The sequence below is a fragment of the Capricornis sumatraensis genome, chromosome 8 (genome assembly GCF_032405125.1).
Source record: "Capricornis sumatraensis isolate serow.1 chromosome 8, serow.2, whole genome shotgun sequence".
In the NCBI taxonomy this organism is placed as follows: Eukaryota; Metazoa; Chordata; class Mammalia; order Artiodactyla; family Bovidae; genus Capricornis; species Capricornis sumatraensis.
The window spans coordinates 77,966,941-78,094,472 of NC_091076.1; the positions used below are offsets into that span (position 1 = coordinate 77,966,941).

General features: G+C 51.9%; 7 protein-coding genes, 8 non-coding genes and 1 pseudogene across 21 annotated transcripts; 7 read left to right on the forward strand and 9 right to left on the reverse strand.

The window, feature by feature from the left end:
• Positions 1 to 4,750: 4,750 nt before the first annotated feature.
• Positions 4,751 to 13,520, forward strand: LOC138083074 (polyunsaturated fatty acid lipoxygenase ALOX15B-like). Of its 3 annotated transcripts, XM_068976683.1 has the most exons (14): positions 4,751 to 4,897; positions 4,983 to 5,205; positions 5,498 to 5,579; positions 8,167 to 8,289; positions 8,563 to 8,666; positions 9,913 to 10,085; positions 10,316 to 10,462; positions 10,562 to 10,765; positions 11,801 to 11,887; positions 12,039 to 12,208; positions 12,386 to 12,507; positions 12,605 to 12,705; positions 12,785 to 12,955; positions 13,341 to 13,520. In XM_068976683.1, the coding sequence occupies exons 1-14, from the start codon at positions 4,751 to 4,753 to the stop codon at positions 13,518 to 13,520; spliced, it is 2,034 nt and encodes a 677-aa protein (XP_068832784.1). The 3 variants fall into 3 exon arrangements, with proteins under 3 accessions (XP_068832784.1, XP_068832785.1, XP_068832786.1); XM_068976684.1 differs by lacking the exon at positions 11,801 to 11,887; XM_068976685.1 differs by lacking the exons at positions 11,801 to 11,887; positions 12,386 to 12,507 and having other exon boundaries at positions 12,039 to 12,195.
• Positions 13,521 to 16,561: 3,041 nt separating this feature from the next.
• LOC138084173 (small ribosomal subunit protein eS27-like) lies at positions 16,562 to 16,795 on the reverse strand. Its single transcript, XM_068978311.1, has one exon. The coding sequence runs from the start codon at positions 16,793 to 16,795 to the stop codon at positions 16,562 to 16,564; it is 234 nt and encodes a 77-aa protein (XP_068834412.1).
• A 1,510-nt stretch (positions 16,796 to 18,305) lies between these two features.
• Positions 18,306 to 27,581, forward strand: LOC138083616 (polyunsaturated fatty acid lipoxygenase ALOX15B-like; annotated as a pseudogene).
• Positions 27,582 to 27,673: 92 nt separating this feature from the next.
• Positions 27,674 to 38,677, reverse strand: ALOX12B (arachidonate 12-lipoxygenase, 12R type). Its single transcript, XM_068977295.1, has 15 exons — positions 38,531 to 38,677; positions 37,176 to 37,380; positions 34,477 to 34,558; positions 34,281 to 34,367; positions 34,050 to 34,172; positions 33,642 to 33,745; positions 33,123 to 33,295; positions 32,746 to 32,889; positions 31,390 to 31,593; positions 31,082 to 31,168; positions 30,681 to 30,850; positions 30,115 to 30,236; positions 28,420 to 28,520; positions 28,045 to 28,215; positions 27,674 to 27,853 (listed from the first exon to the last, which is right to left on the reverse strand). Exons 1-15 carry the CDS (start codon positions 38,675 to 38,677, stop codon positions 27,674 to 27,676), a joined length of 2,100 nt encoding a protein of 699 aa, XP_068833396.1.
• Positions 38,678 to 49,030: 10,353 nt separating this feature from the next.
• ALOXE3 (arachidonate epidermal lipoxygenase 3) lies at positions 49,031 to 68,738 on the reverse strand. Of its 2 annotated transcripts, none has more exons than XM_068976525.1 (15): positions 68,568 to 68,738; positions 67,742 to 67,946; positions 66,525 to 66,606; positions 65,896 to 66,015; positions 65,465 to 65,590; positions 62,780 to 62,883; positions 62,093 to 62,265; positions 61,199 to 61,342; positions 60,887 to 61,090; positions 60,715 to 60,801; positions 60,021 to 60,190; positions 59,328 to 59,449; positions 54,387 to 54,487; positions 53,661 to 53,831; positions 49,031 to 49,210 (listed from the first exon to the last, which is right to left on the reverse strand). In XM_068976525.1, exons 1-15 carry the CDS (start codon positions 68,712 to 68,714, stop codon positions 49,031 to 49,033), a joined length of 2,136 nt encoding a protein of 711 aa, XP_068832626.1. In that variant the 5' UTR covers positions 68,715 to 68,738. The 2 variants fall into 2 exon arrangements, with proteins under 2 accessions (XP_068832626.1, XP_068832625.1); XM_068976524.1 differs by having other exon boundaries at positions 65,465 to 65,587; positions 68,568 to 68,714.
• A 1,148-nt stretch (positions 68,739 to 69,886) lies between these two features.
• TRNAK-UUU (transfer RNA lysine (anticodon UUU)) lies at positions 69,887 to 69,959 on the forward strand. Its single transcript has one exon. It is a non-coding gene; the product is annotated as a tRNA-Lys (tRNA).
• A 594-nt stretch (positions 69,960 to 70,553) lies between these two features.
• On the forward strand, positions 70,554 to 70,625 carry TRNAQ-CUG (transfer RNA glutamine (anticodon CUG)). The gene has a single exon. It is a non-coding gene; the product is annotated as a tRNA-Gln (tRNA).
• Positions 70,626 to 71,049: 424 nt separating this feature from the next.
• On the reverse strand, positions 71,050 to 71,131 carry TRNAL-UAG (transfer RNA leucine (anticodon UAG)). Its single transcript has one exon. It is a non-coding gene; the product is annotated as a tRNA-Leu (tRNA).
• Positions 71,132 to 71,631: 500 nt separating this feature from the next.
• Positions 71,632 to 71,718, forward strand: TRNAR-UCU (transfer RNA arginine (anticodon UCU)). Its single transcript is given in 2 exon segments — positions 71,632 to 71,668; positions 71,683 to 71,718. It is a non-coding gene; the product is annotated as a tRNA-Arg (tRNA).
• A 560-nt stretch (positions 71,719 to 72,278) lies between these two features.
• On the reverse strand, positions 72,279 to 74,754 carry HES7 (hes family bHLH transcription factor 7). 2 transcript variants are annotated; one of them, XM_068979070.1, is made up of 4 exons: positions 74,713 to 74,754; positions 73,706 to 73,801; positions 73,047 to 73,134; positions 72,279 to 72,730 (listed from the first exon to the last, which is right to left on the reverse strand). In XM_068979070.1, the coding sequence occupies exons 1-4, from the start codon at positions 74,752 to 74,754 to the stop codon at positions 72,279 to 72,281; spliced, it is 678 nt and encodes a 225-aa protein (XP_068835171.1). The 2 variants fall into 2 exon arrangements, with proteins under 2 accessions (XP_068835171.1, XP_068835170.1); XM_068979069.1 differs by having other exon boundaries at positions 72,279 to 72,745.
• A 1,641-nt stretch (positions 74,755 to 76,395) lies between these two features.
• Positions 76,396 to 76,466, forward strand: TRNAG-GCC (transfer RNA glycine (anticodon GCC)). The gene has a single exon. It is a non-coding gene; the product is annotated as a tRNA-Gly (tRNA).
• Positions 76,467 to 80,407: 3,941 nt separating this feature from the next.
• On the forward strand, positions 80,408 to 80,517 carry LOC138084849 (U6 spliceosomal RNA). Its single transcript, XR_011145256.1, has one exon. It is a non-coding gene; the product is annotated as a U6 spliceosomal RNA (small nuclear RNA).
• A 4,477-nt stretch (positions 80,518 to 84,994) lies between these two features.
• Positions 84,995 to 85,076, reverse strand: TRNAS-CGA (transfer RNA serine (anticodon CGA)). Its single transcript has one exon. It is a non-coding gene; the product is annotated as a tRNA-Ser (tRNA).
• Positions 85,077 to 85,495: 419 nt separating this feature from the next.
• Positions 85,496 to 85,569, reverse strand: TRNAT-AGU (transfer RNA threonine (anticodon AGU)). Its single transcript has one exon. It is a non-coding gene; the product is annotated as a tRNA-Thr (tRNA).
• Positions 85,570 to 86,019: 450 nt separating this feature from the next.
• PER1 (period circadian regulator 1) lies at positions 86,020 to 97,314 on the reverse strand. 3 transcript variants are annotated; one of them, XM_068978674.1, is made up of 23 exons: positions 97,181 to 97,314; positions 95,249 to 95,671; positions 95,031 to 95,129; positions 94,779 to 94,933; positions 94,345 to 94,466; positions 94,054 to 94,255; positions 93,851 to 93,902; positions 93,569 to 93,711; positions 93,122 to 93,200; positions 92,938 to 93,044; positions 92,620 to 92,773; positions 92,425 to 92,533; positions 92,202 to 92,333; positions 91,893 to 91,998; positions 91,637 to 91,802; positions 91,420 to 91,550; positions 91,043 to 91,222; positions 90,193 to 90,435; positions 88,732 to 89,342; positions 88,108 to 88,288; positions 87,721 to 87,910; positions 87,242 to 87,392; positions 86,020 to 86,840 (listed from the first exon to the last, which is right to left on the reverse strand). In XM_068978674.1, exons 2-23 carry the CDS (start codon positions 95,527 to 95,529, stop codon positions 86,571 to 86,573), a joined length of 3,864 nt encoding a protein of 1,287 aa, XP_068834775.1. In that variant the 5' UTR covers positions 95,530 to 95,671; positions 97,181 to 97,314; the 3' UTR covers positions 86,020 to 86,570. The 3 variants fall into 3 exon arrangements, with proteins under 3 accessions (XP_068834775.1, XP_068834776.1, XP_068834778.1); XM_068978675.1 differs by lacking the exon at positions 97,181 to 97,314 and adding an exon at positions 97,017 to 97,070; XM_068978677.1 differs by lacking the exon at positions 91,043 to 91,222.
• Positions 97,315 to 104,529: 7,215 nt separating this feature from the next.
• Positions 104,530 to 107,018, reverse strand: VAMP2 (vesicle associated membrane protein 2). The gene is made up of 5 exons (XM_068977839.1): positions 106,914 to 107,018; positions 106,289 to 106,409; positions 105,665 to 105,823; positions 105,520 to 105,571; positions 104,530 to 104,915 (listed from the first exon to the last, which is right to left on the reverse strand). Coding segments are annotated over exons 1-5 (351 nt in total). The 5' UTR covers positions 106,916 to 107,018; the 3' UTR covers positions 104,530 to 104,898.
• Between the last annotated feature and the right edge of the window lie 20,514 nt (positions 107,019 to 127,532).

Consider the following 127,532-nt stretch of genomic DNA (forward strand, 5'->3'; position numbering starts at 1 on the left):
GGACACAATAAAGGACAGAAAGGGTATGGGCCTAACAGAAGCAAAATATATTAAGAAGAAGTGGCAAGAATACACAGAAGAACTATACAAAAAAGATCTTCATGACCCAGATAACCACGATGGGGTGATCACTCACCTAGAGCCAGACATCCTGGAATGCAAAGTCAAGTGGGCCTTAGGAAGCATCACTATGAACAAAGCTAGTGGAGGTGATGGAATTCCAGTTGAGCTATTTCAAATCCTGAAAGATGATGCTGTGAAAGTGCTGCACTCAATATGTCAGAAAATCTGGAAAACTCAGCAGTGTCCACAGGACTGGGAAAGGTCAGCTTTCATTCCAGTCCCAAAGAAAGGCAATGCCAAAGAATGTTCAGACTACCACACAATTGTACTCATTTCACATGCTAGCAAAGTAATGCTCAATATTCTCCAAGCCTGGCTCTAACAGTACGTGAACTGAGAACTTCCATATATACAAGCTGGATTTAGAAAAGGCAGAGAAACCAGAGATCAGACTGCCAACGTCAGTTGGATCATCGAAAAAGCAAGAGAATTCCAGAAAAACATCTACTTCTGCTTTATTGACTATGCCAAAGCCTTGACTGTGTGGATGAAAACAAACTGTGGAAAATTCTTCAAGAGATGGGAATACCAGACTACTTGACCTGCCTCTTGAGAAACCTATATGCAGGTCAGGAACCTACAGTTAGAACTGGACATGGAACAACAGACTGGTTCCAAATAGGAAAAGGAGTACATCAAGCCTGTATATTGTCACCCTGCTACTTATATGCAGAGTACATCATGAGAAAGGCTGGGCTGGATGAAGGACAAGCTGGAATCAAGATTGCTGGGGGAAATATCAATAACCTCAGATATGCAGATGACAATACCCTTGTGGCAGAAAGTGGAGAAGAACTAAAGAGCCTCTTGATGAAAGTGAAAGAGGAGAGAGAAAAAGTTGGCTTAAAGCTCAACATTCAGAAAACTAAGATCATGGCAACCGGTCCCATCACTTCATGGCAAATAGATGGGGAAACAGTGGAAAGAGTGGCAGACTCTATTTTCTTGGGCTCCAAAATCACTGCAGATGGTGACTGCAGCCATGAAATTAAAAGATGCTTGCTCCTTGGAAGAAAAGCTATGACCAACCTAGACAGCATACTAAAAAGCAGAGACATTACTTTGTCAACAAAGGTCCATCTAGTCAAAGCTATGGTTTTTCCAGTAGTCATGTATGGATGTGAGAGTTGGATTATAAAGAAAGCTGAGAGCCAAAGAACTGATGCTTTTGAACTGTGGTGTTGGAGAAGACTCTTGAGAGTCCCTTGGACTGCAAGGAGATCCAACCAGTCCATCCTAAAGGAAATCAGTCCTGAATATTCATTGGAAGGACTGATGTTGAAGCTGAAACTCCAATACTTTGGCCACCTGATGAGAAGAACTGACTCACTGGAAAAGACCCTGATGCTGGGAAAGATTGAGGGCAGGAGGATAGGGGATGACAAAGGATGAGATGGTTGGATGGCATCATTGACTCAATGGACATGAGTTTGGGTTATCTCCGGGAGTTGGTGATGGACAGGGAGGCCTGGCATGCTGCAGTCCATGGGGTCACAAAGAGTTGGACACGACTGAGCAACTGAACTGACTGACTGCCACTGAATACTTCAGTTACAGTAGCCAAGTGAATTGTCAACATCAGTTCTGGTTAGAATTTTCTGTTGTTGAACCTGTTAACCTCCGGCTTTTTGTATCTGTGAGAGCCTGGGGTCCTGTCCCCATTTGTGCTCTGGATCCTGCTTCTTCCTCTTGTCCAGGATTTTAATTCTGAGATTAACACTTCTCCTCCAGCATCAATTTCCTTGCCTCTTTCCCAACAACACAAACATGCCTTGGGGGCAGTTGTTCTCAAGATTGACAGCATATTAGAATCAACCGGGAAGATGTTCTCACACACACACACACACACACACACACACAGATACCTGCATCCAATACCTAGAACATGGGGAGAAGCTAGAGCTTTGCTTTTTCAAAGGTCCCCAATAGTTCTAGAGTGTGAAGCCAATTAGTTCAGTTCAGTTCAGTTGCTCAGTCGCGTCTGACTCTTTGCAACTCCATGGACTGCAGCATGCCAGGCCTCCCTGTCCATCACCAACTCCCAGAGTTTACTCAAACTCATGTCCATGAGTTTGTGATGCCATCCGTGAGTTTGTGAGTCCATGGCATCAGTGATGCCATCCAACTATCTCATCCTCTGTCATCCCCTTCTCCTCCTGCCTTCAGTCTTTCCCAGCATCAGGGTCTTTTCCAGTGAGTCAGTTCTTCTCATCAGGTGGCCAAAGTATTGGAGTTTCAGCTTCAACATCAGTCCTTCCAATGAATATTCAGGACTGATTTCCTTTAGGATGGACTGGTTGGATCTCCTTGCAGTCCAAGGGACTCTCAAGAGTCTTCTCCAACACCACAGTTCAAAAGCATCAGTTCTTTGGCTCTCAGCTTTCTTTATAATCCAACTCTCACATCCATACATGACTACTGGAAAAACCATAGCTTTGACTAGATGGACCTTTGTTGACAAAGTAATGTCTCTGCTTTTTAGTATGCTGTCTAGGTTGGTCATAGCTTTTCTTCCAAGGAGCAAGCATCTTTTAATTTCATGGCTGCAGTCACCATCTGCAGTGATTTTGGAGCCCAAGAAAATAGAGTCTGCCACTCTTTCCACTGTTTCCCCATCTATTTGCCATGAAGTGATGGGACCGGTTGCCATGATCTTAGTTTTCTGAATGTTGAGCTTTAAGCCAACTTTTTCTCTCTCCTCTTTCACTTTCATCAAGAGGCTCTTTAGTTCTTCGCTTTCTGCCACAAGGGTATTGTCATCTGCATATCTGAGGTTATTGATATTTCTCCTGGCAATCTTGATTCCAGCTTGTGCTTCTTCCAGCCTGGCGTTCTCATGATATACTCTGCATATAAGTTAATTAAGCAGAGTGACAATATACAGCCTTGACATACTCATTTTCCTATTCGGAACCAGTCTGTTGTTCCATGTCCAGTTCTAACTGTTGCTCCTGACCTGCATATAGGTTTCTCAAGAGGCAGGTCAGGTGGTCTGGTATTCCCATCTCTTGAAGAATTTTCCACAGTTTGTTTTCATCCACACAGTCAAGGCTTTGGCATAGTCAGTAAAGCAGAAGTAGATGTTTTTCTGGAATTCTCTTGCTTTTTCGATGATCCAGTGGATTTTGGCAATTTGATCTCTGGTTTCTCTGCCTTTTCTAAAATCACCTTGAACATCTGGAAGTTCACGGTTCACATATTGCTGAAGCCTGGCTTGGAGAATTTTGAGCATTACTTTACTAGCATATGTTCAGTTCAGTTCAATTCAGTCGCTCAGTCATGTCCGACTCTTTGCGACCCCATGAACTGCAGCATGCCAGGCCTCCCTGTCCATCACCAACTCTCGTAGTTCACTCAGACTCACGTCCATTGAGTCAGTGATGCCATCCAGCCATCTCATCCTCTGTTGTCCCCTTCCCCTCCTGCCCTCAATCCCTCCCAGCATCAGAGTCTTTTCCAATGAGTCAACTCTTCACATGAGGTGGCCAAATTACTGGAGTTTCAGCTTTAGCATCATTCCTTCCAAAGAAATCCCAGGGCTGATCTCCTTCAGAATGGACTGGTTGAATTTTCTTGCAGTCCAAGATGAGTGCAATTGTGCGGTAGTTTGAGCATTCTTTGGCATTGCCTTTCTTCAATACTGAGAGTCATTTGTAAGAGTTGGTCATCTTGAAAGCAGCTCTCCTTTCATGCCATATCCTCTAATATTGCCCTATTTCTCTGCCTCCCCCTTCAAAGAAAAAATTTATTTAAAAAAATCCTCCTCCCTGTTTCTACTTTCTTAACTTCTTCTAATTTTGCAAGTTTAGGAAACCGAGTAAGATGCACACAGGATCTTGCAATAAGATGAATGCAAACATTTCACAGGAGACCACATCATTTGGTTCTAGTTCAACCTTCTTCTGATTTCCCACCAAATTTCCCAGAGCTAAGAGAATGTAACTGTTGCCTGCTTCAAGGTTCCTTCTGCTTCAGCAGAAATATAGAGAAAACAAAAAAAGGTAACAGAATGGGGAACAATGGATAGAACTAGTGGGGATTTAGGCATGGAGAAATGCAACAGGTTGATCTTCTAAATTATTCTAGATAAAACAAACATTGGCTTTTGCCCCCTCCCCAAGCTCCATTAAAATGGCAGAAAAATGGATTCCACCCCGCTCCCCAGGCCTGTTGTCCCGCAATCAAGATCTTAAGTTTCCTGATTAGGGATCGAACCCGTGTTCCTGCATTGGAAGTGCCAATCTTAACCACTGGATCGCCAGGGAATTTCTCTGCATAGCTTTTCAAGGCTAAGAAGGCAAAGAAACAAAAAGGTGGACAAATGAACCCCTGAGCTCCACTGGATCCCAATTCCCTCTGGCCCTGCCCATCACTGAAAGGATCTGTCTCCCAAACCTCAGTCCCTACACGTCCCAGGGCAGACCAGCCGACACAGCGGCTTGCCTCTCTCCCCTCCTCTCAGCCCCGCCCTCTCTGCCCTGAGCCGAGGGTTGCTTTTTGAGGCGGTGATAGGTCCCACGGGAACTCAGAGCTGCCTGGCCAGGGTGCGGAGGTGCATGTCCCTAGGGGTGAGCAACTAGGCTCTGCAGTCCGGCCAGCAGGAGAGAGCCAGACTCCGGCTGTCACCATGGCCAAGTTCAGGGTGAGGGTATCCACCGGAGAGGGCTTCGGGGCCGGTACGTGGGACAAAATATCTGTCTGCATCGTGGGGACCCGAGGAGAGACCCCCCCACTGCCCCTGGACCATCTCGGCAAAGAGTTCAACGCGGGCGCTGTGAGTGCTTGGGCGGTAGGGGTGGGGGCGGAGGAGGGAGCAGGAGGGACGACCCTCTAGGATACTAAACGTCTCCTCCCCACAGGAGGAGGACTTCGAGGTGACGCCCACCCAGGACGTGGGTCAGGTGCTGCTGGTGCGCGTCCACAAGGCGCCCCCAGCGCTATCCCGAGCCCTTGCGCCCTTGGCCGGGGACGCCTGGTTCTGCCGCTGGCTCCAGCTCACGCCGCACGGGGCCGCGCCGCTCTGCTTCCCCTGCTACCAGTGGCTGGAGGGCGAGGGGAGCCTGGTGCTGCGGGAGGGGACAGGTGACAGGCACACAGGAAAGGGGAGGGCTGGTGTGTTGGGGAAAAGGGCAAGGGAGGATCGGAAAGATGAACCGGTGTCGCCAAGGTGGAAGGACAGGGGCACAGGGTTGGAGGGTGGGGGGCCGGAAGGGGAGGTTGCGGGGAGGGGGAGGTGGCAGTCTAGAGTGGGAGAAGCCATCCTTCTGCGGGCAAGGGACCTGGTAAGGGGTGAATCAAGTGGAGGGGGGAGTGGCTGAGGCCAGGCGTCAGGGGGCTTTCTCTGCCCTCCTCACCTGCTCCACTGCTCCCACAGCGAAGATCTCCTGGGAAGATCACCACCCCACGCTCCAGCAACACCGCAGGGAGGAACTGCAGGCCAGGCGGGAGACCTACCGGTGAGGAGGGGGCTTCTGTATGGAGAGGGGGTAGAGGTAGGTTGCCTGCGCGGACTAGGGTCAGCCCTTTCCCGCCGATGATGGTGTGGTAGGAAGTCTCCATTTGGTCCTCTGTCCTTTCCAATCACAGCATCACCAGGAACTCCTTAGAAATGCAGACACTCGGAACCTCCTCAGACCACCCGGTTCAGATATGGAGGGGGGAGGGCGGCAATGCTGGTGTTTTTTAATGAAACTATGGTTGATGTACAATATTGTAATAGTTTTGGGCATACAGCATAGTGGTTCGGGTTGTTTCTAGATTATATTCCGTTATAGGTTATTACAGGACTTCCCAGATGGCTCAGATGGTAAAGAATCTGCCCACAGTGCGGGAAACCCAGTCCGATCCTGGGTTGGGAAGATCCCCAGAAGAAGGGAAAGGTAACACTCCCTAGTGTTCTTGCCTGGAGAATCCCATGGACAGAGGAGCCTGGTGGGCTACAGTCCACAGAGTCGCAGGGTCGGACAAGACAGAATGACTAAGCACACACACACAGGCACACAGGTTCCAGGCATAATTTTTTATGTGATACAGTAAGTCTTTGTTGCCAACAATATTGTATTAAGGAGACTTTCAGGTGACTCATGCCCACAAAACCTTGAAACCTACTGCTCTCAATGCCTTAATCTTGCTGACATCTTTCTTCCCCTGGGGCTTTTTCAAACATCAACATGTTGTGTTCTCCTGGAAGTAGGGGCAGAACCAGAAATATGTCACCCCAACCCCTAGGAAACTCATCCTCCAGGGTGGGCAAGGGGTGGGAGGGGGCTCTTTCCCTGCTCTGGTCTCAACATTGTTGGAGGTCAGCTGGGATAGCTGAGTCCTAAAGAGCCCCCTGGCAGAAGGTGGAGGGCTGCAGAAGGGACTGGAGCCTCTGGGTTCTCCTGAGGCAGAAAGCCAGAGACCACACTCAGGAGCAGGTTTTCAAAAGGTCACGATCTGGCCAACTGGGCTGTGTCTGAAGCCCAGGCTGCAGGCTTTTGCTTCAGGTCTCTGGGGGCACAGCAGCTGCAGGCTCATTTGGCTGCTGGTGCTTCCACATGTGTTGTGAATTATATCTCTGAGAAAACCGTGAGGCCCAATCTGCCAGCAACAGCCCCAGGTGAGGGAACAGATGGAGAGGGCTGTGTCCATGGCGTGAAGGAGCGCTTTCTTCCTTTCTTGGCAAACAAAGACACAGGAGTCAGGAGATGCAGGGCAGGGGATGTGAAAGTTTAGGCAAATTCTTTAATCTTTTTAATCCTTATTTTCTCCTGTAAGAAGCTAAAAATACCAGTCTGATCTGTGTTTTTAGGAAGAACAAATGAGAAAATGGTTATGAATGCAGCTTGTCAGCTGCTAAGCCCTGCACAAATGTATAGACTGTTGTCCATAATATCCCTCAGTTACCTCTGCTCCCGGTGGCTACACCTTCAATACTCAGAGCAAGGTCTCAGATCCACAGAGTCAGCATCACCTGGGAACTTGCTAGAAATGCAGGGTCTTGGGCCCACCCATCCCAGACCTACTAAATGAGAATCTACATTTTACCCAGATCCCTGGGCGAATTAAATTTTTGTGCATTGAAGTTTGAGAAGCAGGGTTTGGCCACCATTTGGTGGGAGTGTACTTTAATTACAAGTTGTTCTTTGAAGGTACCTGTTTGAACCCAAGGCAATGATTGAATGAACTAAAGAATGAACAGGGAAGGAATGAAAGGACAACTGGCTGGGGTCGACTCAGCTTTGCAGGGACATGATTTTACCATTTCGCCCAAAAATCTCAGGCTGTGTTGCTGCTGGATAAAGGGATTTAGAGATGCTTTAGGCCAGACCAGAGGAAATTTCTAGGCTCCCTCAAGCTACAGAGGCTGAAGCGTCTCTCCATGGGATGCCTGCCAAACACAATTGATGCCTTCACACACTCCCACCTTCAGGACAGTGTCCCCTCTGCAATGCATTTCTGTTGGTCGGGAGTTTTGCAAAAACAAAAACAGACTCCAACTAGCAGATAGAAAAAAAAAGGGAATGTGTCAACAGGTCACAGAGATATTCACAGAAGTGAGGGCTGGAAGTGTAGCCAAATCTCAGGGGCCAGAAACAAGGTGAGTCTCTTCCCTGTCTCTGGAGCCCCCAAACGCTTCTCTCTCCTGCTTCACTTTTCTCTCTGCAGAACAGCTTTCTTTGCTCCCAGGCCACATAATGGGAAATAGCTGTAACTAGCAGTCCTGATGTTTACATGTTATAACCCAGATACCCAGAGAGAGAGAGGTTCCCCAGGTTCAGCCCCAATCTCCAGCTTCCCAGGAAGGATTCTGATTGGCCCCTCTCTGGCCAGGTGCCCAACCCTGGACCAATCAATGGACCAGGGGAGGAGTCTCCCAGGGAACATGGCAGCTCCCCCTGCAGCCTTGAGGGTGGAGGGGAAAGGCAGAGCCCAGAAAGACTCCTGCTTGTGGAAATGCACTGGCCCTGATCAGGGCCTTGAAGAGTCTGCCACCCCCTATCCCTTGTCAGTGGGTTCCCTGAGGCTTCTTGCTGACTGCCTTCTGGCTCTTCCCTTCAGCTGGAAGACTTACCTCCCAGGCTGGCCTCGGTGCCTCGACGAGGAGACTGTAAAAAACCTGAACCTCAACATCAAATACTCTGTGGCCAAGAACACCACCTTCTACCTGCGAGGCAGCTCTGCGTGAGGACAAACCCCCTCTCCTGTCCATGGATCTCAGATTCCCTAGGACCCCTGCCTTCTGCCCTTCCCACCATCAGAAATATGGGTCACACGACCCTGCCCAGGGCAAGGCCTCTACTCACCACCTATTCCCACAGGGTGATGGCAGCCTTGGGGCAGTGACTACCTTGGGCCCCAGAAGCTGGTTTGGAATCCTAGGAAGGATAAGCCTAGCTGACAAGGGAGGGTTTCCCAGGGCCTCTTGCCTCCCCCACCCCTCACATCTTCTGGCAGGTTGGCTGAGCTGAAACTCAAAGGGCTGCTTGACCGCAAGGGGCTCTGGAAGAGTCTGGAGGAAATGAGACGGGTGTTCAACTTTCGGAAGACTCCAGCTGTAGGTGAGGGCTACAGACCTCTTCCCTGGGACATCAGCTCTCGCTAACAGGAATCTCAGAAAACCAAGCCCCAGTCCACTGTGTGATCCTCACTGAGCCTTACTTTCTCCCCAGACACAAAAGAGGATGTGTACTGGGGGCATCTCTGATCTTCTAATGCCTTTTAATCCATCAGACACTTTTTGGCTACTACATACCAGACAGTGTCTTAGGGGCTGTGGACACAGTCCTTGTCCCCCCAGAGCTTCCAGTTGAGCAAGCAAAAAGCAAAGTAGGCTCAAAAGTAAATCAAGAGGTTCACTTGTGAAGCCTGCACATTGCAGCTCCAGTAAGAGTGTGTAAGGGGCAGCTGGCTTGGTCCAGCTAGGGAGTGACCCACAGAGGTTACTTTAGGCTGAGTCAAAACTTGAGACCTCAAAGTTGGATAGGTGTCAACAGTTCTGGGCGTAGTGTAGGGGAACAGAGGGCCCTTCAGGTTTGGGAGATGGTGCAGGTGAAGGCCGTGAAGATGGAAGGAGCAGAGACCTCCTAGGGGCAGAAGATGATGCTGTGGCCAAAGAATATTGATCCAGGGCAGGAAGATAGGAGGCAAAGCAGGGGAGGTGTCTGAGCCCCCAACTGTGCAGAACTGTGGAGGCCATGGTTGGAGCTCGGGCCTTTCCTATATGCAGTGGGAAGTTTCAACCAGCTGCCTGTTGGGGAATGCTGTGGCCAGTTGTGCCACAGGGGATGGGCTGTCTGGACAGAAGTGGAAGCAGGACAGGACATGAGGCTCTGGTCGTGGTCAGCAGAGGATGGAAACCTCAGCAAGGCAGTGATGACACGGAGTGGATGGGTGGACCAGGAGCTACTGAGGATGGAGAATGAACAGGACTTGATGGGAGGAGGATGCGGGGAGCTGCTCTGCTCCAGGTAATCTGGTGCATGGAGGTGCCATTCCTAGGAAGCCAGGCAATGGGGGTGGGGCCTGGGCTGGAGCCGGAGCCCATGTTCAGCTTCAGATGTGCTGTGCTTGAGTCACAGAGATGGGGATGGCAGGGAGATGGTAGGCCAGGTGGTCTGGGGACTAAGATATGCTGCTTGGGTGAACTGAAGCCAAGGGGTCAGAGGAGGTCACCCTGAGAAAGGTACAGAGCGAGAAGAGATGGGCACACAGGACGGACCCAAGAGAAGCTCCACCATGGTGCCCAGGAGGCAGTCCCCCAGGGGCTGGGGTGACCAGTCCCATCTCCCCTGCCCCTCCCCACAGAATACGTGTTTGAGCACTGGCAGGAGGATGCCTTCTTCGCCTACCAGTTCCTGAATGGCCTCAACCCCGTCCTGATCCGACGCTGTCACCACCTCCCCAAGAACTTCCCTGTCACCGATGCCATGGTGGCCCCGGTGTTGGGCCCCGGAACGAGCCTGCAGGCCGAGCTCAAGGTGAGGGGCAGGGGGTCCCGGCCCTGCACGCCCCCATCTCAGTCCTTCAGGCCCATCCCTACCGAAAAGGAACTGTACACACATTGGTTAAGGACCTATGGTGCACGGTGTGCCAAGAACACCCTCTCCTGTACACTCTACTCCTCGCCCCACATCCTCTCCCGCATTCCCATACTCCCCACCTGCAGAAAGCCAGATGGCAGCCCAGGCTCCCCTGCTCTCTCCCGCAGAAGGGGTCTCTGTTCCTGGTGGATTACGGCCTCCTTGCTGGGGTCCGCACCAATGTCATCAATGGGAGGCCTCAGTTCTCCACGGCCCCAATGACCCTGCTATACCAGTGCCCCGGCCGTGGGCCCCTGCTGCCACTCGCCATCCAGGTCAGCAGCTGGGAGGTGGCAGGGCAGGAGTGGGGAGTGGTCTGACTGAGAAGAGGGCAGACACTCAAGGCTGCCTGTCCCCACCGACCCCTCCTACAGCTCAGCCAGACTCCCGGGGCCAATAGCCCCATCTTTCTGCCCAGTGATGACAAGTGGGACTGGCTGCTGGCCAAGACGTGGGTGCGCAATGCCGAGTTCTCCATCCATGAGGCCCTCACACACCTGTTACAGGCACACCTGGTGCCCGAGGTCTTCGCCCTGGCTACGCTGCGCCAGCTGCCCCACTGCCACCCCCTCTTCAAGGTCAGTGGCTCAGCAAGATGGCCCAGATTGTGCCCCAAGCCTGCAGGTCCCTGCACCTGGGCCTGGCCCTCGGGGTGCCTCATCCATGAAGCCTGTCCCCACATGGCCCTGTCCTTCCAGGCCAGGATGCTAAGCCCCCATCCTGCTTCAGTAGCAACTCCCTGCACAACTGCCCCAAGGAGCTGGTTTCTGACAAGCCCTAAGCTGGGATGAGGTGATGGGGACTGGGGATAGAGGAAGGACCACATATGACAGCAGGTTATGCCCCAGAGAGATTCCCTTCTAGGGGAGCTCAGTCCAAGAGCTGTCACAGGAGCCCAGCTCCTAGGAAAGGAGAGACCTGGGGCAGACAGATGCCAAAGTGAGAACATGGCCAGCAGGTTTTCTGCAGATCGATGCAGAGATGGGAAGCCATGAGAGAGAGACCCATGTCTCTAAGGTAGGCTTTGCTAAGCCATCAGATGGCCCATATTCATCCCCTCCAGGGGCCTGGAGCATCTCCTCTGTCAGTGTGATGGGTCCACAGCTGCTGAGACTTTCTGATTCTTCCTTAGACAGTCTCTTAGATCCTGGATGCAGGCCCTACCCTGTCCTCTTCAATCCAGGCTGATTCTTTCTGACAATCAGCAGCTCCCAGAGCCTGGCACTCAGTGGTGGGCTCTAGGGGATGGTTCCACATTGCCAGGCCCACAGGCCCTGGTTTTCACGGTGCTTTGCCTACCCAGGGGTCAGAAAATCACAGGATGCTGGAGCCAGAGGAATTCACAGAGCTCATCCAGATGAGCCCTCTCATTTGCCCAGTGATCTGATATACCCAGAGAGAGGAACACACATGGTCAAGGTCACAGAAAAGGGTGCTGGTGGATCTCAGCCCCCATCACTGGGCCTGAAGCCCTGATCTCTGTACCAGGCAGCCTCTCCTGTCACTGTCATCTCTTTCCATGAGTGATTTACAGGACTGGGTGCCTCTGTGAAGCAAGGCGTGGGACCAGAGATACTCAGGCTTTACCCAGCTCTCTTCTCTGGCCCTTACAGCTGCTGATCCCTCACACTCGGTACACCTTGCATATCAACACGCTGGCCCGAGAACGGCTCATCACCCCTGGGGAGGTGGTGGACAGGGTAAGGACTGGTTCATGGAGAATAGGGGTGGGCTAGTCCTTCAGTATGAAGACTCTGAGATCCTGGGGTGGGAGTGGCCCTGTCTCCCCAAACAGTATTACCTCCTGCTTCTGGGGCAAGGGCTGTGGTAACCAGGAGTCCAATCTCCCAGTCCACAGGCCTTGGCATTGGAGGCTTCTCTGAGCTGATACAGAAGAACATGGAACAGCTGAACTATTCTGCCCTGTGTCTGCCTGATGATATCCGGGCCCGAGGAGTTGGAGACATCCCGGACTACTACTACCGGGATGATGGGATGCAGATCTGGGGTGCAGTGGAGTGGTGAGGGATTCAGCCCCAGAGAGCGTCAGCCTTGGGGGCAGGGAGGAAGGAAAGGAAGGCCCACGGAGGCACCCACCAGGAGGAGGGATGGACATTAACCGCACCAGACTGGGCAGGGGCGCTTCTCAGGGAGGGTTGGGGTTGGCAGCTGGGACAGCAACCCCATGCACCTTGCAGCTTTGTCTCCGAAATGATCAGCATCTACTACCCGAGTGATGAGTCTGTCCGTGATGACAGTGAACTCCAGGCCTGGGTGCGGGAGATCTTCTCCGAGGGCTTCCTAGGCCGGGAGAGCTCAGGTAGGGGGACCTCGGTTCTTAGGTCCTACCCTCAGACCTCTGCAGCATTGTCCTCAGGACCCTTACAGCCCCATTCCCAGCCTAGCTCTCCCTGCAGGTCTACCCTCCACCCTGGGGACGCGGGAAGCCCTGATACAGTACGTCACCATGGTGATATTCAACTGTTCGGCCAAGCATTCGGCTGTCAGTGCGGGGCAGGTGAGAAGGGTCAATGTCGGGGGGCAGGACTGGGGAGGAGGATGGGCTTCTAACCTCACTCTGCCCTCTTGGCTGTCAGTTTGACTTTGGTGCCTGGATGCCCAACCTGCCACCCAGCATGCAGCTGCCACCACCCACCTCCAAAGGCCAGGCCAGTCTGGAGGGGTTCTTAGCCACCCTCCCACCAGGCAATGCCACGTGTGATGTGGTCATTGCCCTCTGGCTGCTGAGCAAGGAGCCTGGAGACCGAGTGAGTGTGGGGCTGGGAACCCGGCTGGGCCAGCCCTGGGTAAGGGAGGCGATGCTGTTTACCCTTCCTGACCCAGATCCCACTTTACCGTCACACACCCCACGGAGCCTTCCCAGGGGGACACATGGGCACTGGACATCTCACAGGGAGGGCCAAATGAGATGATGCAGAGTCACCCTTTGCTGCAAGGGAAACGTGTGATAAGTTCCAGGGTGGCTGGGCCCTTTGACTTGAGCCTTCATCCTCAGAGCTGCCCACAGTAATCGTCACTGTTCAGGGGAAGGTGGGTCTATCAGAGGCTGCTTCAGGTCCCCCGGGGTGGATGGCTAAGGCGGGTCGCAGCTGCATAGCAGCCCCTTCACCCATCCTTGTGTTTGGTTCCCAGAGGCCCCTGGGCACCTACCCAGATGAGCACTTCACCGAGGAGGCCCCGCGCCGGAGCATCGCTGCCTTCCAGAGCCGCCTGGCTGAGATCTCGCGAGACATTCAAGAGCGAAACCGCAGCCTGGCGCTATCCTACCCCTATCTGGACCCTCCCCTCATTGAGAATAGCGTCTCCATCTAACTGCCCTGGGGAACAGGGCCCCATGGGGGCATCGCTCTAGGCTACCTGCCACCCAGAGAAAAAGACTCCCCAGAAAATCAGGCCCCCCTATGCCTCTCCTAGGACAACAGCCTGGTATAACTAACCTCCCAAAACACACATGGTGAAACAGAAACAAAACAAAAACATAAAACCCCAGAGAACAGAACCTCATTGGAGAACACCACTATGCCTTTTGAAGATTCTAAGCGTCAAAGTGCCTGCACACCTGCAGCCCCCTGGAAGGGTTCCATGGGGGGAACAGAGTCCTGCCCCTGGTCTCGCTGACCACAGCTGACCTGACCAATGGTCACCTGACTCAAGGGCAGCCCTCTTGTAGACTGTCCGCCTGAAAACTGCCAGAGAAGTTGATAGTGACCTGTGGTCACAGCTTTGAAATGAACAACCCACTGAGAAAGGCCACAGGAAGCATGGCAGGAGGACATACTGCCCAGGACAAGCAGGCAGTGCCCACATCCGCTTTCTAAAAAAACATGCCCCAAAGTTGGACAAAAGCCTTGCATATTATGAGACAGTTTCCATTTCTGGAGACTTAGGCAGTATTATATCATTCATCATACACTGCCTTCTAGATTCAATCTTCAATGACAGAATTCCAACATTGCTTATACATTCTTCTGTTTTTCTTTTTTCTTGTTCTGACTCAGTGAACATCCATTAATGCCAAAAATGTGTCCCCTTGAATTCACCTGATGGTTTCCATCTCTGTCTCATAGTGTAGGCAATAGAGCTCTGGTTTTTTAGTTTCCCTAATTTTTATAAACCACTGTAGACATACAATATATATTTGAATAATTACATAAACATGGCCACTGAAATAAATAGAACAATGCTTCAGAAAGGGGAATGCTGCCCAGCTCACAGCACTGGAACTGTCCATTCTTTATTGAGATTCAGTGCAGCCCCAAATGATTCAGAGATACAGCTGTCAAGCTTCTTTTGTTTAAAACAATGCCTGCAAACTCAAGCAATAAAGAAATTTGTGAAAAAGAAACCGAGTGTCTCGAGGGACTGGAGGACATGTTAAACACAGTAGGAATTAAACTCAGTCAGGAAGGACCAGAAACTGGAAACTCTGGGCACAAGAACCAGTGGACACTGTCCTCGGGCACTGCCGTCAGGATGACGAAGCTCCTCCTACTTTTTGTCCTTGGCTCAATGTTCAAATTCCAAGAGGGAGAATCTATGCTCGACAAATATCTCAGCTACTTCCCAGCATTTCCCAGCCTACCTTTCAGTTAGGTTGCAGTCACATGGCCAATTCTGGCCAATGGACTGTGAGAGGAGTGTTGTAGGCGGGACATCCAGGATGAAGCTGGCATGCCGCCTCCATCGTTCACTTGCCCTTGAGGCTACCCGTGGAGGCATGTTTCAGAACTCCTGAACCCCGTCCTTCCCTTTGTCACTAGACTGTAAGCTCTCAAGGACAGGGTTTGTAACTGCTCCCCACACTGTAGGTGCTCAGGAGGTGTTGAATGGAGGAATTAATACATACATGACTCCTAATGTCCTTTTCATTTACCTGTGTGTCTTCTCAACCAGACCATGAATTTCTGGAAGGTGGGAGTCATGGAAAGGGAAAAGAGGAAGGGTTGTAGGGTGGAAGGTCCCAAAAGCTGGGGGAGAGTCCAGCTTACCTCCTGCCACTCCTTGTCTAGTGTTCCAAAATAGGGTAGAGTGAGTCACCAGAGATTGTCTTTGTTCAATCACTCACTCGTTGTGACCCCACGGACTGCAGCACACCAGGATTCCCTGTCCTTCACTATCTCCTGGAGTTTGCTGAAACTCAAGTCCATTGAGTCAGTGATGCCATCCAACCATCTCATCCTCTGTCTCCCTCTTCTCCTCCAGCCCTCAATCTTTCCCAGCATCAGGGTTTTTTCCAGTGAGTCAGTTCTTCTTATCAGGTGTCCAAAGTACTGGAGTATCAGCTTCAGCATCAGTCCCTCCAACGAATATTCAGGGTTGATTTCCCTTAAGATTGACTGGTTTGATCTCGTTGCTGTTCTAGGGACTCTCAAGAGTCTTTTTCAGCATAACAACTCAAAAGCATCAATTCTTTGGCACTCAGCCTTCTTTATAGTCCAGCTCTCACATCCGTACATGACTACTAGAAAAACCATAGCTTTGACTATATGGACCTTTGAATACACTGTCTAGATTTGTCCTAGCTTTTCTTCCAAGGAGCAAGCATCTTTTAATTTCATGGCTGCAATCACTGTCTACCATGATTTTGGAGCCCAAGAAAATAAAATCTGTCACTGTTTCCACTTTCCCCCCATCTATTTGTCATGAAGTGATGGGACCATGATAATAATTTTTTGAATGTTGAGTTTTAAGGACAGAGAAGGATAAAGCCCTGGGTAGGTAGAGGTAGAAACAGATGAAACACTATAAGACATTAGCACAGAAGGAGGATAATGAGACAGTGCAGACACAAGGGTTGTGGGGCATAAAAAGTAAAGGCAAGGAACCAAAGGTGTGGGTGGATGTGAGAGGTCAAGGATCACAGGTGTGAAGCCACAGGGCCCTGGTGAAACAGTTGACAGTGTAGCTTTGGAGGAGAACTCTTGGAAGTCTCAAACTTCGAAATCTAATGCTTATAAGATGTTCTATGCAGTATTACTTATAATAGGAAAAATCTTTTGGAAATTTAGGAAACAATCCAACTAAGAAAAATGATGTAGCTGGTAACAAATTCAATCCTCAAATGCTGACACAGAAAAACATCCATGATATATTGCTGCATAGGTGGGAAATTACTTGCACAATGATTATCATGGTATGACCTCTCTGATGGTTAAAAAAAAAAAAAAAAAACCTAAGGTAGAGGGATTGTACAACAGGGCCATGATGAGGCATAAGGGAATGGGGACTTTACATTGAGAGTGGAGGTGGGGGATGGGGTGGAGGGAAATCCCAGAAAAAGAGAGCTATTTTTTTTTTTAATCCAAAACGTGTTTATTGGGATGGTTTCCCGTTCATCTTGATACAGGGTACTTTTAGTGCTGCTTCCGTCTGAAAGAGCATCCTTCTGTAAGCCTTGCTTTTCCTCCTGTAGAGCAGCCAACACACGAAACTACTGTTGATGCATGGCTAAAGACGGTGGTGACTTTATAGCATCCTGGGCATTTTACATCCATGAAATAGGAATTGGGGCTCTGCACCAGGTGTTTCTTCTTGTGTTTCCTCTTCTCTTCTGGAGAGGGATGAAGAAGATCCTTTGCGAGAGGCATATTCTTGTGAGGAGGTTGTCACCACCGGAAAGGGGAAAAAGAGAGCTATTTGATTGCCTGATAATACCCACAGGGACAGCCTTATTAGAAAAAAAAAAAAAAAATATATATATATATATATATATATCCATGGGACTTCCCTGGTGGCACAGTGGATAAGAATCCATCTGTCAGTGCAGGAGACACAGGTTCGCTGCCTGGTCCAGGAAGATCCCACATGCTGCAGAGCAACTAAGCGCATGCACCACAACTACTGAGCCTGCGCTCTAGAGCCCACAAGCTGCAACTACTGAAGCCCGAGCTCCCAGAGCCTGTGCTCTGCAACAGGAGAAGCCACCACAATGAGAAGCCCAAGCACAGCAGCGAAGAGTAGCCCCCGCTCTCGGCAACTAGAGAAAGCTTGCGCGCAGCCAAAAATAAATAAATCTCAAAAAAGAAAAAAATATCCAAAACTGATCAACAGAACAACTGCCTGTCCTTTCAAGGATCGTTTTCTAGAAGAATGTATCACTGCTTGATTTTGCTAGTCCATGTAAAGTTCACATAACTTGTGTCTGGTAGAGAGGCAAATGATTTCTGTTCAGTAAAATAAGATAACCCCAAAGGAGGTAGTTTATCACCGTGTAGGACAGTAGCTAGTATGGTATCTCACTCAGCAATTTTATACTTAACATCCTTTATAAAATTGCCTACAAATGGCAGCTCCTCAACTGTTCATGGAACCAGCATTACCACTTTGACTTTGTGCCATTCAGCTTTGATTTATGTTCACTCTAATTTGTATGAATCATGGTTTTAATTTTTTTGAAAACTTATACTTTGACAGGCTGGAGGGAGGGGCCAGACGTCCCACCCTTGCAGTGCCTAGAGCCTGCGACCTTTCTTTCAGTGCTGGGTCCTCTTCCAGCCTCTGCCCCACCTTTGTGCGCCCCTGCTCTCTCCCCTATCCATACTAGACTTCTTGGAGGCCTGGGATCACTACCCAGCGAGGATGCAACAGATCACGCCCCTACCGAGAAAGCTCTGAGGATAGGCACCAGACCACAGGCTCAGAAATGAAGAGAGGGCCTGGCTGGCAGCTGGAGGACACGGGGTGATTGTGTGCAATAAGAAGAGTGGCTATGTCCCTTCCCCCCAGGGGCTAGGCATTCTGGTTTAACAAATTAGCCAGACTGTCCAGTGGCAAAGGTGTGGACATGGAGGAGGCGGAGTTACCTGGAGTAGCCTTAAGCAGACCCCCTTTCAGGGAGGCAGAGCCCCTTAGACAGTAAGAGGAGCTAAGGTTAGATGGCCGGCTGCGGGAGTGGCCTGGGCGGCACGGAGGTGCTAGGCGGGCTTCGGGGTTGCAGCTCCAGGGGAGACCACTGTCAGGGCACAGGCCACGGGGCCCCAGCCTGGCACATGGGGCCTCGCAGAACCCCCTGCCCCACCTCCCCGACGACTCTCCCTCTTGCAGCCAGCCAACCCTGCCTCGTTCCCTGCGGCACTTCTGACCCCTAGACGGCAACTCATGAGCAAGTACACTGTGCGTGTGGCCACCGGCTCCCTCCTGGGCTCGGGGACCTGGGACAGAGTGTCGGTCAGCCTGGTTGGGACCCCAGGTGAGAGCTCCCGCCTGAGGCTGGACGGCTTTGGGAAGGAATTCCGGCAAGACGCAATGAATACGGTGCTGGACGAGACCTCCTTGCACTCAAACCCCCAAGGACTTTGAGGTGACGCCCCCCCAGGATGTGGGCCCGGGGCTGCTGGTGCACGTGCACAAGGTGCCCCCAGAACTGCCCGGGCCCCTCGTGCCTGCGGCCCGGGACTCCTGGTGCTGCCGCTGGCTCCAGCTCATGCCGCTGCCTGGGGGCGCGCCCCTCCGCTTCCACTGCTACTGGTGGCTGGAGGGCAAGGGAAGCCAGGTGCTGTGGGAGGGACAGGTGAATGAGGGGTGGGCTAGGGCCCTCCCACTGAGGGAGGCTAGTGCGGGTGGAGGGCCAGGGAGAGCCCCTGTGGGCTGGTGTGGCCACTGGTGGGAGGAGGGGCAGGTGGAGGAGGGGAGATCACCTGGGGTGAGAGTAAGGGCCGCTGGTAAGGAGGGGTAGTGGTTGGGAGAAATGATACTGATTCGAGGAGAGAGCTGGTGGAGGGACCAGTGGCGGGGAGGAACCAGTGGTTCAGGTAGTGGCAGTGGGTGTAGTGAGTGGAGGAGGGTGGGCCTGGTGGGAAGAGACCAGGGCTGTGAAGCAGAGGGAAAGGGTGGAAAGAAAGTGAAAGTGAAAGCCACTCAGTTGTGTCCAACTCTTTGAGACCCCAGGCCAGAATACTGGAGTGGGTAGCTGTTCCCTTCTCCAGGGGATCTTCCCAACACAGGGACTGAACCCAAGTCTCCCACATTGCCAGTGGATTCTTTACCAGCTGAGCCACAAGGGAGGCAAGGGAAAGGCTGGGGAGGCAGGCAACTGGGACCCCACAGAGGAAGGGCATGAAAACGGTCAGCACGCCCTTCTCTCCAGCTCTGCTCTTTGCCCCCTCCCCATTGGCCTCAGCTGTTGAGCTGGGGTCAGTGACTGGGAGGGAGCAGGCTGCAGTTTGCGGAGGCGGGGTCTGCCTGGAATGGAGGGGCTTCTCCACCCCCCAGGAAGAAGTCAAAGAGACAGGGAGGCCAGTGGCTGACTGATGCTCCAGACCAGAGTTGCCTCACCCCAGGTCTGAGGAGAGGAAGGGGAGAGGCTGGGGTTCTGAGGATTAGGGCCAGGTTCCCCTCTTACATTTTCCCTCTCCCAAGCATAGTTGTCTGGCAGGACAGCCACCCTCTGCTCTATGCCCAGACCCAGGCAGAGACTGTGGCGAGGCAGTAGAAATACTGATGAGCAGTTCAAGGAGACTTCAGGCTGGCCGTCCCTAGTATCCCCACTTCTTAGTTTTTGGCTAGTAGGGGGACCACTTGCTCCTGTTTGCTGAGGTCAGCTGAGCCTCAGATCTGACTCCCTCCCCCACCACGACAGCACACACATGAGGAATTCCAAGTCTTGGGGCAGTCCTTTACCCACCTCGCCATGCCTGAGCTTCTCGTCCCAAAGCCCTCCCTTGTACAACCAGGCCCAGCAGCCACCAGCACCTCACTCCCATCTCCACCTCTGCCCGTTACAGGTGGACTGAATTTTTCCCAGAGATACCCCACTGCTTGGATGCTGAAAACCTCAAGGAGCTTGATCTCAGCCTGCGCTACTCAGTCGCCAAAGAAATGGATCAGAAGGGCTGCATCCTCTCCCTGTGAGCCTGCTGCCCCACCCAACACCTTCCCCGCTGCAGCCCCTCCCTCAGGGTGGACTAAAGCCCACTGTGCTTGGAGCCATTCTCACCCATCAGGGCTTCAGCAAGAATGACTAGGAAGTAAGTTCTAAGAATGCTCCTTCTTTGTTAACACAAGTACAAACACTTTCCTGCTATCTGCTCTATCTTCGCCATTTCTGAAAGCCTGCAGCCTCTGCCCTGTGGGTCTGTTTGCTGGTCATCCCCCTCCTCTGACTTTGTAACTACATCTTCAAACTGTCCCCAACAGTTAGTTGTTCTGAACACCTGGAAACAGGCATCTCATGAATATCCTCAGCCATCAGGAAAAACCACCTGAAGCGGAAAGACTTTTTCCTTGCAAATTGCCATCTACCTTTTGGGGGCCTTGTGCCTTACATGCAGGCTTGAAAACCAGGCTAAGTCGAAGGATTTAGGAGTTTCCACTCTCCAATATCCATGTCTCTTCCTGAGTGCACTATGGGTCCAAACTATACATGTGGAAACTCAGTTCAAAAACCTCTGGACACACACACACAAAAAGCCATGGGTGATCCTTGGAGGTCCAGTGGCTAAGACTTCACTTTCCCAATGCAGGTGGCCCAGGTTTCATCCTTGGTCAGGGAACTAGATCTCATATGATCAACTAAGAGTTTGCATGCTGAAATGAAGCTTGAAGATCCTGCGTGCCACAACTAAGATCCAATGCAGCCCAATAAATAAATAACCATTAATAAAATAGCACTGTTGCCACAGCCCAAGATGATGTTCTGGTTTAACAAATTAGCCAGGCTGTCCCAGGGCAAAGGTGCAGGAGAATCAGTCATTGACCTGGTGAATTTTAATTTTAACAGGGAATTAGAACCCCTCATAGTTCAGAATCCAAAACAGAATGGGCTTGGACACTGCTGTTGTCCAGCATTCTTCACTCTTCTGACTTTCTCAGATTCTACTCAAATCCCAAATGCAGTCCGTGCATATCACAGAGTACCTGAGGTTCCACCAGAAATGGGTGGGGCTGAAAGAGTGGGTAACTCCTTTTGAATTTGACTAAATTCTGATCCCTTGTTTTCTGAGAAACCACTCGCTGGTGATGTCATCCCTCTAGCTGAGGCAGAAGAAAGGGAGCATCCTGAAGTGATGGTGCTGGAAGCTGGAGATCTGGGTCCTGGGAGCGGTGGCAGTGCTGGAGGAAGGGGACTTGGGTACCTGGTCTCCAGGGCGACCCTCTGCACACCCACCTCCTGCAGAGTATGTGTTTCCGCATACTCTATTTAAGGAAGACACCTCCTTTGCCTACTAGTTCCTAAACGGCTTCAACCTGGTCCTGATCCAATACTGTCATCACCTGTCCAGGAACTTCCCTGTCACTGATGCCATGGTGGCTCCTGTGATGGGCCCCAGGACCAGTCTTCAGGCTGAGCTAGAGGTAAGGAGTTCAGGGGGTCCAGGCAACCTTTCCTCCCCTCTGAGTGTCTTCAGAAGCCCAGATGCCCTGGCTCCCAGTCCTCCAGATCCCTTCTCTTCCACCCAGCCCTGACCACCCTTCACCCTTTCCCACTCCTTTCCCAGCTAGCTCAGCCACCCCTTTAAGTCAACAGCTCCTGCTCATCCCTGGAAGGAGGTGTGTTATTCTTTGAGGGCAAAGATGGAGCGGGCAGGGCTCAGTGTGGAATGCTCTCTCCTGGTGCTTTCCCAGGCTCCCTGCATTTGGTGGGACCTTACCATTTAGAAAATTGATTCTTGTGGTTTCTGAGGATGCACTGAAGCTGGTGAACAATGTGCTCCTCAGAGCTGCTGTCTCCTCCAACTCTGGGCTACCAGGAGAGAGGAGCCCTCACCCCTGAGAGTGCCTCCTGCATCCCAAAGTGCCATTCCCCAGCCGGGCTCCCTCTCTCCCTGTCTGTCCTTGAAGTTTGGGGCTGGCCACAGCAGAAGCATCTCCAATACTCAGGCAGAGATCTCTCTCTTTTATTGGCCCTGGGCTAGAATACCTCCTGGCTCCAGGGAATAGGATTAAAAAGTGACGGTGAAGTCACTCAGTCATGTCCAACTCTTTGCAATCCTATGGGCTGTAACCTGCCAGGCTTCTCTATCCATGGGATTTTCCAGGCAAGAACAGTGGAGTGGGTTGCCATTTCCTTGTCCAGGGGATCTTCCCGACCCAGGGATCCAACCCAAGTCTCCCACATTACAGGCAGACCCTTTACCATCTGAGCCACCACTTCCAGTTAAATTGGGGCTTCCCTGGTAGCTCAGCTGGTAAAGAATCTGCCTGCAATGCAGGAGACCCTGGTCGATTCTTGGGTCTGGAGAAGTGATAGACTACCCCACCAGTATTCTCAGGCTTCCCTGGTGCCTCAGATGGTAAGAATCTGCCTGCAATGTGGGAGGCCTGGGTTTGATCGCTGGATTAGGAAGATCCCTTGGAGGAGGGCACGGCAACCCACTCTATTATTCTTGCCTGAAGAATCCCCATAGACAGAGGAGCCTGGTGGGCTACAATCCATTGAGCTCACAAAAAGTTGGACACGACTGAGTGACTAAGCACACACAGCACACCAGCTAAATACTTGCAAGTGCCCCTACCCCTCGCTGCCTCCCTCAGCCTCCCAGGACTGCCCCCTGTCTAGCCCTCTTCCCCATCTTCTCCTCCCATAGAAGGGCTCTCTGTACCTGGTGGACCACGCCATCCTTAAAGCGTCCGCTCCAGCGTCATCAACGGACAACCCCAGTTTTTGGCTGCCCCCCTGACCCTGCTGCGCCAGTGCCCGCTGCTACCTCTCGCTATCCAGGTCAGCAAGGCAGAGCCCTGGGAGGGAAGGGGGGTGGCATGTCATCTGCTCAGGATGACTGAAAGCTTTTCCCCTTCCCAATGCTGCTGTTTCAAGTGCTGAATATGATGTATTGTCTCATCCTACCCAGCACCTCCCAGCCCCTGCCCCACACAACCAGGAACCTGCATGACTCCGTGCTGGTCCCAGGAGCCCTCAACTGGGCTTTCCCACGTGTGCCAGCAAGGTGGCCTTTGATCATTTTACCTCTCAGCAGTGTTTCCTCTCTTGTAGTGGATGTGATCTTGTGTAGAAAACACTCTTCTGGAGTTTACTGCGTGCCCAGGACTGTTCTAAGTACTTCACCAGCATTAACCCATTAAATCCTCAGAGCAACCCAATGAAAAAGATTATGATCATCAACTTTATTTTACAGATAAGGAACCCGAGTCACAAGGAGATTAATTAACTTTCCTGGGGACATGGGGCTAGTTAGGGAGCTGACCATGTGATCTGGTCCCATGGGCAGGATGACAGGTCACAGTTGCTGCACCTAGTTTCTGCCTGACACCCACCCGCCTCCCCCATACACCCGATTCCAGCTCTCCCAGACATCTGGCCCAGACAGCCCCATCTTAGAGCCCAGCAACTCGCCTGAGGACTAACTCCTGGCCAAGACCTGAGTGCGACATGCAGAGTTCCTGGTGCACAAGACGAACACACATTTGCTTCAAACCCACCATCTGATGGAGGCCTTTGCTCTGGCCACACTATGGCAGCCTCCCATGTGCCACCCCATCTTCAAGGTAAGGGATCCTACCTCTCAGTGTCCAGAGCTGCGGGGGACCTGGGGCTGCCTCATCTAACCTCAGGCTCTGGTTCTCCCCAGCTGCTCATTCCTCATTTCCACTGCACCTCCCACATCAACCTTTATGGCTGCACTAGGCTTTTTGCACCAGGAAAGTTCAGCTGACCAGGTCAGGCCTGGGATCCTGGTGGTCAGCAGAGAGAGCCAAGAAGGAGCCAAGGATGGTCCTGAGCCCCTTGCTCCCAGAAGCTGTGGACTGTCTGCTCATTACAGATAATGTCAATGGGACGGCTGGGCAGCCTGGAACTGATGGCCAAAGAGCTGGAAACTCTCACCCACTGCTCCCTCTGTCTGCCCTACCAACTGCTGACCATGAGGTTCAGGACCTTGCCAACTACTACTACCGAGACAGTGCGCTCCGGATCTGGGCAGCCATAGAGGGGTGAAGCTCCCCGGAGCCTGAGGGCTCCACACCTCACCCTTGGCTCCATCTGTCTTGTTTGTTCTTCAACTTCTTCTCATCTTCTCCCCAGACACACTGCTGTCTTGCAGTCCTTTCCTGCCTCCTCTTCCTTCCTAGCTGTGTGACCTTGGGCAAGTCAGTTAACCTCTTTGTGTCTGAGAAATGCTGGGCTGGATGAAGGACAGCTGGAATCAAGCTTGCTGGGAGAAATATCAATAACCTCAGATATGCAGATGACACCACCCTTATGGCAGACAGTGAAGAAAAACTAAAGAGCCTCTTGATGAAAGTGAAAAAGGAGAGTGAAAAAAGTTGGCTTAAAGCTCAACATTCAGAAAACTAAGATCATGGCATCCAGTCCCATCACTTCATGGGAAATAGATGGGGAAACAGTGATGGACTTTATTTTTTAGGGGCTCCAAAATCACTGCAGATGGTAATTGCAGCCATGAAATTAAAAGACGCTTGCTCCTTGGAAAAAAGCTATGACCAACCTAGACATCATATTAAAAAGCAGAGACATTACTTTGCCAACAAACGTCCGTCTAGTCAAAGCTATGGTTTTTCCAGTAGTCATGTATGGATGTGAGAGTTGGACTATAAAGAAAGCTGAACACCGAAGAATTGATGCTTTTGAACTGTGGTGTTGGAGAAGACTCTTGAGAGTCTCTTGGACTGCAAGGAGATCCAACCAGTCCATCCTAAAGGAAATCAGTCCTAAATAGTCATTGGAAGGACTGATGTTGAAGCTGAAACTCCAATACTTTGGCCACCTGATGGGAAGAACTGACTCATTTGAAAAGACTCTGATGCTGGGAAAGATTGAAGGCAGGAGCAGAAGGGGACGAAAGAGGATGAAATGGTTGGATGGTGTCACCAACTCAATGGACATGAGTTTGAGTAAACTCCATGAGTTGGTGATGGATAGGGAGGCCTGGCGTGCTGCAGTCCATGGGGTTGCAAAGAGTCGGACACGACTGAGCAACTGAACTGACTGAACTGTCTGTTTTCTCATCTGAAAATGGAGCTGATAGGAGACCTACCTCAAAGGTTATTATTAGAATTAAATGTAAAGCCCTTAGCACAAATCTCAGGTGAATATGATATGCTCTTTGAGCATTAGCTATTATTATTATTATTCCCCTCAAAGACAGTTGCCTTGTCTCTAGACTTCCCTTTTAAGTCTCCTTCACTGGAGACATCCTTGGGATGTATCTCTGGCCTCTACCCTGGAGGCCAGGTGTTTTTGATGTCTGGCTTCTTTGTGGGTCCCCATCCCTGCAGTTCCTGAGCATAACCACCTCCCTTGGGCACTGGGCTCTGTGATGGCTCTACTTCATGAGCCTCACGTGGCTTCATTTTTTGTCACATGAAAGGAAAGTTTCACGCAGCATCTCTTCCCTCGAGTCTTACCCCCGTCTTCCACTTGCCCTGCTCAGCATACATGAGTCCTAGGGAGGCTAGGCACCCTGATTCTCTCTCTCTCTTCCTATCCAAACACTGCCTCTTGCTCAAGCCCAGCTTATACCCACTTCCCCTTGAAGTCCTCAGGGACTCCTCACAATGACTTTGCATAGCTGGAGGTGCCCATGTCAGAACTCTTCTTAGCAATGGCTCGTGCGCTCTGCCATGGCTGAGGGTGGATGCTGTGGTGAGTGGGGCAGGCCCTGCTCTGCCCTTTGAGAACTAGTGGGGGACATGGACGCCAGCATCCCTGTCCGAACAGAGAGAGGCCTGGGGTCCAATCCTTCTTTGTGGTTTAATGTGGCCTAGACGACTGGAATGCCGAAGCCTACAAGGCCCGTGAGCAGGAAAGAAGGTGGACAGAGACTGGCTAGCCGGCCACTCACGTTTCTCAGATGAGGACAATGGTGACTCAGCTATGACTAAAACGAGAGCTTTAGATTTTTTGGGAGAGAAACCAGTCGTTTTCTAATGTTTAAATGTTGGCCACGGATTCAACTTGAAAAAGAAACCAAAAAGCTTGGTAGTCAGCCAGAGACTGAAGCCTCCAGGCTTGAAGCTTGGCTGGCGCTTCCTAGAATGTGAAGTTGCCCATTTTCCTTCTCGGGCCTCAGTTTCCTTCTGTTAGGGCAGCTGGTTTCAGTGGCCTCTTCCAACCCCCACCCTGGGGCAGCACAGGCTCCCAACTGTGTCACCACGTACTTCTGCCCCCCTTCCATTGTTGGCATCTACTACCCCAACAACCACGCTGTGAGCAAGGACTTGAAGCTGCAGGCCTGGGTCAGGGAGATCTTCCAGAGGGGATCTCTTAGCCGTGTGAGCTCAGATGAGGTGTTCACCCCTGCCGGCCACCCTCAAGACCCCACTTTCCCAGGACAGCAGACCCCGGGTTTCAACTCTGCTGCCTCTGCCGTCTCCATCCAGGGGTGTCTTCCAGCCTGGACAGCTGTGCTGACCTGATGGAGTTTCTCACCATGACCATCTTCAGCTGCTCAGCCCAACACACTGCTGTCAGTACTGGTCAGGTGAGGGGGGACTTTGCAGGGGACAAGCCAGGTCATGGGGGATGTGGGCCTAGCAGGAGTCCTGGCAGCCTTGTGCCTACTGAGTCTAGGGGGTCAGTTTGGTTTCAGTGGCTGGATGCCCAATTCTCCCAGTACCATCCGGCTCCCCCTGCCTACCTCCAAAGGCCAGAGCCTGACAAGCCTGGTGGCTTCACTCCCCTGAGGTCAACGTCACATGCCACTCCCTTGAGCTCTTCTGGAGTGTCAGCGATGAAACCAAGGACACTGTAAGGTCCAGGGTGGGGTGGGGTGGGGTGGGGTCTCAGGTTCCGGGAGAGTGAGTGGGGTGAAGAAAGGCTGCTGGGGACACTGCATTACTTGGAGGATGCCCCGAGCAGATTGGGCTTCTGGGGGGCAGGGCCTGGAGTGATGTAGTTGCTGGGGGGTGTGGTTTAGGGTGGCAGGGGTTCCTAGTAGGTGGAACTTAGAGTGGTCTGGGTTTCAAAGGGCTCATGGCTTGGGAGGTCTGGGTAGGCTGGATGGAGGGTGGGCTTTTGCCTAGACTGGATGGTGGGGTTGTTTCAAGTTGAATGGGTCTTGGGTGGTCTGGGTTCTTAGGTAGGTGAGTGGGACTTGGGTGGTGGTCTGTGTCCTTGGGTGAATTTTCTGGTGGCCTGAGTCCCAGGAGACTCCAAGTGGATCAGAATAGCTTTTGGTTGAAAAATGGGGCCAAGGCTTGCGGGTCAGGAGCTCCAGCCTTCTCTCCTGCCATTCCCAGCAGTACCTGGGCACCTACCCTGATGAGCACTTCACTGAGGAGGCCCCGAGGAAGAAGATTTCTGTCTTCCACAGCCACCTGGCCCAGATCTCACGGGACATCCAGGAGCAAAACCGGGGCCTGGCGCTGCCATTTGCATGTACCTGGACCAGGCTTTGGTGGGAACAGCATCGCCTTGTGAGCACGGCACTCCCCAGCCCTGGCATGCACCCACAATAAACACAGAGACAGCCCCCGGGCTTGTGTTTGAAGTGATTTTATTGGAAAACAGGCGGGTGCAGGACAGGAAAGGTGAGTGGAGAGGGGCCGAACTAAATAGAAATGCTGTTCTCTATCAGCACGGGGTCCAGGTAGTAGTAGGGGATGGGGAGACACTTGTTGCGTTGGCGGATGTTGTGTGAGATCTGGGCCAGGCGCTGGCGGAGCATCTCTATGCTCCTCCTCGGGGCCTCCTCCACGAAGTGGATGTCCGGGAAGTGGCCCAGGGGCCGCTGTGGGCACAGAACCAGGAGGCTGGAACGGAGCCCCACCCCTCCCCACCCCTTTGGTCCTTCCCCTTCAGCAGCCTCCCTCCCTGCCTCTTGCCCTTGACACTCCCTTCTCGTTGGGCTCCCAGCCCCCCAGCCTCCTGCCTCTGCTCAGAGGTTCCCCACCCCCACCTGCACCCCCAGGCCCAGGACACCTTGTCGTCAGGCTCCCGACTGAGTGTCCAAAGCACCAGTAGGGTGATGCATGTGGTCTTAATGTCCGGCAATGTGTCAAGAAAGGTCTCCAGCGTGGTCAGCCCCTTGGCCTGTATTGGTGGGTTCCGCATGGATGAGGGGAAGTTGGGCATCCAGGCGGTGAACTCCAACTGGAGGTGGAATAGAGAGGGGCTTCTGGGTCAGAGGGCACCCCGAGACCCTCGGGTGTTGATGGAGGCGGGGATTGAACTGGGGACTCTGGTTGAGACAGATCTGGGCCAGACTGGGGATTATGGCTGAGGCAGAGTTCAGACATTGGGGCTGGGATAGAGGTCAAGTCTGGGCCTGGGGCAGAGGCTGGTGAGTCGAGGTACCTGCCCTGTGTTGACAGCTGCGTGTTTTGCAGAGCAGGTGTAGATGACAATGGTGACATATCGGATCAGCTCAGGAACAGTTCGCAAGCATGTGGGGAAGCCTGGGGTGTAGGGCAGGTGCGGGCAGGTAAGGCCCAGGCCGCATTAGTGCTGCCCAGGTCCTGGCTGGCCCACAGATGGCATGGCCAAGCCCAGCTCACCCTGTTCTTACAGCACTCCAGGCTGCCCCTAACCTGCCTGTTTGGCCCTTGTTTGGCCACAACCTACCCTCACCCCCAAGATGGGGTTCAACTGGGCCTTGGCCAAATGTCCTCTGGGGCTTCTCCAAGCTCACTTCTCTTTCCTGTACCCCACCTGAGCACCTAGCTCTAATTGCCATGGTGAACCCAGGTTCCAAAAGCCCAACACATTCAAACCAGACCCGTCATCTTCCTCCCTCAACTGCTTCTCCTTCAAAGCCCCCAGCTCAAAGAATGATACACACCATCCACCTAGTTTCGAGAGCTCAAAACCCAGGGGTCACCCTTGACTCCTCCCTCCCACAACTCAGCCCCCACCGACAAACCCAAACCAGTCAGCAAGTCCTGTCATTTCTGTCTCCCAGCTAGCTCTGGCATCCTCTTCATCCCCAGAGCCCCCTCCCAGGGCAGGTCCCTGTCATCTCCCTCCCAGACACCACAGCAGCTTCCCAAACTATTCTCTGACCGCCAGTGCAGTCTGACATCCGACTGTGCACGTTTCATCTCCCCAGACACCCCTCGACAGCTCCCTCTGAATGCGGAGGAATTCCAGATTCCTTAACCGGGCTGCACCCAACCCCTGCTCCTGGCTTCAGCCTCATCTCACAGGAGGCTGCCCCACTCCCCCCACCCCAGAACCCCAGCTTCAGGGACTTATCAGCAGTCCCAGAACTAACTCTGCTCAGTCTGGCTTTCAGGTCTTTCCACATGCAGCTCCCAAGTCAGGACTCTCCAACCCCACCTCTGTCATCACCTGGCTGAACTCCCATTGTACAAATCTTAGCTAGATCTTAGCTTGCTGCTACCCACCCCTCACTCTCTACCTGCCAGCCCTCCCCAAGCTGGGGTAGGTTCCCCTGGCCCACGCTGGGTTCCTACAGCCCCTCCCTGGCTTCCCCACAAACTGCACCAGTCTTACACCTGCCCCTTTACAATGAGTGGCTACCCCTAGAGACTGATCAGCTCAAGGGCAGCGCCTTCAGGGTCTCATTCCCTTTGGCCTTCCCAGTAACCAGTACACCGTTCACCACGTCTTAGGTGCTCACTAAATACTTGTTGAGTGGGTGCCCAAGTGGCACATCTTCAGGATTCGCTCCCCATCCCCTCTCTCTCCTGAAGCCTGCCTGCTCCTCGCCAGCTCCCCCGCCTCCAACACACACTGGCCTGACCTGTTGGAACTCATGCCCCATTTCTCAGCCCACAAAGGTTTTTTTTTTCTCCTGAAGCAAGAGACTGGAATCTCTCCAGGTATCTACCAAGATGACCCACAGCCCCTGAGCTCAGACAGGGACCCCCAGCTAGTCAGGCTTTCCTCCCCAACCTCTCTGAGATATCACTGCTCCAGCAGCCAGCGAAGAGCTCTGTTGAATCCTAGGGCTCTCTTTGGCCTCCTTCAGCCCAAAGTGAGACTAGCTCCAGCCCAGCCCTGGGTCCCTGCTGGGGGTCAGGCCCATACCTGAACTCTCACGCCCTAGTAGGCACTCCTTGAATATCTCCTGCACCCAGGACTGCAATTCCAGGTCACCTTCCACAGCAGCGTCACACGGGTAATAGTAGGTGATGATCTCTGTCACATACCTGACCAGGGGACAGAACCTTAGTCTGAACCCCCAGTGCCTTCCCTCACCATGGTTCTCCCACCTCCCTTAGGATGCCCCAGCATCGGCTGACCCAGAGCAGCCCCAGGCCCGTGGGTGGGCAGAGGTAGCAAGAGGAGCGGCAGGGCAAGGTCAGAAAACACTCAGAGTGGTCCCAGTAAGGATCAGATGAGGCCCACAGGCAGCTCAGAGCCCAGACAGGGTCTGGCAAGCAGAGGCAGGCTGGGGCCAAAGCAAAGAAGGGGGCCATCAGGCCTCAGAGGCCCCACCCAGAATGTGAACACATGTGTGATCCCCACACACATCCAGATCTTATCCCCAACCCCCGGGATGGCACCCCTGGTCCTTAAAATCTCCCCAGACAGCCTCTAACATCCCAGGGTGTGTCCACCTCAACTGCTACCCACTGCTGCCCTGACCTCACCTCTCCAGTGCGTCCCACACTGCCAGGCTGTCCTCACGGTAATAATACCCTGGCAGGTCCTGAACCCCACGTCTCACGAAGTCATCAGGGAGGTAGAGGTTGTCGTAGTTGATCTCCGACAGAGCCCGCACCATCGCCTCAGCAAAGCCGGCCAGGCCCAGGGACATGCTCTGTTAGGGACCAGGCAGACCTTGGTGCACACTGTCTAGGGATCCTCTCACTCCGGACCAGCACACCCAACTCGGCCTCTGGAGCCTAGCAGACACAGCACCCGTCTTAACTAGTCCCCTCCCTCCGTGCCCACTCATGATCTAAAGGCAGCTGGGAAGTTCAGCTTTAGTCAAACTGCAAAGGCCAGAAGGGAAACACGTGTCTTGTGGGGTTGGAGAAAGAAGTCTTACCCTGGCAGAGAGCCCCCCTTCATTAAGGAGGACAGCCCGCCCGATGCTGTTGATCTGGATGGTGTATCGGGTGTGGGGGATGAGGAGCTGTTGGGGGGAGCAAGGGAGACGATGAGAGAAGGCTGAAGTCATCCCGCACAGGATGCCAGCACCCCCTGTTTCTGCAACATCAACCCCCTCAACAGCCCTCCAAGCTGCTTCCCCAAGTCTAGCTGGAGTCCTTCTGACTGCTGAGCAAACCAGGCAGCTTTCTGGGGATGACTGAGGGCAGCAATGTTTCATAGAGGCCCCTTGGCCCAAGCCCATACCTTGTAGAGGGGGTGGCACATGGGTAGCTGCCTCAGCATGGCCAGGCAGAAGGCCTCAGCGATGAGGTGGGTCTCCAGCAAGTGAGAGATGCCCTCGTGGCAGTAGAACTCAGCATAGCGCACCCACGTCTTGGCCAGCAGCCAGTCCCACTCAGAGTCACTGGGCAGGAAGATGGGGCAGTCGGGCCCGGGGGTCTGGCTGAGCTGGGGGTGAGGAAAGAGAAAGTGTTAGGTGAGAGCAGAGACCCACATACACGAGGGCCCGCACTACACAAGGGAGGCAGAAGGGAGATCAGGGGGTGAAAACCCCAGCCCCTACACTCCAGTCCCTCTGGTCCTCTGAGCACACCAGGGCCTCCCCTCCCTTCTCACATCTGCTCCTGCTCTTCCCTCTGCCTGTGCTACCTTCCCCATCCCTTCCTCTACCTGAAAGCTCCCACTCATTCTACAAGAACCAGCTCAAAGTCTGCCTCCTCTGAAAACCCATCCTTACCTCAATCCCATAGTCGCCACATTCAGCTGTGCAGGCTGTGCAGTGCACAAGGGCACCCAGCTCCCTAGGAGTTAGTTCATTGAAATCTAGTCTGTACCGCTCCACTAACAAGCCAGGAGCATCAGAGCTGGGCTGATCCCCACTCCCACTCCAGGGGATGACTAATTCAGACATGATCCTGCTGGAAACCTCTGGGAAGAAAGCATCCCAGTTTCCCTTCCAGCCAGGCCACACTCTGGAGGCAGCGGCTGTTTGATTAGCACAGTTTTTCTAGCAGATAAGCCACAGCAGGCACTGACTTATCAAGCAGATGGATGAATGGAGTCAAAGAGACAGGCTTTTTCCTACCTGGTCACTTCTGTGCATACAGACACAGTACCCACACTCTACACACTGGGGCTTACACACGAGTGCACCCACAGGGACCCATCTTTATGCAGCATGGGCATACAAGTGGCAGCACAAAGATGTACCCATGAAGGGACCCTTGGAGACTCAGTCTGGTGCTTACAGCCATACACCAGGCTCACCACTAGCCACACACAGAGACAGGGACATACATAAACATAGGTGTATTCTTAAATGCACACATAGGAACATAAACTCACACAGGCACGCATGCCTACACAGAGATAGTGCACACTCACAGGCACAACCCTTCACAAATAGGTACATGCACAGGGACATAAAGTTCACATATACACACACACACAGGCTGATGACTGACCATAAACTCACACAGATAGAAGTATACAAGTACATACACTGGCCCACGCAATCACACATCTCTTCATGTACACACAGAGGCTCACCCGCTGGCGACATTCACACAGCACCCACCCCCAGGCCTGCACCCCAGGCACCTGGATGGCAATAGGCAGGAGGTTCCCTTCCCGGCCAAAGTGCAGCAGGCAGAGTGGGGCGCAGTGGTACTGCTTCTGGCCGCTAAGTTCAACGGCAGGAATGCCCTCCAAGATGCGGTAGTCGGCCAGGTAAATGTTCCCCTTCTGGAGGGGAGCCGTGATGAGTGGACAGGTAGGCACCCAACACGTGGTACCCATGACCCACGCCTTGGGTGCAGGGTGCTCTGGCTCCCCAGGTGTGGGGTTGGCCAGGACCCGAGTTGGGGAGTGGGGTAGGGGGTGGGGGTCTGCCAAGGAGTAGGTGGGGAGAGACAGGGATGCCAGGAGAGAGGGAGGAAGGGAGGCTGTGGGGGGCTCAATTCCAGAGCAGGCTTCACCTCCAGTTCCGCTTGTAGGCACGTTCCCTCTCCCAGGAAGGGGGCCACCATGTCGTCTGTGACCGGGAATTTGTCCGGGATACGCGTGCAGCGGCAGAGCAGGCCTGGGTTGATGCCATTGAGGTACTGGTACCCAAAGAAGCTGTCCTCTGCCCAGTGCTCAGCCACGTACTCTGGGGGGGACAGCGCGGGGACGTCACGAAGCCACCCACTCCCCCTCAGGGTCAGAGAGGACGAGAGCTGAGGCCCGGGGAGAGGGAGGAAGGCCATGGACCACCGAGATTTCAGGAGGAAAATCAAGCTCCAGGCCTCGGCCTCCGGTTGAGCCGCCGGAGGGGCGCCGGGCGGCGTTTTCCGAGGAGCCGCCAGAGGGCGCGCTCGCCTGTGCGAATTCCGGCCTCCGGTTCACCGTGCGGCTCCCACCCCACACCCCACGCGGGGGTCCTGCCTCGCCCCCGTGGCTCGAGCACCTGGGGCCGGATCTCGCCCCGCTTCCCCGTTCTCGTTCCCACCCCATACCGAAGACGACAGATTTATTGCCAGGGAAAATTTTCTTAATATCCTTCAGTCTCTTCCAGGACCGTCTGCTGTCCACCAGGCCGCGGAGTTTGAACCCCAGTGCCCTAGGACAGGGGATTCGAGGGGGAGGCCGTCAGAGATGGGGTCCAGTGCCCCTGGGACGGCGGTAGAGCTGCCCCGCCCCCACCCCCAGGGTCTCTTGAGTCCCTGAGTCTGGCGGGGGGGGGGTCTCAGGGTCGCCCCGTGGCACAGCTCAAGGCCTTCCTTAAGGTAGGTCTAGGAGTGTCGCCTCTAAGGTTCCCGAACCCTCTCTTTCCGGCTCCCGCTGCCCTCCTGGCCATGCTGTGGTGGGCGTGGAGCGGGACAGTCTACAAAAGCCCTCACACCCCGCCCCTCACACACACTCACATGGGGCTCAGGCGGAAGAAGAAGGAGGCCGTCTTGGTGAAGGAGTAGCGCAGATTTAAGTCCAGGAACTTGGTGGCCTTAAAGTTTATGAGAATCGGGAACCCCGGGATGTAGCCATTCCACCTGTAGGGAGGAGGGCAGGGCTGGGCATCTGGGGTCCAGGACACAGTGAGGGGGCAGAGAGCAGGTGTCAGCCATGGGAGGGGCCCTTGGGTAGCCCCAAGTCCTTACTCTGGCCGGTTGGGGTTTCTCCGGGCAGGAGGGCGGTAGCTGGGGATGTGTACGTAGTTGGGCAGGCCAGGAACAAAGACTCTCCAGCTGCAAACAGAAGCCGAGCTGGTCGGTCCTGATGGCCACGCACCATCCCAGGGCACAGCCACCACTGGCCCCCTGACCTCCCGCAGCCCCTGCCCCCCAACCCCCTCACTGGTAGAAGTCCTGCTTGGCTCTGAGCTCCTCCTTTCGGTGTTTCAGAAGGATCGGGAGTGTGTCATCTGCTGCTGTCTTTCCTGTAGGGAGACCAAGGAGGAGGCTCAAGGCCTGCCCCTGCCCACTTCAGGGATCAGAATTCAGCTTCTGTCCTCAAGGCCAGCACTGTGGGGAGGTGGGACAGGGCCAAGGATGGGGAAGGCTTACCCTGGGAGAGAGAGGGTGTGTCTTCTCCCAGAAACTCAGATGGATCAAAAGGATTATGGACCACCCTTCCCTGTCCTTGCTCTACCCTTCCAGGGGCTCTGATGCAGGGAAGTCCCTCTTCTAGAACTCCTGGAACATGAATACCTAACAGTTATTCAGAACTTACTGGCTACCAGGCACTTTCTAAATATTGTGTTAGTTGCTCAGTCATGTCCGACTCTGCAACTTCATGGACTGGGGCCCGCCGGGCTCCTCTCTCCATGGGATTTCCCAGGCAAGTATACTGGAGGGGATTGCCATTGCCTTCTCTGGGGCATCTTCTCGACCCAGGGATCAAACCCAAGTCTCCTGGGTCTCCTGCATTGCCTGTGGATTCTTTTCCGTCTGAACCACCTGGGAAGCCCTTCTAAATACTTATGTCAATAATTTAATTTGCACAAGAACAGTTTGAATTATGAGGCAGATGACTATTATAGACCCACAGTCTGATCTCCACAATTCCAAAAGGTCCAGAAATCAAGTTTTTGTTTTTTATTATTATTTTTTTCCACAAATAGGTACACACTTCTTGGCCAACCAAACCTGATCTAAATTTACCTGAGGCTGCATAGAGTCTTGATTTAAATCACTCTGAAACTACTCAGTTTTGGCTTGCAGAAACATTGGATATATTTGCAGTTACCCTGGCAGATGTATCATGTAACATACGGTATGTGTGAGTGTACAAAGAATATATACATATATGAAGATACATTTGCGTAAATACATACAGGAAGTCCCTTTAACTGTAGTTTCACTTTCCCTAGTTTCAGTTCCTTGCAGTCAACCTCAGTCCAAACATGTTAAAAGGAAAATTTCAGAAATAACATTGGCTTCTCACATCAACCCCATGAAGTAGGTTCTGCTGTCAGCCCAGTTTGACAGATGAGGACACTGAGGCTTAGAAGAACTTGGAAATGAGTCCTGATGCCCAGCAAGTGGTGAAGCTGACACTCACATCCTGCCTGGTAGTCCCAGGCTGGCAGGTGCCTGTCGCTGCCTCCCTGTCATTTTCCTTCACAGGCCGCCTTCCTTCTCCTTCTGTCTGCCTCAGCTCACATTGCACTCCGGGTGAACAATGCCATCTGGAGTCGTGTGACCCATAGACACAGTTCAGTTTCATCCCTGGGGTGGGAGCCTTCATCCTTGAAGGTCCCAGCCAGTCATTCAAGTCTCCCTGCCCTGGTATTTCATGGCAGCTGCCCCACCCAACCCCATTCGTGCCCGCCTCCCAGCATCACCCTGCCTGTCCCGTTTCCACACCACTCAGACCTATCACTGTGGGAACATGCTCTGCGTCCTCTGTGAGGCCCTCTCTTATTGGCCCCACCTGGCCAGGCCTGCTTCCCTCTGCCCCTGTCTCTCCTTTCCCCAGCTCAGGCCCTGACCCCCTGCTCCCAGGGCAAGGACTTGGCCATGGGGAAATGAGAGAAGGAAGAGGGGTGGTCAGCCTCTGAGAGAAGGAGCTCCCCACCCTGGGGCTCCCTCAGCCCTGTTTCCCCTCTGATCTGCCTCGGAGGAGGCCAGAGGAGCATGGCTGGTTGAGAGAGGGGACCAAAAGAGGACAAGATTGCAGTCTCCTTGGAGCAGCCACACAAGGGTGGATATAAGGGTGGATGCAAGGGACTTGGGCCCTCAGGTCCTGTCCGTTTTCCATAGCAGCAATCAAGTGGCTGGGAAAACAGCTGGGCTGGCCTTAACTGGCCACTTCAAAGAACTCTTGACAGTCGATATGAGTAACAGGGCCTTGGATTGGACTGCAAAGGAGCCTCACTGAATAGGGGGTGGAGTGAGCAGTGAGTCCTTTGAGAGAAATAAGGTGTCCTTTTGGAGTGATTGGAAGCCCATTGGAGCCACAGAACATCCCATCAGTCTAAGAAATGCTCAATTAGAAATCCAGGGCATCGTGAGAAGGTACAAGACCTCCTGTTCAGGGCCTTGGAGGGCTGTTGAACCATCAGGGCTTCTTCAGAAAATAACAAGGCAGCAGCCAGAATCATGGGAGATCCTATCAGAGTAACAAGGCATCCTGTTACAGTAACAGCACCCTGAGGGGGTAACAGGGAGTCTTCAGAGCAGCAGTGCCTGCTGCTTGGTGTACATAGGGCATCTGATCAGAGTCCTGAGGTCTGAGAGTAGCCAGGCTTCCTGTGGGCATTGAGGGGAGGACTGTAGAGATAATGGAGAGCCCTCTCTGAGAATGCTGTCTGCAGTCAGACCCTGGGGTCCAGAGAGTAGCGCCCCCTGCCTCGTTCCTCCAGGCCGCAGCCTTGAGCCGGGCCCAGCAGAGCAGCATGGACCATGGCTGGTGTGGGAGAGTGACAGGTGTGCCTGGTGCCTCTGTCAAGCTGGCACTTGGCTGGCTGGCTGGGAGCCTGGGGTGGCCACGCTGGGGTGGCCAGGCCAGAGCGAGGGGCTTCATCGTATGGGATGGAGACAGTGAGGACTTACCTGTAGCCTCCCGGAGCGCCAGGGTCTCATAGCCGTCCATCCACTGGTAGGCGGGGAAGTGGTAGATGCGGCCATTGGGCGCACAGACCTGCACGTATTTGCAGTACCAGGGGTTCTTGGGGAAGAAGGAGTAGCGCTCCTTGTACAGGCGGACGATGATGAGGTCCCCCAGGTCCTGCTGACACTGGACAGTGTAGTCGTCCACCTGGGCGGGCACAGGGCCAGCTGAGCAGGCCAGCCTCCCACCTGCCTGCCCCCTCACCCAGGCCCCGCTCATGCTGGGCGATGCTTACCTGCCTAGACCAGGATGACCTGATTGTTGGGGTCTCTGTCCCTCCCACCTGCCTGACCCCACCTGGGCAGGACTCCAGGCCCTCCCTCTCTCCATCCTCGGCTCCTGAAATCCCCTTCTCCCACCTCCTCCTCCCCAGCCACCTGAGGCTGCAGGAGCCATGAAGACCCCCAGGGACTGGTGTATAAGGGGTCTATATAGAGCCCCCCGAAGCCTCCTACATCCTTAAGAGTGGGCAGAAGTGGTCCAACCAACACCCCGTTTCCTCCCACTTATCAGTGAAGATGTGGAGATTCAGAAATGTCTACAAAGATAGAGTGATCTCCTAAGGTCACATAGCAGCAGGTGGCTGGAGCTGACTCAAAATTAGGCTGAGGGCCCAGCAGATGGGGCCTTTCATCACAGAGCAGGAGAGTCCCTGCTGGACAGGCTGGTCTGATGCTTTATATGACACAGAGAATCCAGTGGAAATTTAAGCCAGTGATGCTGAAGCTTAACAACTTATTGACCAAAGACTCATTAATAAGTCTTTTGTTACCTGAACATTATTTACCAGAGATGGTTCAGTATTCACTTACATAACAAATCACTGGCCATGGATCTTATTTTGCAAAAAATCCCCTGGTCGATAATGTGTTAATTCAGAAAGGGTGACTAAGAATGGGAGAGGGAGGCATGAGGAAGAGTGTGAGAGAGGAAACAGGAAAGGGATGAGGGAAGAGCGGGTGGAAAGAGACTGGGAAGAAGGAGAGATGAAACAACTGGGAGAGGGTTGAGAGGTGAGGGATGTGGGGTGAGTGATGACAGAGAGAGATGAAGAAGAGAGGAAGAGAGGTGAGAAAAGAGCAGGGGGCGGAATGAGAGATGATGGCAAAGGAATGAGAGGTGACGGGGAGTGGGGAGGGGGTGGAAGAAGGCTGGGAGCCAGGTCTTGGGTGAGGGCCTCCGAGCCACCTTGGAGCCCCAACGCTTTCAGAGCCCGGTACCCCTCCATCCCTCCCCTTTCTCCCCAGGTACACTCACACACACACACACACACACACACACACACACACACACTCACCGCACCAGTTGCAAAATCTCTTCCAAAGTGGTTCAGTAGCTGCTTATGGCTCTCTCCCTGAGTCCCCACGATGATCAGAGAGATGGAGTCCATGGTTCCCGATAAGAAGTCGGTGCCTGTGGCCACCCTGACTTTGTAGGTGGCCATGGTTGCTCTTCAGGAGGCAGGAAGCGGGCTCAATCACAGACACAGTGAGGGGGGCCACAGGGGGGCCCAAGCCCGGCAGGAAAAGTCAGACACAGACAGGAGTGGAAAGGTCAGACTTCCTAGGTGGAGAGGTGAAGCAGGGACCCAGAGGCTGGCGAAGCTGCTGCCCTGGACGGGGGTGGGGGTGGCACCAGGTCGGGTGCAGGACAGAAGCCTGGCAGGCTGGGGTGGGGCTGTGCTCCAGGGCCAGTGAGCCGGCGTCTGGGCTGCGGGCCTCTGGGAGCTGGCAGGGAGGGACAATAGGCAGGGTGCTGGGCCTGCCCCTGAGAGGGCGGGTAGAAGAGGCCTTGGATGGAGGAGACTTCGGGGTGGGGGAGCCAGTCCAGCCTGAGCCAAGGCCTCAGGAAAGTTAGGGGGAGGGCCCCCAGATCTTTATCAGCCAACAGTTTCTTCCTTCTGTCCACCCCTATTGGCTACAACACTGGGCACCCTGCTGAGCAGGGCTGTGGATAGCAGATCACTAGCACTGGTTCTGGGGGCCCTGGTGGGTGGCGATCAAGGGAGGGGGGACCCAGCATAAACCCACTGTCCAGCTGGCCTGTTGCCTTGCCATTCCACTCTGGGAAATGGGCAGTTAGTGGCCACAGTAGGAAGGCTGGCTTATCCTTCTGTCCCAGGGCCCAGAGCCCACAGTACCGAGGGTGATGAATGTTGAAACTAGAGCTTGGGGACCCTAGGACACACAAAGTCTCCAGGAAGGGGTCAGGGATCAGCATGGAGGGGGTTATCTGTGGCTTTCTATGGGGCCACAATCAGCCAAAGAGGGACTGGAATTGAATACAAATGTAGAATACTGTTGGAGTGAAATTTGGGGCATAAGAATTAAGCTAGAGACTTCCCTTGTGGTCTGTTGGTTAAGAATCCACCCGCCAATGCAAGGGACATGGGTTCCGCCCCTGGTCCAGGAAGATCCTACGTGCCACAGAGCAGCCAATCCTTACACCACAGTCGGACCCACGAGTCGCTCCTACTGAAGCCTGAGTCTAGAGCGTATGATCCACAACAAGAGAAGCCATCCTGATGAGAGCTAGAGCATAGCCCTCACTCTCTGCAACTTCGCCTGCCTGATGCAACAAAACCCACAGCAAACAAAAAGAAAATAAATAATTAATTGACAAACAACTATTGCATCATGAGGAAAAAAATAAAAAGTTAAAAAAAAAAAAACCCTAGCAATTCTTATAAAAGTCAGACCAGTGAGTAGCTCTGGGATAAGAGTACAGACTCAACATCAACCCCTCACACTGCCCCCTACTCCAGATCAAGCAGATCAAGCCTGGTGGTGGCAACTTCTCACCTTTGGGACAATGACATCATCCTTTCACGTGGCCCCCAGGGCCCCCTTCATGGGTCTCATCCCCCACCACATTCCCCTTTTCTCTCTTCTGCCTGGGACTAGGTGCCTCTCATTCATTCACCAGCAGACACGATGGAGCCCCCTCCTATGTTCCCTACAATTTATTTATACATTTACTTTTGGCTGCTCTGGGTCTTTGTTGCTGCGCACAGGCTCTCTCTAGTTCGGTGAGCGGCTGCTACTCCTTGTTTCAGCGCATAGACTTCTCATTTCAGGGACTTCTCTCATTGCAGAGCATGGGCTCTAGGGCTCCGGGCTTCAGTAATTGCAGCACAGGCTCAGTAGCTATGGCACTCAGGCTCACTTGCCCGGTGGCATGTGGGGATCTCCTCGGACCAGGGGTCTTTTGAAACTATGTCCCCTGATTCTCAACCACTGAACCACCAGGAAAGTCCCCTCCAATATATTTTTAGGGCTTCACAAAACAAATCCCTGCTTTCCTTCATGGAACTTACATTCTAGTAAAGGAAACAGACAATTTTACCTAATAGCCAGGTAAATCAAGTACTATGTTAAAGAGTGATAAGAGCTGAAGAGAAACTACAAAGTGGGGAAAGATAACAAAGAGTAAAAGACTACACTTTAGATATAGAGTAGCCAGATGTCAGGGGCTTCCCTGGTGGCTCAGTGGTAAAGAATCCACCTGCCAATGCAGGAGATGTGGGTTCAATCCCTGGGTTGGGAAGATCCCCTGAAGAAGGAAATGGCAACCCACTCCAGCACAGTTGCTCAGTCGTGTCCGACTCTTTGTGACCCCATGGGCTGCAGCATGCCAGGCCTCCCTGTCCATACCAACTCCCAGAGACCACCCAAACCCACGTTCATTGAGTCAGTGATGCCATCCAACCATCTTATCCTCTGTCATCCCCTTCTCCTCCTGCCTTCAGTCTTTACCAGCATCAGGGTCTTTTCAAATGAGTCAGCTCTTCCTATCAGGTAGCCAAAGTATTGGAGTTTCAGCTTCAACATCAGTCCTTCCAATGAATATTCAGGACTGATTTCCTTTAGGATGCACTGGTTGGATCTCCTTGCAGTCCAAGGGACTCTCAAGAGTCTTCTCCAACACCACAGTTCAAAAGCATCAATTCTTCAGTGCTCAGCTTTCTTTATAGTCCAACTCTCACATCCATACATGACTACTGGAAAAACCGTAGCCTTGACTAGATGGACCTTTGTTGACAAAGTAATGTCTCTGCTATTTAATATGTTGTCTAGGTTGGTCATAACTTTCCTTCCAAGGAGTAAGCGTTTTTTAATTTCATGGCTGCAATCACCATCTGCAGTGATTTTGGAGCCCCCAAAAATAAAGTCTGCCACTGTTTCCACTGTTTCCCCCTCTATTTGCCATGAAGTGACGGGACTGGATGCCATGATCTTAGTTTTCTGAATATTGAGCTTTAAGCCAACTTTTTCGCTCTCCTCTTTCACTTTCATCAAGAGGCTCTTTAGTTCTTCACTTTTTGCCATAAGGGTGGTGTCATCTCCATATCTGAGGTTATTGATATTTCTCCCAGCAATCTTGATTCCAGCTTGCGCTTCATTCAGCCCAGCGTTTCTCATGATGTACTCTGCATATAAGTTAAATAAGCAGGGTGACAATATACAGCTTGACGTACTCCTTTTCCTATTTGGAACCAGTCTGTTGTTCCATGTCCAGTTCTAACTGTTGCTTCCTGACCTGCATATAGGTTTCTCAAGAGGCAGGTCAGGTGGTCTGGTATGCCCATCTCCAGCACATGGGGTCTCAAAAGAGTCGGACATGATTAAACAACAACAGCCAAGTAAAAGCTCTTTGAGAAGGGGGCTTTTGAGTAAAGATATAATGTGAAAGCAACTCTTTTCAACCACAGGGACTTTGCACACACTGTTCCCTCTTAGACCTGGTTAATGTTTCCTCTTCCTTCAGACTGTAGCTTGATAATTGCTTCATCAAGAAAGGCCAAGTTTAGGGGGGTTCAAGAGAGAGGGGACATGTATATACCTGCGGTTGATTTATGCTGATGTATGGCAGAAACCAATATAACACTGTAAAGCGATTATCCTCCAATTAAAAATAAATAAATTTTTAAAAAAAGACCAAATTTAACTCTTAATGGCTCCTAGAGCACTGTAGTTAACATCTTAGATGAATATCTGTCTTTCCCACTAGAGTAGAATGTCTGTAATTTGGTTTTCTCCCAGGCACAATAGTTGGTACCTGGGAGACTCCCAAACTATGGGTTAGCAACGAGGACTAACTATGGGTTAGCAAGATCAGGGGTGGGAACTGAACCAAGAATGGGATTGGAATTAGGGTGAAGATTCAGAAAGGATGCGGTGAGGGGTAGAAAGCGATGTGAGGCAGGGGGGTGGGTTACGGGGATGGAGGCAGGATGAGGAAGAGGCTGGGGGTGAAGGTCATGTGCCGAGGCTCTGTGACTGGCAGGGCTGTCTCATTGCCTGGGCACAGTGCTCTCTCGGGCTGTCAGGCCTGTCAGGCCCGCCCTCCTGGGCCCTACTCAGCCACCATGATGACTCTTGGATGATGCTAGGAACCTGATGATTCAAATATGCATCTTAAGATGCAAAGCTGAAGCAAATTTTCCCAGTCACCTGCCTTCTAGCTACTCCTCTTCCCTTGAGACTGTGCCCCCAGGGGGCTGCTAAGGCTCCTCGAGGGGCAGGGCCAAGGATGGGGAATTGAGGCTCAGGGGCTTGGGATACCAAGTCCTAAAGGAGCAGGGTTAAGCGGCCCAGTCTTAACTTTCTAATCCAGCGGTACAGTAATATCATTCTGTGGGGTGTGGAAGGAGGCAGGGGCACCCAGGCAGCCAGGAGGGTAGCCTGGGAGGGGACATGGGGGGAACGGGGAGGGAATTGATGGTATAGAAGAGCTTGGGTGTCACACAAACCCAGGGAATCTACCACCATTCTCCAAATCACAATCCACTCCCAACAGGTCTCCCCCAGCCAATTCCTCGGTCCCCAAAAAGCAGGAGTGGTGGCTCTGGCTTTGATTGGGGCTCAAGTCTGGAGTGGGAGCTCAGTTCTTAAGGGAAACAGAGATGAAGATGGGGATGGTGGGGATACAGACATGGCCGGGGACATGGAAGGGATTAGGCGTAAGGAGATAGATGGGGCACTCCCTAGTTACAACCAAAATGAGGATGCATGACTCTGGGTAGGTGCTCACTGGGCTGAAGAACTGGTTCTCCTTGACCAGGGCTGGACCCAGGGAGCAGAAGAGGCCCCTGGGAAGGATGCAAGCTCACTGAGTTGGCTCACAATGAGCCACCCACACAGGAAGCCGAGCCCTCACTGCTGGGGCACCCCCCACCGCCTTACCCCACCCTGAGCCCTGCAAGGCAGAGGAGCAACCCTGGGAGCCCCACCTCCCCAAGACAGAGGGAAAAAAATCAAGTCGGGTCACATCCCTACGTTAAGCCAGAACTTAAAACCGTTTTGCCCTTGAATCAAATCCAAAGACTTAACTGCAGACTGTAGGATCGTGCAGGACCCAGATTCTGTCCCCTCCCTGGGGTCACCTGTTCCAGCCACTCTGGCCTTGAACGCACACCCTTCAGGACCCTTGCACTTCCCTGACCACCACACCTGGTGCCCCTTGACCCAGGCATGCTAAGCCACCACCTGGCTTCATCTCCTGACTGCTTTCACAACCATCTAAAAGGATTTATTTATGTGCTGTTTGTCTGCCCCCATAAGCCAGTTGAAGCAGGGGTCATGCCAGGGGCATTCACAGCCATATCCCCCACAGAATATCTAGGGAGACAGGAGCCATGAGGCAAGCAAATCCTAGAACATTCATGCTGGAAGGGACTTTCCTGGTCTTCCCATCCCTCCCATTTATCTGACACATCTGGGCCACTGAGGCTGAGGGACTTGCTCAAGCCCAGCTGGGGAAAGAGGGCTGGATGCTTCCCCTTATAACATACCAGCTGCCCTTCAGACTGACGGAAAAGCACAAAGGGGTCCAGAGTGCCAGCTGGGGGCCGCCACCTGTCTGACAAAGCAGGAGCTTTACATGGGCCCCCTCCCTACACCCTGTCCCCAGAGGTGTCCAGAACCCACACAAAATCCTACATGTAGTTAGGTGTGTCTCCGCAATAAATCTCACTCCAAGCTGGCTTTCTGGGGAACCAGATCCCAATGACCCACCCTGGTCCCACCCTTTCCAGCTCAGGGCATTTTTCAGATGAGGCATGTCTTCTAATGCTAATTTTGGTGCAGGCCAAGTAGCATCCCTGCTCGTGGAAAGACAAGCTGCCTGTGACTTCCCTGGTGGTTCAGGGGCTAAGACTCTGTGTTCCCTATATGGGGCTTGGATTCGATCCCTGGTTAGGGAACTAGATCCCACAAGCTGCCACAAAGATCTATGACTCCACATGCTGCAACTAAGACCTGGCACAGCCACATTAAAAAAAAAAATTATCTAACTGTGCCCTAATATCATTCCAGTGTATCTCTCCGTCCTGCTGTTCTAAGTCAAAGCCCAGTTTTAAGAGGTGGGCACACGCAGCCTTTGCCACAGTCCTTCTGGCCACAAGGTGGCGACATTGGGTATTTCTCATTCTTTGATTTTATTCAAATATGAACAAAATCTGGTGAGACATCCCCAAAGACTCCTCTTCATGCACAAGGTCACAGGGATCCTCTTCTTCCAGCATCACAGGTGCAGGAAGTAAAAATTCAGTCTTTGGTAGAGCCAAATGCTGCCCCCCACACACTCCCCAAAGACACTGTGACTCTGGCCAGAGAGAGACTGTGACCAGGACTTGATCAGGTACAGAATTTGACTCAGGAGGCAGAAGAGGTGACGGGGGCTAGACGTGAAGTCTAGGGAAGCAGGAATATGGTAAAGTTGGATGGCTGTGAAGAAAGATCTGGATGACTGACTTAAGGGCTGCACAAATCTCTATTTTTAAGGGCTACAGGGCTGGAAGGGAGAATATTAGGCTCCCCATATTACTATCAGTTTCGGTCAGAGTGGGCTAGACTATGCTGCAACAACAGTCCCCAGATCTCAATGGCCGAACTCAGCAAGTTTATTTCTCACTCAGCTCCATCCCCAGCTCAGGTCAGCAGGGGTCTCTGCTCTAGTTCCTCAGAGACAGAAGCTGACGGAAGCACCATCACATTACTGGCTTCTAGAACAGAGGCCATCCCCACGAAAAAGAAATGCAAAAAAGCAAAATGGCTGTCTGGGGAGGCCTTACAAATAGCTGTGAAAAGAAGGGAAGCAAAAAGCAAAGGAGAAAAGGAAAGATATACCAATTTGAATGCAGAGTTCCAAAGAATAGTAAGGACAGATAAGAAAGCCTTCCTCAGAGATCAATGCAAAGAAATAGAGGAAAACAACAGAATGGAAAAGACTAGAGATCTCTTCAAGAAAATTAGAAACATCAAGGGAATATTTCATGCAAAGATGGGCTCAATAAAGGACAGAAATGGTAGGGACCTAACAGAAGCAGAAGATATTAAGAAGAGGTGGCAAGAATATACAGAAGAACTGTACAAAAAAGATCTTCATGACCCAGATAATCACGATGGTGTGATCACTCACCTAGAGCCAGACATCCTGGAATGTGAAGTCAAGTGGTCCTTAGAAAGCATCACTATGAACAAAGCTAGGGGAGGTGATGGAATTCCAGTTGAGCTATTTCAAATCCTGAAAGATGATGCTGTGAAAGTGCTGCACTCAATATGCCAGCAAATTTGGAAAACTCAGCAGTGGCCACAGGACTGGAAAAGGTCAGTTTTCATTCCAATCCCAAAGAAGGGCAATGCCAAAGAATGCTCAAACTACCCCACAATTGCACTCATCTCACATGCTAGTAAAGTAATGCTTAAAATTCTCCAAGCCATGCTTCAGCAATACATGAACCATGAAGTTCCAGATGTTCAAGGTGATTTTAGAAAAGGCAGAGAAACCAGAGATCAAATTGCCAACATCCACTGGATCATCAAAAAAGCAAAAGAGTTCGAGAAAAACATCTATTTCTGCTTTATTGACTATGCCAAAGCCTTTGACTGTGTGGATCACAATAAGCTGTGGAAAATTCTGAAAAAGATGGGACTACCAGACCACCTGACCTGCCTCCTGAGAAACCTATAGGCAGGTCAGGAAGCAACAGTTAGAACTGGACATGGAACAACAGACTGGTTCCAAATAGGAAAAGGAGTACGTCAAGCTGTATATTGTCACCCTGCTTATTTAACTTACATGCAGAGTACATCATGAGAAACGCTGGGCTGAATGAAGCACAAGCTGGAATCAAGATTGCTGGGAGAAATATCAATAACCTCAGATATGCAGATGACACCATCCTTATGGCAGAAAGTGAAGAAGAACTAAAGAGCCTCTTGATGAAAGTGAAAGAGGAGAGTGAAAAAGTTGGCTTAAAGCTCAATATTCAGAAAACTAAGATCATGGCATCCAGTCCCATCACTTCATGGCAAATAGATGGGGAAACAGTGGAAACAGTAGCTGACTTTATTTTTCTGGGCTTCAAAATCACTGCAGATGGTGATTGCAGCCATGAAATTAAAAGACGCTTACTCCTTGGAAGGAAAGTTATGACCAACCTAGACAGCATATTAAATAGCAGAGACATTACTTTGTCAGCAAAGGTCCATCTAGTCAAGGCTACGGTTTTTCCAGTAGTCATGTATGGATGTGAGAGTTGGACTATAAAGAAAGCTGAGCACTGAAGAATTGATGCTTTTGAACTGTGGTGTTGGAGAAGACTCTTGAGAGTCCCTTGGACTGCAAGGAGATCCAACCAGTGCATCCTAAAGGAAATCAGTCCTGAATATTCATTGGAAGGACTGATGTTGAAGCTGAAACTCCAATACTTTGGCTACCTGATGGGAAGAGCTGACTCATTTGAAAAGACCCTGATGCTGGTAAAGATTGAAGGCAGGAGGAGAAGGGGATGACAGAGGATAAGATGGTTGGATGGCATCACTGACTCAATGAACGTGGGTTTGGGTGGTCTCTGGGAGTTGGTATGGACAGGGAGGCCTGGCATGCTGTGGTTCATGGGGTCGCAAAGAGTCAAAGAGTCGGACACGACTGAGTGACTGAACTGAACTGAACTGAGAACAGAGGCAGAGAGGTCTCGAGGGCTTATGCCAGCAATTAAATAGTCCTGCCTGGAGAGGACCCACATCACTTCTGCTCATCGCTTGCTGGTCAAAACTCATCCATGACTCTACCCATGCACTAAAGCACCAGAGCTTGAGTCTTCCCATAAGTTCAGAAGAGGAACCAGATCTCAGTGGCAATGCTGACAACCTGACACCCAGAAATTGGAGTCTCACGCTTTGCAAAATACCTTTTTTTTTGTAAGAGTGCAAGATTTATTCATATTAGAAAACCAGCATAACTCACTACATTAACTAATGGAGAAAAAAATTATAGGCTATTTAAGTATTTTATTAACTTTTTATTTTATATTGCAGTAACAGCAACTTAACAATGTTGTGATAGTTTCAGGTACACAGCAAAATCACTCAGCCATACCTAATACCTATGTTTTTTGTATCGACCCCTTGAGTCTAGTGGAGAAGGCAATGACACCCCAATCCAGCACTCTTGCCTGGAAAATCTCATGGATGGAGGAGCCTGGTAGGCTGCAGTCCATGGGGTCGCTAAACCCACTCCAGTGTTCTTGCCTGGAGAATCCCAGGGATGGGGGAGCGTGGTGGGCTTCTGTCTATGGGGTCGCACAGAGTCAGACACGACTGAAGCAGCAGCAGCTTGAGTCTGGATACTCTCACCTCCTGATGGATGACACACTCTCTCTGGGAGGTGAAGGAATGTAGGGCCTGGCTAGGTAATGGGTTCAGCTGGGAGGCTTCCTGTCTCCAGAGCAGCTATTCTAGGGACTCACTGTGGCTCCTTCTTTCTCTCATCTCTGAATACTCTACACTTATCTACATACACACAGGTACAAAAAGAAAAATGAAATGGGAGCCAAGTATACTGATTTTGGGGCTTCCCAGGAGTTGCTAGGGGTAAAGAACCAGCCTGCCAATGCAGGAAGTGTAAGAAACATGGGTTCAGTTCCTGGGTGGGGAGGATCTCCTGGAGGAGGGCATGGCAACCCACTAGTATTCTCTAGTATTGTTACTTAGAGAATCCCCATGGACAGAGGAGCCTGGCCAGCTACAGTTCATAGGGTCCAAAAGAGTCGGACACAACTGAAGCGACTTAGCATGCATACTAATTTTTATTGAAGTTTCTGGGCTTAAGCACAGAAAGTGGGTGGTGGAGGATAGTTGGGATAGGAAAGAGTTGGGGAGAGACTCTACACACACACACACACACACACTCAAGCCAGGAAGCTTGGCCCTGAGAACTACAGTTAGAGGTGCAGGTAAGCTGGGCTCTAACTCTAATCCTCCCTGGGCTCTAACTCTAATCCTCCCGGTAAAGATGCGGGGGTCAAAGTGGACCACGTGGCAGATCCAGAGCACACATTCTTCCTTACCCAGTTTCCAGGTTCTTCCAAAGGAGGAAGTTGGATTGGGTTTGTCCTAGGATGGGAGGAAGGTGGAAACAGAGGTGAAGTAGGAAAAAGAATTTTGGAATGAGAGAGGACTGGGAAGGCGGGCTCAGAATCCCAAGCTGGGCCTGATGGGAGGAGGTAGATTTTTCATAGAAGATGGGTAATAGGCTAGGCTTTCACAGGAGACTGTCCAAAGGAGGACAAGGGGTGATGGAGATCCTTCTTTTCGAAGGGCCTGTTGTGCGTTTGACTTCAGTCAGCAGATTCTCATCGCAGACACTGCCAGACTGGTCCCTCCCAGCTCAGGGCCCAGTTCATGTGATGCTAGAGCCATCGTGGGTACAAAACGTGTCGAGAAAGTGTAGGCTGATCAAGAACAAAGAGGACAGAAGGGCCTGGAGGAGCGCGAGAGGTAAGAGGAGAGGGCTAAATCGAAACGCTATTCTCAATGAGGGGAGGGTCTAGGTAGGCGTAGGGCAGCGCCAGGCCCCGGTTCCGCTCCTGGATGTCTCGCGAGATCTGAGCCAGGCGGTTCTGGAAGACAGCGATGCTCCGGCGCGGGGCCTCCTCTGTAAAGTGCTCGTCCGGGTAGGTGCCCAGGGGCCTCTGGGAGAAAATCAGGAGTGGGGTCAGGATGATGTTCAGGGCCACAGTTGCCAACAAATGCAGTCAACGTGGCTTCTAAAGGCAGGCGTCACCCAGCCACGGCCACTGTAAACGCAAACCCTTGAAACTCCGGAACCACCATTCCAGCCACCTGCGCAGAGCAGCCCGCCGTTCCCTAAAAAGGGCCCTTCCTGTGCCTGGGCCCTATGAATGAAACATAACCACGTCCGTAACACTACTGAAATCAACATAAACGTCCCACCAGATATGCCCAAGAATATACAAAAGGCAACCCCTGAAGACAACCAGTTCTGAGGCGTCTCCCAGTCAACCACCGTTGCCAGCATAATCAGTGTCATGCTTTCCAGCCTAGCCAACCTCTATTCAGAAAGCGCAATAAACTGAAGTCAGTCCCACCCTGTGGCAGAACAGGACTGCCCCTCTGGGCTTGACCGCAGTACACCACCAGTTCACCATCAGGGTTCCTGAAGCCAGCCTCTTAACCAGCACATGCTGCTCACATAATAAAACTGTTGCCAACAATCCTGATGTTTAAAAAATTCTTTGCCTTGTTTTATTGCACCAACAGAGCCTCCTGAAACTGTTAAATCAAAGCCTTGTTTTCTCCTCCCTGACTTTAATGACCTCTATTGTTTCAACCATAAGGCCAGTGTTTTCTGAAATATCAAAACTCCATAAGGGAGTTTCATCTTATACTGAGTTTTTATTAGTAATGGCCATTCTCATTTATCAAACACTTTTTCAGCATGTATTGATTGAGATGATTACATGGTGTGTTTCTTTACTGATGTAATGATGGATATTGTTAGATTTCATCAAGCTGAACCAACCTTTCATTCCTAAGTTAAACTATATACTTCATCATGATGAATTATTGTTTTACTATATACTGTTGGCTTTCATTGGCTAATGATATATTTTTGATTGTTGTAGCTAAGTGGAATGAGTTTATAATTATATTTTCTTAATTACAGTGGACATGTTGCAAGAGCTTTACATGGACCATCACAACAGGACAACAATCCGATAAGACAGGTACTTCATCATTCCCACTTTACAGATAAAGAAACTGAGGCTAGAGAGGCCCGATTACATATCCAAGGTCACATAGGTGGGAAATGTGGATCTGGGACTAGAACCATCTACCTGAGACTCACTTCTCTTTTCTTAAGAGCACTACTCTTGCCAGGGGCTGGTATCAGGGTTACCAGTAAAATGATTTAGGAAGCTTCTACTTTTTTCTATACTTTCAAGCAGTGTGAATGATTTAGGAATTATTTGTTCCTTGAAAGTTTAATAGAATCTCCCTTTACAAGGAGAGGGATCAGATCTTTTACAACCCTTTTCATTTATGTATGGTTTTCACCTCTTCTGGTATTTTGCTTTTTTTGGTTTGCTTGGGGTTTTTTAAGTTTTCCTAAAAAAATTACTTATTTCATCTAGGTTTCCAAATTTGTTTGCATAAAACTATAAGTAGTATTTTCTTCTAATTTGTCCATTCTTCTCATACCTTTTCCATTCCTGATGTTGTACATTTATGTTAATTTTTTTCTTGATTGAATCATCTCTGGTTTCTTTATTTTATTGGTGTTTTCAAAGAATCAGTTTTATGTCTTATTTACCAGATCAACATCTAATTTCTGAAACTATAGTGTCATTATTGATAAAGCAGAGCACAGAAATATGAATGACTGGGTTCAATGCCTAATTACTAACTGTGACCTTGGGCAAACTGTTTGGTGTCTCTGAACCTCAGTTTTCTGCCCTGTAAAGTGGTTGGAGCTACCATTTATTGAACAGTTTATACCATTTATACGCCAGTCACTGTATTAAGCATTTTAAATATAGCCACTTATTTATATTTGTATTTTGAAATAGTGCATATAAGATACCTGATTTAATAACTGACACATGATAGATCCTCAGGAAGTGATAGGTGCTATATATTATTCCTGCTATCGTTATGGCTTTCTGGGTTAGGCTTCCCACTGGCTTATGAGAAAGGGAACTCTCCACCCTCATCCTCTTGTGTACTCTTCCCTTTCCAGTGTGATTTTGTGACTTATAATAAGAAAAATATATTTGGTTTTGTGTTTCTAGCACAGAGCTCTTAATACCCTTATAACTGCATAGTGATAGAGTGTTAAGGGTGTCTTTTGTTATTCATAATAAGCCCTTTTCAACCCCACCTGAGCTTCTGTTAACCAGGTGACTTCTGGAAATTCCCTGGGGTTGGAGGCTGGTTGCCAGAGGGATCAACCTTGTGATTAGGTTAGAACTTGCAGTCTCACCCCCTAGTCTCTGGAGATGGGGGAGGAACTGAAGGTTGAATTAATCCCCAGTGGCCAGTAATTTAATCAATCATGCCTAGGTAATGAAGCCTCCATAAAAATCTCTCATGTACGAGTTTGGAGAGCTTCCAGATTGACACCCATGTGGAGGTGCTGGGACAGGGCCCAGAGAGGCCTGGAACTCCACCCCCTTTCCCACACTCCTCGCTCTCTGGGGCGCCTCCATCTGGTCGTTGCTGAGTTGTGTCGTTTTAGCATGAGCCAGTCATCTAGTAAGTAAATATTTTCCTGAGCTCTGTGAGCTGTTCTCAGCAAATGATCAAAACTGAGGAGGGGTTGGTCAGAAACTCAGATGATAAGCTGGACTTGCAGTTGTCACCTGAAGTGGGTGAGGAGGGTGGAGTGGAGGAGCAGTCTTGTGGGACTGAGTCCTTCACCTGTGGGATCTGACACCTCTCCAGGGGGACAGTGTCAGAATTGAGCTCAATTAGAGGACAATTGTTAGATTTCATCACGGGCTTCCCTGGTGGTTCAGACTCACATTGACACCCATGTGGAGGTGCTGGGAGAATCTGCACTACAATGCAGGAGACCTGGGTTGGAAGATCCCCTGGAGAAGGGAATGGCAACCCACTCCAGTATTCTTGCCTGGAGAATCCCCATGGACAAAGGAGCCTAGCGGGCTACAGTACGTGGGGTCACGAAGAGTCAGATACGACTGAGCAACTAATACGGAGGACACTCAACTGGTTGAAGAACTGCTTGGTGTGGGAACCATCCCCACACATTTGGTGGCTGGAAATATTGAGAGAGAAGATTGAGAGTAGTAATGTAGTGTTCTGTGAGTAGACCAAAAAAAAAAAAAAAAACAACCCAGTTTTTTTCCTTTGCAATGACTGAAATGAATGTCTCCAAATCCTTGGGAAGTGAGACCAGAGAGGAGCAGCATCCGGGGATGAGTTCTTGCATTCCCAGGCGATGAGATGATAAGTTGAATCTCGTTAGGGAGATAAAATATTTGTGCCAAATGGAGTCAAGCATGAGAAATGAGGATATCTCTGTCCCTAGCAGAGAGCTTGGGGACAAGACCAGGAGGGCAGAGGCATGACTAATGACCCAGTGTGTAAATGGAGATAATGGTAATTGGTGATTCAAGGGCTGCTCCCCTGGCCTGGCCTAACTAATAGCCTCTTTGCTGTCGGTCCTGCCTCCAAAATAACCCTTCCCATCCATCTGCATAGCCACAGAAGCGCCCTTGCAAAAACACAAATTCAGCCATGTCACCCCAAGCTTAAACCCTTCAATGGTTCCCATTTGTCTTTAGAACAAATAATTGCAGCCACACTGGGCTGTTTATGCTCCTGCAAATGCACCAACAGACTCTCACCTTCACTTTGCTTCACCTGGTAGAGTCCTTCCCTCTGTTTAGAAACTAACCCTGCCCCTCTTTTGTCTGCCCAACACCTCCCTGCCCGAAAGGTTTCATCTTAGATGTCACTTCCTCCAAGATGTCTTCCCAGGTTTGCCTGGACTTCATCAGGTTCCATGAGACCCCATCCTTACCTCTGTCACTGGGCTGTAAGCTTACGTACAACATCAAGGTTCATATCTGCCCACCAGTATCTGGCACTTGGCAGGTGCTCAAGAAGTATGGACTGAATGGAGCAATTCATGAATAATTCCTATGACACTGTGGTGCCCTTTTCCTTTCCCTGTGTTCCTCCTCAAGTAGACCATAGGATTCTTGCAGGCAGAAAGTTCTCACTCAGTGTTATGTTCCCAGTGCCCAGCACTGTGTTGACACATGGGAGGGATCTGGCAAAAGTCTAGGTGAATGGATGAGTGACTGATGGGTGAGTAAGTGGTTGGATGGACGGATGGACGGATAGGTTTATAGACTGGTTAAACTGGTGAATTAGATGGAAGTTGTGACCCAGCCACTAAACTGGTATTTGCTTCAGTGTGTCTCTGGGGCCCAACTATCATTTCCTGAAGAAACTGAAGAACTCAAGGCAACTCAGCATAAATGCCAGATGTTGGCTCCCAAACTCCCTTGGACAGCTACCACCACTTCCACTACCCAGGCCCTGCAAATTCCCCCCAGCCCCAGACACCTCACCACCACCACCACCACTCACCTGATCCTTGGGCTCTTGGCTGACCAACCAAAAGAGGAGAATATTATTACAAGTGGTATTCACTTCCGGGAGGGTGTCCAGGTAACTCTTCAGGGTGGTGGTCCCCTTGGTCTGTGGTGGGGGCTGCCTCATGGATGACGGGGCATTGGGCATCCAGGCCCCAAAGTCATGCTGTGGAGAACCCCTGAGTCAGTTGGCCAGAAAAGAAGGACCATCTCCCTCCTCAACATCCCTGTTCCTGCCCCTACCATCCTAGATCTTGCAGTTGGGAAGTAAGGGGGGTGTTAAAAGGGAAGTGAGGAAGAGGGTGGCAGGAGCCTGGGTCACCCCTTGTTACCCCCCTACCCAGTGTTCAAGGACTGGGTGGTGTGAGTCACCCAGGAGGGAGGAGGACCCAGAGTAAAGAGGTCACCCAAGAAACGAGCCTTGGGCTGGCCTGCTGCTCCACCTGGCCGTATCCCGTCCACAACAGGAGCCCCTCAGTGCTACTCCCTCCACAGCCCAACTTGAGTCACCATTATGAGCTTGGGCTGAGCTCTACTCCAGTCATCATCCAGCCCCAGTGCTGCCCTCCACCCAGTCGCCACTCCAACCCCAGCCCTATCCATAAACCCATCACAGCCTTGACCCTGCCATGCTCTCAGCCCGAACTCTGGCCTCACATCCACTGCTGAGGCTAATCTTACGTGGCCCAGTGTCCCCCAGGCCCGCCCTCTGCAGCCTCACCTGCCCACTGTTGACAGCGGCATGTTGGGCAGAGCAGTTGAAGATGATTGCAGTGAGGAATTTCACCAGCTCTCCCTGGGTGCACAGCTGGCGTGGGAAGCCTAAGAGTGAGGGGAAGGGAAGAGGGTGTGGATGGAAGGGACCAGATTCCTGAGGGCAGCTCAGGACGGGGGCTTGCTGCAGGAGGAGAGAGAGCAATGCAGACTAAACATGTGGCTGCCACCATCTTTAGACTAGTATTGGGACTGGGCTGAGATTAAGGATGGGGCTTCCCAGGTAGCTCAGTGGTCAAGAATCCTCCTGCCAATGCATTAGACGAGGGTTTGGTCCCTGAGTCAGGAAGATCCCGTGGAGGAGGAAATGGCCACCCACTCCAGTATTCTTGCCTGAAAAAATCTTATGGACAGAGGAGCCTGGTGGGCTACAGTCCATGGGGTCGCAAACAGTTGGACACAACTTAATGACTGATCATCACACCAGGTTACAGATGGTCATCACCATGGTGTGGTCTCTGAACTGGGGGACTGGGATAAGACTAGAAAACGCCGAGCCAGCAGAGGTCACAACAGAAGAGCCAGGTTCAAGGGAACTGCACTTCTGTCTGCAGCTTGTTTTAGTACGTAATGATAGAATTCTACCCAGTTCACCAAGATTTGCCTGAGCACCCAGGAGCAGATCATCTCATCCGCTATTGGGTTTAGTGGCAGAGACAGATGTTCAGAGAGGGTGCTGCTTATAAGCCCACAGTGATGGAAGCAGAGGAAGGTTTAAGGCCAGGGCTCAGCCCTTTGAGGAGATGACAGGTTCAGCAACGGGGCTGGGTAGATAGAGGAGGCTTTCCTGGAGGAAGAGAAGGGGCCTCCCTGGGTAGAATAATGGGGTGAGCTTCAAATGGAAAAAAAGAAGAGAAAGGCATTTTCAGGCTCAGCCCTTGGTCTTCTTTTCTGTGATCTCACTGGTCTCATCCAAGACTGTGGCCTTCACCACCTCTCACTGGCTGATGATTCCCAAGTTCATATTGCCCCTGCATGCTGGACTTGACAGTGGGTATAAATCTGCAGTTGCCAGCTGACACCTCTGCCTGAGTGTCTATGAGGCGTCTCAGACCTGACACCTGCCAGACCTCAAGCTTGATTCCCTACCCTGCGCATTACTGAAACCTGTCCCCTGTGGCCACCAGTGGGCCCACTTCAGCACTCTCCATTCAGTTGCTCCAGCCAGAATCTGTGCACTCGCTCCCCCTTTTATTTCACACTGCACAAGTCAGCAAAGTGTTGCAGAAGCCATCCTCATGCTATCACCTCCAGCCTCCACACCACCCCTTCTCCATCGTCTCACCCCTGGATGAATCTGACTGCTTCCACCCTTGCCTCTGACAGTTTGCTCTCCACATAACAGCCAGATGGAGTGATCCTTCAGAACTGTAAATCCAGTTACACCACCCCTCCCTAAAATGCGTTAAGGGCTTCCCACCTCACTCACCTCACCATGGCCCTACTTAAACTGGCTCTTATTCCTTCTCTGACTTTATTCCCTTCCCTACTTTTCTCCTTCTCACCTACTCTACTTAGCTACACAGGTCTGCTGACTCCTTAAACCTGCCTGCACATTCCCACCTGAGGTCTCTGCACTGACTCCACCTCCGTCCCTATACTCTTGCCCCAGTTATCCACAGAACTAGCTCTCTCCCATCCTTCAGTCTCTAGCAGACAGCACCTCCTAAAAGAGGCCTTCCCTGACCTCCTAACTGAACTAATCTCCCTACCTCGACCTGCTGCATCCCCTGATGCTGTTTTGTTCTTTTTAACCACTTGACATATTTGCTAGTTTATTATCCATATCTCCCCATAAGAATGTTAAGCTTCTTGAAGGCCAGGATTTTTGCCTGTCATGTTCACTGCCAAACCCCAGCACCTGAAACAATACTTAATAAATATTAACAGTATTTAATAAATATTACTGGTTGAATGAAGTGAATGCACGAGAGGGTAGGAAGCCAGAGTGGGCAGGCACAGAATCAGAAGCAAGGTGAGGGGACAGGGAGGGGACTTAATTGGATGTGAGGCTACAGCACTTTGCCAGGCAGGGTGGTTTCTAGGGACTATTTCAGAGGATTACTGGGGCGGTGGCCCTGCCGAATTGGCAGGCGAGTAGCCAGAGGCTGGGAGGGGTGGGATAGGCTGAGAGGCAGCTGCCGCAATGCAGGAGTAGTGAGAGGACTAAGACTAGGGTGGTGGCTGTGGGGAATGATGGGGACAATAGCACTAGCCATTGGATTTAGGGAGAGAGGAAGACATCAGGGAACATGAGTCAAGATGGCTCCAAGGTTTGGGGTCAGGATGACAGGAAAGAGGCTGCAACAGAGCAGATGGAGAGGCTTGAAGGGAGAACTGGGTATCTGTCTGCCTGGTAGTGTGTGGGAATTTTCCAAATGTGCAGTTCATGGTGGATAGAACAAAAAAGCAAAGTCAGACGATATATGGGAATTCTTCTGTAGTGCATATTATTTTTTCCCTTTGAAATGTGGAAGCCAGAGGCATGCTGAGGTTAATGAATGAATGTGTTTTACCTGAAAACATGAGTGTAGTATAAGTCTGTGCCGATTGAAAGAGATGTTTGTCAATCTGAAGAATGTCCTGATGTATTAAATCAGAGACAAGTTGAATGAAGACAAGACAAGACAGTTGATCCCACTCTGTGTCTTGAATAGGAAACAGATAACCCTGAAGAGAAAAACAGCTGCCCCTGGAGGAGAAGCAGTCCGGATTAGGATGCTCCCTGATTAACAGTAGGTTTGCAAAGCACAGGGAGGGGCCGCCCTTCAAAAGATCCAAAAGAGGTCTGGCTGTCACCACCTTAACCCAGAAATCATGCTTGGCATCACTATTAGTGAGGTGGCCTGACACTGCACACCTCCCAGTATGATGCAGTGTGGAGAACACAACATCTCTAGAGAACATTCTTGCCCCAGACATTTAACCTTTAGATACTACTTCCGGTTGACAGACAACACAGTGTGTAGAGGAATGACGACGTGGGGAAGCAATTAGATAAATTCGGAAGGCAAGACATTCTGCAGAACAGCTAGTCCTTAGCCTTTCCATAGCCCTTATCAGATGTTTATGTGATTTTAAAAAGGGCGGAGGGGAGCTGTCCTAAAGTAAAAGAGACTTTAGAGTCAAAATGAACACATATGTCGTTTGGTCCTTGACTGGCTCCAGAATCAACAGGACCAACTGAGGGAGAATGGGACAAGTAAGAGGGTAATGTTGGAGATTAATTGTCAATTTTGTTAAACGTGATGCCAGCATTGTGATTGTGTAGGAAAGTGTTGTGGGTTTTTTTTTGAGATGCATATTAATTAGAGGTAAAATGTGAAATATGTGTAAATAAATAACAGCAACAACTTAATCAGATATGGCAAGATGTTAGGAACTGTTATCTAGATGGTGGGTAAACTGCATCTAGGTGGGTAAAAGTAGAGTATCATACTCTCTACTTTTCTATATGTTCAAACTTTTGTTTGGAAAAAAAAAAAAAGCTGGAACTTCCCTAGTGGTCCAGTGGTTAAGACTCCACACTCCCAATGCAAGGGGTACAGTTTCAGTCCCTGATCAAGGAAATAAGATTCCCAAGGGACTAGGAAAAAAAAAAAAATGCTTTGGAGCCCGCTACGGGTAGGACTACAACAGCTGTTCATTCTGTTTCCTGGCAACCCGAGACCATGCCTCCTCCCCAGGTTTCCCCAGGCAGTAATTGCTCTGGGTGGGCACCAGAAGTGCTGAGTCAGCTAAAAGTTACATCTCTCCCCCCCGCCCCCCCCAAGAGAAGACATCCCAGACAGTGAGAGTCTCCCTCCCTCCAGCTGGGGGAACTAGAGGGTGGACATTTGTGCCACTTTGAGCCTTTCATTTTCTTCCACTAACCCAGATAGAGATTCCTTGTCTGCACTTTTCAGCGCCTGAAATACAGACCGTCACACACTGGCACCGGGGAGGTAGGCTGTGAAGAATAGCAATGGCATGTGTAACCCAAGCAAGGCCAGAAGTCCTTCTACAGAGGATGACTTGTAATTTTCATGTGCTGGTCTCAAGAGTGACAGGGAGATAGCCAACAAGGAAAGTTTCCTCAGGGAATGGGGAAGGGGGGATTTCCAAGTCTGGAATCAGCTATAGAGGAGAAACAGGAGAAAGGATCGTTCTGTTAGGGAAGGGTAGAGCGAGAGGAGACAGAGATCCAGAACAAATCAGAGCTGGAATCAGGATCAGGAGGCGGCAGAAGCCCTGAAAGGAAGGGGAGGCCAAAAAGACACACCCTCCCTGGAGCAAAGGGAAGACTTTAAGGAGGGGAGGGCATTCGGGGGCATCTGCTTCCACTTAGGTTAAGCAAAGGAGGCCTAAGAGGACTGGTGTCGGTTGGGTCTCAGAGGCCTCTCAGGCAGTGTCAAAAGAGAGGGGGGAGCCAGGGACAGGTGACAGGTGTCAGTAAGGAGGAATCAGGCAGCAGCAGCACCAAGCTACTCCGTGAAGCCACAAGTGAGAGAGGTTGGTGGCTGGAGGGGCCACCTGGCAGGATAGGCATAAGAGGGTATGAGAGAGAGTTCCAGAATCCTTAGTGCTTGAGGCTGGAGATGGCTTCTACCATAAAGCAACACATCCCTGGATCTCAGCAAGTGAATGTGAATGAATGGCAAAGGTCGAGCAGGTACCATGTAGTGGCTGAAAGCAAGGGCGCCAGAGATGCTGGGAGCTGGCTCTGGGCCCTGCCTCTGCCAATTTTGGCCAGTGCGGCCTTCTCTATGCCTGTCCCTTATCTATTCAGTGGGGCTAATGATGGCATGTGCTTCAAAGGCTGCTCAGTGAATAAGAACTGGGGGCCTAGTAGGGCCAAGGGGGACAGCGGGTCATTGGGTCTGTGGCTGGGGGGACGGGGAGGGGATACCTGAGCTTTCCCGGCCCAGAAATGCCTGAGCAAAAATCTCTCCGACCCAGGCCTGCAGCTCTGAATCCTGCTGCACAGACGCGTCACTGGTATAATAGTAGCCCACGATTTCTGAGACGAAGCTGCAGGAGAAAGATGTCCCTACTCCAGCAGTGACCCTGGGTTCAGGCTGGCCCCAAAATCAAGGCCCAAGGCTGCTCAGGCTAGTGCAAGTTAGCTGCCCAGAGTCCACTGCGAGTCCATGGAGGTTCAGTGGGGACCCCCATATTCAGTTGGAACCACAGTGCCCAGGCTTCCCTCAAGTCTCACCTCCACTCCAGAGTCATGGGTGCTGAGGAGAGCCTGACATGAGGCCTCCCCTCCCTACCTGGGAGAAAGGAAGACCCATCCACCTGGAGGCCCCGCCCACATCGAGCTGTTGCCCCTGCCCTGACCTCTCAGGACTCCGTGTCCTTCCCGTCCTCTGCCACATTCACACACAGCCCAGGCCCTCCCCAGCCCACAGCTACCTGCCATTTCATGAGGAACCCCAACCCCCAATTCTCACCCTTGCGGTGCCCCATGCTGGGCTCAAAACACCTGAAACCCCTGAACACCAAGTGCCCCAGCCTACATGAGCACACAGATCCACACTGTCCCCTTGGCCAGGAGTCCCTGGTGGGGCCAGATTGGCCACAGGCCCCAGGCCCACACCTCTCAATGGCCGCCCAGATCTTCAAGCCGTCATCTCGGTAATGGTAGTTGGGGATATCCAGGACACCGCGGGCCCGCAGGCTGTCCGGAAGGCAGAAATTAGTGTAGGTGAAATGGGCCAGTCCGGTGCTCATGAGGTAGAGGAGGCCCTGCCTCCCGATGGACGTGACCTGAGGACACAACACAGTTGGTCTCCGTGACCGGCCCAACCCCCACCCCAGAGATGGGGCTAGAGACTCAACAGAGGGAATTTTGCAGTTAATCAAGCATCCAAGACCAAGAATTAAACACCCATAAGAGCAGGACGTGGGCTGACAGGCTGCGGCCTTACTGCGTGCGTAGGAGGTAATCCTTATGTGTTTGGTAACTAGAAGAATGAACTGAATCCCGGGCGAGCCGGGAGGGCAGCGCCAACAAGAGGTCAGCAGGCAGGTGTGCTCAGGCTGGGGTGCCTTGCCCACCTCCAGGAGCCTTTGGAGTTGGAGCCTGATGAGGTGGGGCGGGCGGAGGGGATTGGAGCGGGGAAGGCGGGATTGTGGGCAGGGCAGGTAGGAGACTTGCGGAGAGGGGCGGGGCTTGTGGAAAGGGGTAGGCCAGGAATGGGGAGTGGGATTGGCGGTCCCACAGGGTTTGTGGGCGGGGCAACGTGCCCTCAGGGGCGGAGCCCCGGGGAAGGGCAGGGTGGAGGCCTCACCTTGTCCACAAGGCCCTCAGGGTTGAGCAGCGTAGCACGGGCGATGGTGTTCACCTGCAACGTGTAGCGAGTGTGGGGAAGCAGAAGCTGCGAGTGGGATGAGGTCACAAGAACCGAAGGTCAGGGGAGAAGGCCACCGTGGGCCCCCCCCACACTCGAGGGTCACCCAGACCTTGTAGATAGGATGGCAGAGCGGCAGCTGACGCAGCGTGGCCATGGCGAAGGCCTCGCACAGCAAATGTGTGCACAAAAAGTGCGTGTTGTTCTCGTGCACCAGGAACTCAGAGTTGCGCACCCACGTCTTCGCCAGCAGCCAGTCCCAGTAGGTGTCAGTGGGCAGGAAGATGGGGCTGTTGGGCCCAGGGGTCTGGCAGAGCTACATCGAGGAATAATTAGGGGGTGAGGCTTTAGACTGATAGGTGCCCCCTGAGGCCGCGTTCCCGAAGCCTGGTCCACACCCCTTCAAAGACAGCTACAGGCTTACCTGGATGGCCAAGGGCACCAGCGCCCCCCGGGGGTTGAGCCACAACAGGCAGAGCGGGGCGGCCACGTACTGGGGGCGGCCGTTTATGCAGTGGACCGGGACCTCCGCCAGGATCCAATAGTCCGCTAGGAAGATGTTGCCCCTCTGGGGAAGTTGCACGGAGCCTTAGAGAGCCCTCTGCACCCGCGCTCTGCTTCCCTCTCCGTTCTCTGTCCACTCCCACTCCAGCCTGGGCCTTAGTGACGCTTGGTGCCTGCACTAAAGGCCAGTGTTGGGAACCTCACCCTTCCCAGAATATCCGGAATGAGGTCCAGCTGAATCCTACCTTGTGCAACCTCTCACCTGGCTTCCCAGCCTCTTGGACAAGCCAGCATCCTCTCCTCCTCTCCCCATCCCTGGTCCTTCCTATTCTCTCAACTCAGACGACTTGAGTGTATTCAGTATCAATAAAATCAACACAGGAAGAGAATTCGCCAACCACAACTCCAGCCGTCTGGAGGATGCCTGAGGGCTTGACTGGGTCAAGATCAGAGACTGGGTGGGTCATCATCTTCTCCCATACCCCCAGAGTTCCTACTTCTCCAAGATTGTCCTTACTCTGTCTAGTGGCACTGGCCTTTGGCCTGTCCGAAAAAGGCTCTCTTTGGGCCTCAGAACCTGGGATCTTGGAGGCCCCAGAACAGGGGCAGGGCCTCTTCCTCCAAGCTGTCACGTTCATGCATAGCAGTTCGCCAGGCCCCGTCTTATGCCTCAAGCCTGAGGCCCATTTGGGCCTTACCCATAACTGTTCTGCTTAAAAGGTGCCGGGCTGGGGATGAGGCCTACAGGTTGGATGCAGCCATCCCACCCTTACCCTCCACACCCATCCCTTCTCCCTACTGGCACCTTACCCACCTCTAACTCTGTCTGCAGGCAGGTGCCTGGTCCCAGCGAGGGAGCCACCATGTCATTGGTGATAGGCAGCTTGCTGGGCAAGCTGGAGAGACAATGGAGCATGACAGGGTTGACACCGTTCAGGTACTGGTACCCGAAGAACTGATCTTCACACCAGTGCTCTCTGACGTACTCTGGGGGACAAGAGAGGGGGCTAGTTGGGCTGAAACCACTTCACTAGATCCTGCTCACCCCAGCGCTTTGCACATCACTGTGGTTTAGTCTTTCCTCCCACCAGTCCTATGAGCAGGTGTAAAATATCTTCAGTTTAACATGGGACTCTAAGAGGCAGAGTGACTTGCTCAGTTGTGTGGCAGACTCGAACATATGTCTGGCCCCAAAGCCCAAACCTCTTGATGACAGGGGTAGGGAAAGAGAGGTAAGTGCACCTGACCAGGATCAGGACTCCCTAAGTGACCCTTGACTGCCCCCCATCCCCACTTGCCTATTCTTGTCCCCACCCAGAGGAAGGAAAGATGAGTTCCTGAGAGGAGTCTGGGAGAGTGCCCCCAGTGAAGTCAGGAGCCCTGCCCACTGGAACCCCACAGCCTCTCTGCAACCAGAATTCAGCTTTTTCCCAGCATGAGGCAGAGGAGCCTGAGTACAGGGTAGAGTGGAGAATGGACCTCTCCGCCTGGCTCTGCACACCTGAAGTGAGGGTCTTGTGGCAATGCATGATATTCCGGATGTCATCCAGCTTCTTCCAGGAACCCTTGCGGTCCAGCAACCCTCGAAGCTTCATGCCCAAGGACCTGTCAGAGGGGAAGTTGGGTTTGGGGCTGTGTCCCCAGTCTAGAGCCCTGGAGGAATTTGACAAGGTCAATGACCAGAGCAAAGGTGCCTAACAGTCCATGTGGGAGACAAGTCTAGAGGCCAGTTGAGGCTTTGTAAGGGTGACTCCACATGTGTGCGCAAAGATGGCACACATTTAGTGCAGACCAGTTATCTTCATTGGTGTTTCATTGTGCTTTCTCCAAGCTCTCATCTTATAGACCTTCACTGGCTCCCCTCTGCCCACATGACAAACCCCTAGCTGCTCAGGCTGCTTTGGCAATTCCCCACCAGCTGATTTCTACAACCTTTCTAGCTTTTTTCTAGCTTTCGTGCACCATGTGCACTTACCAAGGCCCATCACAGACTTCTCATTAAACATAGCCAGAGATGTACTTTGTACACTGAACTGGTAAAAGTGGGCTTGCCGGCCTGCAGGCCGTGCACTTTTCATTTTGTAGATGTCTGTGCTGAGTTTTGTTTTGTTTTTTACAATGAGCATGTATTACTTGATAATCAGAAGAAAAAAAAAATGCTTGAAATGAAGTCTGCTTTCTCCGCTGTCCAGGGCTTGTTAAGCTGTTCCTTTCGTAGAGAACCATCTCCTACATCTCCACCTCATATCAAGACTACCTGTTCTTCTGTGTGCATCGTAGATGCAAAGTCCTTCATGAAGCATTGTCTGATCACCCCTCAAACATACACCTTGTGTGTATCTTTCAAAAAATACCTGCTACTTCCTTCGTTATATTGTGAACCCTTCATTATGTCACCACTCAAATCAACTCCTATTATACTGTGGGCTCCTTATGGCCAGGACTGGGCTGTGTTGCCCTGACATACCCAGTTTGTAATAATCACTCACTAGCTAGGCCAAGTCAAATGGAAGAGAATGGAACAGAGGACAGGCAGGTTTGTGGCAGTTGGTCAATAAAGTAAGCTGTGGAAGGAGGCAGATGTGTCATGAAGAGTGTGGGCACCTGGAGAAGGCATGGGGGGAAGGGGGCAATAGTGACCTGACAAGCCCAGGGACAGATTCCTACGTGCTCAGTAAGGAGCCACTCACTCCTTCCACGAACCTGTGCTGAGCGGCTGCCCACTAAGAACCTAGGGGATGGGAAAAACTCAACAGGAGCATGGTCATTAAAACAGAGGCTGAGGAGGCAAGAGAGGAGAAATAAAAGGCCTTCCTTTTCCAAGGCCTGCCACTCACGTCCTTTAGGGCACCCTGCAGTCACGCCACACTAAAACCCAGTGACTCCCCCGCTCCATAAATGACCAGAGACTGCCAGATGCCAACTCTTCCCACCGGACCTTCTCTGAGCCCCACACCGGCAGTCCACATGGTCTCCTGGGCCCTCTGGGGACCAGCTCAGGTGATGCTAGCTTCTGAGATGCTCCTTAGTCCTGTCGGGGCCTCTCAGTGGGTCCTTGTCCTGAAACCTGAGCCCCCTTGTGTCTGCCTGTGGACACACTCAAGCTCCATACCCGCCTCACCCCTACATCCCCTCCCACTAGTTCTTCTCCAGAAGAACGGCTGTAGCACCGAAGCCCAGAACATGAGGATCCAGCTCCTTGCCGTGGCCGCCTCTGGGCCTCCTGATGCAGCAGGTAGCAGGTGGCTGAGCCCCACAGAATGACCTGGGTCTTCCCAGGACCCACCCATTCCCCTTCTCCTTTCCTCTCTCCCAGCCCAAAGCTTCAATCCCATCTGTCTCCCAGCAACCACCTCCTGACCCCTGCTCCTGTCAGGACCGGATGTCAACTAGACCCCCTCCAGCCACATCACACTCAGAACCTCAGACTTGAACTGCCCGTGACCCCACCAGTATTAACTAACTGCCTTGCATGTACCTCTCCCCAGGGGAGCCCGAGCCCATGAGTCCATCACAGCCAAGACTGTATCCTAATACTACAACTTTTTGTGCTGGATATTAGCTTTTTTTTCTTTTGCTGCACTGTGCAGCCTTCGAGATCTTAGTTTCCCAACCAGGAATCAAATCCATGCCCCTTGCAGGGGAAGCATGGAGTCTTAACCACTGGACCACCAGGGACGTTCCCTGGATGTTAGCTCTCTAAAGTCTTTCCCCACACCTATGAAGTCAGTATGAATATATTGTCATAAATGAGAAAACTGTTTAAAGGCTATGTGAAAATCAAGGTCATAAAGCTAGAGCGTATTGGCCAGGAAATTGAACCTGAGGCATCCTGACCACCTCCTTAAATCTTAAAAGACTGGCCCTCTCTGGTCCTGCTCAGCCTGGTCCAACTAGCAGTGACTGGGACCGTGCTCTGCTCAGGATAAGTGCTCGATTAATTCTATTGGTTTGAGGACTGGAAAGAGAAGGAGAGTTTAAGAGCAAAGAGGTGATGATGGGGAGCTAGAGAAGAGTTGCTTAAAAAAAGAGTGGAGATGGGGCAGGGCAGGGCAGGGGGAGGTGAAGGAGAGACTTGGGTGGAGGGGATGGAGGAGAGACAGGGGCAGAGATGTAGATGTGATTGATCAAAGGGACAAGGGCAGAGGGAGAGGGAGCAGGAGTGCAGAGAGGGCAGTGGCCTCACGCGGGGATGGCGTTGAAGAGCAGCGAGGTCGTCTTGGTGGCGGAGTAGCGAATATTGGGCTCCATGTGCAGCAAGGAAGGGATGTCAATTTTCATGGGGAAGCCAGGCAGGTACCGATTCCCACTGCTGGGGAGCAGGGAAGCAGAAGGGCAGAAACCAGTCAGAGGGACCTGCAGCCCATTCCCCTTAATTCCTCCCCTCTCTCCTCCCAGAGAGTCCCCAGGCCTCTGCTCACTCCAGGCACCTCCCCTGCCCTCTCCCCTCCTCTCTGCCAGACTCCTGGGGCCATCCCCACCCATTCTGCTCCAGACACTTGAATTAAACTGCATTTGTCAAGACTATGACTCCCAAGCTGCCCAGCCCAGTCCTCACAGCAGACCCTTCACTTCATGCGCTTCCAGCTTCTTCCCCAACTCTCAGTCCACCCTCACCTGTCACCTGGGTCTGCACAAGGCGCTGTCTTGGTCAAGGCAAATTTCTTATCTGACTCCATCTCCTCAAAGCTGCTGACATCTATAATGCGGGGGAAGCCAGGGGCGTAGACTTTCCAGCTTCCAGGGGAAAGAGATTCAAGTGGCAAGTGAAGCTTAGGGTAAACAGAAGCCTTAGCTTTTGAAGACACAACTTTAAATTAAAACTCCCAGAAACCACCCACTTTCTGAGCAGGTGACAAGGAATTGAAGTATGTTTGTTTTTTCCCTGAAGACGCTGGGCTTCAGATCTGGGTAGCATTTGAGGATGGCATGAATATCCAAACTGGTTTAGAGTTGGATTTGTGTTGAGATCGAGATCACGGCTGGTTTGGGGGTGAGGCTCAGGATGGGCTGAAGTTGGTCAATCCAACTGAGGGTTGAGTGTGGATCAATTGATGGTACTGGGGACAGTTATCAGTACTGGTGTTTTGGGCCTGGACTCAGGGTCAGCATTAGATTGAGGTTTAAATGAGGGTGGTGATCAGAGTTGGGCCCCCAAAGTTGGAACTGAGGTTAGAGTTAGTAACAGTCTGATAAGGATCAGGTCAGAGTAAGATGGGAGAGAAGTCAAATTAGGCCACCCTCACCGGTAGCATTCCTGTCGGGCCTGGAGTTCCCGTTTCCTGTGATCCAGAAGGAGGGGAAGGGAGTCCTGACAAATAGTTCTTGCTGTGGGTAATGAAGATTACTCATTGGTAAGTCTCTTTTCAAATGATACCTCCTCCAGCATGCCTTTTCGGAACCCCCAACCCTTGAACCCAATCCCTCAGGGACATGGTTGTCCCCTATTCTTTGTGCATTCATCAGTAGAACGGATTTGGGGCACATTTACCCCCAGATTATAACAACTCCCTAATTGTTTACATGTGTGTCTCCTTTTCAAGACTGCAAACTCCTTGGGGGCAGAAGTCACATGGTATTCATTTTTTGTATTCCCAGCATCCAGCATGGTGCCTGGCACCATGCACAAAATACACACATGACACAGGACTGGTGAACAAACATGTTTTGTGAAGTGACTGGTGGATGTGTTGTGGTGACAAGGATTTGGAGTGCAGTCTGTGAGGAACTCACAGTGTCAGCAAGGGTAATGTTCACTCACCGCACCTCACCTGACATCATCTCTCAGCCCTAAGACTCATCTCCACACTCAGACTCACCCTAGTCTTGCCTGTCTCTGGATGAGATAGCTCAGGAGATGTGGGGCGGGGGGTGTGGCGTGGGTTGCAGGGGGGAAGGGGTCCAGAGACTGAAGTAGCTTCAGTCCAGCATCCTTCAAAGCCCCCCACGCAAATTCAAGAAAGAACCTGAACAGCACCTCACAGAACGTCATCCACACCAGGAAAGCCAGTACTAGTGGGCCAGGGCCTGCCCAGCTAAATTCTCTAAACATTCAGGGTTTCTCCCCAGTTGAAATTCAGTAACTCCACTTGCTGGTTAACTCCTCTCAGAGGAATTGACTCTGGGGAAGGAGCAGGGTGATGGTGGTAAGCATACTGCCATCTCTGTGTGTTTCTGTGCATATGACTCTGAGTGGTATGAGTGTATGTGAGAGTGCACACCTGGACTGGGTGTGTCTCCAGAGGGGTACATACTGCCCAGAAAGCGCCTGCATTTCAGGGTGTTTGAGGCTTGACTTTTCAGAAAGCACCTATTTGGGATCCCTGAGTTACCCTAACTCCAGCCCTACTCTCTACACCCTGGGCTCTGTGAGAGCCAACCACCCTCACCCCCCACCGCCTCTGCTGTGCCTGGTCCCAGCAGATGCTTCTGAAGCCCAGGCCAGCCCCTGCCTCTGACACACCTGTTCCTGGTCGAAGCTCGATGGCGCAGTAGCCCTCCATCCACTGGTAGCAGGGGAAGTGGGAAAGGGTGCCATCGGGGGCAGTGACGCAGATGCAGCTGCAGTACCAGGAGTCTTGGGGGAAGAACGCATAGCGCTCCTTGTGGAGCCGCAGCAGCAAGAGCTCACCCAGCTCCTCTGAGCAGCGCACCTTGTACTTCTGCACCTGGGGTGGGGGCAAGAGAGCAAGCCGGTGAGAGGCGAGGAACAGCCTAAGTCGTCCTGCACCTTGAAAAGTGCACCTACACCTTCTACACTCCGCCTCGCCTGACATGTACACTCAAGCTGGCTGTACCCCATGCAGTGCCTTGGCGTGAATTACACAAAGGCATCCTTCATCTGGCAGAAGCTGCTGCAGGAGCCCTGTGTAAGCAGGGTGCATTCTGGCTCTCCCGAGCCTCCTTGGAGCCCCCACCTGATGTCGGCCACCTGCCAACAGTGCTGGGGCCTGGCAGAGGCAGGTAGACCCCTCTGGAGAAGAGGAAACCCAGGCTTAGAGAGGGCAAGCAGCTTCCCCAAAGCCCACCTTCAGTTATTGGAGAAGGAGTGAGGAAGCCAGTGGAATTCTCTGGAGCCCCTGCCCAGGGCTCCTTCACGGCCCTGCCTGGGTAGGACTTATGATCCCCAGGAAAAGCAAGGACCAGAATGGGGTGGCCAAGAGGTCAGGGCTGGCATCCTGAGTTCTGCAGGATTTGATGAGCCCTGGGGAGAAAGACCCTCCCCTCCTTCAGGATTCCCTGCACCTGGTGGCCCTCAGGGTCCCTGCCTCCCTCTCTCCTCTACTCACCGATCCAGAGGCAAAGTCCCTGCCCATGCGATCCAGTCGCTGCTTGGGGCTTTCACCACATGTGCCCACCAGTGTGACAAAAATGTTGTCCAGTGTGCCAGCCATCAGGTAGGGACCGGTGGTCACACGCACACGGTACAGGGCCATGATGGGAGGAAAGAAGGGATGCCCCGGCAGCTGGCCTGGAGGAGGTGAGCCACGGACCAGGCAGGGCTGGGCTCCTGGGCTGCCGACCCGCGGGGTCTGGTTGGTGCAGGATGGGCCTTTGAGGAAAAGCCCAGCTCTCTCTGGGATGCTCTAGGGCCCACTTGCTGGCTCTCTGTCTCCAGAAACTCTGTCCTTGCTAGCTGCAGGCTGGCTCTTCCACCCACAGCCTTTCTCCCTACTAGTTGCTTGTTCGCCTCTGGCAAAACCGGTTGCTCTGACTGGCAGGACCAGGTTCACCCAGATAGCTATCAGGAGCCCAGGTCCTACTGGGAAGGGAGGGACCAGATGCGGGAGGGAGACAGACATTAGGTGACACCTGCATGATTGGGACATTGATCTGTTCCTGGTCAGAAGTCAACTGATGCCCTGTCCACCCACTCCTTAACCTCCCGGAAAACCTTTCCTTCTCTCTCTCCGTCAGAACTGGGCACAGGGCACCCGCATTCCTAACTGTGAATCATCCATGTGAATCACTATACACAAGTGAGCCATAAATCACACGTGATTAGAGCCACACGCGAGTCGAACATGCATCTCTGCACATGGCGTAGGGGTCATAACCCTCCTGTCGCCTCCTGAAGTTGGTACCCTCCTCACCCCCAACCCGGCCCAGTGGGTCCCGGGTCTATGGTACGGCGGAACTCAGTGCCTCTCCCTTGGAATGTGGCCGATCTGGGGACCGAAGCGGTCTCCGGGAGCACAGCATCTGAAGGCCTCATGTGGCATTCTTTTCTCTCCGCGGCCCGCCCTTGGCTTTGGGGCGGTAGGCAGGGTACCTGGGCGGTAGGCCCAGGTACGTGGGGTGCCTGGGATCTAGGTCATCGGACTGGGAAGAAACCTCTCCCAGAGGGAAGCCCTCTGCGGAAGCGCCCCCGCGCGGCGGTGCCAACGCCGCACCCACCCAGCTTCCGCGGCGCTTAGGCTCTAGCGTCCTAACACTTGCTATGCTGAGGGGGGTTCGATAAAAAGCAATCACCGGTGACTGGCTTCACCAGCTTTCTCTCGGTTTCTTCTGGAGTCCTTTGCGTACACACAATACCCACGCTTCGCTGTGCGAATGAATTTCGTCAATACAAAACTCTTATAGAAAGTAGAACAGGAGCTAAGGGAGAGCCCGGATAGCTCAGTCGGTAGAGCATCAGACTTTTAATCTGAGGGTCCAGGGTTCAAGTCCCTGTTCGGGCGATTGCTTTTTTCACTATTCGTTGGTGCACGACAATCTATGGATTTTTCAGTACCGTAAATATTTGTATTCCTTCGAACATACATAACAGAGGAAAAGAATAACGCAAGTTTGTTAGATGGTGTTAAGAGGGAACGAAATTAAAGTGAGTCAGGGATTTATTCAGAAGGCAGAAGGAATGACAGTGGAGTGAGAGCAGAGATGTTTTAGAGCAGTACATAATGCGAGCCATACGTGTGAATTTAATTTTATTAGGAGCCACACATTAAAAAGAGTACAAAGAAATAGGTGAAATTATTTTTTGAAATTAATTTTAGTAAGAATTTATGTAACCCAAAATATCCTTATTTTATCATGTAATCAGTATTTTAAAATTATTAATGAAATTTAAACTTTTTTTCATACTGTCGTTTAATTACGGTGTGTATTTATAATGAAAGCACATTTAGATTCATATTTCAGGTGCTTGATAGTGGTATTCATCTTACCCAACAACTCCGTTTATTTTGCTTTAGTTCCTGAGAGTGGCAAAGTAGAAGCAGACTAGGAAGTTTGATAATATATACATAGTCTCCAGAAAACCGTGGAGTGTCGTTGGTTCCATGGTGTAATGGTTAGCACTCTGGACTCTGAATCCAGCGATCCGAGTTCAAATCTCGGTGGAACCTTTATGTTTTCACTCAATACCAGTGTGTTCTATTGTATTATTTATGAGTTTTGTGTACGATATTCCCTTATGTTCTGAAAGGATCTAAAAGAAAATTACGTTGGATCTTACCTTTTCAGCTTTCCAGACTAGATAATTCGAGCCTCTACCGCGCCGTTAGGAGAATTTACAGAGTCACTTCAATATATAGCAAATTGTACTAGTTTTGAATATTATCTTATGACATGTCAAAGCGGAGATCGATAATGGAGATCCGAGATTTTTTTAGAAGTTTCCATTTTGTATTAATTTGGGGCTGGGATGCACACTTAAGTTCTGTCTGGAATACAAGTTGGTGAGACTGCTACCAGGAGTTTTCATAAAACTAAATAATATTCTACAAAGAACTTCCTGAATGGTGCTTAAACCTAAGAAAAATTGTGGTCTGGCAGCGGTGGGATTCGAACCCACGCCTCCGAAGAGACTGGAGCCTAAATCCAGCGCCTTAGACCGCTCGGCCACGCTACCTGCGTGGGGGACAGCGGTCCTCACAGTCCTCCTAAGAGACTAGAAGGGAGGGGGTGGCCCTACGAATCCTAAATTGGCTGCTTTTCTTCAAAGAATTATGGAGATTCCTTCGGACAGTAGAGCAGCAGATGACAAAGCAGGCTGACCAGAAGAAACAAAGGCACACAGAAATTAACAACAAAACAGGTTTATTCTTACGGATGAGGCCACATCCGGGAGTGGGGTGCGCCTGAACTAGAAGCATTCCCCAGACCTGCAGCTGGAGCTCCATACTCGCTGGCTGGCTCATATTCCGTTGCGCTGTTTCCTCCACCCTTGTGCTTCCTCACTCCCACTTCGTTCACTCGCTTTGCGCACGCTACCTCTTCCATCGAGGCCTCTGAAGTCCAAACCTCGCGCTCCTGCCACGCCCCGCCCAATTCCCTCACAGCCCTCCCCCTCCCCCCGCCCTCTTCCCATTCTAGTACCCGTAAGCTGTCAGACGCTGCCGCCCGCCAGGTGGCTCTGTGGCGCAATGGATAGCGCATTGGACTTCTAGTGACGAAACAGCGATTCAAAGGTTGTGGGTTCGAATCCCACCAGAGTCGATTTTATTTTATTATTATTTTTTCTTTTCCTCTTTATCCGGCTTTTTCTTAAAAGGCTCCCACCCTTCTCCCCCTACCCTATCTCAGCTGGTTTCAGTTCCCACCTCAGCCTCCGCTCTGCTCTCTTCTTTACTTACCTGTCTGCCCCGGGGCTCGGGCCGAGGAGAGCAGGACTGGGGGCGGGAAACAGAAGGGGAGGGAAAGTGGGCGTGGACGCCGAGATAAAGGCAGGCCCCTGGCTCGGGGACACACGGGGATTTGATAACCACTTTATTCCATGCACTAGGGACTCGGGAAGGGTCTGGGGCTGGGCTGGGGGCAGAGGGTACAATCCTAGACGCCGGGGGGTCGGGGTGGGGGGCAGGGAGAAGGGACAGGAACCAGGGAAATATATATTTATATAGATACTCTAATATAAACCACATCTCACCCGCGCGCGGCGCCCGTGCGCCCCGCCGCCCTCCCCAACACCTCACCCGGACGCCCGGGTCCCTCTGCTGCCCTCGGGCTGGAGTCTCTACCCCTCCCCCCAGCCCCGCCCCCACCCCACCCCTCAAAGCTCAGGGCCAAGGTCTCCAGAAAGCGGGCGGCGGGGGCGGCGGGGCCTTGGGCGCCCCGTCTTGTCTGTGAGGCGGCGGCGGCGGCGGCAGCAGTCCGGTGAGGGGGGGCGGCGCGCCGGAATCACCGGCTCGAGGGGAGCAGGGGGACGGGGACCGCGCGCAGCGCGGGCTGGGGGGGCCCTTGTGAACTGGGGGGCGCTGGTGGAGCGCGGGGCCGGGCGCTGGGGCGGCGGGGTCCAGCGGTAGGCGCGGCGCGGGGGGCCTGGGTTCTCCCGGTTCCGGCCGGGGAGGCTTGGGGCGCAGGTAACCGTGCAGCGCGGAGAAGAGCTGGGCGCGCGCGGCCGGGCTGGCGTCTTGCGCAAAGGCCGCCAAGCGTAGCAGGCACTCGCGGAATCCCGACAAGTAGCAGCTGGCGAGCGCCTCGGCGTCCTGGGCTGGGGATCGGGGAACCCCTGAAGGTGCGGCCGGCGGGAGGACCGGCGGGCCGGGCAGGGGGTCCCATCGGGGGAGAGGGAAAGGGGCGGGGCGCAGAGATACCGAAGCCGGACAGGCGCAGAGACAGAGACAGGAAGCCAGATGGACAGAGGGAGAAAAGGAGGGAGACACAGAGACAGACACGCGCGGGTGTTATTATTAACCTCGCCTCGGAGCAGAGCCTGCCACTCCCCAAGCCCACCGTCCTCCGCGGGGTCCTCCCCGTCTACCCAGACCCGGGCCCCAGTGAAACCCCCCGCTCCCTCCCTCCGCTGCCCCACCCCCGCGCTGTACCCGGGCGCTCCACCCGGCTTCGCTCCCTCAAGTAGCCCACGGCGAACTCCAGTATCTCTGCTTTCTCCAGCTTCGGGTTCCGGAGATTCTACAGATGGGAGGGGAGGGCGCAGAGACAGAAAGGGGTGGGGAGAGAGGGGGAAAGTGGCAGGGGGAAGAAGGGAGGGGGATGCGGGAGCTGGGGATGCCCCCGGATCGCGTTTGCGCGCGGACCGCAGAGTGCGCTACGGAACACCGAGTGGAGATGACCAAGAACGGTCCTGGCCCACCCTGAGACGAAACTGTCCAAACCGAGGGGATGAAACCAACCCATAGTGCGAGGAGGGGATTTGAACAGCAAACCTAGGGAGTGAAATTAACCACCCCGCTGCCTATCTTGGGGAGGGGTCGGAGGTTGGGGGGAGGAAGGAGAATTTACAGACCCAAAGATTGAAACTGACTGACCCTGGGAGTGAAATTTAGAGCCGGGTGTTGAAACTTACAGACCCTAGGGGTTGCGATGCAGATCGCGTTCTGAGAGCGGGAAAGGGGGCTGGGCTGGAATTCCAAGGTTCCTTGGGGCCAGGGTCTCCAAAGCATCAAATGTCCCTACCCAAGCGGGAAGCCCTGGGACGCGAGGACGGAATGTTTAGGGGCGGGGTGATGGCAGAAGAACTGACCTGGTCCCGGGTCCGCTCCAGCAGCAGCAGCCTCAGTTCTTCCAGGCTGCGGTTGATGCGGTCCCGGCGCCGCTTCTCCACGAGCGGCTTCAGCATCTGCGACCAGCAGGAAAGGGAGAGCGGGGCCGACCCGACCGAGACTCAGCGCGGCCGCGGGGGCGTCGGGATCCCGCCGCTGGGATAGGCCGGCCTCCACCCCTTCCCCAAGACCCCAGAGAGGCTAGGGCCAGGCCCATTCGACCCCTCTCCAATCCCCCTCCCAACGCCCCTGGAGTGAATTTCTGTAGCTCGCCTCCTCTCTCTCCCGGGTCTTCTGCTTTCTCCTCTCTCACTCTTGTCCTCCCTCCTCCCCTCTCTGTGTCTTTCTTCCTCCTCCTCCTCCTTTCTCTCTACGTCTCCGTCTCGTGCAGTCTTTCTCTGTCTCAGTGGAGAACTTTGGGGGCCCTCTTTGCGCCCAGACGCGTGGGCCGCAAGGTGCCGGGCTGAGCTGGCGGCCCTGAGTGTAGAAAGGGAGACACCCAGCGCGCCCGCGCCTCCTCCCCTCCCTCTAACCCGTGTGTGCGGTCACCCTTCTCCACTGGTTCTGAAGTCTTCCACCCGGGCTCGGGCCTCTGGAACCTTCTCTTACAAGGCTGCATTGGGCCAGCGCCCTCTCACAGCCCGCATGGAGCGAGTGCCCATCCTCTCCGATTTTTATTTCCACCCTCCTCCCTTAGCTCTGTGCTCCTCCTGCTTATTTTACTCAAATTCTGCCGCCGCCCACCCCGACCCCTCGAAGGCACAAGGTGTCAACTGCCATCACCCACACCCAGACCTCTGCCTCTGCCGCCCACCCAGTAACAGCTCTTACGCTGACCCCTTCTCCATAGTTTGCAGTTTCCTCCCCAGCCCCTGGCTCCTTGGGTTCCCCCTTCCTGCCCCGCGTCTCCAGCCTCTTCCCTGACCCTCAGGGACCCTGTCCCCTCCTCAGTCCAGGGACCTCTGCTCCCTCCCCGCCCTCCTCTCACCTTGGGGCCGTCCCTATTCTCGGCTCGATCCCGGGTGACCATCGCTCCTCCGGACCCTAGTGTGGACCGAGTCTCCGCTCTCCTTGAGCCTTATATCCTGCAGGCCCCGAGTAGGGGGGAGGTTAGGACCCGGGCCCGCCCCTTCAGGATCCCACAGGACTCGACCCTGAGCACGAGGCTCCCGGAAAGGGGAGGGGCACAAGGGGGCGGGGGGAAAGGTGGAAATGGCCTGGGAGTGTGGGAAATGAGGGGCCGGTGCGGCACCGGCTGGTTTAAGGACCATAAGGCTGTATAATGAGGCGGGAACCTAGCTGAAGGGAAGTTATTAGAGAAGAGGGAGTTGGAGTAATTTGGGGATAGAACTCAGGAAGGGAGTTCAGAGTTCCCCCACCCCGCACCCGTTCACTATTTGTTTTCTTGGGAGCTCACTGTACCCCCACTAATACTGAAATTTAAAAAAGTTAGCACCCCTCAGCCCCTAAGCTGGATCCTATACACCTTTCCCCCAAAGTCACCTCCTACTTGGGATAGTCACCTGAGTGTGCTGGCTGGATCTAATTCACCAGGGACTTTGTCTGGAGGTGGAAGAAGCTCTGTGCGATCTAAGTCAGTCATATTCAGTTCCCCCAACATCTATGCACTCATTGTGACCACTGGGCACCGGTCTAGGCTGGGACCCTTCATGCTGAGATACAGGCTGGAAGCCTGGTTTATCCCTGCAAGTTTCAGTGGGAAAGAGGATGTGTTGTCAAGTAGCTATTTTAGACGGACGGTGAAGTAGGTGATCAGGGAAAGGGCCATCATGAGGGATGGCTAGACTGGAGCAGGCGGAAGCCTCATGGAAGAGGTAGGGAGGCTTCGAAGCACCGGTGGAGAGATCTTTCCAGTTAGAAGTATTTGATTAAAAACTAATCATAGGAGATTCAGGCCCGGGGCTGCCAGATGTGCTCCCGGGTTCTTCGCTCCTCCGGACCTCTCGTGATTATAGGGGAGCAAAGAGCAGGCAGTTTTCTTTAAAAGATAAAAAAGGGAACAGAATAAAGGGGATCAACACCCACCTCAAACCAAGAGCATGACACAATGCGGAATGATGCCGAGAAGATAAAATCAGAGACTTAACGGGTCGACAAGAATACCAGGGACGGACACAAAACAGGGTTGGAGACTGAGTCAGAAGACAGCTTCGTAGTAAGAGACGGATGGGGTTCCTCCGAGCCCTCCCAGCTCCCGTTCACAACTTGGTTTTTTCACGAAGCTTGCCTTGGCAAAGTCCGAGCTAAAGGAGCTCAGACCTTGGGGAGGGCGCTCCCATTTGCAGTCAGGAAGCCCAGCACATGCCACCTCCCGCTACCTGAGCCAAATGGGAGCGCAGATGTATGGCCTCAGAAGCCCCCGCTGCCCCCCTCCTTGGGAACCTGGGCTCGGGCTGAGTTTTTGTCACCTGCACGCGAGGCTCGGGGTCCCGGGCAGTTCGCACCCGGGTGTGGGGCCGCCCCTGGCCATATGGGGCAACTTTATGGCCGGGTGACCGGATCCAGGCGGAAGGAAGGATGGCTCGGGGCTCCACCCACGTCTACTATTGGGACTGTTACTCTGCCCTGCCCCTGGCTAGAAAGCCGCTTGGAGACGGTCACCACGGTGCTTTACAAGATGAGACAGGTCCAGGAGACTTTGGTTACCTTTGCATTGGTGGTTCAGTGGTAGAATTCTCGCCTGCCACGCGGGAGGCCCGGGTTCGATTCCCGGCCAATGCATCAGTTTTTTTTTTTTTCCGTTCCATCGAAGATGTCTGTATTTCTTGTTTAAGATTTCTACCAAATATTAATATTTAACTTTTCTACTCTGTGTCAAAGTATGAGGCTTTGGGTCGAGACCCTGATTCCGAACGTCCTCACACTCCCATCCTCCCAGCCTGGGGTGGCTGTCCACAACCCTCTTTCTAACCCCCCTCCCCGCCCGCACCTCCGCAGGCGTGACCCTGAGAAAGGACCGCGCGCTGGGATCCCTGCCCCGGGGGTCCTTTCAGCCCTCCGCGGGGGAGGCGCGAGGTCGTCCCTGCCCTTAAGCTCTAAGACTCTGGCTTTTCTTTCCTTTCCTCTTCCTCGCTCTTTCTCTTATTTTCTGTCCTCTGGAACCCGGTTTCTTTTTCTAAGTCCACGGTCACGGCCTTTTTTTGTCCCGCCGTCTTTCAGCGTCTCTGTCTCCCTCTTTTTCACATTATTTCCAGGTCTCCTGACTTCTGCGCTGGCTCTCTCTGGGTCTTGCGTGGTCTCTGCATGTCTGCCTCCCGGTCTCTGGGATGGTCCCTCCAGTACTCCGTGGCCGCCCGGCCCTCTGCGCTCCCACGCTCCGGCTACCCCCTGGGAAGCTCGCTCACACCTCCAGGTTCCTGCCACTCCCCGCCCGCCCCTTCCCAGCCGCTTTGATCCCGCACGCGTCGGGTCAGCAGGTGGCCGGGCTCCCGCCGACTGCCGCGGCCACTTGTGAGTGAGGGCAGGGAGCCGGGTCCCTCGGGCTCCGGCGCTGGTTTTCCACCGTCTTCTGCCCTCGGCCTCCCTCCGCGCCCCTCCTCCGGCCGCGGGCTTAGGCTGCTGCGGGCCCGCGTCTCTGGGCCACTGAATCCGGGGTCTGCGTCTTGTTTGTCTCGGTCCCTCTCTCAGGAACTCGCCCGGAGTTCGTATCTCTGTCTCTGGATCCTGACTCCTGTCTCCTTCAACTTCATCTGGGCTAGGCTCGAAGTCTTTCTTTTCCGCCTCTGGATTGTGTGAGCGACTGGGAATTCTCTCTTCTCAATTCTAAGCCATAACAGTGGGCCCTAGAAGGAAACTCTAGAACAGTCTGGGCATTTGTATGTCTATGTGAGCAACCCCTGTACTCAAGTCACGAAGCCGCTATTTCTGGCAGGCCTCTTGTGCACCAAGTGTTGTTAGGCTTGAGGGTACCTTGCATCTGGACTCTCCTGCTGCTTACATTATGGTGGGTGAAGGGGAGACAGACAATGACTAAGAAAACCGAAAGTAATATAAGATGGCTACGAGGGTGGGGGAGGGGCAGCCAGTCATGGCAATGACTTGAGAGTGCAGGGCTAGTTTACTCTGGTGATCATTTAACAGGGAAACTTTTGTGTTCTATAACAATCACTAAAGAGATGTTGCCTATAAGCTTAAGTTACACATTATGGCCCATCTTTGGGAGCCCTGCCTCCCAGGTAATGAGCATTAAGTTAAAACACCTTTGTTTAGCTCCCAGGAAACATCCTAACCTGGCCTGCCTGTCAGTGCCTACAGGAAGAAATTAACACAGTTCTGATCAGAACCAAGAAATGTTTAACTTTATTTCTTCCCTTTTTTGGTATACAAGAAGCCTGAATTCTAACTCAGGCCAGATGGTTCTTTGAAACAGGAGTCCACCATCTCCTTGGTCTGCTGGCTCTCCGAGCAAAGTAGTTATTCCTCGCTCCCTAACAACTGTCTCTCATTTTATTGGCTTGTAGCTACAAGCAGTGGGAGCTCCAATTTGGTAAGCCAGTAAAGAACCTTGCTGATCATGGCCACCTGAGCCTGGTTGGGGACTCCTCCAGTAAGCTGCCAGGACCCCTTGTCCAGAGGATCTGCCCTTCAGAATTCCCTGGAACAGCATGGAGTGCCCTAGCACTTGACAGCTGGATGGACATTTGAGAGCTAGCAGGCTCCATACTGTTGGGTAAGTCACTCTGGTGTCTACAGCCATAAACCTTATTTCCTCTTTCTTTGGGACTTTTTCTCTGCAATATGCCAATTTGTTTTGTATTTGAGTAAGTACCTTGTTGGAGAGAGGCAAGCGTTGTTGAACTTTTACCTGGTTTGTGAACTGGTTCCTTAGTTTCTTTGGATGCTAGCATTTTTGTGTGCCATTTTGGGGGGGGGGTCTTGTATTTCTGTATTTTAAAATGGGAGGAGGGACTTCTTGGTAGTCCAATGGCTAAGAATCTGCCTTGCAATTCAGGGGACACGGGTTTGATCACTGGTCAGGGCGAATTAGCAGCAGCAGCAGCAGCAGGGAGCTAGGGGATGCTACATGCCTCGGAGCAACTAAGCCCACTGGTGTACCACAACTACTGAAGCCTGTATGCTGCAATGAGTCTTAGTTGCAGCCAAATGAATAAAATAAACAATTTTAAAAACATAAAAATAAATGGGGAATGTTTCAGCTATCTCTAAAGAAAGTCCTCTGATATACATTTTGGATAAATGATCTGATTACAGCCGAGAACTGAGAACTCATGAGTGTGAAGAATATATTTTACTGAAGCAATGCATGGCCACAGTACCTGTTAGGATCTCTAAAAGGGGTTTAGGCACAGTTATCTTGGGCCCCTGTGCACCAAGTACTGCTACCCTTGCTGTGTTAATTATGTTATTTGCAGTCTCCTGTGTCATTGGTATATGTAAAACCCCAAGACCGAACTTGAGGGTCTATTAGGGTTTTCTGTTGTCTTTTGGGTTTTATATTTCATTTTGTTTGGTACTATTTCTCTATTTACAACCAAATTAATTTTGTGATATTTAAAGCTTTTTACTGATGTCAAATGGAAGAAAGTAACAATGGGGGGGGGGGTGGAAATCTGTAGAACATTCCCAGAGAGAAGAGAAAGATTCCACAGGATTCCTAAAATCAGCAAAAGCCCCATCCCAGAATTCAGCCCAGTTGGTTGATACCAAAGCAACAAGTCATCCTTCGGATAGTTAGAAATGGTCAATTGCTATTTATGGTTTTATGGTGGCTATTCTGGGAAGCAGTAGGGAAGAATAACAAAATCCTTTATGTGTAAGCATTTGTGCTATTACATCAGGGAAAATAAGAAGGGGAAGGGAATGGGAGTGAGAATGTGTTGCTTCAAACTTTATCTCCTAAAGCCAAGCAAGCTGTCTTAGCCACTCCAGGTGTTATACCAAAAAATCCACTCATTTTACCACCTTCTGTTCCTACCTAGCCCCTAATTCCTGACTGGGGCTCAGGACTTCACCTTCTCATAGGGATCAATTAGGAAATCCTGTGTCTGCAACCCACTCCAGTATTCTTGCCTGGAGAATCAAATGGACAGCTGCAGTCCATAAGATCACACAGAGTCAGACAACTGAAGTGCCCTAGGACGCACACAGGCACGTGTTAGTTTCTGGGGCACAGGGACTTAGTCTGGTAATATAAGACCCAACAGTGCACCCAGTTTGGGCCAGAAGCCACCCCTGGAGCAGGATGATTTCTCTTAGGTTATCTCATAGCAGGCCTGCAAATGACCAGCTGGCCAGGCTTCTCAGACTTGTTTAATTGGAAAGATGGAAACCCTCCTTTATAGGGAGAATCTGCTATACCTGAAGCACACTTGACCCCTGAACCAAACTGGAACCCTAGTGAGAGGAGAAGGGCCTTATGAGAGCATCACTTATTAGTGCATCTAGACAGGGCCTTGCAAAGGAGAACCAAAGAAAAGAGTCTGAACAAAATTCAAGAAATTCAGCAAAACAAACGAAAGCCTTTCTGAATTTTTGCAAAGGATTTATCAGGCCTACAAACATTATACTATGCAGATCCCAAGGCCCCTGAAAATATTAGAATGTGCCTCAGATATTAGGAGAAAGTTGCAGAGATGAGATGGGGCATTTGAAATGAACCCTTCTCAATTGATAGATGTTTCTTTTACACTGTTTAACAAGGAGTGCATGCTTCGGCAGCCCATATACTAAAATTAGAATGATATAGATAATATTAGCATGGCCCCTGTGCAAAATGATAACAGGCAAATTCAATGATTTTTTTTTTTTTTTACTATACTTCAATAATTTTTTTTTCTTTTTTAAGAAAAAGATTCCTCATTCCCAGTGCAGACAACCAGGATTCAATACATAGTCAGGGAACTAGATCCCACAAGCCACAACTAAAGATCGCTCGTGCCACAACTAAGACCTGGTACAGCCAAATAAACAAATTTTTTTTAAAAAAAGAATGAATCAAGCAAGCTCATTGCTTGAGGGGAGAGTGCTGCAGCTCCTTTGAGGAGAAAGAAGGTATGAAATATTTATTTTGGAGAATAGGAAAGCAAACCTTCTAGGATAGAATAGGATTTCTAGGCAGGTTGCCAGTCCATTTGAGATGTGCCATCAAAAATTACAGTTTCAAAGGTGAATTCACCATGAAGCCAATGAAATGTACACTTTAGGACCCCTCACTTAAACACACCTCTGTGAGGGTCCTAGCAACCCTCACATGACCATATGCTTCTATAAAATTGGCCAAAATAGATATTTTAACTGCAAATGGTAAAGACCACTGTCTGTTTTCACTCCCAACTTCCCCTCTGTCACACAGTCCCCCTGTGTTGAAATGGCTGTGGGCATTTGGGGATATGTAAATTGCTAATTCAGTTACTGTGGTTCCCAGTCACTTCCACACAAAGTTAGCGCAGCCATCCTGCTGTGGGAATGGCTTCCAAGGAAACTCCTGTCACCTGTGCCCACTCACTAGACTTCTGCCTTGCAAGTGCAATGCCAGAGGGCACAGGTGACATGAATGATCCAGGGGCTCTTGTCAACTATAAGTACATGGGTGGTAGAGGGAAAAATGAGATTTGAGATATACAAAGTCAGGAGCCAGTCTCTTGAGAGTATTAGAGGCGTGTAGGCAGGCAATTAGTTAATACCAGTAAGTTATTTTTTCTGGTCTTTGTTTCACTGTAAATATTACTTTTTGTACCTAGTTTAACATTATTTTCTTTAAAAGCTCTCACCCCTGCCCCAAACAACCATATACACTTCAGGCTGGTTGTGAGACCAGTTGGACTGGTTGGGTGATTGTTCTCCAGCTATTCCTCCTGGAGGGCACTTCCAAGGGCATTTCCAGGGTCTAAGGGGATGGGATGGGGTCTGTGGATGACACATCTCCATGTCAGTGCAGGCCTGTGTGCATGTCCCTTTGTGGTTGTGTCTATGTATGAACATAGCTTGTGTATGAGTGTCTGGGCCTCTAGCCTCTTCCTGGACGCCGGCTTAACACCGGGCAGCATCTGGGCTTGGGGGAAGGGAGCTCGTGTCCCACACGCGCTGGGGCCCTAGGGAGGCGGAGGCGGGGAAGGAACGGAGACTGCACAGCTGGCCTAGTGTGGCGCTTCCCCTCCCCCGCTGTGACGTCTTCCTAGGCCTGGGATCCGAGGCGCAGCTCCTCCCACTTTGTTCTTCAAAGAGCAGGCTGGCTTCCTGGGACCCCCTGGTTCCTGGGAAGGTGGAGGTGGGGCTCGGGGGCGGAGGGGAGCAGTTCCTGGAGGATTGAAACCTGGGGGTTGGGGGTGGGGAAGTAGGAGGCCCAGGCCCCTGGGCCAAGGGAAGAATCAGGATAGAAGACCTCTGTAGAGCCCCAAACAAAACAGGCAATAATCCCTGCCCTTCTGGGGCACAGGTTCTTGTGGGAAAAACAGTCAAGGGTACATTATACTAAATTTATCGTTTGTCAGTTGGTGATAAGAGCTAAAGAGCAAAGTGAAGCAAGAAAGCGGAGTGGAGATTGGGAATTGTGACTTAAAGGCTAAGATCAGGGAAGGACTCACTGAGAAGGTGAAATATAAAGAGGTGAGGCCAAAAACCCACGTTGCTTTCCAAATACGGAAAAAAAAAAAAAGGTTGCTTTTCAGATAAAAAAAATAAAAAATAAAGGTGTGACGACACATGCTACAGGGCCACCTGAGGGAAGAGGATTCCAGTCAGATGGACAGGCTGACTAGGACAACCAGCCAGGCTTGTCAAAGGGACAGAGAGCAGCAGAAGGAGCAGAGTGGGGTTGTCTGGAGTGGAGGTAGCAAGTGCAGGAGTTCTAGGAGGTCAGATCAGAGCCACAGAGTGGGAGGCTGATTATGTAGAACCTTCTAGGCCATTGCAAGTACTTTGTCATTTCAACGTAATGTGAAGCCATTGGAGGACTTCCCCCCCCCCCTTTTTTGTTTTGTTTTTGGAAATTTTAACTTTTATATAATTTCAAACTTTCAGAAAAAATACAAAAATAGTACAAGGATTATACATCAACTATACTTCAATTAAAAAAAATAGAATAATAAAAGGAACTCTTGTATATGCTTTTCCCAGGTCTGTTAATTGTTTACATTTGTTTCATTTGCTTTATCATTTCCCTCCAAATACAGGTATAAAATATTTGTTTTCTGAATCCTTTGGGGGTAAATGAAAAACATCAAGTCCTTTTGCTTGTTGTTACTCAGTATGTTTTCTGACAAGGACATTTGTGATATAATAGCACAGCTGTCAACATCCGGATATTAAAATAAACATAATACTATTATTTAATGCCAGTCCATACTTAAATTTCCTCAAATGTTTCAGTGGTATCTTTTATAACCCCTTTTTCCCAATCCAGGATCCCACGTTGCATTTAGTTGTTATGGCTCTTCAGTTTCACTTAATCCAGAAAATTGTTGATCTTTAGTTTTTTAATATAATCCTGGAATTCTTTAAAAATTTTATTGAAGTATAATTGATCTACAGTGTTGTGTTAATTTCTGCTCTGCATCAAAGTGTCTCAGTTATACATATATGTATTTTTTCCTATTCTTTTCCATTATCATTTATCACAGGATATTGAATGTATTTCTGTGCTGTTACAGTAGGACCTTGCTGGTAATCCATCCTACATATAATAGTTTGCATCTACTAATCCCAAAGTTCCAATCCTTCCCTCCCCACTCCTCCTCCCCCTTGGCAACCAAGTCTGTTTTCTCTTGCCTGTGAGTTTCTGTTTCGTAGGTATGTTCATTTGCATTGTATTTTAGATTCCATATATAAGTGATATCATATGGTATTACTATTTGTCTTTCTCTTCCTGAATTACTTGACTTAGTATGATAACCAGTAGGTCCATCCATGTTGCTGCAAGTGGCATTATTTCCTTGTTTTTGATGGCTGAGTAATATCCCATTGTATATATACACATCTTCATTATCCGTTCATCTGTTGATAGACATTTTTGTTGTTTCCGTGTCCTGGCTATTACAAGTAGTGCTGCTATGAACATAGAGGAGCATGTATATTTTCAAATTATAGTTTTCTCCAGATAAATGCCCAGGATAGAGATTGGAGGATCATGTGATAACTCTATTTTTAGTTTTTAAAGGAGCCTTTATACTCTTCTCCATAGTGGCTGTACCAATTGACATTTCCACCAGCAGTGTAGGAAGTTTACTTTTTCTTCACACTCCCTTCAGCATTTATTATTTGTCGACATTTTGTTGATGGCCATACTGACCAGAGTGAGGAGATACCTCATTATCATTTTGATTTGCATGTCTCTAATAATTTGTGGTATTGAGCATTTTTTCATGTGCCTGTTGGTCATCTGTATGTCTTCTCTGGAGAAATGCCTGTTTAGATCTTCTACCCATTTTTTGCTTTTTTTTTTTTTCTAAATACTGAACCATATGAGCTATTTGTGTATTTTGGAAATCAGTCGCTTGTTGATTGCATCCTTTGTAGATATTTGTCCTGTTCTGTAGGCTATCTTTCTGTTTATGATTTCTTGTGCTGTGCAAAAGCTTTTAATTAGGTCCTATTTGTTTGTTTTTGTTATTTCCATTACTCTAGGAGACGAATCCAAAAAGATACTGCTGCAATTATGTCAAAGAGTGTTCTGCCTATGTTTTCCTCTAGGAGTCTTAAAGTCTCTGTTCTTACATTTAGGTCTTTAATCTATTTTGAGTTTATTTTTATAGATGGTGTTAGAGAATGTTCTAATTTCATTATTTTACATGTAGCTGTCCAGTTTTCCCAGCACCACTTATTGAAGAGACTGTCTTTTTTTTTTTTCCATTGTGTATTCTTGCCTCCTTTGTTGTAGATTAATTGACATAGGTGGGTGGGTTAACTTCTGGGCTTTCTATCCTGTTCCATTGATCTGTCTGTTGGTTTTTGTGCCAGTACCATATTGTTTTAATTACCGAATGCCTTTTTAACACAGGGACATGGGAAGTAAAGCAGAAGGATGATGGGATTCCTGAAGAGTCGGAGGGTGAATGGATAAGGAAATGTGATATGATTCCTAATAGCACTGAGAAACCACTTGAGTTTGGAGTTACGAATTCAAATTGGCAGTTAACAGGTTTTTGCAGGACAGAACCTTTGGAGAAGAAGCAGGAGTCTGAGGCCCGCAAGAGAGCGCTCACGGGCAGATCCTGGAATCCCCTAGAGGCTCAGAATAAAAGTGGAATCAGCACTAGAAAAATTGCTTCCTTTCTGCCCCCCAAAATTACTGACGCTGTGAGCAGGATTCGAACCTGCGCGGGGAGACCCCATTGGATTTCGAGTCCAACGCCTTAACCACTCGGCCATCACAGCCGCGTGCGGCCCTCAGCCTGCGCAACTATAGCTGCCTATCAACACGCCCGTCCGCAGCGAGTACCGCCCTGCTGGAGTGATACGCCACTGCGCATGCGCATGTGAGGCAACGGATGAGGCAGCTTTTCGGTCCTTCCTTCCTACCCCGAGACACCATGCAAAACGGGCCCAAATCTGAGTCAACATTCTCATATCCTTGTAGGTAGACAAAGGGAGGCTGCTAAACCATGGTTCATGAAAGCTGGAGTTGGCCTCCAAATTTGCACTAAAAGTGCACAGGGATGGAAATTCAAATGGCGAGGAAATGGCTAGATAAGAATAATCATCTTTGGTAAACTGCAGTAGTGACGGAGGGGGTGGGGGGGGTGTCTGGAAACACGTTCCCTTCGCAGCAATAATATACTATAGTCAACTACCCTAGGCACCGCTGGGATTCGAACCCAGGATCTCCTGTTTACTAGACAGGCGCTTTAACCAGCTAAGCCACGGCGCCGGTAAGGGGCTGGTTGCTTCTAGATATAGATCAGCTCTTCACGAAGGGGCACTAAACGAGAAATATACGGGACAAAGGTTGCTATCAATCTCCAACCACTTATCCTTTCCAAGTTTTCCCCCTTTCCAACTTCTGAGCCAGAGCGTTAACACCCTGCACCAGCTTCCCCTCTCCCACACCGCTTCCCAACTAGACTATGAATGACTGTGGGACTCCGTGTCTTAGCCACCTAGACCTGCCTTCTCATTGGGAAAGGGTGTGGGGAGATGATATAGGTCATCAGGGGAGGGAATAACTCATTCTCACTACTACTTTCCGGGAAGGGGAGGGAAAGAGCCTCCCTCCTCTACCCCCCGGGGCGGGGGGCAACCCAACCCTCAAACTTCATTTCACAAAGACCTGGTATTTTTTTCCTTTTTGTATTAAAAATAACAGACACGATATCAAAAACACAAATGCCATTGGTAGAGGGTACAGCTGAGAACACCTGGGTCCCACTTGAGGGGCAGCACCAGGGACTCCATGGTCCACCAACCTCCCCCACCCTGGAGCAGCTAGGAGTTTGGACCGCAGGGTCCTGCTTGGGCCTCACACCCTCCTCCTGCCCTCATCCGGGGAGGAGGTGGGGGAGAGGACTGACTCCCCCAATAAATAAATGCAGCCCCAATCCCCAGGGACAGGGACTCCGGCTCAGCTGGGACTTGGAGAGACCACTTCAGCAGCTTGTCAGCAATCTTGTCCAGGAAGAGGAATGGCTCCTCACCGGGGATGTGATGGGAGGCTTCTCTGGGCTGGGCTGGGCTGAAGAATGCCACCCTATTCCCAAAGAGGCCAGAGGCAGCCCCTGGGTCCTGGGCTGGTGACGGGGCCCCACCCCCCTACAGCAGGAGAAGCTGGGGCAGTTCTCTTATTGGTTGGTCCAGCCACATCTGAGTTCTGAGAGTTGGGGCATGAGAGAAGCAAGCTTCTCGTGCACATCTGGAGGTGGCCCAAGATGGAGTCTAGCTGGTGCCATTTTCTGTGGCAGGTAAGGCTGGACTGGGTGAGCTCCCACCTTGCTCCTCCTCTTCCATGGCCAGGTCCTGAGAGCTTGAGACCCTGGCCCCAGCTTGGGCCTGGGCCCCACTGCTGCCCTCACCCTCACCACCACCGCCACCACCCTCGCCTCCGCCCTCCTCCATGGGCTCCAGCCCCAGTCCATCCACTTCCGAGAAGAGAGGGTCATCAGGATGGCCAGGCTCTTGGGTGCTGCTACCGCAGTCCACACAGGCCTTGGAAGAAGAAAGGGTATGCGTGAGCCAGGCAGATTCTCAGTGCTGACCTGCCAACCCAGCTCCCCTTGTCCCCAAGCCCCAGAGTACTTTCCAAACTGTATGCCTAGGAAATACTAATTCAGGCGGATGCACATGGGGTCAACAATATTGGAAAATGCATCGCATCCTGTCTCCAGACCCCACTGCAGGACAGCCACAATGCACATTAGTACAGTACTGGCCCAGAAAAGGTCCACAAAATTCACATGGTTTAACACTAAATAACCCAACAGCAAGCTCAGTGGAATTAACATCCTTCAGAATTAATGATCCAAGAACAGTGAAGGGATCAGCCCTCTGTCCTTTCAACTTGAGCTCAATTCCTTCTTCACCCTCCTAGCCCAGACTTCTCCTCTCACCATCACATCAAGGGCCCGAGGGAGTTGACCTTTCCGGACCCAGGAGTGCACAGCACCCAGTTCCCTCCGCTGGTCCTCTGAGAACCGAGGCTGCTGCTTCTGCATGGCCCGGAGCCGCTCCCGGTCCTGCTTCAGCACAGAGGCCATGTCCCTGCTCCGGGAAGAAGTTCAGGAGGCAGAGAATGGGAGCTGGGGCCAGGGCCCACAAGGAGGCTGGCACTTTTCTTCTATCACAGCTTCCCACTCCGTGCCTCATGCTTCTCCCCAGAAACGTGTTCTGAGAGTTCAGGCCTTCCCAAAACCAGGAAAGCTGCTCTCAGCCTGACTATTGCTGGGGCTCCAAGCGGCAGGAGACAGAATAGGAATGCCCCAGGGCAGAGCCAGGCCAAGAAAGAAAAACCCAAGTTAGCTAGGGAGTGAGGGGGGCAGCCTCCCCATTCCTCTGAAGGGGAGGCAAGGAGTGCTCCCAATGTCCTCACCTGGAGGGCACCTGATAAGTCATCATGACACGCTGGTCAGCATTGGCCATGAGCAGCCAGATGGGATCCTGGAGCACGTACTTAATGACCTGGTCCCCAGGCTCAGCCCTGGCCTGGGCAGCCCCAGCCTCAGCCTCTGAAGAATCGATGCTGCCAAAGTACTTGCTCGTGTGGCTGCTCTGACTGCTGCCTGTAGAGTGAGAGGCAGGCAGCCAACAGTCAGGCCAGCGGGTGCTCCACCAGGCCTCACTCAAGGTTGTAGGTCCAGCCCACTGGCCTTAGAAAGCAGGGCGTGGACCCAGGCCACTCAGCCAAGGTGCGGCCTGGCTTTCCAACTCCCCAGACACTGTCCTACCCTGGAAAGTATTGGGGGGGGTGGGCACTCACGCGTGATGCTGGCGGAAGTGCTGCCCCCCTCATGGGAGCCTGAACCAGAGCCCAAGCCAGAGGCCAAGGAGCCTGAGGCAGCAGAGCCCGTGCCAGATCGAGAGTCCTCTTGTAGCAGCAACTCCAGCAGGTCACTGGAGCCCGAGAGAGCGTCCTGGTTGGAGGACTCAGTTACCTCCGCCTGAAGGAGGGGAGGCGAGGGGGACAGGGAGGGATTAAGGAATCAACACCTAGGCTTCCCTTCTACTGCTGCCACTGGTTGGGGGTACACCCAGCCCAAGTGGTCTTTTCCCACTCCACGACAATGGGCTCAGGGTGAGTGAAAGGAGAACTGGCGAAGAGGAGGGACATGACGCTGGACCCCTTCCAAGTGGCAGACGTACTCTCAGAAGTTTATGGGGATGTCCTCGCCACCTGTCAGACAGACAGGACTGTCCCCACTTCACAGATGAGGCAGCTGATTTCTGCCTTGTTGAGAAACTCAGCTGGGGTCTCCCACCCCATGACCCCATCCTCGGGACAACCAGGAGGGCAGGAAGAAGCGTGAGAGGGGAGGACCAGGTGGTGAGAGGTGTGTGGGGGCCCTAAGAGGATGGGGGCGGGGGGAACCGGGTCAGAGCTCACCAGTCTGGTCTCTGGTTCCGCCGTCTCCTCGCTGGGAGGGGGGGGCCCAGCACTGCTCCCAGAGCCCCCTGCCGCTGCACCCCCCTCACCGCGAGGGGGCTCCTCAAGCTGCAGCAGGTTTAGCTGGAGTGGGGAGCTGCATCTTGAGTTGAAGAGCGGAGAGCTGGGGCGGTGGGGAGGGCTGGGGGGCAGCGGGGGCAGGGACGGAGATGGGGAGCGGGAGGCAGGGGTAGGAGGCCCCTCGGCAGGCGTCTGGGGTGCCCCGTAGGGGTAGGTAGATGGGGTAGGGAAAAGATAGTTAGGGAGCACCAAGGCCACCATGGGGGTCACCAGGGGGGCAGAGAAAGCTGCAGGAGGCACAGACGTGGGAGCAGGAGGGAGAGGCTGAGGGCTGCCTCTCGGGGGGAAGACAGGGAGGGGGTATGGCTGGACCACAGCTGGGAAGGGAGGAGTGGCTGGTGGCGGGGGCCAGGGGGCAGAGGGTGGCACAGGCGAGGGCTGGGAGATGTAGCCAGGGGCTTCGGCCCGAGCTGTCTGGTGGTGACGTGAGCGCTTGGCTTTGGATCGGCAGTGGTGGCGGCGGCCGGGGGTGGCAGGGCTGTGGTGGCAGCCTGAAGGGAGAAACAAGGGTTAGCAAGGCCCTCAGCCTGGGGGTTAGGCCCCTGCAGCCCCCACTGCCCTGCCACTCTGACCAGGGAGAGGGTAGGTGAAGGACCTCTGGCTCCCCGGCCCACACATAACAGAGGGGACCCGGGGAGGCAGGGAGCCTTCAGGGAAGAATTACAGCGACAGGGGAGGATTTATGGACAAAGGAGCCAGGGAAAGGAAAGGTTACATAAGGGGTCGTGCTGGGGGGAGTGCAGGAGACAGAAGCATGCTGGCAGATAGGAGGAGGCAGGGTAGGCCCATGGATGAGTGGGCAGGTGGCTCCAACCCCTCTGCCAAACTCCAGCAGGCACTGCCAGCCGGGCCATGCTCTGCCTAGCTCACGACAGAGCGAAGAGGTGGGCAGGAAAGCCCAGTCCTGAGTCCTACGTCTGCCTTCAGGGAGCCTCCCACAGGCACCTGGAGGGCAGCCAGCTGCCCTGAAGTGCTGATCCTCTGCCCCCTGAAGTTGCCCCAGTCCTCCCTGCCAGTCTACATAGACCTCCCAATCAGCAACAACGGAGTCCTGAGTCGGCACACTTCCTGCCCCTACACCAGGCCTGGAGTGGCTTACCAGAAGCCGAGCGCCTTGGCCTGCCTCTGAGTGCAGCTCCTCAGGCTGCCCTTCTCGGGTGGCAGCCCAGACCCCCGCCCTAGTGGGGAGAGGCTGGCGAGGGGCCTGTCCCTGGGCAGAGCCCTGGTGGTGGAGGCAGCAACAGCCTGGGTCCCTGGAGCAGAAGCCTCTCCCTCAAGAACTCCCTCCCCCGACATTCTGGTCCTCGACTGGGCAGGCTCAGGGGTATCCCAGGTGGTTACCTCGCTCCCCAGGGGCCGAGGGGGCTGTGGAGGAGCTGTCCAATCCACGCAGCCTACTGAAGTTGCGGAAGCGGCTGAGGAAGGCCTGCTCCTCCTTCTGTGTGTGCAGGGACAGCACGGCCTTGGTCAGGCCCACTGGGCGGTAGGCGTCTGGGGCCGGATCAGGGGCTACTGTGGGGCTAGGGGCAGGGCTGGGAGCTGGACCGGGAGGCAAGGAGGGCAGGTCCTCCATCATGATGATGTCTGCGGAGGATGAGATGAGGCAAAGGTCAGAAGCACCTCACAATTAGCACACCTGCACCAACCCCTCCACGTCTAACAGCTTAGCCAAACCCCCGGCCTCCACCCTGCAGCCAAGCCTAGGCCTCCCCTGCAAATCCTGGCCATGTCCCCCCAAGGACTGGCTCTGGGGAGCTCCACGCAAAGGTGTCTCAGGGTAGTAAGAAAGGACATTCAGTCCCCTCCAGGGACCTTAACCAAGGATGACACCCCCATGACCCTCCTTGGAAGGGAAGCCCATCCCGACTCTTTCCTCATGCATTTTCCAGGTCAATACCCAAAGACCCTTCAAGGGTTTTACAACAGTGTTGCCTTCAGCCCCTCTGTGGGGAGCACCTTAGGTTGAACCCTGCACCCCAGACTTTGTGTGTGACAGTAAGAACACAGGAAGCAAGGTGGGGGACAGACGAGGCGGCGAAGGCTGGCGGGCGAGCAGAGAGTGAGAAACGCTAAGATGGAGGCTCCTTCTCTCCATTTGGGGCCAGAGGGCAGGAGAAGGCAAGGAAGGAGGTAGCTCTGGCTGAGGGACCAGATGGAGCCCTGGTTCTGTGCCCCTCAGCCACACCCGTACCCGACTCCGGGGGCTTCTTGTCTCCCACATGGACGATGGTGGAGCTGAAGCTACACTGACTGGTGACGGACACCACGCTCTCCGCCTTATTGGCCAGGGCGAGCGGGCTCAGGGCTCCTCCTCCCACCACCGGCTCCTTCAGAGGGGTGGCCCCCTCCCCAGGCAGCACTGCTGATGGATCTGTGCAGAGAGATGGTGCCAGTTACCACCCCGCCCCCCTGGGTGGCTGGGAAAGGAAAGCCTGGTGCGGAGGAGATGGATGGCACAGGGGAGGCTGGCAGGGGGACAGGACAGAGTGAGGTGGGGGCCCCAAAGACATGTAGAGGCACAGGGCCAGAGGACAGGGCGGCGGGAGCAGAGCAGGCCCGAGTCTTCACCTTTCTTGGCGCCCACAGAGACTGGGCCTGCCCGCTGCTTGTCGTCGTCGGAGGCCGAAGAGGCAGTGCAGGAAGAGGAGGAAGCACATTTGCGCTTTGCGGTGCCGGGGAGGTTGCAGCTCTCCAGGTACCTGAGGAGGCACCAGAGGACATGAGGGCAGGTCTGGGTGGAGCGGGGCCGCGGCCCCAGGCAGAGAAGGTGCCAGGATGGCCTGACCTGAGGATGCTGTCCAGGCAGTTGATCTGCTGGTAGGAGCAACTGGAGGCTTCTTTCCGCTCAGCCTCCTCAGCGGCCAAGGCCACTGGGGCCTGGATTGGAGCCGGGGCTGCCTCCAGCTCTGGGGATTGGCAGGGAAGGGTCTTGACCTTGAATGTGCCAGTAGCTGGACCAAGGAGAGAGAAACTCCTCTGGGTTAGGCTGAAGGTCCGGGGGCCCCTAGGCCTCACTCCCCACCCACACCTCGCCAACTCACCAGGGACACGGGGCCGGGTCAGAGGCCGGGCCCGGGACTCAATAAAAAGCTGCTGCCCCTGATGCTTTACCAGGTGCACATCCTTACAGATCTGCTGGAAGGTCACCTGTGGGACAGGGCAGGGAGTGGGCAGCACTGGGGGGCCTGGCCAGCCTCGGGAGCCCAGAGCGTAGTACGAGAGGCCCCAGTGGGGAGGTCACGATGCAAGCAGAACAAGAAAGGAAAGGAGGTGGACGACGCTCCCCTGGGCTTGGCAGTGCTGACTCTTGAGGACAAGGGGACAGGACAGGGGACTCAAGGGCCACTCACCGGGGCAGGAGGCCCAGGTCCCTCGGCATCACCCCCGTTGCTGTCACTGGAGGAGCCAGGGCTGAGGAGAGGGCCAGAGGAAGGCACGGGGCCGACTCCACAGAGGCCCGTGGGGCTGGGGCTGTGCACAGGCTGAGGCAGGGAGAGTGACTATGGCTTAGATGACCTGAGGCCTGCTCTGCCCCCTTTCTTGTCTCCCAAGCCCCCTCCCATCAACCCTCACCTGTAACAGCAGCCGGTGGATCTGTTCCGAGAGCTCTTGGATGTCAGAGTCCAGGGACAGAGTGGGGCTGGGGGCCGGGGGAGTGAATACATCTTCATTCAGGGGCGCCCTGTGGGGTGCAAGAGGGGAGTTGAGCCCTGGCCCCTCCACGCTGGCCCGCCCTCCAGGGCATGATCCACTTATGTGCCCACTTACGTGCGTACTTTGTGGCGGCCCAACACAAAGGCCACCTTGCGGCTCCAGGGGTGCACGAAGCCAGCCCAGCTGGTGTCCATAGTGACATACTCCCCATTACGGGCACAGAAGCGAATAGGGGAGTGGTCAAAGGGCTGGCCGGCCAGCTGCAGGACTGAAGGCCATGGGAAACAAGGTGCAGGTCAGTGGGAGGGAGAGCTAAGTGAGGTGGAATGCCCCCAACCCCGAGATCAAGGCACTGAGAGACACAATCACAGGGGCAGCCCTAAGGAAGCCCTGTAGACAGCTAGAAGTGCGATCAGGAAGAGAGAAACTCACTCTTCTTGTGAATGGCCAGCATGAGGGGTCGGTCCTCCGGATGCAGGAAGAGGAGCACTGGGGCCCCCAGGAGGTCCTGGGGGAGGTAGCCCAGCAGCGGGGCGGCCCTGAGAGGAGAGGGGGCGTCAGAGGGGCCAGAGCCTCGGCCCTGGCCACCTCCTTTTCCTCCAGATCCTGACCTCACCTCTCATCCACATCCTGGAAGAGGCAGCTGGGCGTGTGCCGTGTGGTGAAGATCCTCTTGTCAGGGGGGATCCGGGGAGCTGAGGCACAGGAGGCGTGGCCATTGGATCTCAGGCGGAATGCTCCAGCTCCCAGGCCCTCCATGTGCTGCCTCAGGCCTAGGCTGGCTGGCAGATGATTCCCTCCACAGCTCTCCCCTGAGCCCCCTGGCCTCCAGAGACGGTCTGGACTATCTCTGTGCCCCACGCCAATAATGAAACTGAAAACCAAGGCACTTTTTTTTGCCTTCTCCTAGCTTGGAGTTCTTACCCAACTCGACCTCTAAAGGGGTGTTCAAACCCTCATCCTGTTTCAAAGTTGTCTCCCAGACTCCTGTTCTGCCTCACCCCCAGCCTAGAGGAGGCACCCTTCCTCCTACCCCAACCAGGTCAGGCCTGGGGCTGCCCACCTTCATAACCAGAGTGAATGCGCTCTGCAATGAGCAGGCAGCATGGCTGGGCAGGGGCCCCATCGGAGACCCGGATCTTGGTCACATATGGGGTTAGGCGGAATGGCTGGTACCGAGGCCCCGGATCCCGGTCAGGACCCCCTCTAGCAAGGAAGAGAAAGGGGCATTAGAGATGATCATTGAAAAGCCATCCACCCTCCAGCTCAAGGTCATGGCTGACCTAGCAAAGAGGAGTGGGGGGATGGGAGGTGGAAGGGGTCTGCTCCCACGTTCCCCACCGACCTGATACGACAGAAGACAGACTTCTCCTGGGTGAAGTCCTTGAGGTCTGAACCTGAGACAGACCAGGAGGGCAGTGAGTATGGCTCCCCACCTCCTCCCTGGGCTGAGAAAAACCCAGCAAGGAAAAGCCTGGGTCCCCTGGGCCCTCACAGCAGTTGCTTCCGGGGACTGCTCATCTTCCCCCGAGCACTTGGGGACCTCACCTGCGGAGGCCCCCGGGCCCCAGGTGGGCAGGCGGGATGGGGTGGTGGAACCGTAGAAGACGCCCACATCTTGGGGAGCCAAGAGCTCGGAGAAGCGGGCGCCCCGGAACACGTCCCGCTTGCAGCGCAGCAGGACACCCGCCTGCTCGGAAATGTAGACGATGCGGCCTGTCAGGAAGGAGACAGCCACGGAGAAGGTGTCCTAGGCGAGAGAGTAAGGATGAGCACAGGTTTAGGAGCTGTGGGAGCGGGGCTGGGGGCACGTCGGGTGCAGGGGCAGGCCGCACTGACCTGGTTGCGGAGTGTGTACTCAGACGTGACGTGTTCCAGCTCCTCCAGAGTATAGGTGGACATGTCCATGGCACATGGTTCGCCCTCCTCCAGGCTCCATTGCTGGTAGAACTCCTGGTTGGCTGCAGGGGTGGGTGGTGGTTTAGTCCCTCAGTCATGTCTGACTCTTTGCAACCCCATGGACTGCAGCCCACCAGTCCTCTGTCCATGGGACTTCCCAGGCAAGAATACTGGAGTGGGTTGCCATTCCCTGCTCCAGGGGATCTTCCCAACCCAGGGCTGGAACCCAGGTCTCCTGCATTGCAAGCAGATACTTTAGCGATTAAGCTAGAAGGGAATCCCTATAGGGTGTGGGCAGCAGCGCATTTAGCGAGGAGACAGCTCCCCACGGTCACCCAGAACCTGACCATTACCCTCCCAGGAGCACCACTCACCTTGCACCTGCTTGACACAGGCCAGCGCGTACTGCAGTGTGGCCAGAGTCCCGGAGCGGCCCTTGCCCCTGCGTTCCGGAGGCAGCCGAAGCTTGAGCTCTCGCAGTGCCGTCATGAGTTCTTTCTGAGTCCTTGCCCGAGCTGACTGTTCACTGCTGCAGGGCCCACAAGGAGGGAGGGGGTACAGGCATTAGCCCCAGAGCCTGGCCTTCAGTCCCTTTGCCCCCGTCCTCCCCCCCACCCCCCACAAACCTGCAGCCACTGGTAGAAGGGTTGTCTGGCTCAGAGCTGGCACTCAGGAGGCTGTAGGCAATGGAACTGCTGGGTGGGGATGGGCTCTGAGAGTTCGTGCTAAAGGAGAAGCAACAGGCGCACGATGAGGAGAAAGTGGCCAGCAACTGGGGCCTGTCTCCCAGCTCAGATGGCTCCAGAGACCACTCGAAGAACCTGCCACACCCATCCAGACACACCTCTTGCTGCTCTCAGTGGTCTCCAGCAGGGCTGAGTCCTTGCCATTGCCGGAGGAGGAGCTGTGCGAACTCCGCTGAGATGCACCCCTGGACTCGGGTCCATTTGACTCATTGCCGCTAGAGCCATTGCTGTTGGCATCCGTGTCATCAGCCAAGCTGGGGCCAGGACAAGGTCGGTGCTCTGGAGGCCCAGGGGATGGACCCCCTCCAGGACAAAAGGGTTCCCCTGGCCTGGGGTCCCCTCCCCCATCAGCCCCTTCTAGGGGGCCACTCCTGCTCATGTCTGGGCCATGGGGAGGGCAGGAGAACGGGGTAGGTGGAGAGGCCACCACAGACGCTCAAGGGGGCCAGAAGGCCTGGCTAGAGGAGGGAGGTGGGAGACCCAACCCTCAGAGGGCTGAGAAGTTTGACCACAGTCAGCACCTGAAGAGACCAAAGAGAAAAACCTGGGTTGTAACTTCACAACACCTGTCGGCTTCACTCAGACCCTCTCTTGCAGGCTGCCATACTCCTGGGACCCAGGCTTCCAATATGCAGCCTGGGCAAGTTCTGTTCCTGTCCCCTTAACCGGGGCTGCAGGTGGGTTTTCCTCCCAACATCACCTGTCAGTGTGGCCTGGGTTAGATAGAACCTGAGCGGTCTACTGTGCGCCACAGCCACCTGACTATAGCTGTGAGCCACACCCTGGATACCTCCCATCGCCAAATTCCCATCAGTGTCCCCCCTCGGCCTGGGACATCAAGGCCTCAGAGCAGGGGTTGAGCCTGCCGCCTCCTATATTTAGGCCTCCGGGCTAATTTTACCCGGGGGCGGCGCCACCTTCGCCGCACATGCGCACGGACGTGCGCGGCCCCACCACGCGCTTCCGCCGCCGTCGCGGTCGCCAGGGAAACCGACGTCAGCGGCTGAGCTCAGCGGTTGCTGGAGGGCCCACAAGAGGGCGGGAGGGGCGACCCCTCCCCCCTTTCTCGGCGGAAACAGAGGGAACGGCACCCTCCTACACTGGCCGACGCAACCAGGGGTCGCCCACCTCTAATACATCCCACGTTCCCGGAGGCCTTGGTGGCCATAGGAAGAGGGGCGGCCATCGGAGTTTCAGAGGCTGGCCTTGCTCCCCAGGGCAAAATACAATCACCGCCGCCCTCGGCGCAAAAGCCTCGGCCGGGCACTCGTCAGGATGCCAGTTATGCTGGTCAAGATAACACAGCCTTCCCTTCTCCGGCCCCTGCACCCTCTCCCGACCCATAGGACCGAAGCCGGCACCTGCCATTGTCAGGAACCCAAGAATCCTCTCTCCTCACTCCCCTACTTTTCTGTACACTCACCACCCTACCCCCCTCAACATACACACCCATCCGAGGCAGACATACTCAGCTCTGACCAAGGGACACACAATAGCCAGCAGGTAAGTTCTTCCCTTCTCCAACCACACCCCCAACCCCAGAGCATTTTCTGAGCTTCAGGAGAAAAGGGAAGGCTGTGGCCAACAGCAGGAACTAGCACCGGGAACGGGATGTTCCAGCTTGAACCGGGCTGACATCACGGCCGGCGCAAGGCCAGGGACTGGAGGAGGGAGCGCAGGGAGAGCGTAAAGCCCGAACAGGTCCCGGTGCTGGGGCAAAACCGGGGACCCCCGAGTGACAAAGGCAGCAGGGGAATGCCTGGTGAGGGTCGGGTGTGAGGCCGGGATGGCTGGGAGCCAGGAGAAAGCTTGAAGTAAGGTAGGCAAGCAGGAGTGCGGACGCTCAGTACACGGTTCGAGGAATACCTACGTCCCCGGGGACAGAGGAGGGGGTGGACAACCTCAAGCAAGGCGGATTACTGGTGTGCCGTCTGAGCGCCCGGGCCAAATGCGGTCCATCAGGCTGCAAGTGGAGGCAATCCGGTTCGAGGCCGAAGACTGGCCACTGTGGTGGCCGCGGAGATGCTTACCTGGCCGCGCGAGCGCCCTCCGGCCGCCTGCCTGCCGCCGTTGCAACCCGCAGCGGAGTGGAAGCTCAGCGGGGCCAGGAGGCGGGTTGCATAACGCCAGGCACTGCCCCTCATTGGCCTCCTGCCGGTGGAGCCGCAGGCCCCGCCCCCAATTGGCTGGGGATCTCTTCGCGGCGCCTGATTGGCTACTGGCCCCCACTGAGGTCAGGGCTGTGTCACACACGCGGCCGCACGTGGATCTGGGTGCTGGCACTGGGCTGAAGGGCCCCAGACACCACAACCCAGCCAATGGGCGCAGGACGCCTTGCACAGTAAATAATGGAAGGGAGGGGAGGGGAAGTAAGCTGCCCCTATTCGGGGAAAATACCTGGGCCACAGTAGGTATTTAAGAGAGGTCTACTCCCTGAACTGACCTGCCCTGCACAACAGGACACCCTGGCCTCGCCAGACGGTGGGCAGAAAGTATGCAGACCCTAGGAGGTGGGCCAAGCTGGATGAGATAACTGGTCCTTGGGAGGAGAGGGACAGACAGAAACCCAGCTTGGCCTTTCCTAGGTTCCCCTCGCCAGCCTTGTCGTCATCATAAAGCCATATCCAATCCCTTCCTCTGATACTTCAAATCCTGTGGACAGCTAGGAGGAGGGCAATTTGAGGAAGGAGTGGAGTGGGATGACGGATGCCAAACAATGGAAGCGGCAGATCGAACCCAACAGAGGCTGTGAAGGGAAACAATGGCAGGTGCTTCCATGCCACTCTGAGCAACCTACGTGGTGACTAGTGCTTCTCTCCTGAGGATGCAGCCACCCACAGTTAGGGCTGGCCCCTAACTGAGGGCCAGGAAGCCAGGGCTACAGGGCAACAAAGGGGGTGGCTGAGAGAAGAGATCTTATACACAGGAAATGTTGGGTGGCAAGGCCTTCAAGTCCCCACCACTAGGAGAAGACAAAGCCCAGCATCTCATCTATCTCCTTAACTGTATTTCGCAGCCCCCAGAAGAGAACCTAATACACAGTAGGGTGATAATAAACATGGTGACTTTGTTGTAAGTATAGCTAGGGGAGGAGGAGGGACGTCAGCAATAGAGCAGGGGCTGGAAATTATAATTTATTTTTAAGAGGCAAGGAGCAGAACCCTGAATCCTAATTTGGAGGAATAAAGTGCCAGTTTGAGCTGCAAAGAGCTGCAGTTACACAGACCCCCCTCCAATCAAGACTGAGGTGTAGTTCCTGTAGGGCTCCCTGGAAACGTGGGTGGCAAGTGAAGAGGTTGATGCTGACGCAATCAGCTGTGGGTGCACACCCCTCACTGTCACGTGGCCTAAGCTCTCCTTAACAGTGGTGTTCCCCATGAGGGGTGGGGGTGGCAGAGCAAGGGTCTGTGGAAAAGCTAGACGCAGGAAGGTTACAGAATAACCCAGAAATAAAAACAAAGCAAGAAGTCACTGGAAAAAGAGGATTCCGGAACCTGGTTTCTCAGTATTCTCTCCTTGAAAATGGCCCCCCAACTCATATACTGTGGTCCAGACCCTTGTCTCCTTTTCAGACACCTCCTCTCTGGAAACCGCTCTTCCTCTTCTCCGGCACTCCTCAGGGCTCTAGTGTGATCTGCCCGGACACAGGCGGTCCTTGCTGTCCACCTCCATGTTTTTCTTTTTCGTAGACAAAAAGGTCGAGCTCCAGCAGCCGCCACCTGCTCTCAAGGCCCTAACCAGAATCCTGCCTCACGGTCCCCACAGTAACCAGGCCCCGCTGCCGTCAATGGAGGAGAGGGGGCGGGAGGCGGCGGTGACGTCAAGGCGGAGGAAGGGGGCGGGGCGAGGCAGCCGGGGAATGTGGGGCAGGGAGGCTGGAGAGGCAGTGGTTTGGGAGGCGGCCAGCCCGAGAGGGCGGCGGCCAGTGCACTTGGGAACATCGTGTACTTTTGGCAAGTATCCCAGGACATGCACCCGCCTGGGCGCCTCCCCCAGCCCAACGACAGCCGTCCTGTCCCCAAGCCAGGGATTCCTGGAGAGAGGATTAGGAGGAAGGGGTCCCCCCTCCCTCGCCCCCATGCTTGGCTCTCCGCTCGAGGCTCGCATCCGCCCTCCCCTTGGCTTGCTCCGACAGCTCCTGGCATTGGCTTTCCCCCTCTCCCAGACTGTACACATCTGCTGGCCCGGTCCCAAAGCCAGGGCGGGGAAGTTGGAGGCCCAGGTTCTGCAAGAGACCTTTGCTCTTCCCTGAGGCCCCCTTTATAGCCTGAATCTCTTGTTACTATGGCAGCAGAAAGAGGGAGGAGGGATAGGGAGGAGAGTGGGTCTAGGATGAGAAAATCGAACTGGAAAAGAGCAAGTAGCCCAGGCTGGAGCCTAGATCTTGGGAGAGGAATAAAAGGGAGAAATGAGCAAGCCTGGCATCTCAAGACCAGAAGAACCAGGAAGAGGGAAATGGGGAGGACGTCACCACAACTTCCAAAAAAAAAAAACAACCTTAAGAATGTGAGACTAGTTCCCAACCACAGCATTCACATAAATCTTACACTGTCACTGTTATTTTGTCACTCCATAGCCATTTTTTTAACCTAAAAAAAAAAAATTAAAGACACGACCGAGGCATTGCACTGAGCACTTCCCATACGTTATCTTCTTTAATCTTCAGAACAATCTTGTGAGATGGGCATCACTATCCCCATTCCACAAGGACCAACTAAGCCTCAGAAATTACTAACCCTGCCTAAATTGCTTCATAATATGTTCTCAGACTCTTAATAAATGGGGCCCAGGATTTAAATCTGAGCTCTGATAATGGTTTGTAATTCTGGCCTCTTATCCTTCAGGAACCTGTTGAGGTGTTACCAGCTCTGGGAACCTGGGCCTCTCAAATACCCAGGCAATTCTAAGTTTGGTGCCTGAAACACAGACTCCATCCACTCTCTCTTCTCCGTTAGGACATTCAGTTGGCACTCTCCACACACTTCAAATCATCACAGTCCCAGTTTTCACATGCTCACAAAGTCTTTGAGAACCCCCTAGCACCCACCGGCTCCCCTGGTTTCCTAAGAATCCAACTTCCTCAGTCTTCCACCTTACAGCAGGTAACTTAACCACAGGCCTGGCTGCTTGTACAGACAGATACACCCTGTAGGTGCCTCCTCACTCCAAGAACTCAGGAAGACATTGCTGCTGCTGCTGCTAAGTCACTTCAGTCGTGTCCGACTCTGTGTGACCCTATAGACAGCAGCCCACCAGGCTCCCCCGTCCCTGGGATTCTCCAGGCAAGAACACTGGAGTGGGTTGCTATTTCCTTCTCCAGTGCATGAAAGTGAAAAGTAAAAGTGAAGTCGCTCAATCATGTCTGACTGTTCGCGACCCCATGGACTGCTGCCTACCAGGCTCCCCCGTCCATGGGATTTTCCAGGCAAGAGTACTGGAGTGGGGTGCCATTGCCTTCTCCATAGGAAGACATTATGTACAGCCAATCTGCACAAGCCGTCTCCCTCTCAGGATCCGACAGTTGCTACCTCACGTTTACTCCCAAGAATGGCTCCGAATCCCAACCCCTCCCTTTTACACATAAGACACCTAGAGCCGAGATTTGATTAGCTCAGGGTCACACACATCACCCCACCTGCAGCAACCCTTTGGTACCCTCCCACCTGCCCTACCAGGGCCTCTCTCCAGCCTCAGAACCCCTGCCTATTTCAAATGTTTAAGGTACCTACCCAAACAGCAGTCATGCCCTGGAACGCCCCCCACCGGCTCTCAGGGGTCCTGTCCCATAACTCCCTGGGAGCAGGGTTCTCAGCTCCCTCAGTTCGCTAACTTCCAAGACCCTCCCCGAGGCAATCAGGAGTCCAGGGACCTTAGGGCGTTGAGGGATCTGATGTAAGGGACTCCCGCTCCCCTCTCTCTAGAGTTGAATTCGCAGTCCCTATTCCCCCACAACCATCAGAGCTCACACCGCGGTGATCACGCCATTTGGAAGATCCCCGGAGAATCCTCACGGACAGAGGAGCCTGGCGGGCTGCAGTCCAGGGGGTCGCAGAGTCGGACCCTACTGAAGTTACTTAGTACTCACGTTTCACGGCACTGCACTAACACCCCTCCTTACAGAACACATCACCGTGGAAAAATCCATACCGACGGCCGCTCCTCACCCCCCACGCCGAACTCACCGTTCGGCGCGCACGCCATCCAATTTCTTCCCAACTAGGATCAAGGGTACTTCGCTTCTCCAGGTCCGCCCGCCGACCAGGACGCCACGCCCCTCAAGCTTATTGGCCTAAGAGCGCCGACCCATGCCCCGCGCCGCGTGCCGCCACCCAGGCTCCGCACTGCCACTATTGGTGCCGCCCGCCTCCGTCATCTTCTCATTGGTCAGTTTACCAACAAGCAGTGACAGATCCACGTGCGGGAGGGGCCGCCCTAGCACGTTAATTGGAAGTCTGATCGAAAGCCACGCCTCCACCCACCTCCAAAGTCCTTATTGGCTGTGGCAGCATTGCCTGCCCCACGACCTGCCTAGGATCGGTGACGCAAACGCCAGTCCAGCCCTTCAAATTTTCTCACAGGCTGAGGTGTCTCGGAGCTGTAGAGGACACGTGCGGGCGATCTCACGCGGCAACTTGTTTACCTAGAAGCTGGGGATTTTCCTTGACGACACTCTTCCCGAAGCCCGTCGAGTCTGCTCATGCGCAGATGTGACCGGTGGTGGCTTTGGTAGGGGCACTTTGTGTGCCGTCAGGCGCGTGACAAGAGCGCCCCCGCGCTGGGACTTCGGACTTGGGTTTCTGAAGCTCCTTGCAGCTGAAAGGTGGGAGCGTTTGGGTGAAGTCTTCGGGTCTCAGTACCCTGTCATAATGATGACAACGATAGCCACCTTCCAGGTTATTTTTTGTAGGCCAGGAGGTGCACTGCTTACAAACTCGAGAGAAGGCAGCTGACTTAACTTCCTACTGCTTCATAAATGACACAAAGAGGTTACATAATCGGTCCGGATTAACACGCTAGTTTCTAATGGGGTCAAGATTTGGTACCCTCCTATCAGGTCCCTGATAAAGAAAGTGGGTCCTAAGGCCTGCGGTAATCCTAAACCTGTAAATCACTCAGTAGATGAAGCGCGAATAGGCCCTGAGCACTATCTCAAAAATAGTTAAGCCCTTGACAAGTGAACATTATGATGACTGTATACCTGATTGGAAGAATCACCTGGCTCCTTTACAACTACTGAATCAATGTCCGGGGAAGGAGCCTGAAAATCCATTTAAAAAAGTGTTCCTGGTAGTTCTTAGGAGCCCAGAAGTCTGGGAAACACTAAATTTCCTGGGCTGTTCAATCCTCATGCTGCAGCCCAGAAAAGTGAGCCCTCCAGCACTCTCCACGTACTATTAAAGTGCCTGTGGGCAGGGACGCTAGGGTGCCACATCATGAGTGTTACAGAGGTGGAAGTTAAAAGAGTTCAGTATAGTGTCTAGGGTCACCAGTCCCACAACAGAGCACAGGAGTAGCAGGCCATCTAGCCACAACAGAGCAGGGGTGGCAGGCCATCTAGTCAGCTCCACACCACACTTGGCTGGCTCTCCCTGAGAGGTTTTGTTCAGTAAGTACTTATGAACTCCTCCTGAATGCTGGCACTGTGCTAGTCAGAATGAGGGAGAGAAATTTCACGGTTGCCCATCTACTTCAGGCCTAGGAATAAACGACCACGGGAGAGACTGAAAGCATCCGAGAGTTCATCAAGGAGTAGAAAGGGATCCAGTAAAGTGGAGTATGCCCTCAGGGAAGGGAGAGCAGGGAAAGCAGGGAAGTCATGCTTCCAGGTTTCCAGTGTCAGGGTTCACCATGCTGACACTGGGATCATGAACATTTTCCATTACCAACTCCTTGTGCCCCCTCGTGGCCACTTTGAGAATCATACTTTGCCTTTGTCCTGGCCTGCCCAAGGTCAGGCCCCTTGGCAAAACTGTCTCTTCCAGATGTATCCTCTCAACATTCCGGTTATACCTGCAGATCCAATATCCTTCCCACTGGTTAAGAAAAGATCTTAGAACACCACCTGGTTACTCATTACACATTTATTGTACATTTTCACAATCTGGATGCGCCACAGAATTGGGGGCATGGGGTGAGGGAAGGGGGGCAGGGGATACTGGGATAACATGGGGGGTCTAGAACACAGCACCCCCACCCCCAGCATCTCTCCCTACCCTTTCACACCACAGCTTAGATCTCCCTGCTCCCCCTCCACACAAAAACCTCAAGTGTGGGGAGAAGAAAGAGTTTGGGGGTCCCCTCCAGTGGCAGGTTAAGGGAATTCACCCTCAGACCCCTAAAATTGTGCCATTTAAAAAGACATTAGACCGTTTCTTTATCACTTCACACAAGGGGGAGACAGCTCTCCCTGGGCTTGACCGCCCTGGAGAGGGGCAAGAATCCCCATCTTCCAGCAAGTCCCATACGCATATTGGCAGTGACTAGTACCCCCGCCCTAAATTCAGGGGGGCAGTCAGAGGAGCTGGGCAGTGATGGGGTAACACCCCCCCATATGAGGGAGGGTTTTCAATCCACCCCCAGCAGGGGTGGGGCCAGAGATTTCAGGCAGGATTTGGGGGGGATGATGCCCTGCCCCATCCTCCCCAAGGCAGTGATGACCCCCACACACACTGTAGCCACCTCTCCCAAAACAGATCGGATTACAGCCAACCCCCAACTCTCCTGGTGGGAGGAGGAGGAGGCAGATCAGGCAGACAGGAGGAAGGGAGACCCCGTGGGAATGTCAGCCAAGCGCCCCACATGAAAACTGCGGAGCAGGAATGTGGGGAGAGACTCCAAGTGGCAGAATTATTGGTCCATCATAACACACTGAACTCCAATACACTTACACACCAGCTGAGGGGAGGGAAAGGAGGGACAAGAGGTTTGGAAAACTGGGATGGGGAGGCAAACTGGACTAGAGGGGCTGGAGAGGGCGATTCTGGGGGCCAGAATAGCCTGGCTCCCCAAAAGCCCAGGCTCCCCACCACCTGCAAGTAATGTCATGCAAATGAAAGTGTGATACAAGGACCAACAGGGACTAAATCCTCAGTAAAAAAGAAACACAGGTTGAAAGACTGAACAGAAAAGTGATGGGAGGGAAAGGAAACCAAAAGGAATGTCAGTAGGCAAATGGATGCTAATTAACATGCTGGAAGCTCCCAGAAGACCATGGGATTCTTAGGACCAAGAGGGACCAGTCTCAGAGCCTCCCAATGATGCAAAGAAAATGCACCTAGGGAAGCCTGGACAGTTGCTTTTTGTCTTTTTTGTATGGGGGTGAGGGTGGGGGGGTGGGGGTGGAGGTATGGGGAAGGCCAGGGTGGGAGAAAGGATCAGCTAAATCCAAGGGAAGGAGAGGAAGAGGGACTATTGCATAGCAGATGCAAATGAAGGAGACTTGGGGTTGGTCAAGAAGAGAGGGAAAGGGAAGCAGGGAAAGAGGAAAAGGAAGTGATGAGAACCTCAGGAAGGGGTGTTAAGGACAACTGGAAAAAATCTTCTAGTAATAAAACTACAAACAGACCAAATATATATAATATTATATATGTATAAATAACAGCTGGCTATTTACAAGAGGGCACACACACGACACACACACACACGGATCCGGGGGAGGTGGGGCTGGAAGATATGGCTGAGAGGTGGAGGAGCGGCTGGGGGTTGGGGGGAGAGGCCCTTCTCTGGGCAGGGCAGGCTCCTCAGGGGTTTAAGAGCTGAAGTAAACTGTGGAGAGGGAAAGAGAAGGAAGAAGACGGAGAAGGGAGGAAGAGAAAGAAAGAAAGCAGTGTGTCAGCCCAGCCCTGCTCCCACCTTCCCCACCTCCCAGCTAGGTGACATCCCTTCCCCTCTTGGCCTCAGGTTCTTCATCTGTAAAGCAAGGAGTCTACACAGATTGGTTCCCAGGTCTCAACTCCATGGTATGGCCTTGGGGCCACAGATCCCTAATCCTCTGAGACCACAGCTCTCAAACAATGGGGTGGTTTGCTTCCCAGCTGTTTCTCAAGCCCCTCAGTCTCTGCTGCTCTCCCACTCCCCAATTCCAGGTTCCCAGTCTATTATGCTCTTAGGCCTAACAGGGCCTCAAGGGCGCCTTGGGGATCCACCAGCTTTCCTGTTTCTGAAAATCTTAACAGAAATGGCCCAGAATCAGGCAAAGTGCAAGCTAAACAACTTCAAGGTTTGGCGCTCTAGATGAATCAGAACTGCTACTGGCAACCATATATACTTTTTCCTAAATACTAAAATCTAGGTTAATGACCTTCAAAACCCAGAAACCGCAGGGGAACCCTCTCCATGAAAGGGCCCTAGCCACTCCCACCCTACTCACCGATGATGATAATGAGGATGATGGCGCAAATCACTCCCAGGATGATCATCATCTGGGGGTGACGGGGAGGCTCAGTGAGACAGACCAGGATACTCCCATTCACCCCCCACCTCCTCCCTGTCCTCCCACTTGCCTCCACCCTTACCTTGAGGTTTTTCCACCAGTATTTGCGCTTGAGCTTGGCTGCACTAGTTTCAAACTGGGAGGCCCCCGCCTGGAGGGCGTCGGCACGGTCGTCCAGCTCCGACAGCTTCTGGTCCCGCTCCAAAACCTTGTCTACGTTCACCCTCATGATGTCCACCACCTGAGGGAAGGCCCACAAGGCAGGGGTGTGTGTGCCAAGGCCCATCTCAAAGGGCACTCCTCCACCCACCATGAGCTCACACAGGAACAGGCATCATGTGGCCTGGCTAACATGCCAAGGACATATACAGAACATGCCTAGCACACCAGAGAAATGCAAGCAGCACACAGCAGGGGCATGTGGTATCCACACTGCTCAGATGTCACAGCACCACCCTCTATTTACCGAGCCTCAAGCAGCCTTCCGTTCACCAGAGCATCCACCCAGGGTGAAACACCTCAGGTTAGCCAGGCCAACATCCCCACGGGCCCTCCCGTACTTGCACGCTGACAAGGACGGGCCATGGTGTATTTTCGTACCCAAACATGAACTGCCATCACCCTCCAACCCAAGATGGACCCCCGTATCGGTTTGTCAACCCTCAGGGTCCTTCCCACTGTTTCTAACACCACCACCTCCACTCACCTCATCCACCTGGGCCTGGGTCTGCTGCAGTCTCCTGTTACTAGTGAGGTTTGGAGGGGGCGCAGGAGGGCCTCCCTCCCCAGCCGGGGCGGCAGGGGGGGCGGTGGCAGCGGTAGCCGACCTGAGGGGCAGGGACGGATTAAGAACCAAGGCCTGCAGCCCTTGGCCCCGCAGCCAGGGCTCCGCCCATCCGCCTGTCCCTCCATCCGTCCCTCCCTTCCTTCTTGCCGGGTAGAAAGCTACTCGATGCGAGCCCTGGCCTCCGTCCGGCCCCGCGGGCGAGCTGCTGCGTGACCTTGAGGGAGGCCCCCTCCCCCTCGGGCCTCAGTTTCCCCGCCTGTCAAATGAGGGCGACCTCACAGACACGGTCTGGGGTGGACCCAGCAGCGATGATAGAGGCGGAGCGGCCAGATGGGGAGTCCGCTCCCTCTCGCGGTCAGCCTCCGCGCGGCCAGCCCGGGACGCGGGGCTCTCCTAATGCCCGCGCGCAGTCACAGGCGCCGGCCTGGTCTCGGGACGCGGGGCGCGTGGGGGACGCGAGTCGAACCCCGAGCCCTCCCCAGGCCTGGGCCTAAGGGCGGCGGCCAGTGCCGGCCAGCCGGTGCAGGTGCGGGCGCCGACTCACATGGCGGGGGCAGCGGGCGGAGGACTTGGCAGCGGCAGTGATGGCGGCGGCAGCGGAGGCTCGAGCTGGCTCCGACTGGCGCTGGCTGCCCGGGACGGGAAGATGGCGGCCGCACGTCACCCACATCCGGGCACTGCGGGCGGGGGCGGGGCGCGGCGGGCCACTAGTCGGCCGCCGGGCCGCGGGGGCGGGGCGCCGAGGGCGGGGATCGCGGCCTGCCAGGTGGCGGGTCCGGCGCCGCAGGGCCCCAGCCTGTCCCTCGCTGCCTGCGAACCCTGAGCCTGGTGGCAGGGCTCTCTACACCCACCACTAGCCCACCGGGTCTGACCCCAGCCCTCCCCGAGGTCCTCGCCGTCCCCCTGCCCCCAGCGCCTGGCCCTTAAGGCGCCCTTCAGCCCCAAACACATCCTCCTCCTCGGTGAAAGCCGTCAACCTGTCCGCACCCCACGCAGCTCCAGGTCCCAGCCTGCTCCCACGTCCCAGTGCGGGTTGAGCAGCCTTGAGCATTTGGAAGGAGCAGGGGGGTTGGAAATCAGAAGGAGCAAGTGCAGGTCGGAGGCAGTGTGAATAGCTGGGATCCTGGGAGTGGTGGGAATTGATCCTCAACCCTCTGCCTTGCGAGTGGATATCCAAAAGGAGGTCTGGGAACCGTGATAGCAAGCCCCTCCTCGCAACTGAGGTTCAGACCAGGGTTTCTTGGCAGGCGAGGCCTGACTGAGGTGGGGCAAGCTTGGGAACCCGGGAGGAGGGCACTACGCTGCCCTGGGGGGCCGCTTCATGTGGTGGCTTCAGACTGGCCGAAACCTAGCGCTGACCCAGAGTTGAGTAGCTACCCTGGCAGCCGGAAGAGGGCTCAACCTCTGATCCCAGGCACAGGGCTAAAGGACAAGGCTTACGCATTTTATTTTGTTTTGTTTTGTTTTGGCTTTTCTTTCGCGGGAAGGAGAGTAAGTGGGCAAGGGCGGCACCTGCGGTACGCAGGGACTTGGTACTACTTTACCTAAGGATTAGCCTCATGCGTGTGACATAACAGCTCCTGTCCTACCTCTAGACCCAAAATGTATTAGGTGTGTCGAGTCTATACCTATATTTGTTAAATGTCTAGATGTAAGACATGGTAGGGAATTATCCACAGCCCTTTCCACACCTGGTCTCTGTTTAGGTCCTCTAAACTGGCCCAGCATCTCTCACCCACCCACCATGCTCTTTCCAGCAGGAGTGGCCCCTCAGGAAGGAGACGATGGGTGTAAATGAGCTGCCTGTCGGGTGGGTTGTGACAAGCCTCAAGAGTGAAGAATGAGGCCCAGTGGCCCTGTTATAGAAACCGTGGCGAAGGAAAGAGACAAGCAAAACTCGGAGATGTGGAACAGCAAGGTTTATTCCGCACTGGTGCAGGCACAGCGGAGTTGCCTCCCGAGGCTGAGCACCTGGGCTTTGTTCTGGGTATCTTTTATATGGCGCAGGCTTATAGGTCCTAGTGACTTTCCTGCCTAAGCAGTTTGGGGGACACAATAAGCAAGCCGGTTCACAGAAGCAGAGGTGGTGAGCAGCAATAAGCAGGCCAGTTTACCAAAGCAGAAGCAGTGAGCAGTGAGCATAGCAGTAAATTTAAGCAACTATTTTAGTTTATTTTTTTTCTCCTCTTCATTCCTCCCTCTTGATACTCAGGGTGCATCTGCAGCCTCAGAGAATATCATCATCTGCTCACTGCCGGTATCCTCTTATATGTAGTAATTGAGTGGTCATCTCTCTTTCAACACCTGTCTCTATGAAACTTTTTACAGTGCTGACTAGGAGGGGCATGAGATGAGGAATAAGCATGCATCCAGCAAGCATGACCATGACTACCCCGATAATTGTCTTAATTTTTTCTAGCCAAGAGAACCATCCTCCAAAGAGGCTGTTTATGTCCCATCCCTTCCAGTTCTGAACTGGGACATGGGCAGTCTTTCTGATATTTTTAGCTATGTCTGTTTAGGCCTTTCCATTTAACCATCTCTTTAACTCCTTCCTTCCTAGCCTGGTCCTGTTTCCTGCCCCCATCTGACATCCCAGAATGAGTCTGTTGAGTCCAGCAGGCCATCTGTCTTGGGATGGCATAGCACATTAGGCCTTTCACACTGCGGGCTTTAATTATTCCCTTCCAGTAATGTTTCCCTTCCCTAGTGCATGGAGAAGCTGCACTATCATGTGGCCGGTTGGTATGTATAGTAAGTGAATCAGTGGACCCATTTCTCATGGTAGAAAGATTCCATACATTCACAATAGTCATCCTGACGCTCAGATGAGGAGGGGATTTTACAAATTAACAGAACTATAAGGCAAAAATACGCTGTTTTCATATTTAAGCTGATCACAGTAGGAGACTCCAAAAAATAAGAGCTATGAAGAGGTAGGCAAAGCAGACGGAAAGTTTCTGAATGATAGTCCACTCAAGGGGAGACACAGAGTAGAGTCCTATTTCAAATAAGTAGGAGGAATCCCAGTCCAATTAATAACCAGTACATCTGTTGTTCGCCAGTCCTGCCAGTTCCTCAAGCTTCAGCCATAACTTTGACTGACCAGTTTCCAGTGTGGCCAGAGCAGGGCTTTGGGGTCATTGTTTCCTTCTTCTCAAGGTCAGGTGCAAGGGTTCCTCCGGATTGAGGGCTGCTTCCCACTTCCCTCAGCTATTGGTTGGGCCTGCAGGTTTGATTCTGGAATGATGGAGCCAAACATCTATTCCTGCCACCTTGAGAGCAGTAGGGGTGCTTAAGATTACAGAATAGGGCCCTCTCCACATAGGTCTTAAAGGCTCTTTTCTCCAGTCCTTTACCCATACTTGGTTCCATGGTTGGTGGAGATGTACTGTTATGCCTAAGGATATGGGTAAAATTCTAAATTACCCACTTACATATTTGAGAGATGGTGTGTCCTAACCCTGGCAGCTGCTTATGTAGTCCCTCAGTTCTCTGGCATCTCCCCTTAAGCTAACTAGCAGGGGCCATAGTCCATACAGGATTTCAAGTGGTGAGAGTCCTAGCCCTGCTTGGGTTGAGCATCTCACTCTCAAGAGGGCCACGGCTAATATGTCTACCCAAAGGTAAGCTCATCTGACATAGTTTAGCTAGGGCTTGTTTGAGGGTTCAGTTCATGCGGTCTACTTTCCCTGAACTCTGGGGATGGTAGACAGTCTGCAATTTCCACTGGGTCTTCAAAGCCCTTGCCACCTATCGTACTGTCTTGGCTACAAATGTCGGTTCATTGTCCAACCCTATGGTCAGAGGCATTCCGTATCTGGGGACAGTGTCTCTCAGGAGTGCCTTGGTTGCTTCTCTTCTTTTCTCAGTTCAGTTAGGAACGGCCTTCACTCACCCCGAAAAGGTGCAGATAAAAACTAAAAGGTATCTGAATCCTTGACTCAGAGTGATTTCAGTGAAGTCCACTTCCGAATCCTCAAATGGGGATAGTCCACAATGTTAGGTCCCTGCTGGCCTACTAGGCCCCTGGTGAGCTTTGTATTGTAAAAAGGTTGCACATCGCTGGAAGACAGAAGAGCAGAGTGTGGGGAGGCGAGCGATGAGATAGTACCCGCCTAGCAAGGTCTTGCTAAGAATCAGACATGACTGAGCGACTTCACTTTCACTTTTCACTTTCATTCATTGGAGAAGGAAATGGCAGTCCTCTCCAGTGTTCTTGCCTGGAGAATCCCAGGGATGGGGTCGCACAGAGTCGGACACGACTGAAGCGACTTAGCAGCAGCAGCAGCAGCAGCAGTAGCAAGGTCTCTAAGGCAGTCTTAGAGAGTTCCAGAAAAACATCTATTTCTGCTTTATTGACTATGCCAAAGCCTTTGACTGTGTGGATCACAATCAACTGTGGAAAATTCTGAAAGAGATGGGAATATCAGACCACCTAACCTGCCTCTTGAGAAATCTGTATGCAAGTCAGGAAGCAACAGTTAGAACTGGACATGGAACAACAGATTGGTTCCAAATAGGAAAAGGAGTGCGTCAAGGCTGTATATTGTCACCCTGCTTATTTAACTTATATGCAGAGTACATCATGAGAAACGCTGGACTGGAAGAAACACAAGCTGGAATCAAGATTGCCAGGAGGAATAACAATAACCTCAGATATGCAGATGACACCACCCTTATGGCAGAAAGTGAAGAGGAACTCAAAAGCCTCTTGATGAAAGTGAAAGAGGAGAGCGAAAAAGTTGGCTTAAAGCTCAACATTCAGAAAACGAAGATCATGGCATCTGGTCCCATCAATCCTTGGGAAATAGATGGGGAAATAGTAGAAACAATGTCAGACTTTATTTTGGGGGGCTCCAAAATCACTGCAGATGGTGATTGCAGCCATGAAATTAAAAGACGCTTACTCCTTGGAAGAAAAGTTATGACCAACCTAGATAGTATATTCAAAAGCAGAGACATTACTTTGCCGACTAAGGTCCGTCTAGTCAAGGCTATGGTTTTTCCTGTGGTCATGTATGGATGTGAGAGTTGGACTGTGAAGAAGGCTGAGCACCGAAGAATTGATGCTTTTGAACTGTGGTGTTGGAGAAGACTGTTGAGAGTCCCTTGGACTGCAAGGAGATCCAACCAGTCCATTCTGAAGGAGATCAACCCTGGGATTTCTTTGGACGGACTGATGCTAAAGCTGAAGCTCCAGTACTTTGGCCACCTCATGCGAAGAGCTGACTCATTGGAAAAGACTCTGATGCTGGGAGGGATTGGGGGCAGGAGGAGAAGGGGACAACCGAGGAGGAGATGGCTGGATGGCATCACGGACTCGATGGACGTGAGTCTGAGTGAACTCCGGGGGATGGTGATGGACAGGGAGGCCTGGAGTGCTGCGATTCATGGGGTCGCAAAGAGTCGGACACGATTGAGCGACTGAACTGAACTGAACTGAAGGCAGTCTTGCCCATATGGGTCAGTTCATGTTGTTGGTGGACCAGCTTGTAGGGTAGCTGCCCTGGAATATAGACTTCGTGGTCTTGTGTGATCCACCATCCCGTCTTGGCCTTGGTTCCCTCTTCCGTTTTCATCCATTTCTCCTCTTTCGGAGAGTACCTGGGGGCAACTGATATTTCCAGGGCTAACAGGACTTTTGGTTTGTCTGGCAGCTGCCCTCAGGCAGCCTGCTTGGCGACTGCATTGGCTTGGCATTCCCTTTAGCCACTGGGTCCCCCCTCTTCTGGTGACCTTTGCAGTGGACAACTGCTTCTTCCTTCAGTCCCCATATTACCTCCAGGAGCTTCAAGATTTCAGCTTGGTTCTTGATCCCTTTTCCTTCTGCAGTAAGGAGTCCTCTTTCCTGTTATAAGGCTCCGTGAAAATGTAGAGTAGCAAAAGCATACCGTGAGTCTGTATAGGTGTTGACTCGCCGGTCTTGGCTGAGTTTCAGCGCCCTGATTAATGCCCACAGCTCCACTGTCTGCTCTGACCATCCTTGAGGAAACGCCTCTACCTCTACCACTTCAGAGTCAGACACCATGCATACCTGGCTATCCTTTTCCCAGTCTCCATGAAGCTGCTACCATCAGTATATAGGAACAGGTCTGGGTTTTGGAGTGGTGTATCAGTCACGTCTGGTCTGCTAGAAAATACTTCATCTAGTATTTCTAAGTAGCTGTGGTCCAAGGGCCCTTGTCTGGTAGGAAGGTAGCTAGGTTTAGAATTTGTACAACTTCCAGTTTTACTGGCGAACTTTCACATAGTAATCTTTTATACTGAGTCATCTGTGCATGTGTGAGCCAATGGTGGCCTCTGTAATCTGACGGGGTTACATCTGAGTGTGGGACCTTAACATTGAGGTGTTGCCCCAGCGTTAACTTGTCAGCTTCCCTCTCCAGTAAGGTATTGGCGGGTAGTGCTCAGAGGCAGGGTGGCCATCCGGCCGTGAATGAGTCAATTTGTTTAGACAGGTAGGCCACTGGCCTTTACCAAGGTCCACATTCTTAGGTTAGGACTCCCAAGGCCATTCTGCTCTTTTCATGAGCAAAGATGTTGAACTCTAGTTGCATCAGCAAGTCCTAGGGCTGGGGCCTCGGAAGGTTTGACCTTAACTGTTTGAAATGCTGCCTCCTGGCTTGGTCCCACTCAAGGGGGACCTTTTCTTCTCCTTTTAGAGCCTCATACAGGGGTCTGGCCAAGTTTGAAAAATCCGGGGATTCATATGCTTCAGAACCTTGCTGCTCCCAGGAACTCACGGACCTTCTGGCAAGTGGTAGGGGTAGGGATGGGGCAAACTGCTTGCTTCCTTTCAGTTCTCAGCATCTGCTGGCCCTGCATGATGCTAAAACCTAGATATTTGACTAGTCTTTTACAGATTTATGCCTTTTTCTTTGATACCCGGTACCCAGCTTCCATTAACAGGGAGAGAGGGCCTTTGTTCCTTCTAGGCATTGAGCCTGTGTTGTGCTGGCCAGCAGAAGGTCATTGACATATTGCAGCAGGGCACAGTTTAACTCTTGTCCAGGAAATTTAGCCAAGTCAGCAGCCAAGTCTCCACTGAAGAGAGTAGGGGAGTTCTTGAAGCCCTGAGGAAGCCTTATCCAAGTGAGCTGTTCCTTGTTTCCTGTATATGGGTTTTCCCATTCAAAGGCAAATAGTGGTTGGCTGACAGGTGCGACCCAGAGGTGGAAGAAGGCATCTTTTAAGTCCAAGCAGGTAAACCATTCAGCTGTGGAAGGGATCAGTCCTAGTAGGATGTACAGATTAGGCACTGGCAGGTGCAGAGTAATTGTTGACTCTTTTACAGCCCTTAGGTCCTTAACCAGATGGTAGTCGTGTGTCCCTGGCTTTCTTACAGGCAGCAATGGGGTGTTCCAGAGTGGCTGGCATTTTATCAGGAGTCCGTGTTGGAGTAGTCCGTCTAAATGAGCCTGGGTTCCCAGTTGGGCCTCTCAGGGAGTTAAGTACTGTCGCAGTTTTCCAGGCTAAGCTCCCAGTTTGAGATCAATCAGAATGGGGGTGTGATGCTTGCTAGGCCTGGGGGGGTTCTCCTCAGCCCAAACTAGTGGGTATTCAGTCTCTAATTCAGGAGGAATGGTCCTCTCTTCTGGAGGGGAGGAATAGAGGCACCATTCTTCTTCTCTCCATACTGCAAGAGTCATAATCAAAGATGAGGGCGGTCCTGTTTATTTTAGCTGGGCTGACCCTTTGGCAGAGAAGGAAATTTGGGCCCCCATTTTGGCAAGCAGGTCTCTTCCCATCAAGGGGACAGGGCAGTCAGGTAAGTAGAGGAATTCCAATACTACCTCATGGACCCCTAATTGGCATCATCAAGGACCACAGAAGGGCCTGTGGGTCTGAGCGCCAGTGGCCCTGATGATAGTGGTTTCCTTTCCCAAGAAGGGGCGTACTTGTTGAGTGACCACTGAATGTTTAGCACGGGCATCCGCCATAAAGTCCACTGGATGACCCCTACTTGAATTCTGACCATAGGCTCTTGGGGGCCCAGTTGGAGACAGCCTGGTCCTCTCTAGTCGGATTCTGCTCCAGCTAGCCTGATCGGATTAGCACTGGGTGGCTCGGGTTGATATTGGCTGGGCAGGCCTGCTGCTTTGGTTTTCTTCTCGGGGTGGCTGGGGCACTCATTCTTCCAATGTCCCTTCTCCTTGCAATAGGCGCACTGATCATGGCTGATGGAGTTCCTCTTTCTCAGGTCTGGGCGTTTTGACTTATGAGGTGGCCCCGCTGGGGTGCAGGCTTTGACAGGGCCACTGCCAAGAGTGCAGCTTTTGCTTCATCCTCTTTTCTGCTCCTTGCCATGCTGTTTGGTCGCGATCAACAAACTTTATTAGCTATTTCTAGCAGTTCTGTGGCGTTTTATCCTGCAAAAACCCTTCTAATTTCTGTAATTTCTTCCGGATGTCTGGTTGGGCCTGTCCCACAAAGACCACATTTATCATCCGTTGGTTCTCAGGGGCTTCAGGATCAAAAGGGGTGAAGGCCTCACATAACCTCTCGTAGAAGTCAGCCGGGCTTTCATCTGTTTTTTGCAGCACCCCAGTGATCTTGGCCATGTTGGTAGACTTCTTAGCCCTGGCTTTTACTCCCTGTAGGAGGGCCTGTCGATACCTGTCCAGCCAGTTTTCTCCCTCCCTTGGTGCTGGGGTCTCAATGGCCTCTTCTTCTGGGAAGGCCTCCCATACCCAGTTCTCCACCTCTAATTGACTCCCTGGGGCATTGACCTGGAGCCATTCCTGAGCCTCTGCACTCGTTGGTGCTCCTCAGTGTCAAACACGGTGAGGAGAAGCTGCCGACAGTCCACCCAGGTGGGGCGATGAGTCTGGAAAATGGACTCTAAGAAATGGATCAGCACCTAAGGTTTTTCAGAGTATGAGGAGGGTATGATGCTTCCAGTTGAGAAGATCAGTCGTGGAAAACGGTTGGTGGTAGAAGACAGTTCTCCTCTCTTGTACAGTCCCATCGGGGGCAATACGCTGCAGTTTCTGGGTCTCTCTTAGAGGCATTTGAAGTGTTGGGGCAGCTGGCCCTTGAGCCAACTGGAGATGCCTGCTCACTGGCCCTGGGGTGGCTGGTCGTTGGGGCTTCAGGAGCATCAGGAGGAGGAGGTGAAACGGAGGAAGGTGGACTGTCTGCTAATTGCAGATCAGCTGCTCCAGGCAGGGGAGCTGTAGGGCCGTCAGGTGGGGGCATCGGAGGCATGTCTTCAGCCTCGCCCTGGAGGATAGGCAGTTCCTTTTTCTGGCGTGAAGCCTTTTTTTCTGATTGAGCCACAAGAACCTTACATTGCCCCTGACTCGTCATGCAGAACCGAACCCAGGGAGGCCTTAGCTGGGCGATTTCTAACCATTGGTCAATATATGGAAATTGGTCTGGGTGGCCAGGGTCTTAGGTCACAACTCTATATTGCTCAGACAGTGGGCACATCTAAAGTCCCCTGTGGGAGCCATCCAACACCAAAGGAGGGCCACTCTAGGGTACAAAGAGTGCGCAGCTTTCCAGGGGTTGGTTTCACACCATATTCTCCAGAGAATCCTTTGTTAACATTTTAAATCATGTATTTTAAAACAGTAGGTTTTGAGGTTGAACTGCCCATTAAGTGAGAGTTCCCACCCTGTGGTGGTGCCCCACAATGAACAGAGGGAAACACTTTTGTCTGCCTGGCCACTCCCCTTGTGGAGATTTAGGCTCCTCTTAGCATTGGCAGGTCAGTATAAGCCCCTGACTTGGACCAGCCTCACAGGGAGGGTTTAGGAGGGTTTAGATCCCCCAGAGACTGGCACTGTCCTAAGCTGTATGAGGTCACTGTGGAATCACAGGTTGGAATTCACTCAGGCTCTGTAGTCAAAGATGGTGGAGCATGGGCTATCATTCAACACAAGCACACATCCACTGCACATCAGGATTAACAGACCACCCAAGGGAACAAATCCTATTCTGAGTAACCCTCTGGTCACTGGGAAGTGATCAGGCTCCTCTTCCGCCATATGGCGGGTCCTGACTTGGGCAGATGTCCCCGGGGCACTCACCCATCTGACATCCTGTTCTGGAACCCACTTCTGCTCTCCTTCTATCTAAGTCTGTGCGGGAAGTGGCATGGGCTATGGCCAATGCAGCCCGTGTGAGGGTAAGTTTAGCTTCGTCACTCAGTCGTGCCTGACTCTTTGTGACCCCATGGACTGCAGCACACCAGGCTTCCCCGTCCATCACCAACTCCTGGAGCTTGCTCAAACTCACGTCCATCAAGTTGGTGATGCCGTCCAGCCATCTTATCTTCTGTTGTCCCCTTCTCTTCTTTCCCAGCATTAGGGTCATTTCCAGTGAATCAGTTCTTCAAATCAGGTGGCCAAAGTATTCAAGCTACAGCTTCAGCATCATTCCTTCCAATGAATATTCAGAACTGATTTCCTTTAGGATTGACTGGTTTGATCTTCTTGCTGTCCAAAGGACTCACACAGTTCAAAAGCATCAATTTTTTGGCGCTCAGCTTTCTGTATGGTCCATCTCTCACATCCATACGTGACTACTGGAAAAACCATAGCTTTGACTAGATGGACATTTGTTGGCAAAGTAATGTCTCTGCTTTTTAATATGCTGTCTAGGTTGGTCATAGTTTTCCTTCCAAGGAACAAGTGTCTTTTAATTTCATGGTTGCAGTCACCATCTGCAGTGTGAGGGTCAGTCTCTGACAGCCGGTTGGCACCTGCCTGTCTGTCACTGGGCCAGTGATTCCTCTGGTTCCCTAACGAGAATGGCACAAGGGACCAGCTCGGTTGTTGTTTCCTGGCCAATGCACCAGAAAATGTTATAGAAACCACGGCGACGGAAAAAGACAAGCAACACTTGGAGATGGAGAGCAGCAGGGTTTATTCAGCACCTGTGCGAGCTCAGAGGAGTTGCCTCCAGAGTGCGGGCTTCCTGGTCCTAGTGACTTTCCCACCTAAGCAGTTTGGGTGACACAATAGGCCGGTTCACAGAAGCAGAGGTGGTGAGCAGCCATAAGCAGGCCAGTTTACAGAAGCAGAAGCGGTGAGCAGTAAGCATAGCAGTAAATTTGAGCAACTATTTTAGTTTTTTTTTCCTTCCTCTTCAGCCCAAAGTGGTGGTCACTGCATTCCTGAAAGGGGGCTAAGGGGGCTGATGGCCATGGTCTCTGAGACAAACAGGAGCTTGCTTCTCCCCTCCCCCACCCAGGCTTCCCAGGGCCTCGGGTTATGACAACCTCCTCGGAGCTGCACCCCACCCCCTCCCAGCAGAAGCTTGGGACTGGCTGTGTCACCAGAGGTGTCATTTCCCAGCTGTCTGGGGGAGGTGAGTGAACCCCAGGAGTGTATGCCGGATGTGGGGACTCAGCAGATCTAAGATAAGGTGCTCTCAGCCCCCTCCCTGTCCCTGGTACAGCCACTTCCCTGGTACTGAGGCACTGACACGGAATGTCTGGGTGGCTCAGCCTCTGTGAAAAGGAAGAAAAGAGCAACTCCCCTGATGGTCTCAGATGATGCTGTGGGAGGATAGCTCGTGGTTTTTGGCTCTGCGACTACTCTACTTTCTAGTCAGAGAACAAAGATACCAAATTTCAGGCTTTTCAGTTCTGAAGCCACAGCCTCTGGGTCTCAGGTGAGGTTGAAAGGAGGTATAAACAGGCAGAACTCCCCACCCCCACCCAGCCTCAGCACCCTACGCTAGCAGGGGAGCAACTAGTGGAGGACTAGGCAAGATGTTAGACACAGGTCTAGGGGTCATTCTCATTCCTGGATGGCCAAATCCAGGGGATATGGAAGGGACAGAACTCAAATACTCTGGGGGAGCCAAGGCCATGGGCTGTGGCTTGGAAAGCTGGCACATTGTTCTTACTGTTGGATTCTGGGGACAGCAGAAGCAAAATAGAAATGAGAGCGCGTATGATCCACGAAGGCGGGGACCCAGGACAATTTATCAGTAGGACAGGACTCTCATTGAGCAGCCCTCCCCACTCTCCCCATCTGTGTTGTAGTGCTAAGGTACTCCCCAAATCTAGATCAGTGGTGGAAGCAGGAGAAGAGGCGGGATTCACCTGGAAATGACTAAGAGAATGTTTTCTGCAAGCAGGTAGAATGGAGACCAAAAATAGAGATACACTGAACCAAAAGAAAAATCAATATATTTGTATTAACTGAGATCTTAGCTTCTACATTAACCAGATCAATCTCCAGGCCCCACTCCCAGGGCTCATTCAAAAAATGTGGGAGAAGGCCCAGGGTCACTTCTAACAAGCACTTCCAATGGTTCTGATGTAGGCGACGTGGAAGAGATCTTTAATAAAGGTTTAATAAAGGTTTTCTTTTATGGCTTTTTCCTCTTCTAACAACTGACTTTGAAGTTGGGGTTGAAGGAGGCTGGGTCATTGTCCCACTGACTCATGAACTTGCTCCATCCACATGAGTCAAACCTGACCAAACTAGTAATTCATTTTAGAGACACTGTGTGTCCCTCAACACAGCGTGTACAGAAAAGGCCTTCTAATCCGGAGTAGGAGCAGCAGGCCTGAGGGAGCACTGCCTGGAGTGGGGACCAGGGCTTAGCCCCACAACTCTCACTATCAGCTTCTCAAACCTTGTGACCTCTGATTTTGCCCTCCAATCTGGAAGACGGGGCTGCCTGCAAATCCCTGGGTTCCTGGAGGGGAGGGAAACTGCCAAGCACCTACTGCCTGTGAGGAACTTCACGTAGATTACCACCACCCCCGCTCAGTGTCTTAATTATACAAATAATGTGACTCCATTCTCCTCAAAAAAAAAAAACAAAAAACTAGAACACTAGACATATAAAGCTGAGGTCCTCTTGAATATCCCCTACTTTGTCTTTTTGTTTTACTTTCTGGAAGTGTTCATGTATTCCTCCTTTTGGGGAAATAAGTTTTCTTGTTTTATATATTTTTTTCTACTATTCTATATCCTTAAATATAGATGTTGATTATCTTTTTTAAAAATTTCCAAAAAAAAATTTCCAAAACGCAAGATGCTCTCACATCTCTCTGTATCTATCTTTTAAAAATTCAGCATTATATTGTAAACTAAGAAATTGGTAACATTCAAAATTTAAAAGGTACAAAAGAATGTACAGCAAACCTTTGTCCTGAGCCACGCAAGACCCCTGCTCCACACAGCTGCTGTCTCCAGTCTTCTAAATCCTCCAGAATGGTCAGTGCAGAGACGAACATAGGCATAGACATAGATACTTATTTTCTCTTGACAAATACAAATGTTATCAGACTAAATGCACTGAGTTTCCCTCTAATTTTCCAATTATAGACATTTTTTTTCTTGTGCTCCCTAGTATCTCTGTTTTTTTCCAGACTTCTTGGTAGGCTTTCTTTTTTTAATATATGGGGGAAATATATGGGAGGAATCTCTCTTTTATTTTGGAAGCTTTGTTTAACTGTCTGCTGGTCCTTGGCTCTCTTGCTAATATTTAATAGGGAGCCACCAAGAAGCAGAGTGGAAGATCTGTGTGTGTGTGTGTGTGTGTGTGCATGTGCAGGGGAAGGGCACTCATTGACTGGGCTTTGTTGTAGGACAGTGGAAGCCTTTTCACACAGACTCCCAAATGTTGACAAGTGACAGACTTTCTCTGGGGCCATTCAGTTTTTTGAGAGGAAAACATCCCCCTTTCTCTGTCTCTGCCCTGTGTGTGTGTGTGTGGCAGGGCGGTGGGGGAGGGGGGTTGGTGGGGTGGGTTTGAGGGCGGTTCCTGTTTTTAGCCTCAAGCCTCACCCCTGCGGTGCCCGGGGTCCCCAAGTCCAAAGCCTCCCCCAAAATGAGCAGGTGGAGGGGCAGTGTTTGTGACTCAGATGTGAGAGGATAAAGGAGACTCGAATGTCTCAATATGCTGAACACAGGCTCTCAGCCACCTCTTTGTTCAGCCAGGCCCTGACCCGGAGTCCTGGGACCTCCAGGATCTTCTGGCATCATGTCCTATTTGGTCTGGGTCTGTCAACACCCTTAGGCCATGTCCAGCTTCCAAAGCCTTGTTGAAATCTTTTTATCCACTGTTTCTTTAGTCCTTATAGACATATGCCTGTCAGACGCATCTTATGCAGTTAAGTTACGGAAGGCGCAGAAGACAAATGCTCATGGCCAATCTTCCATGTTTATAAGTCTCACTACAGTTTCTTTAACTAGTTCCCTCAAGGACCAGCTGTGGATTCTCTTTCCTTTTGGCTACCAGTGGGAGAACGTGATCTTAGCTCCCTGACCAGGGATCCAGCCAGGGTCCTCTGCACTGGGAGTGTGGAGTCTTCACCCTAGACCACCAGGGATGTTCAAGGACTGGCTTTTAGGTGGTTACCAATTCTGTCACTGTTACAACAGTGCTTTTAGGAACATTGTTGTAAATGCCTCCCATGACCAATCAGCCCACAGGGCAATCCTGTGAAGTAGGCAGTTTTTTTTTTTTTCCTTTTTTTTTTAACCTGTGCCCCACGCCACATGGGTTCTTAGTTCCCCATCCAGGGATTGGACCCATATCCCCTGCATTGGAAGTGCAGAGTCTTAACCACTGGATCACCAGGAAAATCCCAAAGTAGATATTGTCTTGATTTTACATCTGGAGACACCTATGGTCAGAGAAGAGAAGGCAATGGCACCCCACTCCAGTACTCTTGCCTGGACAATCCCATGGACGGAGGAGCTTGGTGGGCTGCAGTCCATGGGGTTGCTGAGAGTTGGACATGACTGAGCGACTTCACTTTCACTTTCATGCATTGGAGAAGGAAATGGCAACCTACTCCAGTATTCTTGCCTGGAGAATCCCAGGGACAGGGGAGACTGGTGGGCTGTAGTCCATGGGGTGGCACAGAGTCGGACACAACTGAAGCAACTTAGCAGCAGCAGCAGCAGCAGCAGCAGGGTCAGAGAAATGCCTTGATAGGGTCCTTTTCAAAGTTGGTTAGTCAATTTTTTTATATGTAGAATATCTCTTAAAATTTTTTTGTATAAAGCATAATAAAGTGACATATTTTTAATCTGTGTAGTTCTCCCTGCTATGCACAGAAACCAGACAGGCAAGCAGATAATGAATGACAGTGAAGCATGGTCTCAGTGAGGAGTGTTTCAAAGGAGAACCCAGCACGGCAGGCCTGGGAGGCCTCCTGATCCCAAACTCTCATTCTGCAACCTTCTATTCATTAGAAATTCACTGGGGTTAGCAAGCTCCTCTATCAAACACTTGCTGAATTGAGTCAGCTGATCTGACCTGACAGCCAGGAGTCTCTGGTTCTGGTTCTATCTCTGTGTCTGAGTGATGTCCTCAAGCAAGGTGCTTTCTCCTCGGGCCTCTTCTTCCTTGTTTATTAAATGAGGGCTCTTTCACTCCACTATGCCAGGCACCATGCTGGCACCTGGAGCTACACTAGTATATAAGAAAACAGTTCATGAGAACACAGCATGGGGAGTTCCCTGGTGGTCCAATGGTTAGGACCCTCATTCACTGCTGAGGGTGCAGATTCAATCCCTGGTCTGGGAACTAAAATCCCACAAGTTGTGCAGCACAGCAAAAAAAGAGAAAGAAAGAAAGAAATGTTTGTCGGTTACACCTCAATAAAACTAAAGGGAAAAAAAAGAAGCACCCACCGGGATTTTTGACGGATATAATGAGCAAGTGATCAAGACACTTGCCAACACAGCTCAGACAGACTTAAACCAGAAAGGAGACTCTGAGGGCTCACATGACTGGAGAGTGACTGGAAACAGCAGGATCCAGGTGCTTGTATGATGTCATCGGTGATTGGTTTCTCCATATCCAGCCCTGCTCGCCTCTGCCTTAGCTTCATTTCCAGGCAGGGAACAGAAGAAGCTGCAGGCTCACAATCTTTCAATCTTTTAAAATACTAGGGTTTTTGTTTTTTTTTTAATGAATATACTTCAAAATTGCAAAAGTTCAAAAGAACAGATGGAGAAAGTCTCTCTCCCACCCTTTTTCCCAGTCCCCCAGCTTCCACTGTTCAGCCACCAGTCCTCCCAGTTCACCTCCTTCCAGAGATGCTCTGTGCATATAGCTTTCCGTTCTTTTTTTCCTTTTTTAACACAAATGGAAGACCACTACACGAACTATTCTGCAACTTGCTTTTGTCACTTAAGTATCTTGGAGATGGCTCCAGAACCATGTATAAAGTTTACTTTGCTCCTGGCTGCACAGTATTTCATGGTTATGTTAATGATACCAATCCCCTGTTGACAGACATTTGTTTCCAATCTTTTGCCATACAAGCAAAGCTGCAAGGAATAATATACACATTCCCATTCTACCTGTGTGCAAATGTGAAGGGCTAGTTTCTAGATGTGAAAATCCTAGGTCAAAGGGTAGGTCTTGGTCTTTGTAGACCTACAAAGGATAAATCCTAAGTCTTTGTGATGGTGATTTTGATGGAATATTGGCAAATTGATCTCAGGTAGATGTGTTTTGTTTTGTTTTGTTTTTAAATGAAAGTTTTATTCAGGGAGCTACACACTCATTACGCAGAGTGTGGGCCATCTCAGAAGGTGAGAGGCACTAGGGTATGGGGTTGTGTTACCAATTGTTACTCTCACCAACAAACAGATGAGGCCTGTTTACTTAAAGCCAATACCCTCTTCAGCTCTATGAAATTTTTTTGGTCATTGATGACGTAAGTTAAGCATGATCTGCATTTCTCGTGTGGTAAAAAAAAGTCAGGTATCTCTTCACATACTTGAGAGTTCTTTGTCTTTCCTTTTCTGTGAAATGTCTACCTAATTTTTTGTACATTTTTATTGAGTTGTTATTTTTCTTATAGATTTGCAGGACATTTTTACGTATCAAATTTAGCCCTTTCTAATATGAGTTATAAATATCTTCCTTTAGACTGCTATTTACCTTTAAACTTTTATTTTTTTACCATACATACTTTTAACATTTTAAGTATATATTTGAATATATCAATATTTTATGACTCTTGAATTTTGTTGAAGTCTTCCTCACTCTAAACTATTTACTTCTGTGGTATTCTTACCAAAAATGCATAACCTCAATCTAACCATGAGAACACATTGGAAAAATCCAAACTGAGAGGCAGTCTGCAAAGTAACTCAATAGTACTCTACAGATGTGTCAAAATCATGAGAGGGAAAACAAAAACAAAACAAAAAAAAAACCCAAAGGACTGTCTCAGATTGGAAAAGCCTAAGGAGACATGACAACTAAATGCAATGTGAAATCCTGGATTACACCCAGAATCAGGAAAAAAAAAAAAAAGCATCAATAGGAAAACTGGAAAAATTCAAATAAGACTTGTGGATTAGTTACTAGTATTGTATCAACACTAACTTCCTTGTTCCCTAATTATAACCATAGCTATGCAAGGTGTCAATATTTGGAGAAGTTGGGTGAAGGGTATATGGGAAATCTGTATTATTTTTGAAGGTCTTCTGTGATCTAAAGTTATTTAAAATAAAAAGGTTAGAAATGTCAAGGTTTCTTTAAGTGCTTTTTGGTTTTATTTTTCAAACTGTAACCTTTGATCTATCATTCATATTGGTATAAGGTATTGATCCATATTTTCCCCAAAAGGCTACTCAGTTCTTATAAACTCTTTTTTCCTTGCCTTTTACTTTTTCTGCACTGGGTTTTGGTGTGGCATGTGAGCTTTCCTCTAGTTGCCAGCATGGGCTTAGTTTTGGAACCAGCATCCCCCTGCCTTGGAAGGTGGATTCTCAACCACTGAACCACAAGGGAAATCCCTAATAAACTTTATTGACTAATCCCTTTCCCCACTGATCTTTTTTTTTTTTAACTTTTAAATCATAAAAAATACATAACATAAAACTTACCATCTTAAACATTTTTTAAACTTTTTTTTAAAGTTTTTTTTTTTAATTTGGACCATTTTTAAAGCCATTGAATTTGTTACAATATTGCTTCTGTTTTATGTTTTGGTTTTTTTGGCCACAAGACAGATGGGATCTTAGCTCCCTGACCAGGAGTCAAACTCATACCCCTGCATTGGAAAGGCAAGTCTTAACCACAGGACTGCTAGGGAAGACTCCATTTTAACCATCTTTAACTGTTCAATTCGGTAGTGTTAAGTATATTCATATCATCATACAACTAATCTCCAGAACACTTATCACCTTATGAAACTGAAACACTACTCATTAACAACTCATTTTCCTCACCTCCCTCCCCCCTCACCTGCCACAACCTTGGCAAGCACCATTCTATCACATTCCATCCCTATGTGCTGCTGCTGCTAAGTCACTTCAGTCGTGTCCGACTCTGTGCCACCCCATAGACGGCAGCCCACCAGGCTCCCCCGTCCCTGGGATTCTCCAGGCAAGAACACTGGAGTGGGTTGCCATTTCCTTCTCCAATGCATGAAAGTGAAAAGTGAAAGTGAAGTCGCTCAGTCATGTCTGACTCTTAGCGACCACATGGACTGCAGCTTACCAGGCTCCTCCATCCATGAGAGTCTCCAGGCAAGAGTACTGGCGTGGGGTGCCATTGCCTTCTCCGTCCATCCCTATGAATTTGAGCCAACTCTTGGAACCTCATATAAGTAGAATCCAGCAGTATTTGTTTCTTCATGATTGGCTTATGCTGATTAACAAGCCACTAATTTCACAATAAAATGAAAACCTATTTTTGATGCTAACTGGCAAAGCGTCTGGTGTTGACTAAGAGATACATAGTTGAAGTGGATGAAGAAATCGAGGCACAAAGCGGTTAAGTGACTTACTGGCCATCACATAACCTTGGAGGAGAGCAGGTATACTTTACACCGCTCCATAGCTCACTTCCGGTCTCTGCCCCCCGGCTAGGGCTCACAGAACAGAGCCAAGCCATGGAAACCAGCACCATCTAGGTGATGTTTGAAGATAAGAGGTGGATGAAGTCCCCAAGGAGGAGTGACCACCAACATTTACGGAGGAAAGGGAGGCGACAACCCTATAATGTGTCCTCAGTGGCTGGCCAGCTGTGGGTTTTCAATCAATATTCATTAGATGAGTCTAAGAAGGAGCAGCCAGAATAGTTGGAGGTAAGCAAGGGGAACTAATTTTCGGAAAGGAAGGGAGAACTACTTTCAAATGAGGGTAATGGTCAACATATAGAAAAGAGGTTGAGCCAAAGTTCCAAAGAACCTCTGGATTTAGGAACAAGGAACTCACTGATGATGAACGATTTCTTAGGATTGGAGGAACAAGAAAGTACTGGTAAATGTTTAACAACCCACTCTCCAAGAAAAGTATGCATTCAAATGTGTACATAAGTTTATTATAAATTTTGCTGATATAAAGAATGTGTAACAGAATCTGCAAATAATAAAATATACAATATTCTTTATTGTAAATTCTATTCTTGTATCCATAATTTCATAAATGGAATTATATCATAAGTATTAATACAAGGATAGTTCTAACATAAACATTGGTTGGTCTTTTTATTTACATTTTTGATTAAGATAAAAATGAAACACTGAAAATATGTTGAGACTTCACAGGTTTCTCAATGACTTGAGTGATTCTTTGCTGATAAGTTTTCAAATCCTGGGGGAATACTTCATTGCTTTGTGTGTGTAATATTTGTAGTATAACAGTTACAGACATGACACTTAAAGACTTAACCTGCATTATTTAACATTTTCTCCATCACTTTTTAAAACCTAGACAATCAGCAAAGCCTGATATGTAGCATTTGCCAATTTTGGGAATATAAATACTTCCACTTAGGCCAGTTTCAAATTACTAACTTAATGTCACTAAATAAATTGGAAAGAGATACAAAGCAGTACATCATTTCATAGTATTCTCACCATACAGATACCATAAATGCAAACAACCTCAAAACCATATAATAGCAAATTTATAAAATAACCAGGAAGTGATGAGTATTTCTTACTGTTTTTCTGGTTTGTTTGTTGTCTTTTTTTTTAGGTCTTAACCACTGGACAGCCAGGGAAATCCCCCTCTGTTTTAGAAATATTATTTATTTAATTGCAAGGTTACATATTAAATTTTTGATATAGCTGTTTTTAATAATCAGCCCATAATTTTTCTGGAAAAACAAACAGCTTTCACAAATCATCAGCACACCACTGGGTGTGGTGAAAGTCAGGCTGTCATGGGATGTAACTCTCCTGGTCAAGCCTGTAACCATGACCAGCAATATCCACCTTTCTTGCCTCCTGGATAATCTGCTCCTCTAACTCTCTGCTTCAGCCACACTCTAAGGCCTCACTCAAACTGCTCCTGTAGGAGCAACATTTCTGACACCTGGGGCAGGTTATCCCTACTCCATTCCATCTGCAAGTCGAGTTTGAAACATTTATCATAATTTGTTATTAAAGTACTCTGGGAGTACCAGAGATTGTTGTCTTCCTGAGCTATAATATCTGTGATGGCCCAGGCCAAGTAGAGGTCATATTCACATCTATTCCCTGGGTACCCACTATATAGTGTATAGTAAGTGCTGAATAAGTATTCTCGGAGTGAATACTCACGAAGAAGGGCTGTGTGCAGAGACAGAAAGCATCACTTGAGGAGGCTCCACCAGAAAAGATCTCCTTTGATGACTTTTGCTTATTTAGAATGGCCTGGGCTCCACCATTTAGGACTAAAAAGTATAGATTAAAACCTCTACACTGAATCTTTCCTAAAAAAAATGTGCCCCTGTGAGAACACTTAACCTGTGACAAGGCAGAACTTTAGACTCTTCTCTAATCCCAAATAGTGTGTTTCAATAACTTTCTTTCGAACATGTTCTAGCCAGGGGCTACCAGACAGAAACTAGGGTGGGTGTTCTAATCAGACACTGAGTAAACAGGTAACCTTTGCCAGGTTTCTGGGCTGGGCTCCCCAAATACCAGGGACGTCTACCCTTTAGCACGTGACCCTTCCTGGCATGGCAAGAGAGAAGTTTTGACAGGCATTCATTCATGACACCAAATGTGACAGACATTAAAAGAACCACTTTTCGGAAAATCGGAGGTGCACAGAACGTCCCCTCGGGTAAGCTTCATGAAATTAAGGGAAAAAAAAAATACTAGCTAGCAAATTGGGATCCATGCAAAGAAACGAATCGGATTCATGCAAGGAAACGAATCGTGGTTTGGGTCCCTGGCGTTGGGAAAGAACCCCTGAAAAAAGGAAACGGTTATCCACTCCAA

Coding starts and splice junctions, on each gene's coding strand:
- LOC138083074 (XM_068976683.1), top strand. CDS start 4,751: ATGGCCAAGTTCAGGGTGAGGGTATCCACCGGAGAGGGCTTCGGGGCC. Junction 10,463..10,561: donor TGCTGCCACTCGCCATCCAG/GTCAGCAGCTGG, acceptor CCCCTCCTACAG/CTCAGCCAGACTCCCGGGGC. Junction 12,956..13,340: donor GCAAGGAGCCTGGAGACCGA/GTGAGTGTGGGG, acceptor TTTGGTTCCCAG/AGGCCCCTGGGCACCTACCC.
- LOC138084173 (XM_068978311.1), bottom strand. CDS start 16,795: ATGCCTCTCGCAAAGGATCTTCTTCATCCCTCTCCAGAAGAGAAGAGG.
- ALOX12B (XM_068977295.1), bottom strand. CDS start 38,677: ATGGCCACCTACAAAGTCAGGGTGGCCACAGGCACCGACTTCTTATCG. Junction 34,368..34,476: donor GCCAAGCAGGACTTCTACCA/GTGAGGGGGTTG, acceptor TTCTGTTTGCAG/CTGGAGAGTCTTTGTTCCTG. Junction 34,173..34,280: donor AGAAACCCCAACCGGCCAGA/GTAAGGACTTGG, acceptor TCCTCCCTACAG/GTGGAATGGCTACATCCCGG.
- ALOXE3 (XM_068976525.1), bottom strand. CDS start 68,714: ATGGCCCTGTACCGTGTGCGTGTGACCACCGGTCCCTACCTGATGGCT. Junction 65,591..65,895: donor TGTGCAGACCCAGGTGACAG/GTGAGGGTGGAC, acceptor CCTGCTCCCCAG/CAGTGGGAATCGGTACCTGC. Junction 59,450..60,020: donor ATCTGGGCGGCCATTGAGAG/GTGTGGGCCTGG, acceptor TTTCTCCTGCAG/CTTCGTCTCAGAAATCGTGG.
- HES7 (XM_068979069.1), bottom strand. CDS start 74,754: ATGGTCACCCGGGATCGAGCCGAGAATAGGGACGGCCCCAAG. Junction 73,802..74,712: donor AGAATAGGGACGGCCCCAAG/GTGAGAGGAGGG, acceptor TGCTGGTCGCAG/ATGCTGAAGCCGCTCGTGGA. Junction 73,135..73,705: donor TGGAGCGGACCCGGGACCAG/GTCAGTTCTTCT, acceptor TCCCATCTGTAG/AATCTCCGGAACCCGAAGCT.
- PER1 (XM_068978674.1), bottom strand. CDS start 95,529: ATGAGCAGGAGTGGCCCCCTAGAAGGGGCTGATGGGGGAGGGGACCCC. Junction 91,551..91,636: donor TGCCTGGACAGCATCCTCAG/GTCAGGCCATCC, acceptor GTGCCTCCTCAG/GTACCTGGAGAGCTGCAACC. Junction 91,223..91,419: donor CTCTGTGGGCGCCAAGAAAG/GTGAAGACTCGG, acceptor CTCTCTGCACAG/ATCCATCAGCAGTGCTGCCT.
- VAMP2 (XM_068977839.1), bottom strand. Junction 105,824..106,288: donor CCCAGGCCCAGGTGGATGAG/GTGAGTGGAGGT, acceptor GCCTTCCCTCAG/GTGGTGGACATCATGAGGGT. Junction 105,572..105,664: donor ACTGGTGGAAAAACCTCAAG/GTAAGGGTGGAG, acceptor CGTCACCCCCAG/ATGATGATCATCCTGGGAGT.